Here is a 107869-nt window from a genome sequence, read left to right on the forward strand (position 1 = left end):
CTTCTTTGATTTTAAACCAATAGTGTCTGCCAACTGGGTAATATTTCCCATTAAAACATTATCTTCTATAATTGATATAATTGCTTCATAAAGAGATAAACCACAGCATAATTCCACAGTCTTTGGGTTTATAAAATCTAATTATGTTCACAACACAATATTTTATTCTTAGTGATCTTAAAAAGAACATAAACTTGAACAAAGCCCAGACATTTATGGTAAAGTAATTGGGAAAATCAAGTTAATTATTGCATATAGAACTGCCTCTATTAGCAGCCCCTGAGACAAAGCCCTTTTTGCAGTCATTAATCTGAGTATAGGAAGGTTTGGTTCTGGTCCCCTGAGCCTGCATTAACAGCCTGTGGCTGAAGTGCAGAGTAAGGTTCAGGCCTAAAGTACTGGCTTCTCAAGGTTTGTCCAGGACCCCAGTCTCCTAAGTACAGAAGAACAGAGCTCCTAGCCTCAGCTTTTCATGTTACTTCAGAGGCAAGTGTGGAGAAGAGAGAGGGAGAGGCAGAGGGTGCAGGTATGACCTCCAAGGTGTGTTTCAACAGGAGATTTGCTTTCATCCATTTTACATTTGAGGATTCTAGAACAGATTGCTTTTTTTTTTTTTTTTTTTTTTGAGATGGAGTCTCTCTCTGTCACCTAGGCTGGAGTGCAGTGGCACAATCTTGGCTCACTGCAACCTCCATCTTCCGGGTTCAAGCAATTCTCCTGCCTCAGTTTCCTGAGTAGCTGGGATTACAGGCAGGCACTGCCATGCCCAGCTAATCTTTGTATTTTTAGTCGAGATTGGGTTTCACCATGTTGGCCAGGCGGCTCTCGAACTCGCGACCTCAAGTGATCTGCCTGCCTCAGACTTCCAAAGTGTTGGAATTACAGGCGTGAGCCACTGCGCCTAGCCAACAGATTGCATTTGGAGAAAGACAATCAATTGTTAAAATTTATTTTTGAAAACCTTTGCTCAATGCCATAGTCATGTGCTGTCTCTTTGTGAAAGGGAGAATGACTAAATATGTAAGAACTAGCCACTCAAGGGAACGTACTGGAAGGCCAAACAGCAACCCACATTACCTGAGAACCACATCTTAAAAACTCATAAGCCTCTCTTCAATACTATTTATAACTAAAAAGAAATCCTAATTTTAGTCTGGGTGCAGTGGTTCATACCTATAATTCCCAGTACTTTGAGAGGCCAAGGCGGGAGGATTGCTTGAGCCCAAGAGTTTGAGTCCAGGCCTGGGCAAAACGGTGAGACTCTGTCTCTACAAAAAATTTAAAATATAGCTGGGTATGGTGGTGTGCACTTGCTACCCAGGAGGCTGGGATAGGAGAATCGCTTGGGCCTGGGAGGTTGAGGCTGCAATGAGTCATGATTGTGCACGAGCCTGAGTGACAGAGCAATACCCTGTTTAAAAAAAAAAATGAAAGAAATTCTAATTAAACACACACACACCTGCACGCACACAAAGCAAACACCCCTAAACTGTACTTGACTTGCACCTCCTCCTATTGTTTTTATGTTAGAAAAGGGAGGGAGAGGGAGAGAAAGATACTAGAACAGGAGGAAACGATATTCCTTAATCAGCATTAGTGTTGTCCAGAACTATGGCACTCCATTTTGCTTCAGCATTCTTAGGTATTAACCTGACTTTCTTTGTATTTCTCTTCCCTTCTTCCCTCTGATTGGTAACTTGAGAGGCTTTTTCTCTCTTCTTCCTTCCCCTTTACCCATACCAAGAAGCAGGACATGCCCCTTTAGGAATCAGCGACTTAAAAGATTGTGAGACTCAGAGAAAGAAAGTTAATAATAGGCCCAAGAGCTAGCTAGAAAGATGAAAAGGTATGCACTTGTCCTCAGAATCTGCAGAAAATTCTGGCTTAAGAAAGTAAAGATGGGAGGTGGGGTGTGGTTAGGGTGGGAGATAATCATGGGCAAGTTGTACAGGAGGCAAAGAAGTAAAGATATTAGCCACTCAAGACTTTCTCTATAGAAGGATTTGTCAGTGGCAAGCTGGCTCCTACCTGGGACTCAGATGAACGTCAGTATCACTTCTTGGGAATGATCTTTCCTGACCACCTGGTGTAAAGTGGCCACCGAGTTGCTATCCACCACATTTTCCCATTTTACCTCTCTACACAGCACTTATTATCTGACATTTTCCTCTTTTTTTCTGCCTCTCTCCACCCCCTACCTCTGGCCTCTTCCCCACTAAAATGTAAGCTCCTTGGGGGCAATGACTTGTCCTAATTTACTGTCTGTCTCTTCCCCCTAGAATATAAGCCCCAAGACTGCAGGGATTGACTCGTTTTGTTAAATCCATATCCTTCAAAGGGTGTTGCACATATAACAGTGAGGGCATTCAATAGTTCAACGAATCCTTCTTTAATAAAAGATTTATAGAACGAAATCTTTTCTCCCCTGCGAAGGTTGCATTGTGATAAAGCAGCTTAAATTTTTCCCCCGAGTTGGGACAAAGGCAGGTACATTGTTCCCATTGCAGGTATAGCCTCAATTTCTAGTCCATTGGGACCAACAAGGGCTAATGGCAAAGATAGAATCAGAAGTGTATCTTTTGTGCTGAATAGTGATGTGGGTTAAGACACCACAGAATGAGAAAGCAGCTTCCTTCCCACTCTAGGGGGCGAGAAGGAGGCACTCGCTGCAGTGGAAACATTTGCAGAAGATCAAATAATGCTGTAATCCTTTAAGCTTGATAAAAGCTTTTTTTCATGTGTGATAGATTACAATTATAGTGAAATGTACTATAAAAATATTCTTCACATGTTACCAGATGTCTTCATCAGGTTTGCAAACATTAAAGATTTATCTTAGTCTTTCGTTATTTCGAACTCAAATACTACCTCCTTCTTGGCTTCTTTATGATCCTCCTTTTGCAAAAGAATCAAGCAAAGGCATATGACAATTTACAAGTCAAGATATTTAAGATTAGCATTTCATTAGTGATTTAAAATATATTCCTTTCAGAATATGCAAAGTACAAAAAATACATACATATTTTACGATAAACAGAATAGAGTTTTACATCAGGGGATACTTTTTTTTTTTTTAACACAATGAATAGTAATATCCCTTTTGGAGCAAAATGGCCTTAGTAAATGATAAAAAGCAAAATAAAGAGGATTGTCAGTGCAAAAAAAAAAAAGATAAATTCTGATTACTTATATGCTGGACATTAAGAAGTCTTGAATGACCATATGATTTATTATCCAAATAAGGGATGCTTCTGAGAGTGAATGAAGGCAGTTACTGGTCATAATTAACACTGGGACAATGGACAGAAACCAGGGCAAACTGGGATATATACTCAACCTCATTTCAGGGATATTTAATGACCATAAAATTGCTTTTAGATTTTTGTCAAGAAAAAAAAAAGTAAAACAAAATAGTCTGCTCCTTTGCTAAGGACATAGTAAGTAATGAGTCTTTTTTAAGTTAACTGCTTGATTTTTCATAATAAAATTAAATGACTAAATATGAGTATAAATTGACAACTGTTAGAGGAGATAAAAGAAATTCAGTTGGTAATCTACCTATTTTAATGAATGAATGAATGAATGAATGTTTATTTATTTATTTTTTAGAGATGGGGTCTCGCTCTGCTGCTCTGGCAAATGATCATCAATCATGGGGCACTGCAGTATCTAACTCTTGGGCCCAAGTGTTCCTTCTGCCTCAGCCTCCAGAGTAGCTAGGACTATAGGCATGAATTTACATGCCCTGCTCTACTCTATTTTAAACTGTTCCGGTCATTCGAAAAAGTTGTCCTTGTCCATAAATATTAATCACAATAGTCTGCTGGGTAACATTTCTCAGCTTAAAATATGCATTTCACATTTTAAAGATCAACTACTTTTCCATACTGACCTCATTGGTAGACGGATTTAATCTCCCACCCCAGTCCTTATGGATTGTGGCCATAAGGAGCACTGCTTGGGAGGCTTCTGAGGCCACTTGTACAGCTCAGCAGAAAGGCGTGTTCTGATTGACTAGTGATATCTGCAGGAGACATGGGATATGGGGCAATGGAAGGTTCAGCAAGTATTTGCTGTCAAAACAGGTACTGAACAAATACCTGTTTTAACAATAATTTTCTAGCATATATCTGGTTTGTAACCAAAAAGTTACATCTTGCTGATCCTGCATCTGTTACCTCTCATAGATTCTACTATAGTGTAAATAATATCCCAACTATGCCACAGGAGAACAAGACCATCACTCTTGATTTAAATGAAGACAGCAACCCATGATTCCACACATCATTGTTTCACAGCTCTGTTACTCCCAAATCACACTAAGATCAAATCCCTGATACCTGAATGGAGAGTAGGGGAGAAAAATAATACAACAAACGACTAATTAACTTCTCTTCTGTTTCTGTTCTTCACTTATTTTGTTATTTGGGGCTACATTTTTATCTACTCAAGAGAACTTTAAGTGATAAAACGAAAATTAAACTTGCCTCTCCCTTTGCAAGCAAACATTAGTTATTCTTGTTTTTTTTGTTGTTGTTGTTTTTTGTTTTTCTGTTGTTGTTGTTTTTTGTTTTTTTTTTCGCTCTTGTCGCCCAGGCTGGAGTGCAGTGGCATAATCTCAGCTCAGTGCAACCTCCGCCTTCCTGATTCAAGCGAGTCTCCCGCCTCAGCCTCCCGAGTAGCTGGGATTACAAGCACCTGCCACCATGCCCGGCTAATTTTTGTAATTTTAGTAGAGACAGGGTTTCAGCATGTTGGCCAGGTTGGACTCGAACTCCTGACCTCAGGTGATCCACCTGCCTCGGCTTCCCAAGGTGCTGGGATTACAGGCATGAGCCACCATGCCCAGCCTAATGACTCTATTTTAAAGGAAAATTTCCAGTATTTATTTTACTACCAGGTATTTTGCATTATTTACCCTTTCTGTATACAATAGAGAGCTGTTTTGCATCTTTCAATGAGGGAAAAGAAAGAGGAAATAGTTGACACTTCATAAAAAATATCCAAATAATGCTGTTTTTGTGCCTGTATGTGTGACCATGAAGCATGTTCCACCTTCGGAATCTCTCTAATTTTAAGAAATGAGGCAGAAGAATGGCTAAAATTTAAAGGGCATGGAGCTCCTGGAATTCTCACGTGGTAATGGTAGGAGCACAGAATGTCACTACTCTGGAAACAAGATTGGTAGAACTGAAACATATGCTTATCATACGGCCCAGGAATCCCCTACCTAAGTATTTATCCAAGGGAATGAAAACGTGTCCACATGAAGATATGTATGTGGATACATTTTTTCAAAAAGAGGCAGAATTCAATTTCTATTGCAGGGTAAACCCAAGTTCAGATTGCAAGGCAGCTTTCTCATGTTGATTTTGATCACACAGCTCTACTTTTCCAAGAGTGAAATCCTTTTGAAGTGGCTTTCCAAAATACTTTGTGGAAAATAAGAATTAATAGATGGCAACTCCTCGTTCATGATCCCCAAACAGGAGACAAATTCATCAGGAAGCAGGGTCTGTTCTGGAATAGTTTCACTGGGTGAATCGTTTTCCAAAAGCATGGTGGTTTCCTCCTCTACTGAGTTTTGTATGTCAGGAGAACTGCATTCTCCTTGATTTAATATGAGGCTTAATTCTCCAAGAAATAGTGTGCTGCTTGGTGAATTCACGCTTGAAACAGAAAAAGCAAAATTAGGATGCTTTTGTGACCTGGGATTATTTCCTGAGTCTAAGGAGTCAACTGGTGGTTTAAGTGTTAAGGAAGTGATTTCATCATTATTGCTGAGACGGCTTCTCCCAGGCAGAAAATTTGAAATTTGGGGTTTATATCCAGTGTTGAGATCAGGAATATACACAACCGTAGTATTGTCAAATAGCGAGTTTTGCAGGTAGTCTCTTGTCTCCAGGGGTCCTGTATTCTCCTTCTTGTAGTCTGTAGGCTTGTGTTCTGGGATAAAGATTTCTTTTATCTCTGTAATCGTGGGATCAACATACAGGACCTGCTCACTGGAATTATTATTCATAAGTTCATTATTTTCCTAGGAAAAAAAAGACATTGTTTTGTTTTACAAAAGACATTTAAAGGAACCAACCGGATAATTGAATGAGGACTGGAATTTTGCTTTCTTTCAACTGTGCTTTCTCCCTCCCTTTTCTCACATTGTTTATCTTCCCATACGATTTCCTCCTTTTGTCTTTTGTTATCCTGCTTGCTTCCAAATCTTTATTAAATTCTACATGAGAAGACTGGAGAAAAGCAATAGTAAAAATAATCCATTTCTTAAGCACATTTCTCAGTTTAAAAGTTTTAAAGAGAAAAGTTGAGTCTTACATATTAACTTATTACTTAATTTTAGGGCCTTTTAAAAATTGGTCTTCTGAGGCAAGAATATTAATATTAATATTTCTTGTTACAAGAAAATATTTTGTTGCTTAAATAAAAAAGGTTGGGGAGAATCCTATTTTGCTCACATACTGAGAATGAGCATGTGACAAACGCTTGGTACTGAGGTTCTCAAGGTGTATAGTGGCTGGGAGCAGTGGCTCAGGCCTGTAATCCCAGGACTTTGAGGTCAAGGCAGGCAGATCACTTGAGACCAGGAGTTTGAGACCAGCCTGGCCAACATGGTGAAACCCTATCTCTACTAAAAATACAAAAATTAGCCAGGCATGGTAGCGCAAGCCTATAATTCCAGCTACTCGGGAAGCTGAGGCAGGAGAATTGCTTGAGCCCAGGAGGCAGAGGTTACAGCGAGCTGAGATCATGCCACTGCACTCTAGCCTGGGTGACAGAGCAAGACTCTGTCTCAAAACAAAAAACAACAAATAAGTAAATAAATAAATCAATAAAGCTACTCACAATTCAGACATGTTTGTGATGATCAGGAGGGTGGGTGAAGGTTTTTTAACCTAATGACTTTTCTGGGCAATAAATGGACTTGAGGCCTTCCAACAGATGGCTGGCCTTCCTGGGCCAACTGTTACCCAACACAATTATAATATTATAGCTCCCTGTTATGGGCTGAATGTTTGTGTACTCTCTCCCCAGCCCCCCCATGTTGAAACCAACGTGATGTTATTTGAAAGTGGAGCCTTTGGGTGGTAATTAGGTCACTAGGGTGGAGCCTTCATGAATGGGATTAGTGAAGAAGAGACAGAAGAGAAACGATTTCTTCCTCTGCCATGTGAGAAGTCAGCTGTCCACAAGAGAGCCGTCACTAGCAAGTGAATTGACTGGCTCCCTCATCATGGACTTCCCAGCCTCTAGCACTGTGACAAATAAATATTTGTTGTTTAAACCACCCAAGCAGACCAAGACACCATTCCTTAGTCTCTTGGGCAGAAAACAAAACCTTATCTGAGGGAAACCCTAAGGTTTGCCTCTAATTCCAGGAGCCCAGAATAGAAAGGGAATGTAGCAAAGAGGGAGTTCTTGAATAAAGAGACATGAAATGTCATTCCAATGTTCTTTGGGCCCAACCTCCTTAGGGAGCTTGCCAGGTCTTGGCAAGAACAGCACAATGGGTGTTGCTTCAACAAAAAGCTTGACGTGAGGAGTGGCTGTAGTAAAAGCTGGATGGTGAGTGGATCAGATCACAGAAGTCTTGTGTTACAGAACTCAGACTCTATTCTGTTGACCAGTTGTCTTTGAACTTTTAAAAAGTATTTTATTTTTAGCCTAGAAACCCTTTGTTCAGATGACATGAGGTTGGGGAAAGAGTTAGCTAATAGGCTCACCAGGGCTTGAAACAGAGTCACTTCTATTTGTTTTACAAATACCTCATCTTCTTACCCAACATGCTGTTCTAACCCCCAGGTGTCCCCCTGACTTTGAATTTCCTCTGTTTCTCCTGAGCAACTCCTCACCTTTCAGTGACTTCTCTCCACTCCCATCACATGTTTGGGCTCATTTCTATCATTGCACTTACATCACTGCATTGTGAGCCTTGGATGATGTGTCTGTCCCTTGGATTGGGTTTTGAGCCCCTTGACAGCCAAGCCCGAGGGCCAGGGGTTATCAGTAACACACATAGCTTTAGCTTGCTCCTTCCCTCCTTTATGTTCAGTGAAGTCCCTGTACCCTCAGGGGCTTCCTGGTGTGTGGCCTTCTCTTCGCCAGAATGGAAACCTAGCCCACCCACGTGACACTATTGTTCACAGTTCTCTCATATTGCTTTTCTCAAATTCCACCGGGTTTAAAGAGTAAAATGATGTCCTTCTTGGGCTCCACCTGGCTCTCCATCTCATGTGAAACAGAAGCCCTTTGAGTCTTTGAGGCTCATTTCATTGAGCTTTTCTTCCCTACTCCCTTTGTTCCTGAAGACATCTACCAATTGCTTGGTCACCAGGTGACTCATGCATGAGGCCCACAATCTTCCACTTCACGTTTCTCTTTTGAACAGTTTTGTTTCTTTATTTCTTCCGCTTTCTTTCCCCCAACTCTATTGTCTCATCTCTTTTATGTATGGTTTGAAACAGGTACAATTTTGTTTTTACATATGTCTATATAATTATGTTAATATGTGTGCACATTTATTTATTTGAATGGAAATTCTATCCTAATTATTAGACTGCACTCTTGGTCTCAATTGCCACTCAGTTTTTGTTGGATGATGTTAGGTTACCTGTAGCATTTTCACAACATTGCTGTTTTTCATATTAGGAATATCTTCATAAAGCCATTTTGGTATTAACAATAATATCCTTCTTTTAATCCTAAAAAACAAAAATGACACATTAGAAGAAGCAGGCAATCATATAGGAGATTAGGAAGTCAACTACAATAAAATGTATATTAAAAATCAAATTTCCTAGGTCGGACACAGTGGCTCATGCCTATAATCCCAGCACTTTGGGAGGCTGAGGTGGGAGGATTGCTTGAGTCCAGGAGTTTGAGACCAGCCTGGGCAACATAGCCAGACCCTGTCTCTACAGAATATTAAAAAATTAGCTGGGTGTGGTGGTGCGTGCCTGTGGTCCCAGTTACTTGGGAGGCTGAGGTGGAAAGATCGCTTGAGCCTGGGAGGTCAAGGCTGCAGTGAGCTTTGACCATGCCACTACACTCACTCTGGGCAACAGAGTGAGACCCTTACTCAAAGAAAAAATTAATTAAAAAAATCAAACTTCCTGATGCAGAAGCTAAAGTTTTCATCTCTTACTTAATGAAAATTAAGTGGGAAATTGTGTCATTATCTTTTCAGATTTTCCTCTCATCTCTATTGCTCTGCTTCTTTTAATGAGCAAAAACATTTCAAAACACTCACACTAGATTCAAGATAAGTGGGAGAACCATCCTAGCAGTGAAACTGTACACATATTAAATAGAGCAAACTACTATAACCAGAAGATACCCATGTGGGAAAGTCTGAAAAACTTAAGGGATATTTTGTAGAACTTTCCAAGGTGACCATAACTACCGAATATTTAAAAAGAGAATGTTACATAACAAAGCCCTAAAATTTAAGCTCTTCTAATTCTAGATTTTGTAATTATTTCAAATAGGGTGGTAATGATGGTGATAGCTCCAAACTTTCTTGATGTGGATGGAGAAGGAGGCTGGGGAACATGTCTTGCAGTTGTGTGGCATAGTGAGAACTGGTTTCTACCTAGACTGTGTGCTTATTAAGGATCAGTGGGGTGGGGCTTTGGAAGGAAAAGGGAGAAGCCATAAACATCCCACTTCTTCCCCCAAGCTATCTATTAGCACTGCCACTGTGTTTAAAAACACTCTCTGCATTGACAGCACAAATTGGTTTGGGCAAAAATGTTGTACCAAGAACTTAGAAGAGACTAAACTGATCTCAGACAACTTTTTACATATTAACAATGGATCTGTTAGCAACAGATCAAACTTATTTGTTTACATAGGTTCTTTAAGAATCCGTACTAAATAACAACCAAAATGGCTAAGTGAACTTTGCTAGCCCAATTTGACCTTGGACTTCAGGATAAAAATTATTTCTTTACCCATCTTTATACAATGTCTTATGACTCCGTTCTTTTTTGTTTTGTTTACTAATTCACACTTTCTTCTGTATTTAAAATTAGACCAAATTAGCAAATTCATGCTATTGGAGTAATTTTTTATACAGCACACTGATACAGTGAGAATATATATATTATATAATATATATTACAAAATCCTTTTAAAGCTCTTGTTACCCAACTCCTGCCATGCCAAGTGGCCAATATTTCTGGCTTTTGAACTTTACCTCCCAGAGGTAAAGGAAGATTCAAGACAATTCATGGAAGGGAAGAGAATCAACAAATGGTAAAGTTCATGCAGGTATCAAACCAGAAAGGACTCATTCCTTAACCCAGGACTATATAATATATAATATATTATAATATATAAGGAATATATAATATATAATAATATATATTATATAATACATAATATATATAATATATAATATAATAAATATATATTATATATATATATTTACCTACTTTTGATTTTATTATGTTTAAAATGTTTTGGGCTAGGCACGTTGGCTCACACCTGTAATCCCAACATTTTGGGAGGCCAAGGCGGGCAGATCACTTGAGGCCAGGTGTTCGAGAGCAACCTGGCCAACATGATGAAATCCCATCTCTACCAAAAAACACAAAAATTAGTTGGGCATGGTGGTGTGTGCCTGTATTCCCAGCTACTTGGGAGGCTGAGGCATGAGAATCACTTGAACCCAGGAGGTGGAAGTTGCAGTGAGCCGAGATCGCACCACTGCACTCCAGCATGGATAATAGAGTAAGACTCTGTCTCAAAAAAAAATAGTAATAATAATAAATAAATAAACAAAATGTTTTGCTTTCTCTTGCTCACTTCTGTTTCTGAACTAAGGCTTTTATAGATAATAGTTGTATTAAATAAAAGTATCTGTTCAAATGTAAAATAAATATATTGAAATTATCTCATGTTTCATCTTTTTAAAAAGAGTACTTATTTAAATAATTAAATGAGCAAAGAATTGCCCTCTTTCCTCCTTTGTTGTCACGAATTGAAAATTAGTTTTTAAGTTATTCTTAGTTATGAACTTAATGTTACTTAAACTTTTACACTAGGACATGTTTAAATAATAACACAAATATTGATTTTTTGGGGGGTATTAATTTGAACATTAAAATATTTCAAGGGACTTTATAATCAAGTATATTTTAAAACAGCCTCAAATAAAATTCCATATTAGTTTGCCCTCCTCACAAGGGTATTAGGGATATGTTTATTAATGTGTAATTTAAATTTTGAAATATTAAGTTCTGAGTGAAAAACCTATCTAGATAAGAAATCATTAGTAGACTTTATTTAGAATAGCTCATTCAAAATATTTCTACTGCATTTGATTACAAATGTAAATGAAAGAAAGATTATTTCATGAAGCAAATGATGGCAAGAAGGAGAAACTCAGTGCCAATTTGGCAAAGAACATTCAAGTCAAAATTTGTGAGCAACTGGACATACTGGGGAACTGCCACACCAAACAACTCTAGTCAATCAGCAGCTTAGAAATACTCAATGCGGCCAGGTGCGGTGGCTCAAGTCTGTAATCCCAGCACTTTGGGAGGCTGAGACGGGTGGATCATGAGGTCAGGAGATCGAAACCATCCTGACTAACGCGGTGAAACCCCGTCTCTACTAAAAAAACACAACAAACTAGCCAGGCGAGGTGGCAGGTGCCTGTAGTCCCAGCTACTCGGGAGGCTGAGGCAGGAGAATGGCGTAAACCCGGGAGGCGGAGCTCACAGTGAGCTGAGATCCGGCCACTGCACTCCAGCCTGGGTGACAAAGCGAGAATCCATCTCAAAAAAAAAAAAAAAAAAAAAAAAAAAAAAGGAAATACTCAATGCATCAGTAAAATTTAGAAATCTAAGTGTCTTGCTTTTCTCAAAGTCTCATTTTAAATAACTAAGCATAGATCTTTATTAATACCATCACAGGAGGGAAAAAACTGAAGGGGGCCAAGTGTAAGGAACTTTCGGGCTGAATGCTAAAACACCAACACAATTGGTAAGGAATTGACAAATTTAAAAGTTGCCACAATTCTCTTCACACTGATTCAAGCTGATTTGTTTGGGTGGAATTCAAGTGTCAAAGCAAACTAAATATGGCCTGAGAAGGACTTCATACCTCTGTATTTGCATCCCTGTGGATGAACTATAACCTAGCTTAACAGGCAGACAAGAGCAAAAACCTGACTTAGGAGTATGTGCCTGTAACAATAACTGAGTCTTGGCCAATCCCAGTGGACCATACTTCAACCACTTATAGACTGCTAAGTGTTCAAACTGTGTTCAAATAAGACAAATGCCAACCTGTAACCAACCAGCTGTTTCTGTACATCACCGCCAATTTCTGTATGTCACTTCTCTCTCTCTTTTTTTTTTTTTTTTTTTTGTCTATAAATTTGTTCTGACCACAAGGCATCGCTAGAGTCTGTCTGAATCTGCTGTGATTCTGGGGCTGCCCAATTTTCAAATTGTTCATTGCTCAATTAAATTCCTTTAAACTGGTGAAGTTTTTCTTTTACTAGATGGTGTCAGAAGTGGGATATGAATTAGACCTTCTAATGACTCCCAGGAGCACTGAGGGAACAAGCAAGGAACCTGTTGGACCTACTTGTGTCCTTTGATCTCTCAGAGTAGCTGGGGATCATGGTAACTTCTCTCTTGAATTTCAGAGCTCCACAGATTTGTGTTTTGAACTCTCCAAGTTTCTTTGAGCAAATTTCTGTTCCAAACTGGGTTCAGAAGTCACAACAGAAACTGAACTGGGTCCAGGATGGGATTTGATCAGTAATTAACTGGATTGGATCCAGTTAGAGGCCTCTTAGATTTGACTAGGTCAGAAAGAAACTGGCAGTAAATGGTACTATTGCAGGGGTTGTAAAATTTGGCATTTGGAAATTCACAGGGATTTTTGTTTTCTACACCTTTGTTTCATTTTTCTTGCACATTTAGGTAGGAAAAGTCATTGGCTAAGTTTATCAAGGGAACCTGAAAGCAAAGCCAATATTTTAGGTAAAAATGAGATCCTTAATTTCTGAAAAGCAGAGTTCTTTCCAGTTTATACATTAGGTTTGGGAGGCAGCATAGTCTTACAGAAATCACAAAATCTTACCAAAGATAACTTACAATGGATCATTCCAAACGAACAACAACACACTGAAGTACATTTAAAAAAAAAAAACAAAAAACTGGATGAGGTCTCCATCTTGTTTTACATCCTTGGGAGCTTGACTTTGTAGCCACATGGTGGTACTTTCTCTTGGTCTCTGCCTTCAAGGGAACAGGAATTTCAGGGTTCATGTCACAGTTAGCTCCAAAAATTATGTTGAGTAGTTAAAAGTCTTTGCAAGTTCAAAATTAACTACTCTGGAGTCCTTCTGGGAAGCACAATGGAGACTGCCCAGTACTGTAGCTCAGTAGCAAAAGTTTTTTACTTTCACAGTGGTGGCCTGGGTTCGATTCCTGGGTTAAGGAATGAGTCCTTTCTGATTTGATACCTGCATGAACTTTACCATTTGTTGATTCTCTTCCCTTCCATGAATTGTCTTGAATTTTCCTTTCTCTGAGCACCTGGGAGGTAAAGTTCAAAAGCCAGAAATATTGGCCACTTGGCATGGCTAAAGTTGGGTAACAAGAACTTTAAAAGGATTTTTTAAAGCGCACTATATTTAAGAGTCAGCTTAATTAAAAGTGGATAGTCAAGTTATAGGTATATTTAAAAGGCCTTTATGTCTTTTCTTTTCTTTTCTTTTCTTTTTTTGAGACAGAATCTCGCTCTGTTGCCCAGGTTGGAGTGCAGAGGCACAATCTCGGCTCACTGCAAGCTCCACCTCCTGGGTTCATGCCATTCTCCTGCCTCAGCCTCCCAAGTAGCTGGGACTACAGGTGCCCACCACCATGCCCAGCTAATTTTTTGTATTTTTAGTAGAGATGGGGTTTCACCGTGTTAGCCAGGATGGTCTTGATCTGCTGACCTTGTGATCCGCCCGCGTTGGCCTCCCAAAGTGCTGGGATTACAGGTGTGAGCCATGGCACCTGGCTGCCTTTGTATCTTTTCTTTTTGTGGATCTTGTTTTGCTGAAAAAGGTTTTTTTCTTCTCAGTTGACTGAATTATTTTTCTCCGTTTTGTCTTGTCACTCTTAAGGCACACATGAGAGGCCCTAAGATAGCTTCTGATAGCCTAGGACTCCTTGGGAAAAATAATGAAGGTGCAACTGACCCTGTTTTGGAAAAAAAAACCCTCTGTTTTCCTCATGGAACCCCAAGAATTAAAAGCAAATAGATCTCTCTCAAAATCCGTTTTGACTTCCAGCTGTGCCTGCTTATTAGACCCCAGAAACTGCATGTTTTCCTAGCCATTTCTTGATGGGCTCCACTCCAAGTTCAGTAATCCAATGAAGAAACTGGCAAATGAAAAATCCTACAACTACTGGATCTTGTTCTCTGTGTAGTTATATACATGTTGTGTGTATGATGTTTATATAAAAGAGCTCTAAGTAATTGGCTTAAAGAAAAATAAGGGCTTAGATAAAACATTTTGGAAGAAAAAATAAAAATTGTAATGTCTTAGTTCATGTAACTTTAGTAATATTTGGGAAATAAAAACAGCTTTAAAGATTATTGGTAAAATAAAGGCATTTTGTCTAAATTAGACAGGTCAGATATTAGGTTGATTAATGCTTTAAGGTCATAAACTGCTTTAACTTTTGAAAACTGTTCAATTTACCTACCTTGGAGACATTAAATTCTCAATAAGGCCTGGGGATATGTGGAATTAGCCATGCTCCCCTAGCTATGCAAAATAGGTCATAAAGAAAATAGATTTTATATAAGAAAGGATATTGTATAGTAAATTCTTGTCCTAAAGTAAACTGGTTGCTTAAAAAGAGAGATGATTAGGACAATTCAGAAAGTCTAAGCATGTCACAGATGGTCTGTATAAATCATGAAAGGATACATGAAAGGAAATTTATGCAACCAAATTAAAAGTTGCTAACAGTTACCATTACAACATGTAGTCATGACTACTGAAAATAGATTTACATGCAAGGTGTATAAGGAAACTAAAATGCATTTTTGCTAGAAGGTTATAAGGCACAGGAATGTAAATTTTTGTCTAGGTTAGAGGGTGAAAAGATTGTTTAAAATTAAAATAAAGCTAAAGGTTTGAATACATTGTGGAAGGTTTGTGAAAAGTTAATCTTATAAAAAGAAATTCTGTGCAGACATTGGCTAAAGATAAATGAGTATTGTTAAGTTTTTCTGTAAATTAAAATTGAAATAAAAGCACAACAGGTTTTTCTTAGAGCACTGATCTGCTTTTTGACAAAAATATGTAAAGGGTTATAAAATGTTTACAAGAATCTCACCTCATGGTCAAAACTGGTTAAGCATAATATCAAGTGTTTTAAACCTTTAATGTATTTTATAGGCTTCCCAAAATGAAATTTCAGCTTCAAAATTATCTTTCTAACCCCATACTTTTGGATGCTACAGAGGGCCCTTAAAGCATCTGAAGGAGAGGTAAACAGAATTATCTATATGTTTAGTTACATGGGATTGTCAAAATAAAAACAATGTTTAATCTTCTTCAGGTTATATTTTAATGAATAACATTAATATATGTTCCAAAATTGTATAGGATTTCTAAAATTCTATTGTCTCAATATATCCTTTCAATCATAGTTAAGGTTATTATGTTAAGTTATCATAGACCACAGAGATAACCATATTTCCTTGTGAACTGTGTTTTTAACTATCACTATTTGAAGTCATTACATTAAGTTAATTACTTAATGCTAATGCAATTTCTGAAAGCTTCACAAACACGCAAAATCCTAGAATATGGTATCTTTTAGAAAGTTCATGAAAGGATAAAAAGGACCCTAAAAAGCACTCTTGAATACAGGTTTCTAATAACTTTAAATTCATATCATTTAGACTGGGTAAGAATCCCTAAAACTTTAATAAAAAGACTAACTGGTTTATAAAACTGCTAACTGAAGTAGAACAAAAATTAATTAAATACCATGAAAATACTCTGCCAGATTTTCATGCTAAACCAGCATGAAAAATCAGCATGCTAGAGAGCTAGCAAGATGGCTGAATAGGAACAGGTCCTGTCTGCAGCTCTCAGAGATATCGACGAAGAAGGCGGTGATTTCTGCATTTCCAACTGAGATACTAAGTTAATCTCATGGGGATTGGTTGGATAGTGGGTGCAGTCTATGGAGGGTGAGCCTAAGAAAGGTGGGGTGTCACCTCACCCGGGAAGCACAAGGGGTCGGGGGATTTCCCTTTCCTAGTCAAAGGAAGCTATGAGAGACTGTACTGCGAGGAATGGTACACTCTAGCCCAGATACTGCACTTTTTCCACAGTCTTCACAATCAGCAGATCAGGAGATTCCTTCTGGTGCCTGACTCAGTGGGTCCCACCCCCATGGAGCCCAGCAAGCTAATATCCACTGGCTTGATTGGGAGAAACTAGCACAAAAAAGCTGAAATTTCCAAAAACCAGAATGCCTCTTCCCCCGCAAAGGATCACAACTCCTCGCCAGCAAGGGAACAAAACTGGATGGAGAATGAGTCTGATGAATTGACAGAAGTAGGCTTCAGAAAGTGGGTAATAAACTCTTCTGAGCTAAAACAGCATGTTCTAACCCAATGCAAGAAAGCTAAGAACCTTGAAGAAAAGACAAATTGCTAGCTAGAATAACCAGTGTAGAGAAGAACATAAATAACCTGATGGAGCTGAAAAACACAGCACAAGAACTTTGTGAAGCATACACAAGTATCAATAGCCAAGTCAATCAAGCAGAAGAAAGAATATCAGAGATTAAAGATCAACTCAATGAAATAAAGCAAGAAGACAAGATCAGAGAAAAAAGAATGAAAAGAAACAAACAAAACCTCCAAGAAATATGGGACTATGTGAAAAGACCAAATCTACATTTGAATGGTGTATCTGAAAGTGACAAGGAAAATGGAACCCAGTTGGAAAACACATTTCAGGATATTATCCAGGAGAACTTCCCCAACCTAGTAAGACAGGCCAACATTCAAATTCAGGAAATACAGAGAACACCGCAAAGACATTCCTCGAGAACAGGAACCCCAAGACACAAATCATCAGATTCACCAAGGTTGAAATGAAGGAAAAAATGTTAAGGGCAGCCAGAGGAAAAGGTCTGGTTACCCACAAAGGGAAGCCCATCAGACTAACAGTGGATTTCTCAGCAGAAACACTATAAACCAGAAGAGAGTGGCGGCCAATATTCAACATTGTTAAAGAAAAGAATTTTCAACCTGGTATTTCATATACAGCCAAACTAAGCTTCATAAGCGAAGGAGAAATAAAATCCTTTCCACACAAGCATATGCTGAGAGATTTTGTCACCACCAGGTCTGCCTTACAAGAGCTCCTGAAGGAAGCACTAAACATGGAAAGGAAAACCAGTACCAGCCACTGCAAAAAACATACCAAATTGTAAAGACCATTGATGGTATGAAGAAACTGCATCAACTAACGGGCAAAATAACCAGCTAACATCATAATGACAGTATCAAATTCATATATAACAATATTAACCTTAAAAGTAAATGGGCTAGGCCAGGTGTGGTGGCTCATGTCTGTAATCCCAGCACTTTGGGAGGCCTAGGCGGGCAGATCACCTGAGGTCGGGAGTTTGCAACCAGCCTGACCAACATGGAGAAACTCCATCTCTACTGAAAATACAAAATTAGCTGGGTGTGGTGGCACATGCCTGTAATCCCAGCTACTAGGGAGGCTGAGGCAGGAGAATTGCTTGAACCTGGGAGGTGAAGGTTGCAGTGAGCCAAGATTGCGCCATTGCACTCCAGTCTGGGCACCAAGAGTGAAACTCCGTCTCAAAAAAAAAAAAAAAAAAAAAAAAATGTAAATGGGCTAAATGCCCCAATTAAAAGACACAGACTGGCAAATTGGATAAAGAATCAAGACCCATTGGTGTGAGTATTCAGAAGACCCATCTTACATGTAAAGACACACACAAAATAAAGGGATGAAGGAAGATTTACCAAGCAAATGGAAAGAAAAAAAAAAAAAAGCAGGGGTTGCAATCCTAGTCTCTGATAAAACAGACTTTAAACCAACGAAGATAAAAAGAGACAAAGAAGGGCATTACATAATGATAAAAGGAGTAATGTAACAAGAAGAGCTAACTATCCTAAATATATATACACCCAATATAGGAGCACCCAGATTCATAAAGTCAGTTCTTAGAGACCTACAAAGAGACTTAGACTCCTACACAATAATAGTGGGAGACTTTAACACCCCACTGTGAACATTAGACAGATCAGTGAGACAGACAATTAACAAGGATATCCAGGACTTGAACTCAGCTTTGGACCAAGCAGGACCTATAGACATCTACAGAACTCTCCACTCCAAATCAACAGAATATACATTCTTCTCAGCACTACATCACACTTATTCTAAAATTGACCACATAATTGGAAGTAAAACACTCCTCAGCAAATGCAAAAGAATGGAAATCATAACAAACTGTCTCTCAGACCACAGTGCAATCAAATTAGAACTCAGGATTAAGAAACTCACTCAAAACCACACAACTACATGGAAACTGAACAACCTGCTCCTGAATGACTACTGGGTAAATAACAAAATGAAGGCAGAAATAAAGATGTTCTTTGAAACCAGTGAGAACAAAGACATAACATACCACAATCTCTGGGACACATTTATAGCAGTGTGTAGAGGGAAATTTATAGCACTAAATGCCCACATCACAAAGCTGGAAAGATCTAAAATCAACACCCTAACATCACAATTAAAAGAATTAGAGAAGCAAGAGCAAAGAAATTCAAAAGCTAGCAGAAGACAAGAAGTAACTAAGATCAGAGCAGAACTGAAGGCGATAGAGATATGAAAACCCCTTCAAAAAATCAATGAATCCAGGAGCTGGTTTTTTGAAAAGATCAACAAAATAGATAGACCACTAGTAAGACTAATAAAGAAGAAAAGAGAAGAATCAAATAGATGCAATAGAAAATGATAAAGGGGATATCACCACCAATCCCACAGAAATATAAACTATCATCAGAGAATACTATAAACACCTATATGCAAATAAACCAGAAAATCTAGAAGAAATGGATAAATTCCTGGACACATACATCCTCCCAAGACCAAACCAGGAAGAAGTCAAATCCCTGAACAGACCAATAACAAGTTCTGAAATTGAGGCAGTAATTAATAGCCTACCAACCAAAAAAAGTCCAGGACCAGACGGAGTCACAGCCGAATTCTACCAGAGGTATAAAGAGGAGCTGGTACTATTCCTTCTGAAACTATTCCAAACAGTAGAAAAAGAGGGAATACTCCCTAACTGATTTTATGAGGCCAGCATCATTCTGATACCAAAACCTGGCAGAAACACAACAAAAAAAGCAAATTTTAGGCCAATATCCCTGATAAACATCGATGCGAAAATCCTCAATAAAATACTGGTGAACGGAATCCAGCAGCACATCAAAAAACTTATGCACCACAATCAAGTCAGCTTTATCCCTGGTATTCAAGGCTGGTTCAACATAGGCAAATCAATAAATGTAATCCATCACATAAACAGAACTAAAGATGCAAACTACATGATAACCTGAATAGATGCAGAAAAGGCCTTTGACAAAATTCAACAGCCCTTAGTGCTAAAAACTCTCAATAAACTAGGTATTGATGGAATGTATCTCAAAATAATAAGAACTATTTATGACAAACCCACAGCAAATAAAATACTGAATGGACAAAAACTGGAAGCATTCCCTCTGAAAACTGGCACAAGACAAAGATGCCCTCTCTCACCACTCCTTTTCAACACAGTATTGGAAATTCTGGCCAGGGCAATAGGCAAGAGAAAGAAATAAAGGGTATTCAATTAGGAAAAGAGGAAGTCAAATTGTCTCTGCAGATGACATGATTGTATATTTAGAAAACCCCATCGTCTCAGCCCCAAAACTCCTTACACTGATAAGCAACTTCAGCAAACTCTCAGGATACAAAATTGATGCACAAAAAACCACAAGCATTCCCATACACCAATAACAGGCAAACAGTGAGCCAATCATGAGTGACCTCCCATTAACGATTGCTACAAAGAGAATTAAAAACCTAGGAATACAACTTACAAGGGATGTGAAGGACTTCTTCAAAAAGAACTACAAACCACTGCTCAAGGAATTAAGAGAGGACACAAACAAATGGAAATCCATGCTAATGGATAGGAAGAATCAATATCGTGAAAATGGCCATATTGCCCAAAGTAATTTATAGATTCAATGCTATCCCCATCAAGCTACCAGTGACTTTCTTCACAGAATTGGAAAAAAATACTTTAAATTTCATATGGAACCAAAAAAGAGCCCACATAGCCAAGACAATTCTAAGCAAAAAGAACAAACCTGGAGGCATCACACTACCTGACTTCAAACTATACTACAAAGCTACAGTAACAAAAACAGCATGGTACTGATACCAAAACAGATATATAGATCAATGGAACAGAACAGAGACCTCAGAAATAACACCACACATCTACAACCATCTGATATTTGACAAACCTGACAAAAACAAACAATGGGGAAAGGATTCCCTATTTAATAAACAGTGTTAGGAAAACAGGCTAGCCATATGCGTAAGGCTGAAAGTGCATCCCTTCCTTCCACCTTATGCAAAAATTAACTCAAATGGATTAAATATTTAAACATAAGAGCTAAAACCATAAAAACCCTAGAAGAATACCTAGACAATACCATTCAGGACATAGGCAAGGGCAAAGACTTCATGATGAAAACACCAAAAGCAATGGCAACAAAAGCCAAGATTGACAAATGGGATCTAATTAAACTGAAGAGCTTCTGCACAGCAAAATAAACTATCATCACAGTGAATAGGCAACCTACAGAATGGGAGAACATTTTTGCAATCTACCCATCTGACAAAGGGCTAATATCCAGAATCTACAAGGTACTTAAACAAATTTACAAGAAAAAAACAACCCCATCAAAAAGTGGGTGAAGGATGTGAACAGACACTTCTCAAAAGAAGATGTTTATGTGGCAAACAAACATATGAAAAAAAGCTCATCATCACTGGTCATTAGAGAAATGCAAATCAAGACCACAATGAGATACCATCTCATGCCAGTTAGAATGGCGATCATTAAAAAGTCAGGAAACAAGAGATGCTGGCAAGGCTGTGGAGAAATAGGAACACTTTTACATTGTTGGTGGGAGTGTAAATTAGTTCAACCATTGTGGAAGACAGTGTGGCAATTCCTCAAGGATCTAGAACCAGAAATACCATTTGACCCAGCAATCCCATCACTGGGTATAACCCAAAGGATTATAAATCATTCTACTATAAAGACACATGCACGTGTATGTTTATTGCAGCACTGTTCACAATAGCAAAGCCTTGGAACAAACCCAAATGCACATCAATGATAGATTGGATAAAGAAAATGTGGCACACATACATCATTGAATACTATGCAGCCATAAAAAGGATGAGTTAATGTCCTTTGCATGGGTTATGTCCTTGATGGGTTGATGGGTGCAGCAAACCACCATGGCACATGTATAGCTATGTAACAAATCTGCACGTTCTGCACATGTACTCCAGTACTTAAAGTATAAGAAAAAAAAAAAAAAAAAAAAAAACAGAAATCAGCATGCTAAATCAGCTAATACTAAAATTGTTTAGATATACAATTTGAATAAACTCCATGATCTACGTCAAATTACCTATGATAACTCATCAGTTATCAGTGCTATGCACCTAAATTGGAGAAACAACTGGTATTCAAGAGGACATAAACCCATTTTTAAGCATGGACTTATGGAGAACCAAGATGGTCACTTTGTCCTTCCAGAGTCCTTCAGGCTTTTATTATTAAAAGTTCTGCATTCCGCGACTCGTAATGGAAAAGATAAAATGATCCAAATTAAATATGTTTGCGTGGTGACTTATAAACTACTAAAATGCTTATAAACAATGTTTGGTTTGTCAAACCCATATTCCTGGGAAAACAATCAAAGCTTCAAGTACATTTGGCTACTTGATGAGACATTTAAATATTTGTAAGAGATTTCACTCAATTGTCACTTTCAATGCGTATTTTCTGGTTGTATGAAAGCTTTCCCATGCAAGAAGACTGATGTTATAATAGTAGATTGTTATGCTACAGTATATTTTTACATGGTTAAAAAAAGCTGTTTATGGTTCACTGAGGACAATCCACCCCTTTACAATCTAGAACCCAAAGAATGAATCTTCTGAGAACATTAGAGAAAGACTGTCCTTGCCATCCACACTACAGCAAAACTTTGGGACCTTGAACTTCAGTTTCAGAGGTCCCACAACTTTCATAATCTCACAACTGAGAAGGGTCCTTCCACACCCATTGCAACCCTTAAGGTAAAGCTAACCAGGACAATTTCTCCCCAGATGACAGCGTGCTTAATGTGAGCAGCTTATCCCAAAATCATGGATTCAGACTTCTCTGCTATCATGAGACTCTTACCTTTGAATATTTTTTTTTCTTGCTTATGCCTCTATGAACAGTAGAAGTGAAAAGGAGTTCCGTTATGTGTGTATTATGGGGTATATGTTTATTTGTGAAGGATTTTGCAGCCAGCCTTATACATGGATAACGTTATACTTTGGTGGATAAAAGATGAAGGCCCAATGCAGCTGAGAAATTTTAAGAGTTCATAATCAGTCAGAAACAGAACATTGATTCATTCCTCTTAACCCACATCATGGGCTAAAGAGAACATTGCCAGGAGGCCTTCACTCTTCTAGAAGGACATCATTTGTTAGGTCTTTTTTTCTATACTTTGAGGTAAAAGAGGCACTGATTAGAAATGTATCCCTCATGATAGGTTCTATAGCAGATTCTACTGTAAAGGCTATGGTTACACAACAAACTTTAAATTCTCTTGTGAAAGTTACGTGAAATAGTATAATTGGCCAAACAGAAAAGTATTGGCTAAACAGCTGCTGACACTTATGGCCTATGGAGAAAACATCGGGTATTTATAGTGATTCAGTTGTAGGGGATTAATGAAAAAAATCACTTAGTTAAGTGAGTAGACTCTTCGTCTAGCTCATTCTTTCATGTATTTGATTTTAGATGGTTGGTTTGGCTTGTGAGGACCCTGGGTAAAGAACATGCTCCAGACTCTTAGTATTATTCTCCCAATAGTCCTAATAGTAATCTCCCTGGTACACTGTATTCTCTCAAAGATTTTAAATGTTTACAAGCAGCTATCTCTAGAATGTCAAATGGTCTCTCTTCAACTGGAATAACAAGAGCTAAAAGAAATGTGTGACCATCAGGACACCGTAACCTATGAATTACACACTGAGACCAGAAACCCAAAATGATGGTAACTGAGAGTGGCACTGAGGCCCTAAGTTTTGGTCATACTCTCACCTAAGTGAGAACCTGACCAAAAACGGGGATTTTTTTTTAAAACAAAATTATGGGAGGCCATTGTTTTGGACTGAGCTCATGCACTAGACTCCAACAGACCAAACCAAAACAAAATGGAGTTGCTCATGCTAAATACGACATAATCAAGCTAAGACTTTAAGGAAACACATAGATCCTAGAACAGACCAGGTTTTGTTTTTCTCCTATAAACAGGATGTTTCAGCATAAGAAGGTACCTTCTACTCAGTCCTTGTTCCCACCTTACAGAACCCACTGTTCTACTGTTTCCCAGTGGGTTTCAAGACCATGTAAGTACATTTACAATGGTGATAGTGACATCAATGACTAAAGTTTTGGTCAGTCTCTCAAAATTGAGAAAATCATCAAAAGGGGGGAATTATTAAGGCAAACTGAATATGATCTGAGAAGAACTCCATACTTCTATATTCGAGTCCTTGTGGATGAACTGTAACCTAGCCTAATAGGCAGACAAGATTGAAAACCTAACTTAGTAGTATGTGTCTGTAACAATAGCTGAGTCTTGGCCAATCCCAGCAGCCATACTTCAACCACTCATAGACTGCTAAGTGTTCAAACTGTGTTCAAATAAGGCAAACACCAACCCATAACCTATCCAGCTGTTTCTGTACTCCACTGCCGATTTCTGTATGTCACTTCTCTTTTTTTTTTTTTTTTTTTTTGTCTGTACATTTGCTCTGACCACAAGGCATCCCTGGAGTCTCTCTGAATCTGCTGTAATTCTGGGGGCTGCTCAATTCACACATTCATTGCTCAATTAAACTCCTTTAAATTTAATTTGACTGAAGTTTTTCTTTTAAAACAAGGCAATTTGTGACTTCACCACTCTCAAAAATCCAGGCACTGTAGGTAAATTTGAGGCACAATGGAAAAGGCCGTGTAGTAAAGGAGAGAAATGGGCTTTAATATCAGCTGTGTTTGGCCTCAGGGCTTAGTGTTCAGTGATCCTGGGCTGAGGACTTAGCCTCTTTAAGCCTCATTTAAGTCATCTGCAAAATAGATCAGGAAGCTTTTCTGGCAGGGTCGTTTTGAGGATTAAAGGAAAGAAATCTGTAAAGAGTTTGGCATGGGTAAGTACTTATTAAACATTGTTCCTTTTATTTTTCTTTATCTGAATAAAAATGTTAACAGATTTTTCTAGTAAACAACTGAAATGACTAAATTTTGGTGACACATATACATGTAGTCTAAGTCAGAAAACAGAAATTCTGCAAAAACCTACCCAGTTCGGAGTGATCTGTTAAATATCCCAATCAGAGAAAGAATTGACAACATAACAGCAAAGACGATCATTCCCAATAAAAGTCCAATGTCTTCTCTGTTGTCTAATGAAAGGAAAGAAAAATAATTTTAACCAAGTATTAGTGTTCACGTGATACCAGAATTACGATTCTGTCTACTCTGCTCAAAGCAAAGGTCTCAAAGGAGAAAGGGTAGGGGGAAGCAACATTAACCTTCACCTTGGGCCACAAAGTGACTGTTTTTCCAGAGTGCACAACTACCCCAGGAAACAACTTTTTGTTTGAGAAAGCTGGGCTACATGTATCTGATGTCAGTGGGTTTTTAGAAGTGCATCTAGCAAATGTGGTCAGCTTGTGCATGCAAATTTCATGTAAATTCTTAGTGGTGAACTTCATTTGGCTTGTCTGACACAGGTGAGAATTCCCGACTGCTGTAACAATGTCTAAAGCTGGTCACAATCATACTGATTTTTTTTAACTTTTTGTGTGAGATAGAATGTGTGAAATTTGTCATCATTCTTCAAAATCTACTGCTCATGAAATTTTCCTAAGTTGCAGTTTCCTCATTATAAAATAGATGCATAACACTTATCTCATGGGTTGTTTTGAAGATTGAAGAAGATGTCTCAAGAAGTCCTAGCACAAGATAGGTAACTAATTTGTTTTGAAAGAAGTTTTTGGGTCTTGAGCCCTAGCAGCTATTAAAAATGTGGCCGGGTGCGGTGGCTCACGCCTGTAATCCCAGCACTTTGGGAGGCTGAGGTGGGTGGATCACATGAGGTCAGGAGTTCAAGACCAGCCTGGCTACCATGGTGAAACCCCATCTCTACAAAAATGCGAAAATGAGCTGGGCATGATGGTGGATGCCTGTAATCCCAGCTGCTCAGAAGGCTGAGGCAGCAGAATTGCTTGAACCTGGGAGGCGGAGGTTGCAGTGAGCCGAGATCGTACCATTGCACTCCAGCGTGGGTGACAGAGCAAGGCTCTGTCTCAAAAAATAAAATAAAATAAATAAATAAATTTTTTAAATGTGTACAATCTATTGCAAAATCTGGCAAAATCCACCTAAGCCACTTCTTACATTCAGTTTTAAGCAGATCTTTGTACTTTGTCTACATTTTCCTATGGAGGGCATAAGGCATATCTTATTGTCCAGAAACTTAACACCTGATGTGATTTTTTCAGTATGATGGGTTAAAATGGGCAATTACTAAAAGACTACTCAAAAAGTCTAAGTGGTATTTTCTTACCAGAAGTAAGGTGTCCTGTGGAGATGGAAGCAACTGTTAGCCCAGAATTCCATGTGTTGTGTTGGGATGATTTTGATGTGACCTGGGGAACTTAAACCAAAAGGAAAGAGCATCAGTTTCTTACATTTTGCACTCCGCTTGCCAAATTTCCCAACAGAGTTTCTTCCCTTGTTTAGAGAGGACTAAAGTAAACCAATAACTTTAATGGACTTGAAGGGTGGTATAAAAGCAATGGCCTTCGAGTGTGTGTCTTTTCTTCCTTTTATTTAATTGGGTAAATCTCAAAGGAGAAAACACTGCAAGGGCAATTATAATCTACCTAGGTTGTAAAACTTCAAGGTGTGTCCACTAATTTCATGAGGCTTCTAGGTGGCAAATACCAAGGAGTTTTATTTTACTGAGCCAGAAAAAATGCACGATAACTGATCTCTATTTGATTCCTTGCAATTGATGGTGCAATAAGGTTCAGATTTCCTTGAAGGTCTCCAAGATGTGTCACTTTTGCCTTTGCACAATCTTTGAGATGCTGTTCACCTTCTCCTGGCTCCTCATAAGAAACCTAATTTTGGTTAGCAGGCACTTTGGTGTTGTAACACCGGCGTGGGATGTCACCAATGACTTCTCTCTGCTCTCTTCCCGCTGGCAAAGATCCTGGCAGCCTGGTCTAGTTATAAAGGCTGTCAGGACACTGCTAATGAATGCTTCTGACCAAGGCAGAGTGAATAATCCTGGCACCTTACTTTCAGTCTGAACTCAAAGGGGTCCTGGTGCAGCCTTGCCGGTCTTCCCCTTCCTGATAATTAAAAGCTGACAGAAATGACTTCAAGGTCACAATTCTCCCAACTGGCAGAAGACATTTCTGAAGATGGCTCTAAGCCTTGGATCCCTGAGACTGATTCAAGCCCTGTGTATTCTGTCATTCTGATTTCAGTGCTCAAATTTTTCTTTTAAAAAAATTACTTTTGGAGGCAGGGAGAAATCACAACTTGAGGCTGAGATATCACAGGCTTGTATAAGGAGCAATGTGACTCATGTGACTGTCTTTGAGAAAAGGATCCTACATTTCCAATGAAAAGGTTCCTATGGGGCTTCAGAAATTTTTGAAAAAGGCTGGTCTGGCCAGACGCAATGGCTCATGCCTGTAATCCCAGCACTTTGGGAGGCCGAGGCAGGTGGATCACTTGAGGCCAGGAGTTGAGACCAGCCTGGGCAACATGGTGAAACCCTGTTTCTACTAAAAATACAAAAATTAGCCGGGTGTGGTAGTGCATGCCTGTAATACCAGCTACTTGGGCATCTGAGAAAGGAGAATCACTTGAACCCGGGAGGTGGAGGCTGCAGTGAGCCTAGATTGCGCCATTGCAGTCCAGCCTGGGTGGCAGAGGGAGACTCCATTTCAAAAAAAAAAAAAAAAAAGCTGTTCGGGGTGCAGGCATAAGTGTGAGGAGGGTAGTTTTCTGAGAACAATGGTTGAGGAATTTTAGGAGATGAAAACATCAGAAAAGCCAAAAGTTATTTCCTGTGGGTTTTTTTTTTTTTTTTTTTTTTTTTTTTATTCTGGCTTCTCTACAGCAAGAGGAAAATGTTTCACCGGGAATTGTGACAAATCAGAAATTTTTTTGGCTTCTCAATGTCTAAGTCTCTTTTGCTCCGTGGGTATATGTTTCCACCAAACTCTGAGGGAACAAGGTTATGCCTGATGGCCAACAGTCAGGTTTATTCATCTAAAGTGGTATCTTTACAGGCCAACATTCATTGGCAGGGAACTCAGGCAGGAGTCTGAATCTCCATTATTTTGAAATTTTAAGAATAAAAATACTGGCCAGTTGCAGTGGCTCATGCCTGTAATCCCAGCGCTTTGGGATGATGAGTGGGGGGGGAGGTAGATCACAAGGTCAAGAGTTCGAGACTAGCCTGGCCAATATGGTGAAACCCTGTCTCGACTAAAAATACAAAAATCAGCTGGGTGTGGTGGCAGGTGCCTGTAATCCCAGCTACTCGGGAGGCTGAGGCAGGAGAATCACTTGAACCCAGGAGGCAGAGGTTGCAGTGAACTGAGATCACGCCACTGCACTCCAGCCTGGGCATCAGAACAAGACTCCATCTCCAAAAAAAAAAAGAGTAAAAATACTACATTAAAAGGCAACACAATTTTCAATTTAGCAAGATCATGGGCTTACAGCATATGCTGCTGTAGTATTTTTGTTTTCACTTTTATTATTTTAAAATTAGCATTTTTAATTTAGAAGTAATATATGGTGTTGGCTTTTAATACAGGTTAATGTAATTCTGTTGTATAAACTACAGGTGGTTATTTGGCAATGAAACCTCATTCAGTTATTAATTTGCATCATATAAAAACAATGTTCATATCTGACTAGGATTTTATTAGCCCAAACAGGGAATAAATACAATCTTCCTTTAGAATCTATTTGTTATCATAGTTCCAAATTAACCAGGTGCATTAAATTAAAGTCATTCATAAGAGGTGCTTAATTCTCAGAGGGAAATTTCACAAGGAATCAGTTATCTAAAATAAGACAATTTATAAACACAATTGTCGGAGAAGAAATCAAGCCAATGTTAGGCACAGGACTGAAACGAAGCTATGTAGATTACATTCTTCATGGAATACTGCCACCACGTGGCTACGTCATTTCTTTTTAAATTATACTTAACATCTTTGTAAAAGTGGTAATTAAAGTACAGAAAAATTTTCAACAGGAGAAATAAAAAGGAGAAAAAAAGAACCATCCCTAATCCCACCCTTTTAATCTACCTGCTATTAGTGTTTTATGGTATTTGCAAGTATTTTAACATACAAAAGCATTCACAAGCACAGAATCTCACACACACACATGTGCATACACACACACGCACAGAGCCTTTATGACTGGAAACTGTTGTTTATATCAGTTCTGTCATCAGTGCATTGCCTAATTTGCTAAAAAAAAAAAAAAACTTCATGATATCTTATTGTATTTGGTGTTTATAGTGTTACATCCATAATGAGACAGTTCCGTCCTTGCAACAGAATATTAACTTATGCCTATTAATCTCACAGGACATACTTGAATATAATAAAAAAATCCAAATTATCTTTAATTTGGGAAGAATTTTTTATAAAACTTATACACACTGGCATCAAACTTTAGTCTTACAAGAAGACAATGTGCCTGTGGGAATTTAGAGTGATTGCAAACAAGAAATATGGTTTCTTATTATTGGACAAAATTTAAAGCATTACAACTATATTTTTTGGCCTACCAAAACACCAGGCTAGTTTAATCAAATCCACTCAGAGGGACCTGGTTTTAGTAATAATATATTCTATCTGTATCTTAAGGATGATGCCAAATCATCACCTCAGCTCTTCTTTCTACATCAACCATACTAGTCTGTTTTCATAACTGCTATGAAGACATAATCAAAACTGGATTTTTTTTTTAAGACAGAATCTCCCTCTGTTGCCCATGCTGGAGTGCAGTGGCATGATCTTGGCTCACTGTAACTTCTGCCTCCTGGGTTCTAGCAATTCTCCTGTCTCAGCCTACTAAGCAGCTGGGATTACAGGCACATGCCACCACACCTGGCTATTTTTTTGGTGTTTTTAGTAGAGACAGGATTTCACCATATTGGTCAGGCTGGTCTCGGACTCCTGACCTCAGGTGATCCACCTGCTTCAGCCTCCCAAAGTGCTGGGATTACAGGCGTGAGGCACCACACCTGGCCAAAACTGGGAAATTTATAAAGAAAAGAGGTTTTAATTGATTCGCAGTTCCACATGTCTGGGGAGGCCTCAGGAAACTTATAATCATGGCGATTGGAGAAACAGGCATGTCTTATATGATGACAGGCCAGAGAAGTGTGGAGCAAAGGGGGAAAAGCCCCTTATAAAACCATCGTATCTCATGAGAACTTACTATCACAAGAACAACATGAGTGTAACTGCCCCCACGATTCAATTACCTCCCACAACTCACGGGGATTATGGGAGCTACAATTCAAGATGAGATTTGGGTGGAGACACAGCCAAACCATATCATTGACCATGGGGCAAAGTGTGTTTTGTCATCCTTTTAAAGTGACCGTTTAAAGAGTATTAATTATATCTCAGGTAACATGCTAAACTTTACATGTTTTCTCTCATGTAATACTCACAACAACCCAATCACACAGACAATATTATTGTCCTCATCACACGGATAAGGAAACAAAAGAGTAGAATGGATAAATAACTTGCTCAGAGTTACATAGGTAGAGAGTGAAGAGTGGAAATTCCCATCCAGTTCTGACAGGTAGTCTGTGCTGATCTCATTAAATTAATAACTCACTTCCACAGCAGGATGGCTCAGGGTGGGCAGCAGAGTCAGCCCTGCAAACAGCCTCTCCCAGGATGAGACTTAGCATTGCTCCACTGAGGGCTCGCCAGGGTGTGTTGTGGCTGCCTGGCCTTGTGAGGCTCTCAACCCCACAAGCCCTACTGTGCTAACCCATTTAGCACTGATGCTTTAAATCTTCTAGCGTAGAGTTATTTTCTTCTTAAAACCGACTACTTTCCTTTATTACACAAGTAATACATGCTAATTACAGGATGCTTGAAAAGTATTGAAGGGTATGGAGAAGATAACACAATTTTATATTTGTTTGCCAACTAGAAACTATTATTTTAAAAAAATATGTTAACAGTCTTTTGTGTATATCGGTAGCCTAGTGGAGATCATACTCTTTAGTAAATGTTTTGTCTTGCCTTTTGTATTCAATTTTTTTTTTTTTTGAGACAGAGTCTCACACCATCACCCAGGCTAGAGTACAGTGGTGTGGTCTTAGCTCACTGTAACCTCTATCCCCTGGGCTCAAGCTATCCTTCAGGCTCAGCCTCCTGAGTAGCTGGAATTACAGGTGCACGCTACCATGCCCAGCTAATTTTTGTACATTTAGTAGAGATGAGGTCTTGCCATGTTGGCTAGGCTGGTCTGAAACTCCTGACCTCAGGTGATCTGCCTGCCTCAGCCTCCCAAAGTGCTAGAATTACAGGCATAAGCCACCACACCCGGCCTTATTCAATATTATTTAATAAAAATTTCCTCATTGTATTAAAAATTGTTCAAAACATCATGCTATGATGCTATGGCTAGTTAATATTTCATCATGTTTTACTGTATTTATTCAATCATACCCCTACAGAGAAACTGTATAGCTCAGTGGTTTCAAACACCAACTGCACACTCAAACAAAACTCAGTCCAAGTCCCGGCCCTACCAGATGGAGTTCCACGGCCCTGGGCAAGTTGTTTAACCTCTCAGTGACTCAGTTTCTTCATTTGTAAAATTAGATAAAAGCAGTGAGGTCATGAGTTTTGATGAGACAGTTCATATCAAGCACTTAGTACCATGTTTTACACAAATAAAACCTTAATCGGCATTAATTATTGTTATTGTTGAACTTTTAGACTGGTTCCAAATTCTTACTATTATAATTAGGTTTTGGATGTATATCATTGTACATAAATTTCCTTTCCATGGATTATTTCTTAAGGCCAGATCTCTACAAGAGGAATTACTGAGCCAAAGGGTGTAGACATCTCTGAGGTTTCTTGATTTACTTTTGCGCGTGCCAATCTTGATGTTGAAACCACACTAACCAAGACCTGCATCATAAAGGCTTTGATTAGAGCAGACACATGAACTTTTCTGGACCTTTCAGGAGGTTCTAGATACTCAAGAAAGAGGAGTCATATTAAAGGAGACAAAGGATTTTTTTTTTTAAATCATTGAAGATTCACCCCACCCTCCCTCCTATTTTTCTCAAAACACAAATACCTTCTTTTGGTTTCTCTCTTTCGAATCTCCTTTTAATAATTCAGCTGTTTCACAGCATTTAAATGCCATTTCTCCAAGCCAGGCCAGTTTAGCTCTGTGGTCAGAATTCAACATTATCGGGCCACGGGTAAAGAGTTGAGTATGTCAATTAGCAAGGCAAAACTAATGCCAACATATCAAATAGGCACCAGAAGCCCAGGGCAGGGAAAACGATGTGTCAGAACAATTTCATTACCACACCTTGAAAAACAAGTCAAGCAATGAATCATTTAGTGGATTACAGCGTCAGCGGTGTATATAAGGGTAGCAGGGTACACATAGACATATTCAAGGGTTTATCTTCCTTCCTATATTCCTAGGCTGTAGGTGCTTGGTATGTAGCGAGAAGGTAAGAAATCTACATATGGCAGTTACATTGTTAAAAAGAAAGAAAAAGAGGAGGAAAAGGCAAAAAGCAGTAGCCACCCAGGAAATTTTTCTAAATGACAAGGACCATACAGAGAAGGTCTGATGTCAAAGTGTAGCAAAACTCTATATGAAACAATGGACAGCTTCCAAGTCTACACAGTGGTCAACAGATTCCTCAGAAGTACACCCTTGCTCTCCAGGCATAGCATGCTCCAATCTGAATAGTCTAGTGGACATTTGCCATGTTTTATTTGCCCAGCACTAGGATATACTTCTTTGTGGGCATCCTAAAAAAGCCGAGAGGCAGTAGGGCTACAAGCAAATGGCCTAAACCTTGCAACCAGATGCCCCTCCCCTAACACCCAGGCTGTGAATGTGGACGGGGTGACACAGGGCTTCAGGAAACCACTTAGAATCCAATGTGGGCACCATAGCTGTATCCAGGATACAGTGACAGTGGCACCAGGGCAGGCAGTGGCAGTGATCAGTGTCAGCTGCAGGGTCCTCGCTAGACTTTTCCTAGGCTGTGATTTTGGCTGTGGTTCTGGCTCCTGCTCTCACTTGGATCCTGCTCATGCCAATTCTGCCAGGCTTTCTACAGATTTTCAGCTACCTTTCTAATCATTCTCTTTCTGCTTAAGATAACCAGGCTTGATTTCTTTTGCTTACACCTAAGCACCCTGACCAGTAAAAACTGCAATTGGTGGTAGTGGTTGGGGAGGTAGGGAAATGTAGCAGGACAAATGACGGTGTCATAAAGATGTCCGTGACCTAATCCCTGGAATCTGTGAATAGGTTACTATAATATTATGAAGTACATACTTTGTCTTCATCCTGCTTTTCTGGCATACAAGTTCTAAAATCCTCAGAATGCCCAAAGTGATAACTGTTATTTTGTATGCTAATGAGTTGATTAGTGGCTGGCAGCCCCTATGTAGCTTCAGGATGGGGGCTATTCAGAGGAAAGATCAAGGCATGATTAGAAGGTTGGGGTTTTTCAACCCATCCCCAACCTCCAAGAGGGGAGAGGGGCTGAAGGTTAAGTTGATCACCAATGGCCAGTGGTTTAATCAATCATGCTTATGTAATGAAGCCTCCAGAAAAACCCAAAGGCTTAAGTTCTAGGAGCTTCAGGAGAGCTGAACACCTGGAGGTTCCTGGCAGGTGATGCACCTGGAAAGCCTATGGAAGCTCCATACCCCTCCCCACATGCCTTGCCCTCTGCATCTCTTCCATCTGGCTGTTCGATTGTATCCTTTGTAATGCTGTTTATCATAAACCAGTAATTATAAGTGTTTTCCCAAGTTCTGTGGGACATCCTAGCAAACTGATCAAATCAGAAAAAAAGGTCATGGAAAAAAACCCTAACAAACAAACCCTATAGCCAATCAGATGGAAGTATAGGTAACCACCTATTACTTGAGACTGGCATCTGAGGTGGGAGTTGTAGGATCTGACACTATGTCTAGGCAGGTAGTGCCAGAGTGAATTAACTTAGAGGACACCCAGCTGATGTCGCTCAAAGAATCTGCTAGAGAATTTGTTGCTGAGGGGGAGAAATCCCCACACACATGTTGGTAACCAGAGGTCACAGAAGTGACCTGTGTTGTAAAAGTACTGTACAGCAGGAGAAATTGAGTTTGTTCTTTCTAGTCAGTTACCTTATAAGGTAAAAGGGAATTGAGAGGGAGTGGCTATCCTAGATGATATGGGTTGATCCAGTAAAATCACAAGAGTTCTTATAAGCAGAAGGGAGAAGGGTGAGAGTCAGAGAAAGAGATTGGAAGATGCTATGCTTCTGGCTTTGAAAATGGAGGATGGAGCCATAAGCTGAGGAATGTAGGTAGCCTCTAGAATCTAGAAAAGGCAATGAAACTGATTCTGTCCTGCAGCCTCCAGAAGGAGCATAACCCTATTGATACCCTGATTTCAGTCCGGTGATTGTGATTTTAGATTTCTCACCTCCAGAACTATAAGATAATAAATTCGTGTTGTTTTAAGCTATCAAGTTTGTGATGATTTGTGACAGTAGTAATAGGAAACTAATACAGAAGATGATGACTTCAAGAAGAAGCATAATCATAGGCTAGGCATGGTGGCTCCTGCCTGTGAGTCCAGCACATTGGGAGGCCAAGGTGGGCAGATTGCTCGAGTCCAGGAGTTCAAGACCAACTTGGCAAACATGGTGAAACCCTGTCTCTACAAAGAAAAAGGAAAAAAAAAGAAAGAAAAATAATTAGCTGGTCATGGTGGTGCATGCCTGTAGTTCCAGCTACTTGAAAGGCCAAGGTGAGAGGATTGTTTGAGCCCAGATCTCGTGAGCTGAGATCATACCACTGCACTCCAGCCTGGGTGACAGAGAGAGACCCTGTCTAAAAAGGAAGGAAGGAAGGAAGGAAGGAAGGAAGGAAGGAAGGAAGGAAGGAAGGAAGGAAGGAAGGAAGGAAGGAATGTTCTTTTTTCTGTACTAATAGGTTGCAAACTTCAGGGAAATTACAGAACTCTTCTGAATTGTTTCCTATTCTGCAGGAACTAGGTGGTTTATTAGAGGCAGGACCTGAAGAAGGTTAAATAAATCCAAATGAAAAGTGTAAAGTGATTAGTATTTCAAGAAACACTGTGTCTGTTTAACATGGGTTAGTAACAAAGAGTCTACAAGTTCAGAACCCATCTCTATGTGGACAATTCACAAATCTCTAATTACAAATAATAAAATGTTTGAAAAATACATTCTGTGTGGCATCATCTAATTTGCATTATATTTAATAGCACCAATATTTAGTTCCATTGACATAATATTTGCTTTTTCCCTTTTAGCCACTTAAAAACCTGAAAAATTAATGAGCATCTTTAAGGAGCCACTGGCAGTGCAACAACTAATACTGTTTTGTGAGAGTAAAGCAAAATGTTTAATATCTTGCTCACACTTGCCTCCCTCTGGAAAACTGTCAAAGAAAAAAAAGAGCAATATGATTTATCTGGGAAACTTTTCTATGGCAAGTAGCAATTCAAGCAAGTTAATTAGTCATCGTGAAATGTGACTGCCCTTCCCTCAGGCCTCTAACCTGTTAAAGGGATTATAGAATCTGTATCTTTTCTTCGTTAAAAAGGGACCTATATTACAATGCAGAATTGAAAAAGATACCTGGCTAGCCATTGTTTTTTCACCTTTTTAAAGTCAGTAGTAGCAAATGTAGATGACTGACTTATACATTTTCAGTGCTGGTTTTCTACACTGACAAATTGTCTTTTCCCCTTTGGGGCTCTTTCTGCAATGCTGAAAAACCGCAGTATTACAGTGGCTATCAAGATTGGTGGATCAGAAGCTCTAACTTCAGCAGCTCTCAGTGGTTCTCATGATCTCAGCTGAAACCTCACATCCAGAGACAGGGTGCGTTCTAGGCAGAAGAGGGTCACGTGTGATGTGATGGTTAATTACGACAACAGTCCTGTATCCTGTGCTTTGCGGGGTTCCTGTAACACCCAGGTGGACTGGGGTGGCCAGTGACTCAGGAGAAACAGGAAACAGAGAGGGGACCAGATAGTACTAGAGATAATGGCCTAAGATTCTCACATGCCCACCCTTTTCTGTCCCCCAAACCACTACTACTAAGGCTATGGTGATACAGACAGGAAACAGGAAAATACTGAGTAAATGAGGGTGGTTCCCTGGCAGAGGTCCCACCCTCAAGCCTGGACACCCACAGCCCTAAATAGAAGCAGGCATTCTTGTTTTCATGCCCAAAAGTTGCCTTTTGGCCCACTATGCCCCGCTATCCTGTAACCATATAAACTCCAGACCCCAGGTTCCAGAAGCAGACAGAGAGATAAACAGAAGAGCAGAAGAATGACAGAATGGCTCGGCAGAGAAGGAGAGAAGAAAACGAGAATCTGAATGCCAAGAGAAGTTCGGTTGGGGACATTCGGAGAGGAGATCAGCCACTGGACAGCCAAACTCCAGGGGAAGGTCATCTTCCCACTCTATCCCCCTTCCCGTTCCCTATCCATCCCTCTGAGAGCCACCTCCACCACTCAATAAAACCCCCACATTCATCCTTCAAATCGGTGTGTGACCCGATTCTTCCTGGACACTGGACAAGGACCTGGATACCAAGAGGGCACTGAGCTGGTTAACAGTTAAGCTGTCTACGGACAGCAAAGCTAAAATAGTGCACTGTAACACATTTCCATTTGGGCTTTGGGAGTCGCAGACATCCACCCCTAGATGCTACTGTGGGGCTGAAGCCCCAAGGTGCTCGCCCCAGCTCCTACACCTGCCCGTTTGTGTGCTCCCCCTCCCATAAGGGATGTGAGCAGGTGCCTTGGCCAAACAGATGAGCCACATGATATGCGACAGGGGTCAGGGAACTCTCCCATTTCGATGACTTGGGCAATCATATCCACACTGCCTTTCTGTCCACATTTTCTGCCCATTCCCTATGTTGTCTTTTATGACACTTCCCTCTTAAAGAGTGTGTCTGACCTCTACAGCAATGGTTCTTACACGTCACTGCAGATGTATCACTTGGCAAAGGGCTCAAGAATCTGTACTTCAAGAAGTGCCCAAGCATTCAGGCCAGGCACAGTGGTTCATGCCTGTAATCCCAGCACTTTGGGAGACCAAGGCAGGGGGATCATTTGAGGTCAGGAGTTCGAGACCAGCCTGGCCAACATGACGAAACCTTGTCTCTACTAAAAATACAAAAAAAAATTAGCCAGGTGTGGTGGCACATGTCTGTAGTGCCAGCTACTCAAGAGGCTGAGGCAGGAGAATTGCTTGAATCCAGGAGGCGGAGGTTGCAGTGAGCTGAGATGGTGCACTACGCTCTAGTCTGGGTGACAGAGCAAGACTGTCTCAAGAAAAAACAAAAACAAAAAAAAAGTGCCTAAGCATTCTTAATGTAGATTGTCCACAGACCCTCCTATGAGAAACAGTGCTTTCTAGACGGCCCATAACTAGCTGGTAAAGCACATGATGAATTGCCCGTGATGGTCCTGTCTTGGCTAAGACCACCTTTTTTACCTATCGTTTATCCTCATCTCAGACTGCCCCTTTCTTACCTATCCTATCCAAAACCTCCTATAGTACTATGGTTTCATTCTCATCACCTACCCCAAATCTGCTTCCACATCTTGTATTCATGCCAAAGTAACAGTAGTCAATAGCATCTTCTGGTTCTTTTCTCATGCATTTGCATTTCCATAACAAACACTGCATTAGAAATGAAGCTCTGTTGGCATAGTTTTATTACTAGCTAATGTGCAGTGAACGATTTTGTTTGGCGGGCAGATGCAGGACCCTACTAGGTCTCTTAGGAAGGAGACTAGCAGAGCTATAAATAACATGGGTGCTGGAATCCCATAGCCTGAGTTAGACCCTGGCTCTACCGTTTACCAGCCTTGTAATGTTTGGCAAAACTGCTTGGGCCATATGGTCTTCATCTGTGCAACTGGGATAATCATTATACTCCTTTTATAGAGCTGCAGTGATAAAGAAAGAACAATTCATATGTAAAATGCTTATCGAAATGCCCAACACCTAGTAAGCATCCAATAAATGTTAGCTATTTTTAATTATTATCCTGAAGTCACCCTGGGATTCAGTCTGTTAATTGGTCTCTTGCTATTATACCAGATAGAATAAATGGGTATTCTGGAGGATTGATTTTCTTTTTCAGCATAAGGCTTTGTTTGTCCTATTAAAGTCCAAATACTCTAAGTAAAAAAAAAAACAAACAAACAAAAAAAAAAACCAGAATAAGTCATTAAACTTGATTATAAGTGAGTTGGTTTGGTTCATTTCTGAGACCAGGTTTTTAATGGCCAAGCCAGGCACTATTCAGAGGGAAAGCCATGCAAAAGAATAAGAATGCTGAGGCTGCAGGACAAGCCATACCCACTTTAGGATTTGTCCTCTGGTCTTAGCTGTAGGCAGAATTTTGCAAACACATTGTATTGAGATGAATCAATTCAGTAATACACATGTCAGAATTTTAGAGACTAACTCAGGAAAGTCCTGCTTGGAAGAGGCATTATTGCCTGGGCTGTGTTTCTTCATAAATAAACCTTTAAGTACTGGAAGAGTCTGGCTGGCCAAAAAACCTCATTATCAAACAAGTTGGTTAAATAATGAATTACAGAAATGATATCATTTTATTTTTTCAATTGTGAGGCAATTCACTCTTCAGCTGTGAAGTCTGATTCTTACTGCTTTCATTTATATCTTTATGTATGATGCAATGTAATTTACATAATTATTATGCTTGATTTTTACTGTGTGTCTTCTCCAGAAGGAAACTTCTCCAAGACAGGGAATTTTGTTTCCTTTGCTCACTGAGGTTCTGCAAGGATCTAAAAATGCCTAGCACATGGTAGAGGCTAAATGAGTATTTTGTGAATGACTGTCTTTTCAGAGATCCCTTTTTAAAAAGCAATCAATATTAAAGATTCGCTAAAAAGCAGTTTGAAAACATACATCAGCATCTTAAAATGTGCCTAACTCTTGATGCAATAATTCCTCTTTAGAACTAAAGGAATAAAGACCATTTATATACAAAGCTATGCAAAGAAGTTTATTGATAATAGATAAAATGGAAATGACCTAGATGTTATTTAAGCAGGGAAATGCCTAAATAAATTATAGTACATACATAAACAGGAATGCTGTGCAGCCATGAAATCAGTTTTCAAAAACTTAGCAGGGTAGATTAAGTAAGAAAACCAGGATATAAAATAGCATATACACCACAGCCCCACCCATTGAAAAAATGCATAGGAAAAACTAGTATTAAATTAAATAAATGTAAATAGTGGGTATTTTTAGGTTGCACACTACGATAAACTTACATTGCTTTTACACACAGAAAAAAAGGTACATTTCCAAAGAGATTTAATATGAGCACTTTTCCTAACATACCTTTACTGTTTCTCATGTAACGTGTCTTAGAAAGGAATTTGTACCAAGAGAATAGTCTATGATTTCTCTTAGCTAACATGTTAAACTTTGATAAATCCAAGTTTTCAGGGGTACTTAATTTTAATTGGTAATTTTGTCTCTTAAGTGATTTTTCTCCTTAGGAAACAGACTTTAAATTTAAACTGGGTGTTCCTATTCCCTTCTACCTGAAGCTTAAGACTTTTATCTTTGTTTTATTTATTTATTTATTTATTTATTTAGAGACAGAGTCTCTTTCTGTGGCCCAGGCTGGAGTGCAGTGGCACGATCTTGGCTCACTGCAACCTCCACCTCTCGAGTTCAAGAGATTCTCCTGCCTCAGCCTCCCAAGTAGCTAGGATTACAGGCACCTGCCACCATGCCCGGCTAATTTATGTATTTTTAGTAGAGATGGGGTTTCGCCATGTTGGCCAGGGCGGTCTCAAACTCCTGACCTCAGGTGATCCGCCCGCCTTGGCCTCTCAAAGTGCTGGGATTACAGGCATGAGCCACCACACCCGGCCAAGACTTTTATGTTTAAAGAAGAATATTTGTAGTCCTATACTTAGAACACTTAAGTAAGCTGCTCCTCTGCTTCCCTGAAATTAAAGAATGAAATTGCTAAGGGATGGTGGGGAAAATGCACAGTATTTTTGACACTGGGATTAAGAGCCTTATAATCTACCAACTGAGCTAGCCAGGCAGTTCAATATTTTGAATAAGAAAACTTTTGTTATAGTTTAGGTGTCATTACCCACTAGCAATGTGCTATTTAGCAGGTCGTGCCCAGTTTCTGCTTTTGTAAAGTAGCGCTAATTACACTACCAAATGTGGTTGACATCATAATCAAACAAGCTTATATACAGTAGTACTTTGTAGGTAGTTATCAATTTGCATAATCTTGCTAGGCAGTTATAGAGTTCATTAAAAAATAATTGGCTTATCAACTAAATTCTGACTATTATAAAACGGCATCTAAAGTCCTATGAATTGTTAACAGTATCAACTTGACAGAACACCTTCAATTAAAAACTAACTTTTAAAAAAGAGAACTGATACTGAGTACTGAAAATAATTCCCTGGCTGGGTGCCACGGCTCACCCCTGTAATCCCAACACTTTGGGAGGCCAAGATGGGTGGATTACCTGAGGTCATGAGTTCGAGACCAGCCTGCCCAATATGGTGAAACCCCGTCTGTAAGATTAGCCAGGGATAGTGGTGCGTGCCTGTAATCCTCGCTACTTGGTAGGCTGAGGCATGAGAATCTCTTGAACCAGGGAGGCAGAGGTTGCAGTGAGCGAGATCACACCGCTGCATTCCAGCCTAGGAAAAAGAGCAAGACTCTGGAAAGAAAGAAAAAGAAAGGAAAGGAAAGGAAAGGAAAGGAAAGGAAAGGAAAGGAAAGGAAAGGAAGAAAGGAAAGAAGGAAGGAACGAAGGAAGGAAGGAAGGAGAAGGGAAGGAAGGAAGAAAGGAAGGAAGGAAGGAAAGAGGAAAGAAAGAAAAGAATTTCCTAATAAATTGTTTCTTTAACATTTTTAAATTTAATTTCTGTTTATTTTTATTTTTTTTAAATAGAAGCAGAGTGTCACTATATTTCCCAGGCTGGGTTTGAACTCCTAGGCTCAAGCAATCCACCTGCCTCCATTTCCCAATGTGCTGGGATTACAGGCATGAGACACTGCACCTGGCCAAAGTATTTCTAAGATTTGGGCAGTAGGAGGTACCAGAAGAGCTTTGCAGCTAGTCATGCTCTTTGCTCCCTCTACTAATTTGGCAGCCATCAATATTTATAATGTATATCAAAGTGCCTTGAAAACATATAACACAATTCCAGAATGTTATAATAATGCTGTGATTATAATAAAGTCCTTCATTTCTGAAAAGAAAATGTTGAATCTAGTGTATAAGGTACCTACAGTAGGGAGACATCTTTAGGTTAGTGGGGCCATTAGTACTACTACAATTACAATAGATTCATTTTATTATTCGCTTCAACTGAAGTCTATTTGGCTAAGATGTTATTGAATGGCATCAGTAAATGAATATAAGCTAATAATATTAGGAGTAGGAAAATATCTAAAGATAATAAATCAGCTAAATCCTGTTGATGAGAAGAGAATTCTGTGTTTAAGAGTGCTTTGCTTTGCATATAGTAGATAACGTTTATTGGTATGATTGTTTGGTGTCTCCTTTAGGAGAATATGTTCTGAATAATATTTTCTGAGATGGAGTCTCACTCTGTTGGCCCGGCTGGAGTGCAGTGGTGTGATCTCGGCTCACAGAAACCTCTATCTCCTGCCTCAGCTTCCTGAATAGCTGGGATTACAGACATGTACCACCGTGCCCAGCTAATTTTTGTATTTTCAGTAGAGATGGGATTTTGCCATGTTGGCCTGGCTGGTCTCAAACTCCTGGGCTTAAGTGATCCAACTGCCTCCACCTCTGAAAGTGCTGGGATTACAGGCATGAGCCACCACACCCAGATTATATTGATCAATACATGTTCTTAGCTTATTGTATGGCTCACAATTGCCCAGGATGTCACCCAGGTTGGAGTTCAGTGGTGTGAACATGGCTCACAGCAGTCTTGACCTCCCAGGTTCAAGTGACCCTCCTGCCTCAGCTAGCATGGTAGACTGCATCTGTAGTCTCAGCCACTTGGGAGGCTGAGGCAGGAGGATTGCTTGAGCCCAGGAGGTAGAGGCTTCAGTGAGCTATGATCAGAGCCTGTTTAGATAAATAATTCTTCCTGTAGTCCCAAAGCAGCTGGGACTATGGGCGTGGGCCACCATGCCCGGGTAATTTTAGTTGTATTTTTGGTACAGATGGGGTCTCTCTATCTTGCCCAGTCTGGTTTTGAACTCCTGGGCTCAAGCAATCTTTCTGCCTTGGCCTCCCAAAGTGCTGGGATTACAGGTGTAAACCACTGCACCCAGCCTCTCAGGTGGTTTTTATGCCCAGGAATGTTTGAGAACCATTATACAAATTACAGTAAGCCTTAAGAAAATCAAATCAAAATAACAATTTAAATGTTACCATCTGCCCTAGAATAGTTTTGTCAATTTTGGTCGAAGTTAAAGAGAAAAAAATATTTTGTAGTTTATTTTGTTTTTGTTTTAAACTTATTTATATTATTATTATTATTATTATTATTATTATTATTATTGAGACCAAGTCTCGCTCTCTTGCCCAGGCTGGAGTGCAGTGGTACAATCTCAGTTCACTGCAACCTCCACTTCTCGGGTTCAAGCGATTCTCCTGCTTCAGCTTTCCGAGTTGCTGGAATTACAGGCACCCGCCACCATGCCCAGCTAATTTTCGTATTTTAAGTAGAGACAGGGTTGCCCCATGTCGGCCAAGGAGGTCTTGAAGTCCTGACCTAAGGTAATCCACCCACGTCGGCCTCCCAGAGTGCTGGGATTACAGACATAAGCCCCTGCACCTGGCTGTTTTAAACTTTTTTAGGAAACACAGTCTTGGTCTGTCCTCCAGGCTAGAAAGCAGTGGGATGATCACAGCTCACTGCAGCATCAAACTCCTGGGCTCAGGCAATCCTACCACCTCAGCTTCCCAAGTAGCTGGGACTACAAATGCATTCTACCACCCAGGCTAATAATAATTATTATTTTTTTGTACAGACTAGGGTCTCACTACATTGCCCAGGCTCATTTCGAACTCCTAGGCTCAAGCAATCTTCCTGCCTTGGCCTCTCGAAGTGCTGGGATTAGAGGTGTGAGCCACTGAGCTCAGCAGAAAAGATACATAAAGAAAAGTCCAAGAGAATAAAATATATAAGTGCACTCACCTGTTTCAGGTGTTTTATGAAAAAATGGTGAACTCCAAGCCTGCCAGTACCTTTTGCCTGTTTCTTGACATCTCACTTGAAATATGTACTTGATGTTTGGCTCCAAGTAGAATTCTGACTGTTGCACATATGTAAAATTGGTGTCAAATTCTTTAACCTAAAATGGACGGATAACAAGAATAAAATATGGTGTGCTTTTAAAACAGTTATTTTATTTAGCGGAAATGTATGGAACACCTATTATGTTCCAAGCTCTCTTCTGGACTCTAGGAAAACAAAGTGTTCTTTATATAAAACATGACCATACATAACCAAATACTGTCTCAAACATTAAAACTGAAATACACACTACTTTCCTTGAGATGGAGTCTCGCTCTGTCGCCCAGGCTGGAGTGCAGTGGCTTAATCTCGGCTCACTGTAACCTCTGCCTCCCGGGTTCAAGCGGTTCTTCTGCCTCAGCCTCCCAAGTAACTGGGACTACAGGCGTGCACTACAACACCTGGCTGACTTTTTGTATTTTTAGTAAAGATCAGGTTTCATCATGTTGGCCAGGCTGGTCTTGAATTTTTGACCTCAAGTGATTCGCCTGCCATGGCCTCCCAAAGTGCTGGGATTACAAGTGTGAGCCACTGTGCCCAGCCCACACTGCTTTATGTTTGACAACTGTCTCAAATCTTGAGAAAGTCCAAATATAATATTATATATATATTTATATGTGTATATATATATATATTTATTTGTGTGTGTGTGTGTGTGTGTATATATATATATATATATATATTTTTTTTTTTTTATAGGGTCCCACTCTGTTGCCCAGGCTGGACTGTGGAGTGCAGTGGCTCAATCACAGCTCACTGCAATCTCCACCTCCTCCTGGGCTGAAGTGATCCTCCTGCCTCAGCCTCCCAAGTAGCTGAGACTTCAAGCATGCACTACCATGACTGGATAATTTTTTATTTTTTTTGTAAAGACAAGGTCTCATTATATTGCCCAGGCTGGTCTCCTGGACACAAGTCATCCTCTGCTTTGGCCTCCCAAAGTGTTGAGATTACAAGAGTGAGCCATCATGCCCAGTCTTAATTTTGGAATATATTCTTAATTTTGGAATATATTCTTTTAATGGGGTGGAGAAATGGTAGCTGATAGCACCTGTTTGAATTTCCCTCTCCCCTGCAGCTGGATATTTAGATCAATAATTCTTCCTGAATGATGAAATAATTTTACTCGCTAATGGTGACTTTTAGAAAAAAATACCTATAAGCTAAGCTGTAAATTGGTCCTCATTGCAGGTTATTGCAGATTCTATAAGGCCCAATAATATACACACACACACACACACATATGTATATATCTATATATATGTGTGTGTATATATATGTGTATGTGTCAGAGAAAAATTAAAATATTAAGAATGTTGAACTGAGAAATCCAATGGAGGATAAAGAAAATAGCTGAGGGATAAACACAAAAATCTTTTTTTCCCTGGAGCACTACACCCTGCTATAAAACATAATGAAAAATGAGCCCCAAACAAGCTGTTTCAGTTGGCAGAAAGAAACCAAGGCATTTGTACAGCATCTTCAGTATGTTCTAGAAACTGATTTACCGGGAAAAGTGAAGCATGATTGAAAGGCAGACATAAAATATGTCAATATGCCTAGAAATGCATTTATGCAACAACTAGGTGAAAGCAGTTATTAGATACTCATGAAAGAGAAAGTTAGAACGATTGAGATTAAAAAAAAAAGAAGAATGAGGTATCAACCTCTCTCAGGGATACTTCCATTTAAAACCCAACCTTAGCATTAATCCTTAAAACCTGCAATGCTCTGAAAATGTAAAATTCATGGAAGTATTTTTTGGGGATGTCATCTGCCCTAGAATAGTTTTGTCTATTGAGAGATGGCTTATGGAAACTCTGAATGATATTTTTCAAATTCTGCATGAAAGATATCATTCAGAGTTTCCATAAGCCATGTGTCTATTCATGGCCCTGGAAATTTTCTGCAATGTTAATATAACTGGAGAGTGTCTGAGGTCTCCTGGGATCTAGAGAAATTTTACCTACTGTGCCAAAGATTTGACTTTCAAATGCACTCTGCTTCATATTAGTGTCTCTTGTAAGGAAGCTGTTATTCTCCAATATGCTTCTTACCATTACATTTATAGATAAGTCCTCTCGAAGGAAAGAAATACCCTAAAGTATAGCCAGAATTCCGAAATAGTAAGAAGAATGTTACGGAACTGTTATCAGTTGTTTAAACCATGAGACAAACCAGGTGGCTGCTTAGGGCCCTGTAAGTACAACATGATACCTCAGGATGATATCTTTGGAGGCTAAAACAAATATTGAAAAAGCTGGACTTAATTGAACACCTCTGTCAATAATATAATTTAAAGAGTGCAAGAAATTTTGAAATAAGTCAATTTCTACTTAGAGCCTCAACTCTGAAGGTTGGGGGTCATTGAAACTTAATGTTCATCAGTTTGAGATCTCTCTTTTCTTAGGTTAAATATAAGTTCCTGGGAACATCCTTGGGTGGAGGGAAGAAAAGTCTCCAATACAGTTAGAGTTCTATAATCCCTCTACCTTTCCCAACTATCAATGTGGGACATGGCACAGGATCAGAGGGTCCTTGGTAACCCACCAGTGTCTAAACCCTTGGTTTCTCCCTTTACCCTACAATCTCCTCCTCTTTCTGCCCAGGTAATTTTTATCTAGTGTTTGGAAGAGGAGGGAAATGGGGTGGTGATGGGGAAACTTATTTGTGACTAATCATATGTTCTTCCACATTTTCTGTCTTATACCAACTTTTAGACTTGGAAATGCCAAAGCCAAGGATTTCTCTTTGCTATCTGTATGCTGTTCTATCAGCCCTTCCAAGAAAAGAATAAATACTTGGTTTTGTGCGGCCTAAGTTAAGAATGGTTTTCTCATTTTTAAATGGTCGAAAGAAAATATTTTTAAAAGACTACTTCATGGTGCATGGAAATTATGTGAAATCCAAATTTCAGTGTCCAAAAATGAAATTTTATTGGAACAGACTATGCCCATTCATTTACATAATTGTCTAAGACTGCTTTCACGCTACAAACACAGAGTTGAGTAGTTGAGACAGAAATCTTATGTTCTGCAAAGCCTAAAATATTTACCATTTGGCCCTCGAGTAAAAAGTTTGCTGAGACCCTGGTGTAGCTTAATTAGAGAAATGAGTCACCAATAATCCACTTACTTGAACACATAGCTAAGATTTTTCTGCCTCTGTCACTAAAATTGGACACCATTAAAGACAAATAATAATAATAATAATAGTAATGGCTAATGTTTCAATGAAATGTTTCATGTAGCTAATGCTACATGAACTTGACATTATAAAAATCAATAGAGATGCAAAAAATGATCATGGCACATCCCTGCCTTCCATGAGTTCATAGTTAAAGAGTAGAGAAACAGAAGTGTAAACAGGCAAGTATACACAATGTGGCAAACGCCCCTGAAATAGAGTATATGGAAGTGGGTGTGGATTGCTGTTTCCAACGGGGAGCTCAATTTTTGACATGAATTTGAGGGGCCTAGGAGACAGCCCATAAAGATACCAACAAATAGCTAGAAATGTAGGTCTGACTTTCATGAGAGTTGGGAGGGCTCCAAGTTCTAGCCTACATACAGGTGTAGCTGAGGCCTTGGCAGTAGGTGAAAGGAGTAAGAAAGAGAGGAAACAGTGAGATGGTAGGTATGAAGGGAATGCCAATGTTTAGGGAACTGGCAGGAAAAATAATTTACAAAGGAAAGAGCATCCAGAAATACTGATAGAAGACTAACACATTCTTGAAATGGGAAAACCAAGAGGAGAGACATTTTCAGGACAAGGTGGTCAACAGTGTCAAATGCTAGAGTAGGATGAAGACTGCCAAGGTTCTTGGTCTTTGTTGTTTGGAAAAATGCTACCATCTTCCTCTCCTCGCACGAACTGGTTCCAGCAGCAGGTGGAGAGCCTGATGACATTTTGAGGTGGATTGCAATAGCCCTGGTAATTTCCCTGCCATATATCCTGTCCCTTTACTATGTAGCTTTGAACATTCTCCCATTCTGGCTCTGGTTTGCCCATGTGGCTTACTTTGAGCAAGCAGACATTGGTGAGCCTGATACAAGCAGAGGATTGAAAGACACTGGAGAGATTGGGTGTAGGTGCTCTTGCCCTCTGCCATCACCATAAGGAATGCCCAGGCTAGCCTGTTGATGCAGAAAGAAGACCGGGAGACATGTAGAGGAGAGCTCATGAAAGACATAGGAGTGAGCCAGCTGAGCTGTAAACACATGCCCAATCCCAGCAAGCTCAATTTAGACCAGCTGGGCCCCACTGACAGTGAGAAATAAAAGTTTATTGCTATATGTCACTCCAGTTTTTGCGGCAGTTTGTTACACATTATTGTAGCAGTAGATAGCCGATATACCAATCCCTCTTATTTCATGTAAATAGGAGTATGGAATAAACTAGAAAAATGTTTAGAAAATAGAAAGGAATTATATCACCAGTGTCTCTGAATAAAAGTTTTCAGAAGCCAACTGTTTTCTAGTTGAAACTCTTATTCTCTGCTCCCCCTGGTGGTGTTACATAGGCCATCTTGGTAACAGGTACATTTGAGCTCACTTTTCAAAACCTTCTCTTTGTCAGAAGTGGCAAATGGAACAGAAAGAATATGTGTTATCTCATCTGCTCTTCATAACAATCCTTTGTGACAGGTAGTATTAGCTCCATTATATAAATAGGGAAATAGAGTTTGAAAGAGGTCAAGCCAGATTTTTTTGAACTTATACCATCAGTAACTAAGTGTCTCTCACAGACTCTACATCACTTTAGGGACTCGATAGATTATCAGAAAATGAAAAGGCAGGTTTCAAACCAACTTTGAAAAGCTAGTTATATTTTGTAATCAAGACTACATAGTAGGTGGTTTTTCTCTGAGATGTTTATTTTCTTTCTTTTTATAGAGATAGAGGTCTCACTATATTGCCCAGGCTGCAGTGCAGTGGCTATTCCAGGTGAGATCATAGTGCACTACAGCCTCAAACCTCTGGCTCAAGTGATCTTCCTGCCTCAGTCTCTCAGGTAGCTGAATATAGCCTTGTGCCTCCCCCCGCCAACTGAGATTTATTTTCTTCTTGCTATCTCTGAGCCTTTACTAAAATCTGTATCTGTTCCAACCTGGTGGTCCAAGCTAGACTGCTAGGGAATTCAGAAGGGAGAGAGGTGAATGAGGTTAGAGCAAGATGTTTGTAAATGTTCTCCCAGAGGCAGTTGTGTCTCCAGAGACAAAATCTGAAGCTTTGACCTGGAACCATCTCTCAAGAGATAACTACAGTCATGTGTCACTTAACAATGGGGCGATTTCATCATTGTACGGACATCACAGATTGTAATTACACAGGTGGTATAGCCTACCACACACCTAGGCTATATGGTACAGCCTATTGCTTCTAGGCTACAAACATATAAAGCATGTTACTGTACTGAATCCTGCAGGCAATTGTAATATAAATCACTAGGTGACAGAAATTTTTCAGCTGCATGATAAGCTTATGGGACCACCATCATATATGCCATCCATCATTGCCTGAAACATGGACTGCTGCGTGGCACATATTCTCCTTGCCTCATCACCTAATTCCCTTAGATACTTCACAGTCTGTATGTACCTTAGCTAAAGGGGCTGAAAAGCACCCTCAATACTGTGACTTTCAGGTGGATTCCTTTGCTCTACTATCCCTGCTGCATGGCTCCCCTAGAGGCTAGAGAGTAACATTACTAGCTAGCATTTAGTGAACAATTACTCTATTCCAGGCTTGTAGCTAACTTTTTACATCATTGGATCCCCTTTCCCCCAACAAACAGATGAGGTAAGTGCTTATCTTATCCCCATGTTATGTGTGGGAATAATGAGGCACAGAGAAGATAAGAAACTTGCTCAAGATTGCATGACTAGGCCGGGCGCAGGGGCTCACTCCTGTAATCTCAGCACTTTGGGAGGCCGAGGGGGACAGATCACTTGGGATCAGCCCGGCCAACATGGTGAAACCCTGTCTGTACTAAAAATACAAAAAGTAGCCAGACGTGGGGGCTGGCGCATGTAATCCCAGCTACTAGGGAGGCTGAGTCAGGAGAATTGCTTGAACCCAGGAAGCGGAGGTCGCAGTGAGCCAAGATCACACCACTGCACTCTAGCCTGGGCAACACAGTGAGACTCTGTCTAAAAAGAAAAAAAAAAAAGATTGCATGACTCAGCTAGGAGCAGTGGTTCATGTCTGTAATACTAGCACTTTGGGAGGCCGAGGCGGGACGGTTGCTTGAGCTCAGGAGTTAGAGACCTTGACACTAGCCTGGGCAACATGACACAACCCTGTCTCTACAAAATAATTTTTTAAATTTAGCTGGGCATGATGGCATTCTCCTGTGGTCAGCTACTCAGGAGGCTGAGGCAGGAGGATTGCTTGAGTCCAGAAGGTCAAGGCTGCAGTGAGCTGAGATTGTGCCACTGTGCTCCAGCCTGGGCAGTAGAACAAGACCCTGTCTCAAAAGGGGGAAAAAAAATAGATTGCATGACTAGAAAGTAGCAGAGCCAGGCTTTGAACTCTAGAGCCTGTGCTCTTGGCCACAAGGCTTTCCTGTCGCTTTGAAGTAAACCTCCCACCTCCAGCAGTATCTAATGGAGGTTGAAGTGGTAGAAGAGACCTGTAATCTTTGGTATCCTCTCACTCCTCTTGACTCTGCCTTTCCTGTCTTCCTACAGAAATGCAGAGACAACACTTCATGCATGACCCAGATGAAATTGATAGTAGCAAATGTAAACAAAGCTTCATTCTGCTACAGTGCCTTGGCTTCAGTGATCTGGATAGAAATGGTAATTCACTTTTTCTGTGTTAGCGGTTGTGTTTAACGGAAACGTGGTAGATTGACTGAGGGAGTCATGAGTTTAAAAAAACTTAAAAAAAAATAATGATGGAGGAGAGAGAACCTGGCTTTGGATTGAAACCTATCTTTTCATTTTGTAAATATTTATTTGGTCTTTGAAGTGATGTAGAGTCTGTGAGAGACACTTAGTTACTGATGGTATAAGTTCAAAAAAATCTGGCTTGACCTCTTTCAAACTCTATTTCCCTATTTATATAATCGAGCTAATACTACCTATCACGAAGGATTGTTATGAAGAGCAGATGAAATAACACATATTCTTTCTGCTCTATTTGCCACTTCTGACAAAGAGAAGATTTAGAAAAGTGAGCTCAAATGTACCTGTTACCAAGATGGCCTATGTAGCACCACCAGGGGGAGCAGAGAACAAGAATTTTCAACCAGAAAACAGTTGGCTTCTGAAAACTTATTCAGAGACATTGATAATACAGTTACTTTCTATTTTCTAAACATTTTTTTCTAGTCTATTACCTACTCCTATTTACATGAAGTAAGAGTATTTGGTATCTTTTTTTTTTTTTGGAGACAGTCTCACTCTGTCACCCAGGCTGGAGTACAGTGGCTCCATCTTGGCTTGCTGCAACCTCCACCTCCCAGATTCAAGCGATTCTCCTGCCTCAGCCTCCTGAGTAGCTGGGATTACAGGAACGCACCACCACACTCGGCTAAATTTTTTGTGTTTTCAGTAGAGACGGGGTTTTGCTATCATGGCCAGTCTGGTCTTCAATCCTTGAGCTCAGGTGATCTGCCTGCCTTGGCCTCCCGAAGCGCTGGAATTACAGGCATGAGCCAATGCACCCAGCCTAAGAAACTTGGTATTCTTTAATATCATTCTATGACTGTGATACTATACAAGGACCCCAGGTCTCTTATTAGGATAAAACCCCATTAGTTCAGAATTTAAGACTTGAGAATTTTATTTGTGTTGTTTTGAAATGTATCTAAATTCTGCATATTGCAAAAGGAATTCAGCAGGATCTTCACTTGATTATGGATCAAATGATGCAGAACATGGATCCCATTTAAGTGGAATGCAAACTACCAGAAAGTTCACATTTATGATTTGAATGAACACAGGTAAACAAGTTGACATAAGGAATTTATTTTTAATGAGTAATTTTTAGGGTATATAATAAAATTAGTATAGTTTTACCCCCATCTTCTTGATACTTTTAAGATATATTACTCTATAGCAAAACTGTTATGCAGAATCAGTCTTAAACAGTAAAAGGATTTGGGATCATGCTTAGCACCAAAGAAAAATTAAGTTATGTTTAATGTATGTTTTAGTGTTAAATATACATAATTTTATTTAACTCTCTGAAAACTGGTAATTTCACAGCTGATACATAACTGTTAATTAAGAAAAGCCAGGCTAGGTGCTGTGGCTCATGCCTGTAATCCTAGCACTTCGGGAGGCTGATGAGAAAGCTAGGGGGAGGATTATTTGAGGCTAGTTCAAGACCAGCCTGGGCAACATGGCAAGACCCTACAAAATATAAAAATAAAAGTAAATTAGCCAGGCATAGTGGTGAGTGACTGTAGTCCCAGCTACTTGGGAGGCTAAGGTGGCAGGAGCACTTGAGCCCAAGAGTTTGTGGCTGCAGTGAGCTATAATTGCACCACCGAACTTCAGCCTGGCTGATGAAGTGAGAGCCTATCTCTAAAAAAGAAACCTTAAAAAAGTATCTGAAGAAAAAAAAAAAAAAAAAAAAGGCCGGAAACTATTTCTTAATTATTTGGACTAAATGGCAGTTTGTTACACTTAAAAATAATAAAATGGCATTTCTTTTAAAATATATCAAAATTGAAACTTCCTCCTAAATCAGGCTAATGTTCCTCCACAGTAGAAATTACTGAGTTTTTATTACATTGTTTCCAGGTGCTGTTATCTCATATGACTTTATTAATGAACCTTGCAGCTATGCCTTTCTTAAGACACTAGATAATTTATCCTTGGCATTTAAGGATGGTTCGTTTATTTCTCTAGACATCCACTTTTTAAAACTCATCTTTACTCAGATTATCGTCACCTTTAAGCTCACCTAAGACGCAGGCCTATACTGGTAATAAATATTACACTCCGAACTGTACACTTTTCACTTAAAAAGAAACATTCATAAATCTTAGTTCTCCTTTCTGAAGAATATTTGTTTCCCTGGATGCCTGTCAAATTTCAGCACGGAATACTTAAATTTTTTATCCATGATCATTGATATAAATTTCAACCTAGGAGAAACTGAATTACAAATAGCTAATCAGATAGATTCCTCTTAGTTGAAGATTTGTCTATTTAGCAACTCATAAAAGGCAAGTGGATTGTTTCAGGAAACAGCTCTCTGTTTGCAAGCATACAATAATCATTATTAAAGCTAGAGTGGTTTTCCTAAGCGAATTAACACAGGAACAGAAAATAAATACCACATGTTCTCACTTACGAGTGGGAGCTAAACACTGGGTACTGCATTAGTCTGTTTCCATGCTGTTGATAAAGACACACTGGAGACTGGGAAGAAAAAGAGGTTTAATTGGACTTAGAGTTCCATATGGCTGGGGAGGCCTCAGAACCATGGCGGGAGGTGAAAGGCATTTCTTACATGGCAGCAGCAAGAGGAAATGAGGAAAAAGCAAAAGCGGAAACCCCAGATAAATGCATCAGATCTCATGAGACTTATTCACTATCATGAGAAAAGCATGGAAAGACTGGCCCCCATGATTCAGTTACCTCCCCCTGGGTCCCTCCCACTACACATGGGAATTCTGGGAGATGCAATTCAAGTTGAGATTTGGTGGAGGCACAGCCAAACCATGTCATTCCACCCCTGACCCTTCCAAATTCATGTCCTCACATTCCAAAACCAACTATGCCTTCCCAATAGTCCCCCAAAGTCATAACTCATTTCAGCATTAACCCAAAAGTCCACAGTCCAAAGTCTCATCTGAGACAAGGCAAGTCCCTTCCACCTGTGAGCCTATAAAATCAAAAGCAAGTTAGTTACTTCCTAGATACAATGAGGGTACAGGTATTGGGTAAATACAGCCATTCCAAATGGGAGAAATTGGCCAAAACAAAGGGGTTATAGGGCCCATACAATTCTGAAATCCAGCAGGGCAACTTTAAAGCTCCCAAATGATCTTCTTTTATTCCATGTCTCTTATCCAGGTTATGCTGATAAAAGAGGTGGGTTCCCATGGTCTTGGGCAGCTCCACCCCTGTGACTTTGCAGGGTACAATCTCCCTCCCAGCTGCTTTTATGGGCTGGCATTGAGTGTCTGCAGCTTTTCCAGGTGCATGGTTCAAGCTGTTGGTGGATCTACCATTCTGGAGTCTGGAGGATGGTGGCCCTCTTCTCACAGCTCCGCTAGGCAGTGTCCTACTAGGGACTCTGTGTGGAGGCTCAGATCCCACATTTCACTTCTGAACTGCCCTACCAGAGGTTCTCCATGAGGGCCCCATTCCTGTAGCAAACTTTTGTCTGAGCATCCAGGCGTTTCCATACATCTTCTGAAATCTAGGTGGAAGTTCCCAAACCTCAATTCTTGCCTTCTGTGCACCCACAGATTCAACACCATGTGGAAGCTGCCAAAGCTTGGGGGTTCCACATTCTGAAGCCACAGCCCAAGCTGGATGTTGGCCCCTTTCAGCCATGGTTGGAGCAGCTGGGACACAGGGCACCAAGTCCCTAAGCTGCACACAGCACAGTGACCCTGGGCCCAGCACATGAAACCACTTTTTCCTCCTGGGCCTCCAAGCCTGTGATGGGAGGGGCTGCTGTGAAGGTCTCTGATATGGTGTGGAGACATTTTCCCTGTGGCCTTGGGGATTAACATTAGGCTCCTTGCTACTTACGCAAACTTCTGCAGCTGGCTTGAATTTCTCCCCAGAAAATAGGTTTTTCTTCTTTATTGCATAGTCAGGCTGCAAATTTTTTGAACCTTTATGTTCTGTTTCACTTTTAAAACTGAATGCCTTTAACAGCATCCAAATCACCTCTTGAATGCTTTGTTGCTTAGAAATTTCTTTTACCAGATACCCTAAATCATCTCTTTCGAGTTCAAACTTCCACAAATCTCTAGGGCAGGGGCAAGATGCTGCCAGTCTCTTTGCTAAAACATAACAAGAGTCACCTTTCCTCTAGTTCTTAACAAGTTCCTCATCTCCATCTGAGACCACCTCAGCCTAGATTTTATTGTCTATATCGCTATCAGCATTTTGGGCAAAACCTTTCAACAAGTCTCTAGGAAGTTCCAAATTTCCCACATTTTCCTGTCTTCTTCTGAGCCCTCCAAACTGTTCCAGTCTCTGCCTATTACCCAGTTCCAAAGTTGCTTCCACATTTTCGGGTATCTTTTAAGCAATGCCCCACTCTACTGGTACCAGTATACTGTATTAATCCATTTTCATGCTAATGATAAAGACATATCCAAGACTGGGAAGAAAAAGAGGTTTAATTGGACTTACAGTTCCACATGGCTGAGAAGGTCTCAGAATCATGGTGGGAGGCAAAAGGCTCTTCTTACATAGTGGTGGCAAGAGAAAATGAGGCAGAAGCAAAACCAGAAACCCCTGATAAACCCATCAGATCTTGTGAGACTTATTCACTATCACGAGAATAGCATGGGAAAGACTGGCCTCCATGATTCCATTACCTCCTACTGGGTCCCTCCCACAACACGTGGGAATTCTGGGAGATACAATTCAAGTTGAGATTTGGTGGGGCACAGCCAAACCGTATCAGGTACTCATGGACATAAAGATGGCAACAATAGACACTGGGGACTACTAGAGTGCAGAGGAAGGTAGGAGGGCAAGGGTTGAAAAACTATTTATTGGTAATTATGCTCAGCACCTGGGTGACATGAATCATACCCCAAACCTTAGTGTCATGCAATATATCCAGGTAACAAACCTGCACATGTGCCCCTGAATCTAAAATAAAAGTTGAAATTATTTTATAAAACAAAAACTAAAGTGGCTTCAATATCATGCAAACAATCAGATTAAAAACATGTAAAATAGACATAATAAGTCCACTGTAGTCACTGATGGTTGGCTTTTAAATCATTCATTCACATGCTAAAGAATAATGAAAGTTGAGCTTACATTCCAAGTTTGGTTTGTTGTAGCCTTGTATCTCATTTCACAGGAAACCTTTTCAATTGTTGTTTGACTGTCCCAATAAATTATGGTCTTGGGCACTGTAGCATTTATAGTCTCAGCCCTGGAAATGATGGATGCAGAAGGTATCACTAGGAAAAAAAAAAAAAAAAAAAGGACCTGGCTGTTTAAAACTTGCCTAGAGAGAAACTGTCATCTTTTCATCAATATCTAGACATGTGAAAGCTCAAAGTAAAAAAATAAAATAAAATTCATGATCTAATGAACAATTAATGAACATTTTCTTATTCACTAATTTGTAATGTAGAAGAAAACTGCTGTTAAGGACAATTCTATTCAACCCATTCCCCATTTTAAAAAACTGAACTCTAATAGTCCTGTCTTTCCCTGACCTTCCACTCCCTTATAATCCTAACTAATAAAATTCCAGAGCATAGCCTTGTTAACAAAAGAGTACAAAAATGAGATAAAGGAGCTATCTCCTCTTCCCTGCATCTGTTGACGAAGAGATGATATGCACCCAAATTTAGTTCAGATGATCAGATTTGATAAGATGTTAAATTGAGCCAGGTGTGGTGATGTGTGCCTAAATTCCAACTGCTTAGGAGGCTGAGATGGGAGGATCACTTGAGCCCAGGAGTTCAAGATTGCAGTGAGCCATGATGGTGCAACTGTACTCCACCCTGGACAACAGAATGAGAGCTTGTCTTAAAAGAAAGAAAGAAAGAAAGGCTGGGCATAGTGGCTCATGTCTGTAATTCCAGCATTTTAGGAGGCCAAGGCGGGCAGATCACTTAAGGTCAGGAGTTTGAGACCCAGCCTGGCCATCATGGCAAAATGCTGTCTCTACTAAAAATAGAAAAAAATTAGCCAGGCGTGATGGTACGTGCCAATCCCAGCTACTCAGGAGGCTGAGGCAGGAGGATCACTTGAACCCAGGAAGCAGAGGTTACAGTGAGCTGAGATCATGCCACTGCACTCCAGCCTGGGTGACAGAGCGAGACTCTGTCAAAAAAGAAGAAAAGAAAGAGAGAAAGAGAGAAACAGAAAGAGAGAGAGGGGGGAGGGAGGGAAGGAGGAAGGAAGGAAGGAAGGAAGGAAGGAAGGAAGGAAGGAAGGAAGGAAGGAAGGAAGGAAGGAAGGAAGGAAGGAAGGAAAGAAGGAAGGAAGGAGAGAGAGAGAAAGAGAAAGAAAGAAGGAAAGAAAGAAAGAAAGAAAGAAAGAAAGAAAGAAAGAAAGAAAGAAAGAAAGAAAGAAAGAAAGAAAAGAAAGAAAGAAAGAAGAAAGGAAGGAAGAAAGAGAAAAAGAAAGAAAAGAAAAAAGAAAGAAAGAAGAAAGAAAAAAGATGTTCAATTGAGATGTTTTACCACAATAATTTTCTCCTTCTCTTGTGTATTAGGGAAACATACGAATATTTATATCTATTGTTAACTTGTTTTGTTCTCCATTACAATAAATCTGCCCTTCCTTGAAACTTTGACTTGAAGAAAGCAAGTCTCATAAGACTCCAAGGTTTTATAAATTGTTGGCATGTTCTATAATAATAACCTTCAAAGCGGGAACTGAAATTCTGACTGATTATTTTATTAGTTGTTTTGTTAGAGTAGGAGGTATATAGTTGGAATCTCTATGTTTCTAAACTGTGTAAATAGTTCTAAGTTTGTTCTGTCTGAACAGAATAGAATCATTAACACTTTCCATTTCTCCCCTAAGGAACAATGAAAACCTATGACTTTGCTAGATGTATTATTTAACAAAGAACTCAAGGGCCTGTAGGCATGTTTTTAGAAACCACTATTACAGGTTAATATTCTCTACGAATTAGTTTATTTTCATTTATTCTAAGTTTATAAAGCTTTAAGAAAAGTATTGTTTTACTACAATGACTATTATACTATCATTATCTAAAATTATGTGCAAAGGTAGATGATTTACAGAGAAAAATAAAAATTAAGGATTTGCTGTCTAGTAGCACAGTCCTATAATAAAATTTTGGGGCTAAACCTGGTGTAGAAGTAACAGAAGCTTTAATTTAGTTAACAAGCTTACTGTACTCAACTTTTATCATCTGAATTCCATAGCTGATTTCCTTTTACTAGTGCAAGCTTCTTGTAATAAGAATCAGTATTCAGGCTGGATGCAGTGGCTCACGCCTGTAATCCCAACACTTTGGGGAGGCCGAGGTGGGCAGATCATTTGAGGTCAGGAGTTCAAGATCAGCCTGGCCAACATAGTGAAACCCTTGTCTCTATTAAAAATACAAAACTTAGCCGGGTGTGGTGGCAGACACCTGTAATCCCAGCTACTTGGGAGGCTGAAGCACAAGAATCACTTGAATCCAAGAAGCAGAGGTTGCAGTAAGCTGAGATCATGCCACTGCACTCCAGGCTGGGTGACAGAGCAAGACTCTGCCTAACCGCCACCCCGAAAAAAAAAAAAATCGGTGTTCAGAGATTCTAGAGTCAAGGGCGTGGACCCCTGGGGCTCTGAAATTGCTTAGGACTATGTAAGCACCCTCAAAGTCATAAATTTCCCACCTCCTCCTGTCACCCACCTCCACCTGTCTCCCGCCTCTGAGTTCGGCTTGGCCACTGTTACAGCCGCACAAGCATTCTAGGACTCTTTTGGCAAAAGAATTATTCTGAGGAGAAAGCAAAAATCTGTTTAGTCTTATAAGGAATGCAGATAGCACAGTGAGAATCATAGCCATAAAGCAGGGTAGTGCAATCCAGATTTAAGTCTTTAGGTTTTGAATGAGTTCATATTTTTGCAAACTGGCATTTATTATATAATACATACTTGAATATTTAGTTTGTTACACAAGACTTAAATGTTGAATTTTTATTCTTACTAAGTAGGTTTCACATATTTCCACCAGATCTTACATTTTAAAAAAGTATCGGGAGGCCGAGGAGGGTGGATCACGAGGTCAGGAGATCAAGACCATCCTGGCTAATATGGTGAAACCCCGTCTCCACTAAAAAAATACAAAAAATTAGCCGGGCGTAGTGGCAGGCGCCTCTAGTCCCAGCTACTTGGAGGCTGAGGCAGGAGAATGGCGTGAACCCGGGAGGCGGAGCTTGCAGTGAGTCGAGATCGCGCCACTGCACTCCAGCCTGGGCGACAGAGCGAGACTCCGTCTCAAAACAAAAACAAAAAAGTATCAATTTCATTATCGATGTCATATTTTAAAATTCGACTTGTATTGAAATAAAAGTGAGATTTTAGCCTTTTAGCATATTTCCAACACATTTATCCATATTTGTATAATGGGGAGAATTAATATTCAAAATGGCAGGTAGAAAGCACAACACTTTCTGTACTCGAATTTATTTCCCTACAAGAGAAGTTAAAAGCATTCCTCTCATATGCTTTTCTGCCAAGTGTTACTGTGCTACTAACTCTGCCCTGCCATTCAGCATAACTTCCCTAATGTAATGAAAGCCCAGCCCGTAGCTGCTATGTGGAAATTGTTCCCAGGACAGTCTTCTGTTCTCAGTGGCATAGAACAGTTCGTTTATCTAATATGAAATGTCTCATTCTTAAAGTGTTACCCATGAAGACGGCTCATCTGTTAATAATCTGGTGGTTTTGTTGGCTGGGGCCTCCTATACAATTAATCTGTATTTTTCAACCTGAGTTTCTGAGTACATTTCGGGATAATGAAAAGGCAAGGAAAGAAATAGAGACGAAAGGGGAGGAAGAGGTGGAGGAGGAGGAGGAGGAGGAGGAGGTGGTGGAGGTGGAGCAAGAGGAGGAGGGAAAGAGAAAGAAGGAGAAGAAGGAAAAGGAACAACAACTACAAACTCCTAGTTCCCATTGTGAGAAGTCAGTCTGGAACTAGAGGCCAGATGAGATTTTTTTCCTTTGTGGGAGGTGGGGTGGTGGTACACTATGGCAAGTCAGCATGTCTGGGATGAAATCTGGCTTTCCTCATTACTAGCTAAGTGACTTTGCACAAATTATTTTATCACTTTCTTCATCTGTCAAATGGGGACAGTAGTACTTATGTATGACTGTTTCCAGAATGAAATGTGATGTGCATGAAAGGTGTCTGGAACACAGGAGGTACTAAATAAATGGATGCAATGATATTAAGATCATAAGATCGTAATGATAATAATAATAAAAGTATTATTATTATAATTCAGTTCCTAAAAATTGCACTGCTAAAATGATACTGGTCATGGTAGCCTTTAAACATCATTAATTCATTGAGGGGCATCTATTATAAGAAAAGGGTATATTACTGCATTCTACCTGCAAATGTAAATTTATAAAAATGTATGGAGCATAGTCAAGAGAACTGTAACTCCAAGGATATACAATAAAACGGAGTAATTGTCCATCATCATATTCAACAGAGTATGTTTTCAAATCTAATATTCAGGCTGGGCATGGTGGCTCATGCCTGAAATCCCAGCATTTTGTGACGCCAAGGCAGGAGGATCACTTGAGCCAGAGTTCGAGACAAGCCTGGGCAACAAAATGAGACTCTGTCTCTAAAAGAGATTTAAAAAAATTAGCCAGGCACTGTGGCATGTGGCCTGTCATCCCAGCTACTTGAGAGGCTAAGGCAGGAGGATCCCCTGAACCCAGGCAAGGTTGCAGTGGGCTGTGATCGTGTCACTGCATTCCAGCCTGGATGACAGAGTGAGACCCCCTCTCTCTCTATAAAAAAAAAAATATGTGTGTGTGTGTGTGTGTATATACATGCACATATATATGCATACATGTATATGCACATATATATGCATACGTGTGTATGCACATATATATGCATACGTGTGTATGCACATATATATGCATACGTGTGTGTACATATATATGCATGTGTGTATGCACATATATATGCATGTGTGTGTATGTATGTATACATATATGTGTGTATATGTATGTATACATATATGTGTGTGTATGTATGTATACATGTGTGTATATGTATGTGTACATATGTGTGTATATATGTATGTATGTATATATGTGCATATATATGTGTGTGTGTATATATATATTCAGAGCATAAGAACAGATTTTTACACCAATACCATTAGTTGAGATAGTTGAGGTTAGTTGAAAAGTAGAGATCATTAGTTGCAATAGAAGACTTCAGTGATCCCAGAAGGGTACCCATAGTGAAGGCTTCATATCCCCTAGAACATTAATCAGCAGAAAAGTTGTCAGATACAGTGCAATGTGCTTTTATTTTTCTCATAAAGACTGAGGATCAGAGTCAAAAATATTGGAATTAAATGTTCCCTACCTCTGTGATCTCAAATTTTTTTAATGCCATCAAACCTGTTTTCTAATATATAAATTATAATCTCATATAAAATAGGGTTGATATGAGGGTTAAATAATGTATGTGAAAAGCTGTTAGCTGGCTGGGCACAGCTGCTCACGCCTGTAATCCTAGCACTTTGGGAGGCTGAGGTGGGTTGATTGCCTGAACTCAGGAGTCTGAGACCAGCCTGGCCAACATAGCAAAACCCCATCTCTACTAAAAATACAAAAATCAGCCAGCCGTGGTGGCACACACCTGTAGTCCCAGTTACTAGGGAGGCTGAGGCATGAGAATTGCTTGAAGCCAGGAGGCAGAAGTTGCAGTGAGCCGAGATCATGCAACTGCACTCCAGCCTGTGTGACAGAGTGAGACTCTGCCTCAAAAAAAAAAAAGTAGTTAGTACGTAAGAAAGTGCTCAATAAATGTTAGCTTATTGAAATAATCTTTAATTATAACAACAGGAATCATTGTTACTGGGATCTCCAAAGAGAGGATGAATCAGACTTGGTGTCATTTGGCTGAATTGTGGTTTTAGGACTTGGATGTAGTTGTAAAGGCTCAAGGGTAATTACTTTTTGGAATTTATCTTAAGGAAACAATCAAAAACTATGCTAAAATTTAGCCACAAAGTTGTTCATGGCAATATAGTTTATATGGTTCAAAACTGAAAACGGTGTTAATCTCCAACAATAGGGATTAAACTGCTATATATTCAGACAACATTAAAAATAAAACTATAGATTAAATTAATAGAAATTGTTTATTACTAATATGTAAGTATAAAAAGGTAGGGTATAAAAATATCTGAAACAAAAACAATTAATGTTTGTTAAATCTGGCTGATGAACAGAGAGGTTTACATAATTCTCTGCAGTTTTCTATGTATTTTGTAAAACTTTTCAAAATAAAAACAAACAAACAAACAAACCTTACATAAGTCCCCAAGTAGTGGATAGAGTATGACTTTAGCATGCTGTACGTTTCACAACATAAGACTCAACAAACTTTATCATGATAATTGTGGGGTTTTCTTGTGTGTTTTTTGTTTTTGTTTTTTTTTGTTTTTGCCTTCCCTAGTAGATGGTAAGTTATTTCAGGGCCGGTACCTTGTCTATCTTATTCACTCTAGCCTTTAGAACAATGTTTAGAAACAAGAAGTTTCCAATAAATATTTGTAAAAACACATACATCTTTTTTTTTTTTTTTTTTTTTTTTAGATGGAGTTTTGCTCTGTTACCCAGGCTGGAATGCAGTGGCACAATCTTGACTCACTGCAACCTCTGCCTCCCAGGTTCAAGAAATTCTCCTGCCTCAGCCTCCTGAGTAGCTGGGACTGCAGGTGCCTGCCACCATGCCCGGCTATGTTTTTTTCTTTTTTTTTTTTTTGTATTTTTAGTAGAGACAGGGTTTCACCATGTTGACCAGGCTGGTCTCGAACTCCTGACCTCAAGTGATCACCCACCTCGACCTCCCAAAATGCTGGGATTACAGGCGTGAGCCACTGGGCCCGGCCACATACAGCAATTTAGAAATAAGACTGGAAGGATATACGACAAAATGGCAGCAGCACTACTCATCTCTAAGTTGTCTTGGGCAGATAGAATTACGGGTAATTTCTGTTTCCTTTATCATGCTCTGCAGGAACTTTAGGGGAACTTTTTTCAGATCTAGACCTCATTTGACTAGATCACCACAAACTGGTTATTATTAAAGACATTACAGAATTTCTTATTCTTTACCTATATCGTCCAGGTGAATTTGCAGTTGTTTTGACTCTTCCATGCCTAGTGCATTTTCTGCTTGGACCCAAACCAAGTACTTCTTGCCACCTTGTAATGAATCAGTGGAGATGTTAATATAGCTTGAGGTGAGATACTGTTGCTCTTCTTCTGTCTCTAAACTTAAACAAAAAAAGATAATCATAAATTGTATTTAGTTTGCATTAATTGGCTGAGCATGGTGGCTCACACCTGTAATCCTAGCACTTTGGGAGGCCAAGACAGGTAGATCACCTGAAGTCAGGAGTTCGAGACTAGCCTGGCCAACATGATGAAACCCTGTCTCTACTAAAAAAAATACAAAAATTGGTGGCATGTGTCTGTAATCCCAGTTGCTTGGGAGGCTGAGGCAGGAGAATCACTGGAACCCGGGAGGTGGAGGCTACAGTGAGCCAAGGTCACGCCATTGCACTCCAGCCTGGGAGACAGAGTGAGACTCCATCTCAAAAAAAAAAAATTTTTTTTGAATTAATTATTCTAGAATTTTAAAATGTTACCTTTTTTAAAAAATATTAAAATTTAATTTCCTAAACAATAGAGACAGGGTCTTGCTATGTTGCTCAGGCTGGTCTCAAACTCCTGGGCTCAAGCAATCCATGCATCTTGGCCTTCCAAAGTGGTAGGATTACAGGCATGAGCCACTCTGCCTGGACAAAAATGCTACCTTTTTAAGCCTGCTTTCAAACATGCAACCCTTTACTGAAAAATATTTCAAAATTGATTTTATTTTCAGAATTTTAAAAAGTAAATTCAAATCTGACAAGGGCCACAGTATGACTTAAGTGGACCCTGAACAATTCTGCCTTCATGGACCCTTTCCTCCATTTAAAAAAAAAGAGCGTATATATATTATATAAATATATAAAATACACATAAATACACACACATATACATAGATGTATACATATGCATGCATATACATGAACGTAACAGTTATTTCTCTCTTCTGACTTTAAGTAAAATTAAACATTTTCATGGACTCCTAAAATTATTGTGGGCCCTAGCCACCGTGCCTACTGTGCGTATTAGTGAAGTCAGCACTGGACATAGTTTGGAATAGCCAGAATAGCTACCTTTGGAAAGGAGTACTGCATTTTGGTTCAGTGCAAGGACTGTGAAGTCAGACATTTCTATCAGGATATAGGGTGAGGATGGAGTGGTGGGGAAGAGTCAGGATGGGGTGAGAGATCATGATAGCGTAAGGGAAGGCCAACCTCCTAGACAGAGACAACCAGCATGTTCTGAAACAAATACATGAAACTACATGACATTTCTGAGAAGGTTCAACAAGTGCAATAGCCTGGATCCTGAAAATGCAAGAAGACACTTGTAGCGGAACAGGCCTGTCAGAAGACCTTCCATGAGCTACTGATGGATCAGCACATATCATGTAAGTGATAGAAAGAGGGTGCATATAGTGAGATTCACACCATTTTGAGGGTCTCTGGGGCTGTCTGGCACCTTTACAGAGGATTGATGGGAAATGAAAGTGGTGGTAGTAGAAAAATCAAAAGGCTATACAACAATCCGGAATTGGATTATTAGTCTGAAGTAGGCAGAAGCCAGTGGGGGTGGATATGAAGGATTTTGAGACAGGGTCTGGCTCTGTCACCCAGGCTCGTGTGCAGTGGGGCCATCGTGGCTCACTGCAACCTTGACCTCCTGGGCTCAAGCGATCCTCCCACCCCAGCCTCCTGAGTAGCCGGGACCACAGGCATGTACTACTATGCCCAATTAAGTTTTGTATTTTGTACAGATGGGGTTTTCCCATGATACCCATGCTAGTCTCTAACTCCTGATCTCAAGCAATCTGCCCGCCTTGGCCTCCCAAAGTGCTGGGATTACAGGCATAAGCCACCTCGCCCAGCCCATGAAGGATTTTGAGTGTAGAACTGACTGGACCTAATGACAGGTTTGATGAGGGGAAAGGGAGTCATGCACTGTGGAAGAGGATGGAAAAGATAAAGAAGAAAGATCTAGTTTAGAACAGGGGAATAGAGAGGGCTATTAAGTATCATTTCCAAGCATATTTATCTAAGTTTTTATAATTGAATGAGAATCTCCAAGAAGCCCAATATGGTAGAATTTCAAATGATATATGTTAATGCCAAAATTTCAAATTGTATTCATTGACTGTGGACAGAAACTTTGAGTCTCTGTTTTTAAATCTCTACCCCCAAATAATCACACGGTGTTTTTAGTGGACGAGAGTTGGAGGCAGTGGTGAAAGGAGTGCTGGAGAGTGTTTCTTTGCTCCTCTGATTTCTGCAAAGAGATTTGATATTGTTTCCACCCTTATCCTCTCCAAATCTCATGTTGAAATGTAATCACCAGTGTTGGCGGTGAGGCCTGGGGGGCAGACCCTTCATGAATGGCTCGCTGCCCTCCTGGCAGTAATGAGGGAGTTCTCGCTCTGAGTTCAGGCAGATCTGGTTATTTTAGAGAGTATGGCACTTCCCCCCTCCCTCTGTCTTGTTCACCATCTTCCTGTACAGCCTGCAGAACTGTGAGCTGAAATAAAATTCTTTTCTTCATAAATTACCAAGCCTCAGGTATTTTTCTTCGCTTCCCTTCCCTTCCCTTCCCTTCTCTTCTCTTTTCTCTTCCCTCCCTTCCTTCCTTCCTTCCTTCCTTCCTTCCTTCCTTCCTTCCTTCCTTCCTTCCTTCCTTCCCCTCTCTCTCTCCCCTCCTTCCTTCCTTCCTTCCTTCCTTCCTTCCTTCCTTCCTTCCTTCCTTCTTTCCTTCCTTCCTTCTTTCCTTCCTTCCTTCCTTGGTCACACTCTGTCACCCAGGCTGGAGTGCAATGGTGTGGGCACAGCTCAATGCAGCCTCGACCTCCCAGGCTCAGGAGATCCTCCCACCTCAGCCTCTTGAGTGGCTGGGACTACAGGCACGCACCACCACTCTCAGCTAATTTTTTGTAGAGACAGGGTTTTGCCACATTGCCCAGGCTGGTCTCGAGCTCTGAGCTCAAGTGATCCTCTTGCCTTGGCCTCCCAAAGTTCAGGGATTACAGGTGTGAGCCACCACACCTGATCTAGATACTTCTTTATAGCAAGTCAAGAATGGACTAACGCAGGAGTGTCCTCAAATCTCCTAACCTCTTGTCCCACTCCTCGTTCACTCATGCTTCTGCAGAGACAAATAGGCCCCCCTCAGACTCCAAAACACAACGTAATCTGTAATCAGATTCATTTGTGACATGGAAGTGTTTTCACTAGACTTTCCTCAGTTCCCATTTCTTGAGCCCTTTGAACTACCTACTCCATTATTTCATGTTCTTAAGTTTCTCAGATTTTCTGCCTCCTTGGTAACTGTATTCAACTTATTCCCATTTGGTCTTTAGTCCTTTTATTGTGATGTTTGCCTTTACTTTTCCTTGAAATGGCTCTTTTAAAATGGTGTCCTTTGCAAGGTGAAGTCCTCTGAATCCTCATTTAAGCATTTATCCCTCTTGATTGGTTATAATTCTTACTTCCCTTGCTACCCAAAGCCTGTTTTCTGGGTTAGAGGGCCTCCCTCTGGCACACCTGCTTAGTGACATGTGCCCCTCCAGTCTTCCATCTGGGTTTCTCTGAGTCCACTCACATTGAAGGTCAGTCCTGGCGCTTGCCTTTTCCGTGACCCCTTTTTTCTGGGCTCACTCTCTTCCCAGCTTCAACTGCTATTTCACATGTGTGTCTCCCACATACCTGTGCCCTCACTGGGAGCTTCATTTGGATGTCTGACTGGAAACAGAACTATAGAAAATTGACAACTAAATTATCTTTCCATGCAAATCAGCCCTTCTTGCCAGTATCTTCATTGTTGTCAAAGGCATGCTGTCCTCCTTTCTCAATCTGCCATTTTTAACAACTTTCTCTTCGTCACCTTTAAGAGCCAACCAATTACTAAAGAAGGTTAAGCATTTTTCCTGGCTAACACGGTGAAACCCTGTCTCTACTAAAAAATACAAAAAACTAGCCGGGCGAGGTGGCGGGCGCCTGTAGTCCCAGCTACTCAGGAGGCTGAGGCAGGAGAATGGCGGGAACCCGGGAGGCGGAGCTTGCAGTGAGCTGAGATCTGGCCACTGCACTCCAGCCTACATGACAGAGCGAGACTCCGTCTCAAAAAAATAAATAAATAAAAAATAAAAAAAAGGTTAAGCATTTTTTAAGCATTAAAATATTATTTTCTTACTTTATCTTTTTTCCCTGTTTTGATAGCTAAGGCAACGCTCTAGGTCTTTATTACCTGTGTGGTATATTACTTTCAGACTCCTAAGTTAATTGCATTACATCGTGAAACTTAACTTGATACAGATATACTACTTTAGAAGGAAAATAACCTTGAAATCTGAACAATGCTGGAAAGCCAAGTAGCCTACATTCTTGTTTTATTCTATTTTTTAGAGACAGGGTCTCACTCTGTCACCCAGGTTTGAGTGCAGTGGCACAGTCATAGCTCACTGCAGCCTTGACTTCCTGGGCTCAAGTGATCCTCCCACCTCAGCCTCCTGAGTAGCTGGGACTGCAAGCATGTGCCACCAGGCCCAACTAGTTTTTTTATTTAAAATAATTTTTTTTAAGAGATGCAGCCTCGCTATGTTGCCCAGGCTGGTCTCGAACTCTTGGCCTCAAGGGATCTTCCCACATGAGGATTACATGCATGAGCCACTGTGCTCAGCCTTATACATTCTTATTTTCATCAGATGGAAATACTTCACACATTTGCATGCCGTCCTTGATCAGGAGTCATGCCATCTTCTTTGCCCTGCTCCAATTATAGTGTCTGTGCCGTTGAGGCAGACTCTAACCTGATTTTTTAAATATAATACCATCAACAGTCCTCTCTCTCAGGGACAGCCTTGACTGGATTTGTGCAGACGATGGAGCTTAAAAATCACTGTCCCTCCCTGCGGCTCCACCCAGTCCTGTTACTACCATATATCTTTTCAGCAGCTCCTAAATTTTTCCAGCCCCAAAATATCCCACCAGGATTAAACCTGCCAGCCACTTACGTCTTTTGGAATCCAAGAAATACGCTTGCTGAGACACAGAAAAAAGGAACCGGCCTTATGCTATTAATACCAAGTAGTAAGCACATGTCTAAGTACTATAGAAATTCTATATTTTATATAATTTATATAAACTTATTGCTACTACCAGAACAAGACAACCTCCGCAAGTGGTCAAGGAATCTCTCTAAGGCTGATAGTCATTGGAGGGCTGAGGAGGAACTCCTCCTGTTCAGCTCAGGTTTTTCAGTTCCAGTGTATTTTTTCTGTGTTGCCCCTTTCCTCATACCAGCGTGAGATCACTATGAACACCATGAGAGGACTAGAAGGATATGTCATGGCGACTAAAATCACAGGGGTTGGGTTTTAGAGACAGACCTACCTTCAAATCCCAGCTCTGCCCCTTGATAAGCTGTAAGACTTAGAGCAAGTTACTGAAGGTGTATACAGTTCAGGTTACTCATCCTCAGTATAGGAGTAACGTTGTTGCTATCATGAGTAAATGAAATAAGAAACAGAGTAGATGGCTTCCCACATAATGAAGGACTCATTAAACAACAATTATTCTGAATGAAGAGATACTGGCTGAGGCCAGGCGTGGTGGCTCACACCTGTAACCCTAGCACTTTGGGGGGCCGAGGCGGGCAGATCACTTGAGGTCAGGAGTTTGAGACCAGCCTGGCCAATGTGGTGAAACCCTGTCTCTACTGAAAATACAAAAATTAGCCAGGCACGGTGGCGCGTACCCGTCCTCCCAGCTATTCAGGAGGCTGAGGATTGCTTGAGCCCAGGAGATGGAGGCTGTAGTGGGCTGACATTGCACCACTGCACTCCAGTCTGGATGACAGAGTGAGACTATGTCTGCTTTTTTTTTTTTTTTTTTTAAAAAAAAAGATATGTATGATATGTGACTTTGACACATTCTAAAGAATACAAATGAAACTTTTAAAATTGCTGTATTTCTTATCAGTGAAATTTCTCTTGTATCACTGTATCTTAAGTTAACTTATGCCATTAAATCAAGACGTTTACATAGTTACTTTACATTCTTTCTGAAATAAGATGAAATGTAAATACCTTAACAGAGAACTTGTTATAAGGTATGTTAACCTCATGCTAAGTCAGAATTCAAATGTGAAAACAAGGAAATGGCAACTCTGTGTAAGTAGTAAGTAGGACATCTTTGAATATTTTCCAGTTAGAGAAAACCACATTGTATGTTCTTCATTGGTTTGTGGCTAATTCTTTTACCACACATACTGAGACCACAAGTCAAAATGGAAATGTATTTTCAAACTGACAGTAACCATAGTTACTAATTTAATTCTGCTCTTAAAGTCTACCCCATATTAGCACCTAGACCACAAAGCACTGTTTTAATTGAAGAATCCAATAATAATGACTAATTACACCTTAGGGTTATTTTTATATAGAACTTGTGATATTGTGACATAATAAGAAATATATATTTGGTCTCTGTCTGGTTCCCAGCACACAGCTCCTAAAACCCTTGGAATCTCCAAAGTGCTAATGAGATGACTGATGGCTGGGGGCTCCTGGAGAGGCTCAGGGTAGGGGCTGGTTGCCAGGGGAACCAACAATGTGATGAGAAGATTGAAACTTTCAGTCCCCCCAACCCCCTCACCCTTTCACCCACCCCCATATCCTCGGAAGAGAGAAGAGCTGAATGTTGAGTAGATCACCAATGGCCAATGATATGATAAGTCATGCTTATGTAATGAAACCTCCATAAGAACCCAAAAGGACTGGGTTCAGGGAGCTTCCAGATATCTGAACACATGAGGATGCCTGCAGGGTGGCGTGCCCGCATGCCTTGCCCCATGCATCTCCTGCATCTGGCTGTTCATCTGTAGCCTTTGTAATATCCTTTATAATAAATTGATAAATATAAGTAAAGTGTTTTCCTGAGTTCTATGAAACACTCTAGCAAGTTAATCAAACCTGAGGAGTGTATCGTGGAAATCCCGATTTTTAGCCAGTTGGTCAAATGCACAGGTCATGACCCAGGGCTTGTGATTGGCATTTAAGATAGGGTTGACTCTTGTGGGACTAAGCCTTTAGCCTGTGGGATCTGATGCTACCTCCAGGTAGATAGAGTCAGAATTGAATTAAATTAGAGGACATCTAGCTGATGTCTGCAGGAGAAATGATTGGTGTGTGGGGAAAATCTTCCCACATCTGGTGTCAGAAGTGCTGTTGAGAGTAGAAAGGAGAAAAACACTTTGGTTTTTCCTCGTTTACAGAACTGTATATTACAAAGTTTTTAAATATCTTATTTCTATTTCTTTTTTTCATGGGCTAATACATGACAGATGATTTGTTGAAGGGAGTTAGTATAATGCATATTTTTCTGATGTTCCCTGAGCACCTAGATGTAGTTGTAATTTACAGATTTTCAATAAACATTACAGATTTATCTTGATAACGGTAAATAGTGTCTTTCATTCATTTGATCACTCATTCAATAAATATTTACTTAATATTGACTATATTCCAAGTATATTTTTAGATATCGGGGCTACAATGAACAAAACAAATAAAGTCCCAACTGTCATGCAGCACACATTTTGGTGGAAACAAATAAATATAGAATCTGATCTATGTATGGTGAGAAATGTTCAGAAGAAAAATAAAGTGGAGTAGAAAGGTTAGGCAGTTCTGAGAGTAAGGGCGGGTTTTTTGGTTTTTGTTTTTTAGAGAGATGAGGGAAGTCTTATCTGAGAGGGTGACATTAAGGCAATAAAGAACCCTGCGGCTCTCTGGAGGAAGAGCATTCTGGGTAACGTGCAAAGGCCCTGAGGTAGGACATTGCTTGGCCTGTTCAAAGAGCAGCAAAGAGGTCAGTGAGGTTTTACTAGGAAAGGGATTAAAGATGAAATCAGAGAGTTCTGGAAGAGGGGAAAGTTTAGAAGACTTGTAAGGTCACAAAGAGTCCTTGAGGGGCTCTGGCTTTGATCTCTGAGTGAAATGGGAGGTTCTGAGTAGAAGGGTGACGTGGCCTGAGGTGCATGTGAAAAGGATTACTGTGAAAACTTATGAGTAAGCGATTCTGGAGGAAGCGAGTTGACCAGTTAGAAAGTTCTTGTACTCCCAAGTGAACGATGATGTGACTTGGATTTCAGTGTAGGTGGTGAGGTCATTTTACAAGATAGAGCCAGAAGGTTTTGTTGATCAATTAGATGATGGGCATAATAGAGAGGAATCCAGGAGGACATACCTGATTTTGACCTGAATAATGCAAACGATAGAGTTGCCATTTACTGAAATGGGAAATGCAAGTCTGGAGAGAGGAAAACTGGGTGTTTGGTTTTGAAAATGTTAACTTCAAGATACCTTGAATGACAGGTTAGAAACACGGCAGCTGTATTCGGTGGAGATATTCAGACAGAGATATACATTGGGGAGTTTTACACTATAAATTTGAAGGCTATCCTTTAGGAAATGACTGTAGATAGAGATAATAAGAGGTCTGAGGTGTGAAAGTTGCACATACCAGGATGAAATCACTTTTATCAGACCCAGACAAAATAGGGCAGGAAAGGCCTGAAGGAGAGGAGGCCCATGCTTACATGTCTGAGATAAGAACTGTTTCCAAGGACTTTCTAAAAACCTTTCATTCATCCCCTGCTTTGATAAGGTTTATCACTAGACATTCTTTAGGACTGCAGTAATCCAGATAAGACGTTTTTGGAAGACCGCTTACCCAGTAAAACATCTCCACTAATTAACTGACAATCACTCTGGCTTTGAGCCTCTGCAACCAATGAACTCTGTTTCTAAACAGCTCACAGATATCCCTTTTTGGTAATAAAAGGTTCCCTTTATCCTTTCCCTCACCAAATGCACTACTGCCTTGCCATGTCATGCATTCTGTATTATAATCCTTATTTATATTCTCAGGTAAATGCAACATATTTGGAGATAATTTTCCCTAGTGTCTTTTTTTAGGCTGACAAAATATAGAGCTCTGGGTCACTACGAATTTATCTGAAATGAAGAGGAATCAGCAAAAGAGACTGAGATAAAGCTTCCTGGAAGGTGGGAGGAGCAGCAAAAGGGAGTCCTGTCCTGGAAGCCGAAAGAAGGAAGTGAAGAGCTACATTAAATGCTAGGAGAGTAAATGTTTCTGATAAGAAAGATAAAGACTGAGATTAACCATTCAATCTGGCAATGGGGAAATCATCAGTGACTCTGATAGGAGCTGTTTCAGTGGAGTGGTGAGGACACAAAACATGACTAAACTGGATAAAAGAGAGAAGAGGGAAGATACAGACAGACAGTACAGACAACTTTTTGATTTTTTTCGCCAAAAAAAAAAAACAAACAGAAATTGGGTGGTAGAGGACAGGGACCAAGGGAGGGTTATATTTTTCAAAAGGGCAAAGGCTACAGCATGCTTAAAAGCTGATGGGAATGATCTAGTAAAGACAGAGACAATGACAATGCAGAAGGAAGAGAGGAAAGTTTTGGAGCAGTGTCCTCCAGTAGGCAGGCAGGATACGATCTAGTACCCTAGAGGAGAGTGGACCTTAGGGCAATGGTAATTCATCCATAGCAATAGCAGGAAAGATCAAGCATACGGGTACAGATGTCAACGCATTAGTCAATGCGTTGTGGTATTTCTCATTGCTTCTGTTTTCTCAGGAAAATAGGAAGCAGGCCTTCAATAGAGAATGAGGAAGGGAAGATACTGGAGAGGAGAGATGAGAGAAAAAGTAATGAAGTAATGACCTGGCTTAGCAAGACAGTGACTTGGCTAGTGAAATGTAGTAGGACTACTGTGTGGCTCTCCCGGCTCAGCTGAGGTTAGTGGTCATGAATATAAAGCAGTATCAGTCAGCAAGGTTGTGTTTGTCTCCAGCCGCAATTAGCTCTCTGGGCTCACAATCAGTGAGGAAATGAATTCTAAAATATAAACTGCATTTTGAGTCCTAAAGGAATTACTGAAACTTAACATAGCCTTAAAAATAATATTTGGAATCACACCTAAGAACTCTTTCTGGTTATTAAAAATACGCATGTAGAGAAGAAGATGTGGCAAAAACAAACAGGCCTTATGAATCGGCAGAGGAGGCCGCTGAATTTAAGGACTCTAAAATGATATCATATCTAAAAATATTTGCCTTATTGGTCTTCCATGGTGCCTGAAAAATTCCAAAATTGGTGTTATTCTAAACTGTTTATGAGCTTGTCATGCACAGAGATGATGTCCTTTTTTTTTTTAATATCTAGAGTTTAACACAATTCCAGGAAACCATCAAATGCTAAATAAATATTTGCTAAGATGACTTGAATGGGACAGAATGCAGGGCTGTCATTCATGCATTTTTATTCAACAAATATATTTATGGAGTAGAATGCACTGAGACAGACATTACCAGTGTTTCCAAGATAAAGAAAAAATATATTTACACGAAATTGCTGAAGATAGTGGGACTACAGTAGGGAGATGGTTATTAGCACAGGTTATTTTTAATTTTTTTTCCTATCATTACCCTTTGAAACAGCAAAATACAGGAGGTAAAAGAAAATATGTGAACAGCTACGAGGCTCTGTCTGGCCATGCCACCACAAAGGTGCTGGGAAGATGAAGCAAAACAGACAAAATTCTACTTCACAACTTCACCCCAACAGGAGGAGGCCCCTGATGGCACCTATGTTGCCATAGGGGAAACACTGCCTTTCTGCAACTGGAGAAACGAGTAGGTGGTCTCAGGTAAAAAGCTTCTCTGTACATGTGATTTTACTGGAAAACTGAACCACATGAGTTAGAAGTGAAACTTTGCACATGCTGATCTCTACCTAGTTGCCAACGTGGAAAATACCCTAATAACTGAACATTTAGAAGAGCTCCTTTAAACCTAATACTACCTCGACCACAACATTCATTATAAGTCAGCTTTCTCCTGGAGGGAAAGATTTTTTGGCAGTTAGAGAAATTGACTTGCTCTTTTCTTTTCTTTTCTGTTTTCTTTCTTTCTTTCTTTCTTTCTTTCTTTCTTTCTTTCTTTCTTTCTTTCTTTCTTTCTTTCTTTCTTTTTCTTTCTTTCTTTCTTTCTTCCTTCCTTCCTTTCTTTCTTTCTGTCTCTCTCTTTCTTTCTTTCTTTCTTTCTTTCTTTCTTTCTTTCTTTCTTTCTTTCTTTCTTTCTTTCTTTCTTTCTTTCTCTCTCTCTGTCTCTTTTTTTGTTTTTTTGGTTTTTTTTTTGAGACAGGGTCTGGCTAAGCCAACCAGACTGGAATACAGTGGCTCACTGCAACCTCTGCCTCCTGGATTCAAGCCATCCTCCCAAGTAGTTTGGACTCCAGGCACCCGCCACCACACCTGGCTAATTTTTTATCTTTTTGTAGAAATTTTTGTATTTTTTGTATTTTTCACCATGTTGCCCAGGCTGGTCTCAAACTCCTGAGCTCAAGTGATCCACCTACCTCAGCCTCCCAAAGTGCTGGGATTACAGGCATGAGCCACTGCGCCCAGCCCTCTTCTCTAATTTTTTTCAACTCATTAGTTTGTTTGTAATTAATCATTAGATAAATAGGTATCTGTTTCCTTTTCTGACCTGTCTATATTTATGGAAGTTAGTCCTTTGACTTTACTAGAGGAGAACGTCCTTTTTATGCTAACCTTTTATATCTTTTATGTCCTCTTTAAAATGTAATAAAATCCCATTAATCTGGCCTCCATCAATTCAGAACTTGGTTAGGTCTATCAGAGTTTGGCTATAGTTTATTGTTGGATTTTAAGAAAGAAGGTGGGAGAAATAATTCTTAAAATATATATGACCTTATATTATTACTTAACTAGACAATGAGAGGGAGATGCAGGAAATGTCTATTTCTAGTTATCAACTAGAATAATTACTCAACAAATATTTATTGAGCATTTACTATGTGTCAGGCCCCATTCTAGGCTCAGTCAATACAGCAATGAACAAATCAAACAAAAATCCTTGCCCACATTAAGCCTACATTCTAGTTTGAATGAATAAATGTACTATTGACATATAAAAGATAAGTCTTTCTTATTAGAGCACATGCAACATCTCTTTCTAGATTTTTCCAAAATTATTGTATTACTTAAAAATATATGAATAAAATTATCTATAATATCCTATAAATAATAATTTTTATGGCTTTACATTAATATTTCCCTCAATCAAATCAGTCAGGTTTCCCTTGGGCCATAATATTATAATATCCTTTGCTATAGTCTGAATATTAGTGTACCCTCAAAATTTGCATGTTGAAACTTAAACCCCAATGTAATAGTACTAAGAGGTAGGGCCTTTAGAAAGTGGGTAAGTCATGAGGGCTCTACCTTCATGAATCAATTTAATGTCCCTATAAAAGAGGTTGAAGGGAGCTGCCTGGCCCCTTCTACTATGTGAGAACATATAGAAGTCACCATCTAAGAGGAACAGACCCTCAAAATCTGTTGACACTTGATCTGGGACTTCCTAGCCTCCAGAACTGTGAGCAATAAATTTCTGTTGTTTACAAACTACCCAGTCTAGGTATTTTGTTATAGTCACCTGAATGGACTAAGACACCATTTTGTGTTGTACTTAATTGTAAGTGTTTCCTATATGCAAGTCACTTCCTATAATTTGCTTTTTTATAAGCTTTGTGGTATTAATTATCTTCATTTCACAGGAGGCTGAGGCTCAGCGAGGCTAAATAACTTTTCTAAGATTACACAGCTAGCAACTATGGCTAATACTGTTGGATGACGGTACCAAACTCCATTTACAATGCCCTTCTGCCAGGTTCCCATCCAGACAGAGTAGACATGTGACACCGTTGTGGTCAACTCAATGTAGGTGGAAGTCCACAGGAGGAACTCCTTTGCTCTTTACCACTTTTCCTGCCTGGAACTTGGATGAGAAGCCTGGAGATACAGCATCTGAAGATTAAGGTCAACACGCTGCATATCGCAGAGTAGAAAGAGGAAAAGAGCCTAGATCCCTGGGGTATTACTGAATTATCATGCCACCTGTTATTACATGTAATTGTGACCTGATATAAATAAGGCCATGTCTATTTAAGTGACTGGACTTGAGGAGTTTTTTTGTTTTTGTTTCTTTTTGTTTGTTTTGAGATGGAGTCTCACTCTGTAGCCCAGGCTGGAGTGCAATGGCATGAACTTGGCTCACTGCAACCTCACCTCCCAGGTTCAAGAGATTCTCCTGCCTTAGCCTCCTGAGTAGCTGGGATTACAGGCATATGCCACCATGCTCTGCTAATTTTTGTATTTTTAGTAGAGATGGGGTGTCACCATATTGGCCAGGCTGGTCTTGAACTCTTGACCTCAAGTGATCCATCTGCCTCAGGCTCCCAAAGTGCTAGGATTACAAGTAAGCGCCACTGTGCCTGGCCTGCACTTGAGTTTTCTGATATTTGTATCATAAAAGACACCTGACTGATAAGTTTCAGAACTGGAAATTAAATCTAAAACTCTAAAGCTCATGCTCTTTGCAATGAATATTTCTGAAAGCATTCTCTTTAGTAAACTTATTCTTAATACTTTCAGAGTGACTTTTTGAGTACTGAGAACAATCTTAGTACTCATAACTACTACAAATATTCCTTACTTTATAAAGTGAATGTGTTCCTCAAACGTCATGTGTAAATAAATTTAAACATATATAATTTTGAATGCATTAAAGGATTTTAAAAGAAATATATAATACATAGTTTTATAAAATATTCAGAAAATATTTTTATGATACTAAATAGGAAATTAGGTGGGGGTTAGCAAGTTTAAAATTGTATCAAACAAATATATTTTTTCAAATTGTGATTCATCTATCCGGAATTTGCAATGCAGTTTTACTATCAGGAACCTCAGAATGCAGGTAAGTCAGGCTTGAAAGAATTAGCCCTCACCCACTAGGGTGGCAATAACCAAGATAAAAACAAAGGTTGGCAAGAATGTGGAAATACTGGAACCCTTATACACTGTTGGTGGGAATGTAAAATGTGTGACTGCTTTGGAAAACATTATAGCAGTTGAACAAAAGATTAAACATAGAGTTACCAAGAGACCCAGGAATTCTATTCCTAAATATATGCCCAAGAGAAATAAAAATATGTCTACACAAAACTTGTACACAAATATTAATAGAAGCATAATTCATAATAGTCGAAAAGTGGAAACAACCAAAAAGTTCATCAACCAAGGAATAAATAAATAAAATGTGTTCCAAATAATAGAACATTATTTAAAAAAGGAATAAAGGGCCAGGCGCGGTGACTCACGCCTGTAATCCTAGCACTTAAGGGAGGCCAAGGCGGGAGGGTTGCCTAAGCTCAGGAGTTCCATACCAGTCTGGGCAACATGGTGAAATCCCGTCTGTACTAAAATACAAAAAAAATTAGTCGGGAGTGGTGGTGTGCACCTATAATCCCAGCTACTCAGGAGGCTGAGACAGGAGAATCACTTGAACCCAGGAGGCAGAGGTTGTAGTGAGCCGAGATCACACCATTGCACTCCAGCCTGGGCAACAGAGTAAGACCTCATCTCAAAAAAAAAAAAAAAGAAAAAAAGAAAGGAATAAAGTACTGATACATGTTACACCATAGATAACCTTGAAAACATTATGCTAAATGAAAGAAGCCAGTCACAAAAGACCACATGTTATATGATTCCTTTTATATGAAGTGTCCAGTGTAGGCAAATCCACAGAGACAGAAAGCAGATAGTGGTTGCCATGGACTGGGAAGATTGAGGGGAAATAGGAAGTGACTGCTAATGGATGTGTTTTTTTTGGCGTGATGAAAATGTTTAATATTGATTGTAGTGATGGGTGGATGTGATTTTTTGGGCATGATGAAAATGTTCAATATTGATTGTAGTGATGGGTGCTAAAACTCAAGGAATGATATACTTTAAATAAGGAGAATTGTATGGTAGATGAACTACACTTAATAAAGTGTTATATTAAAAACAAAGGAAGAATGAATTAACCAAACAACCCGGATCAGCAGTTCAGGAGATCCTTCCAGGTTCGGGGAGATAGTGAATATCCTCAAGATACTAGGCTCTCTGTCAGTCTGGCACTGCCTGGTTTTTCTGTGAGCTTGAAGTGCAAGGGTGCTGCCATACTGCCCTCACCTTCAAATTCCTAAAGTTGACTTAGCAATGAGACTCTAGTTGTCTCGCTCTCGTGGCTTTTCTACTTTACCCTACAGGCAAGGGGTAGAGGTTTAGTCTCCAATGGTTTAGCCAGAGAGATCCCCGTGAAAATCCCTGCTCCTTTACTTCTTAGTCAAGTGACTTTGGAGAGGTAATGTGAGCTCCCCAAGCCATCTGTAAGATGGGAACAATAACAATCGTTCCCTCACAAGGTTGAGAATTGAAGATGTCATGCACATGAAGTACAGAGCACAGTACTTAGCATATTGCATCTGATCCATCAACTCTACTCATCCCTGATATCAGAGTTTTCATCATCTCTTCGGTACTGGAATATGCCTCTGTTTAACTCCTGTTCAGAATGAAAGGTGTATGCCTCTTGCCCATGGCATGCAGCTGGTAACTCCAGGTCTAGTAATGTGTTCATTAAATCTGTCTAGTTTCTACATGCACTTTCTTGAATGAAGAGGTATTTCTTTTTACGTTTCACTTAATCAAAATTATTCTGAGTATCCAACAGGTGGAGAGAGAGAGAGCAAGATTAGGTTATTCTCTTCAATACAGACCAGGTTTGGTGACTGGGAGAATTGTTTGAATCCAGGAGGCAGAGGTTACAGTGAGCTAAGATTGCACCACTGCACTCCAGCCTGGGTAACAGAGACCCTGACTCAAAAAAACAAAAACAAAACAAACAAACAAACAGAAAACAAACACCCTATAAATAAATAAAAAGATTACTTTTTTAAAAAGGTTATTCCGTTCCATAATGATGAGAACTGAACAGAATATTTTAAAGATGCCCCGCGATCTGGACCTCCACATGCCTTCGGCAGAAAATAAGTTAAGAAGACAGTCAGGCAACCTCTGTTCAAATTCCACCTCTCCTTCTCTGCAACTGTGTGGTCCTGGATACATACCTGACCTCACTAAGTCTCAGTTCCCTTGTCTATACAAATGGGAAAAATAATTGCATGCATCTGTCTTAGTCTCTTTCAGCTGCTATACAAATTCCTTAGACTAGGTAATTTATAAACAACAGAAATTTATTGTTTATAGTTCTGGAGGCTTGGAAGTCCAAGATCAAGGCATCAGCAGATTCAGTGTCTGGTGAGGGCTCACTCTCTGCTTTATAGATAGCACCTTCTGGCTGTGTCCTCACAGGGTAGAAGGGCAAAGAAGCTCTCTTTCAGGCCTCTTATGGAAGGGCAATAATTCCATCCATGAGGGCTTCACCCTCATGAACTAATCTCACTTCAAAGGCCCCAACTCCTGTTACTCTTGCATTGGGGGTTTGTTTCAACATATGAATTTTAGGAGGACACAAGCATTTGTAGGATCCCAGTGCTTCACATGGTTGTACAGGTATTAAATTAGGCAGCATTTATAAAGCTCTTGGCCCAGTGCTTGGCAAACAGTAAGGGTCCAATAAATGCTTTAAAACATAGTTTGTGAAATGTTTAAGAATTACTGACAGAAAAAAAAGTGTACTTCAAAAACACCACAGAAGGCATTTTATTTTATTTTATTTTATTTTATTTTATTTTATTTTGAGATGGAGTTTCCCTCTTGTTGCCCAGGCTGGAGTGCAATGGCGCGATCTAGGGTCACTGCAAACTCCACCTCCCGGGTTCAAGCGATTCTCCTGTTTCAGCCTCCCGAGTAGCTGGGATTACAAGTGTGTGCCACCACACCCGGCTAATTTTTGCATTTTTAGCAGAGACAGTGTTTCACCATGTTAGTCAGGCTGGTCTTGAATTCCTGATCTCAGGTGATCCACCCGCCTCAGCCTCCCAAAGTGCTGGGATTACAGGCATGAGCCACCGCGCCCAGCTGGCATTTTAAATTATTTTATTTATTACTATTTTTGAGACAGAGTCTCGCTCTTTTGCCCAGGCTGGAGTGCAGTGGCATGATCTCAGCTCACTGCAACCTCTGCCTCCTGGGTTCAAGCAATTCTCCCTGCCTCAGCCTCCCGAGTAACTGGGATTACAGGCACCTACCACCATGCCCAGCTAATTTTTGTATTTTTAGTAGAGATGGAGTTTCGCCATGTTGGCCAGGCTGGTCTCAAACTCCTGACTTCAGGTGATCCACCAGCCTTAGTCTCCCAAAGTGCTGGGATTACAGGCATGAGCTATTGTGCCTGGCCTGGAATTTTATTTTTTAATAAACTAAACCAAACAAGAAACACGAATAAGGTGAGCAACTTGTCCTGGTTTGCCCACAACTTTCCAGGTTTTAAAACTGAAAATCCTTTGTCCTGAAAACCCCCTTAGTATGAGACAAACAGGAAAGTTGATCAGCTATACAGACACTGAATTTAAGATTTGAGGGTCAGGATTAACAATTAATAGCTTCCATGAATTTAGTGGTAATGTGGCATGATTATACACACTTTAAAAGCCAAATTCTACATAATGAATTAGAACAAACTTGTGTATTTAGGTTTTATTTTTAGGCCCATTTAAAGATTAAAAATCATAGCAATTCGGGGAAATTAAGTTGTTGAAACCCTAGAAGAAGAATAGAGCAGGTATTTAAGCAATAATTTATTTTATTTTATTTTATTTTATTTTATTTATTTTTTGAGATGGAGTCTTGTTCTGTCACCCAGGCTGGAGTGCAGTGGCACAGTCTTGGCTCACTGCAACTTCTGCCTCCCAGGTTCAAGCTATTCTCCTGCCTCAGCCTCCCGAGCAGCTGGAATTACAGGTGCCCGCCACAATGCCAGGCTAATTTTTGTATTTTTAGTAGAAACCAGGTTTCACCATGTTGGCCAGGCTGGTCTCAAACTCTTGACCTCAGGTTATTCGCCCACCTCGGCCTCCCAAAGTGTTGGGATTACAGGTGTGAGCCACTGTGCCCATCCTAAGCAATGATTTAAAACTGTGCTGGGCTATACCACCATTAGGCCCCTGCTACCAATTACCTACAAATGAATAAAAAGGGTTGAAAGATCATAGAATACTTTCCTGCCAGAGTGAAAATATTAATGGCCCGAAAAGGGCACTGGTAGGCTCACTGATCATAAGTAGGAAATTAGGGATAAATCAGGGTACATATTTAATGTTTGAGGCTGATTTCTTGGATCTCTGGTGGAGGCAGAGCTCTGGCTGAACCAGGGTGGAACCGCTTATATGAAGCCGTGAGGAAGGGACCTACCTCTTCACATGCACCACGTATTTTGTGTCTACGTAGGTGAGCTTCCCAGCATTCCAGGTGCAAGTCATGTTGCCTGAATATTCATAAATGACACAGGTTACCTCATCAGGAACATCTGGCGGATCTGCAACAAAACATATCACTTAGGAGCTGCCATAAGAAATATGAAGTTCTCTATAAAGTAGTCAGTTGAGAAACTGACAATTTTATTTGAAAATCAGGTCAATTAGCACTCAGCACCTCCCTGCTCCTCATTCCATCCCTACTACCTTACCTTGCAACCCACTTTACCATCAAGTATCCATTCCTCTTCTTCTTATACTTGACTATATTATTCTAAATTCAGTCTCCCCCAGCTACTCCTGTATCTTTCTCTTTTTCTTAACAGCTAAACACTTTTAAAGAGCCTATTATTCTTCATTTCCCATATGCTTTTGAACCCAAAACAATCAGGATTCAGCTTCCACAATTCCACCATTGTTGCTAAGGTCTTCGATGACTTTCTCTTCAACAGACCCCATCTCTTGTCATTTGTCACTGAAAATTTTTTATAAGGAAGAAGGCTATTTGTTCCTTTTCATCTATTTTGTAATTAAAATAAAAGTCCACAGAAAATCTCTGCAGCATTTCATATTTTGCTCACTCCCTCCTTGAAAGCTGTCTGTTTTAAAGGTGCGTGTGGTGGCTCACCCAGTAGTCTCAGCTAACTGGGGGGCTGAGACTGGAGGGATCCCTGGAGCTTAGGAGTTTGAGGCTGCAGTAAGCTATGATCAACACACTGCACTCCAGATTGGGTGACACAGTGAGACCTTGTCTCAAAAACAAGACAAGAAAAGAAACCTCTTTGCTTCTGGCTCTTGCAAATGGGTTCTTTGTAGTTTTCTTCTACTACTCTGGCAGACTATCTTCTTCTCTTGCACATTTTCCACTACTCATTTTAAAAGTTTAGTGTTCATACATGCAATAAAATATTATTCAGCCTTAAAAAAGAAGGAAACTTTAACACATGCTACCATGTAGATGAAACTTGAAGACATTATATTAAGCGAAGTAAGCCAGACCCTAAAGGACAAATATTGCACGATTCCCCTTACACAAGGTATCCGGAATAGTCAAGCTCATAGAAAGTAGAATGGCAGTTGCTGTGGCTTGGAGGAGAAGGAAGTGGATATTTGTTTAAAGGATACAGAGTTTCAGCTTGCAATAAGAGGGTTCTGGAGATAAATGGTGGTGATGGTTGTACAACAGTGTAAATGTACTTAGTGCCACTGAACTGTATACTTAACCATGGTAAAAATGGTACATTTTATGTTATGTATTTTACCACCACCACAACAAGGTTTTTTGAAAGTTTGGTATTCACACAATTCTATTTCAAGGCTCTTTTCCTGTCACTCCACTCAACTCATCCCACCCCTATTCCTGCCCAGCTCTTTCTCCAGGTGGCCATACTATGGGGAACATTTTTATTTTTCGTTGGCTAGCATCTTTCCCTCTTGAGAACTGACATCCCCTCCAGCCCCTCACTCCAATCTCACCCCCACCCCAACCCCAAGGCCTGTCAATCAAGAAGCTCTCCACAAAAGTGTGCCTTTGAGGTAGGCTGACTAATACGAGAATTTCCCTTGGGAATGAACATATGACTCATAATGAACCAATCAGAATTCTCCAAGGCACTTTTTCTAAACCATTGTAAAAGAAGCACACTCTGTGCTCCTGAAACTGCTATCTCTGAGTAGCATGTGAGCTGTAAGTTGCTGGTGGCCATCTTGCTGTCATTGTGAAACAGGCTTTTTCACAGTCTTTAGTCTATGTAAGAACGAAGCCAACACAGGGGAAAACAATACCTAGCAGACAGGAAAAGATGAGAGAGTTCTGATGACATTGACTTTTTAGGGCCTCTAACGCCTATGAAACTCCAACAACTATCGAATGACACCCAAAATTTTCAGTTATATCATTCAATAGTGAATAAGATTAAGATTTTTTAAAATGTAGAAATATTGAGTGTTTATTAAATATTCACTTTTCAGGTGTGGCTCTCTTAGTTCATCCCTACATGTGAAATACTGCTGGGACACTTGACTGCTCAGAGAATGACAAGACAAGTGGAAGGATAGAGGCTCATAAAGAATAAAAATACAGACATTTAGGCATCTGAAGTTCCATCCAAAGATTTATCTTAAGTACATATTGCTTTCACTTCACCTGCAAATTGCTTACCAAAAATTTTGCTTGTAAAGTAATAAACAAATATATTAAAAATTTTATTCTCACTGCAAATCAAGGCAGTACTAGATGTCTTTAAACCTATCAAATTAGCAAGGATTTTGAAAAATGACAGTACACAGTGTTGGAGTGGACTCATGGAAGTCCTCTAACATGCTTCTGGTGGAAGTACAAGTTGGTACAGCCTTTATATAGAGCACTTTACATACCACAATCTGTAAAAGCAGGTGTAATATTTTGCAACTCAGCAATTATACATCTAAGAATGCATCCTTAATGAAATGTTCATAGATATATAAAATATTTGGCTTAAAGGACGTGCCCTTAAAGTATTGTTCATAACAATGAAAAAATTGTAAACAAGCTCAATTTTCCAAAATAAGGTTAAATAAACTACAATCCAGTCCTAAACACATCCAAAAGCAATGTTGTAGAAGACAATTTAAGTACTTGGCCTTTGGAAGGAATTAAAAGTATATTTAATGAAGTAATGATCATATGGCAAAGTGAAAAAAGCAGGTTGCAAAATGGTTCAATTAGTGGTTTCTTTTAAGCGAGAGATTGAGAAACAGAGGGTCTGAAATTTCAAAGACATATTCCAAATTATTAAAGAGGGATTATGGTTACTAGTAAAGTTATAGGATTATGGGAATGATAGGTATTTCTTTTTTGCTGGTCTACATTTTAAAAACTCTCTATATTGAATGCAATTTGATTTTACAATTAAAAAACTCTTTTCATATATCGAAGGTCTAATATCCTTTTCAAAAAAGCTATTTTCAAAGACTAAGAACACACTAAAAAGTACTTTACAACGTTTTGGTGACTTGTAGCATTGAGTTACAATGGTAACTGGGTTCCAAGTAGGGTAAAATAAATCTTTGTTTTAATTGAGCCTTAAATGAAGTAGGTGTGGAAACATAAATTTAAATCATTTTGGAGATTCAGTTGTGATCCCTCATTGATTACAATGATTGGTGCTGAAGTTACTTTTCCCTCTGGTTTCAGATAGAGAGTGTCATTGATTTGGCCATCAGATCGTTTGGGCTGTGTTACACCACAGCATCCTACGTGAAGTGAATTCTTGGGGTTACAAATGTCTGGTAGTTAATTAACTTTACGAAAGATCAAAAAGATGACTATACACACACACACGCAAGTAAGTATTTGTTAATATGAAGCAATTTAAGATGGGCCTGTGAGTATGGTTATGAAAATAACATCAAGTTGTTGTTAGGCCTCATTGCCAGGTTATTCAATATCCAAGAACAAAACCTGGCTATACAACTAGATACTAGAGAACACCCTGAGGTGTACAAAAGGGGCTTATGTTTTTGTTCTTTCCTGCCAATCCCACCCTTCCCCTATTATTGGGATACTCCGGAATCACAGGCCAGGTTTTTTAATTCAGAGTCTAGCCAAGGATCCTTTTCTACTGAGAGCTTCTTGAAAGCAGCCTGTGATTTCTTCTTCTTTGTACTTCTAGCATTTAACACATTTTTGGTGCATAGTAACCACTCAATAAAGTTTATTCCATGAATTGATTGTCTCAATTAAGATAATAACGAGAAGGATTAAAGTGGAGAGAGATGCAATGCTTCTGGCAAAGATCACTCTACAATTTCTTACTCAAGCAGGGCACAGGCCAGCCTAATTGTTCTGTAATCACACTTAATGGCAATGCTAGAAACAAATATTCAGAGGCTTTTATTGAAAAACAAATGTGCTTTCATCATTGTAAATGAAGGCCAAAGAAAGTTAAAATTTAAAAAGTCAAAGACACTTAAAATTTTAAACAAATGATTAAGTGGAAACGTGACTATTTGTGCACGGTTTAATTTGATATTTTTAAATGAATAAAGACATCTTGTATTTTATCCGATGATTGGTATGGTCTGATTACAACAAATTTCCCATAATATGTGTGCATTTAATCTTAGATAAGAATCTAAGAAGTTTTTAGGATTGTGGCTAAAAATGGAAATTGTGATAATATGGTTTATATTTCACAAATTATACATTAAAGCACAGCACTTTAAAATATATTTGGATAGCTTTTCAAGGAAAGCAATGACTCATTTATCTTTTACAATTTGTCTCTAGTCTAAAAAAATACATATAATCATTTTGTTCAAAGCAATGATGATAAGTTGACATAGTAAATCTCACATGACAAATATCCTGTGATCAAAGTTGTCCAGTGAAAGCAATGTGATTTCTAGAATGCCGCAAAACCCTCAAAAACCTTTTTTTGACCTACTTAAATAGGAAGTTTTGTTTGCTAAGAATGTAGAGCTCAAGAAGACATTCAGCTTGAATCCAGGGGTTTGAGTAAATTCTCACCTGGCAGTTACATTTTTACACTCATAACCAGAGGCCTATGTAAGGAGTTACAACTCACAAGTTAAATAAGTGGAAAGAGTGATGTTCTTTCTAAGCAGCCATCAGCAGAGAATGTATTTCTATTAGACTGTCCTGGAAGAGGAACAAAGTCCATTCTCTTACCTTCTACATTGCCTGGTGTTAGGTTTGGAGACAGAGGCCCCTCAGCCAACACTGAGAGGGCTCTTGGGAGTAATCAGTGATACAAACTGCAACACACGGAAGGTGGTGTTAAAGAAAATGTATAGGAGGCCATTGTTTTGGACTGAGCTCCTGCACTAGGCCCCCACATACCAAATCAAAACAAAGTCACTCCTGTTAAGTGACATATAATCAAGCTGAAACTTTAAGGAAGCAGGTAAAACTCCCACAGACTAGTTTTTCCTGAAAACAGAAAATTCAAAGCAACCACGTAGAAAGAGCCCAGTCAACCTGAGTGGGGATGATAAGGAAACCCCCTCCGCTTTAATCATACAAGGAAAATAACCCAAAGTAACAATGTTAACCAATCTGGTAGGTTTTATAAAAATGTCATTTCTTGTTCCTACCTTACAAAAACCATCTGTTCTAATAGTAGAAACAAATAGTAGAACCAAAACTAAGTACATAATTATACAAGCCAGTCCATATCACTATAGTAACTTAAACACCTCCAGGATACTCAGATTAATTTTATAGAATGAGATGCTGCCGATTCATGAATCACAAACAAAAACCTATCAGATCTAAAAACTAAATTTGCTGAAATTTTGTTTTTTTAACAGAGACAATGTTTATTTTGCTTCCTTTTTTCCCTCTGGCTTAAATTAATAACTAACCTTTTCCTATAACTGTGAAAGTTGCTTATTTGCCCTCCAAAGAAATTGTATGGTCTCTCTACCCCACTCCCACCCCCAAAGGATAAATAGTAAAGTATTTAAGCATTGAGGTTTGGTTATGTTTCCTGAGGATGTGGACAAGCTAAGGAGATTTCATACATCAGATGTCTGCCTGTGGTTTAATTGCCACAATTTAGGGCAAGTTTAGCAGCTTTAAGGCATTAGTTTAAGGTAGGTTTATTCTTTGACTCCAAAACCTATGACTTTCCTTCCTCAACTCACCTCTACAACTTTCTATAGTTCCTTCTCTTGAAAAGCATGCAAGATCAGCTGCTCAGAGTTAAGTAGGACAATGGCTTCATTATAGAGCAAGGAAGCCTCTTATTTTCCAAGCAGCCACAATGGGGTCAGGTGGTAGTGGTGATATGGGTCTGCCCCCAGCTAAGTTGTAAACGTGAAGAAGAAGCAAGAACTGAGGTTTGATTCTCAAAAGTATGGAGGAAGGGAACATGGCAAAGACACAAACTCCTTTATTTTTTTACTGAAAATGAGTTCAAGTGCCATAGAGAATGAATATCTGAGTTAAAACAGTGCTGAACTTATTGATTTACCCCCTTCATAATAGTAGAACCAAAACTAGGTATATAATTATATAAACCAGCCCATATCACTATAGTGATTTAAACACTTCCAGGACACTCAGAGCACAGATTGAATTTAACATATATTTTTAAGATTAACTTGACTAAGCTTTTAAATAAATTAATAATTATTCCCTTCAAGGTGGGTTTTAAGAAAAAGAAAAAAATTAATAGTTACAGTAACAAACACAGTGATTGTAAATTGGAATAGTGAGATTAGGAACAGAGGATTGTAGAAGACTCTCCCTATGTTTTATCAAAAGGATGTATTTTTAAGGATTTGGGTACTGATGTACTTTAAATTTTATCATATGCTTCCAAATAAATTATTGAAATCAGGTGCATAACACAGCCTGTAAAATTAGCCTCCTTTTACAGGCGAGGAATTGAGGCTTAAGCAACTTGCCCAAGGTCGCAAAACTAGGAGTACAGTGGGAGCACAAAACTAGTTTTGCAACTCCCCCTAAACCTTGGCCTCAAAATTTCTCAATGGGATCTGCTTCAAGGTTAATTATATTAGTTTAGAAAAATAAAACAAGAAGATTAAAAAAGCAACATTTTAAATCTAAGCGTGCTGGCCCTCACATATGCAGTGTTCATTCAGGGTAGAGGTGAAAAAATGTTTTTTGAATGTATTGGCAACATTTTAAAATTTAGAGAGTACACATTAAAATTTTATATTTCTGCCTTCCTTTGAAGAGCCAAAAGATGTAGGAATACTGGGCCCCTGTGATTACTGGATCTGGGCAGTGGCTCCCCCCAGGAGACCACCTGTGTACTTTCTTCTCTGCATAGCTCCTATCAGCTTCTACAATTCATATAGTTCACCGATCTGGCCCTGGAGACATTTGAGTTTGCAGCTCCTGTATGAAACTAATCTAAAAACTGAACTATATCATTTTGTCCCTATTTTTAGACTAGTGTGGTAATGACCAGGTAATTGTTAGACTAGCTTTTGTTTGCATTTTGAATGTGCCCCAACACTTACATCCAGAAGAAATGTCTTTTCCACATATCAGTGTCTCTTGAAAATGATTGGGACATTCAGCAGTGCAGTACATGGAAGCGTGTGGTTCCAGAAAGTTTTTATACCAAAGCCGAGCTGTTGTTTTATTAATCCTTGTGATTTCAAATCTTTCTTTGATGCCATTTTTATAAAAATGAAGTTGCCTTGGTTGGCAGTTCTTAATTGCTGCTTGGCAATATATAGAGATATTCATACCCATCTTAAAAATTGTGGCTGGTTCTACCCAAATGTGGCCAGAGCAGTTTATATTTGTAATTCCTAGAAATAAATGGAAAAATAATAAATTACATGTAAAACATTAAAACAAGAGATTCAGAAGAACATACTATTGCATTTTAAATTTATTATTTCTATTAATTAAATGATTCCATTGAAAACTGTTTTAGGACTAGATGTATCTTTCATAAACTAGTCTGTTAGGCTTTTTTTTTTTTTTTTTTTTTGAGACAGTCCCGCTCTGTCACCCAGGCTGGGGTGCAGTGTCGCAATGCCGGCTCACTGAAACATCCACCTTCCAGGTTCAAGCGACTCTCCTGCCTCAGCCTCTGGAGTAGCTGGGATTATAAGTGAGCACCACCACGCCCCGCTAATATGGGGTTTCACCATGTTGTTCACACTGATCTCAAATTCCTGACCTCAGGTGATCCACCCACCTCAGCCTCCCAAAGTGCTGGGATTACAGGCATTAGCCACCTCGTCCAGCCTCTGTTACGCTTTTGTTGATGTTCAGCACCATGGCACAAGACTAGAGTTAGCTTGGAAGCTTCTCTAAGTGTCTAAAGAGCAAATATAATTAGCTCTCCTACTTTAGAGAATTGAGAGATTATGAAGCTACAGTATTTTTCAAAGGTAAGATTAGAAATAACACTGGGCACTGTAGAATCTGAACCCCATTCTCTAGCTACTCAACCAATCTTTTGTTCTTTTTTAGATAAAGCCTACTTTTTTCAGTAAAGTTTGAATATAATGAATAAAACCATACTCTTGCCAATGGCCCACACAGTTACTATGTGTTACATAGTTACTATGCCTAGCACATAGTAACTATCGATAAGTGGTTTGTGAAATAGAATTACATTCAAATGTTTGACAGGTTATTATATAACAGTTATAATAGTTTGAAGATAGAAAATGCCAACTCAAACTAATAAGCTCCTTTGTGGAAGTATTCACATGTGAGTAAGAAGGCTGTTCAGAAGGGAAATTTGAGAAAGAAATCCTGCATTTGGACGATTGGGCCATTTTTATTTCATTCTGTGTAATTTTTATGCACACATTTTTTCCGGTCTAAAAATATTTGTATTCTTCAGAGATTCTAACATAACACTAAGAAAATAATAATCACTCAATATTCCATTTGTTGAATGAAAGACAGCAGTAGATACACAAAACACCATACCTCCATGACACCAACTGAAGAGTATGTAAAGGGCTATTACAGCATCCCATTGAATAGTGACCTGATTCATGTCTGGAAGCAGGAAAAGACGTTATCCTCTGGAAAAAAATATGAAAAATGTTTAAATTGTAGTATTTTAGTAAAATAATAAAAAGCATTACATTTTTCCCTAAGAGTTATTGTATTTGATGGGAACCTTTTATTAGGAAGGAAGGAAGAAGGAAGGAAGGGAGGGAGGAAGGAAGGAAGGAAGGAAGAAAGGAAACAGAGCAAAGAAATGTTACTGGTATATTTAGGAGATATAACAAGAGATGGAGAAGTAAAGCAAACAAATGGAATTTTATACTCTTCAAAAGTGACTATGAATTAACTCAGTAGGGCATTTGATTCATTACAATTCCTCCTAATCTAGCCTTTATCATCAGAAACCTCCTCCTCTGAGTTAACTTCTTTATTTATTTTATGTTTTAAACTTTTTTAGAGACAAGGGCTGGGCTCTGTAGCCCAGGCTGGAGTGCAGTGGCATTATCATAGCTCACTATAACCTCAAACTCCTGGGCTCAAGCGGTCCTCCCAACTCAGCCTCCCAAAGTGCTAGGATTACAGGCACGAACCACCGTGCCTGGGCTGAGCTAACTTCTGGTGATGAATTCTTCTGCCTGCCAAAGTTATGTACTTATCACACTCCAGAAATACTAGTCTTTGATGAGCTAAACCTGGGAAGAGCCAAAAATTTCAGAATTCCCAGAGAAAATGGATTCAAAATGAAGAAAAGTGAAGTGAGATTAAGCAATATGTGCTATCACCAGTTAGACTGTAAAAAGCCTTTCATCTGGGGAGGCGTCGTGGTTCATGCCTGTAATCCCAGCACTTTGGGAGGCAGAGGTCAGTGGATTGCTTGAGCCCAGGAGTTCGAGATCAGGCTGGGCAACATGGTGAAACCCCGTCCCTACTAAAAATTTAAAAATTAGCCCAGCATGGTGGCATGTGACTGTCATCCCAGCTACCCAGGAGGTGAAGGTTGCAGTGAACCATGATCACACTATTGCACTCTGGCCTGGGCAACAGAGTGAGACCTTGTTCCCCCACCCCCCAAAAAAGAGGAAAAAAGCTTTCATCTGTAGAGAACTCGAAAGGAACACATTATAGAAATTCCTAATAATACTGTTGTGTTGACAACTAGAGTTACATTATTCAATTAATCAGTTACATTAATTAACTCATTTACTCAACAATCAACATTATTCAGTTATTTTATCTGTTTAATAAAACCTGAGCTTTTTCTGTAAAACAACAAGAGAACGCAATGCACAGCTCATCAAATCGCATAAAATATCTAGTAACATTAAAAAAAACTGGGGTCCCCCGGCTCAGAAATATAGGGATCCCTTTCATAATTTGTTAGCAATCGTAATTCTTCTCTTCACAGAAGAAGCAGAAGCCCTAAAAATGTTCCTAGTTAGAAGTTAACTGATGGAAATATACAATAATTATTATTTAAAGTGATGTGATGCCATATAATATTATAGATTCCCTCTTCATCAGTAACCACTGCATGGAATATCATGAAAACTTGCAAGAGAAAACAACTTGGCCCATGTATTTTCAAAAGGAAATATATCTGTCTTTAAGTATTTGAATGATCGCTGCCTATTTACCTTTCAACCTGTTTGAAGGACATAATTCCACTTCAGAGCCAGGCTGCCACCCTTGTTGGCTGTGTCATGTCTTCTTTCCTCACTGCCTGACTGTCAGTGATCACTTTAGATTTTCAGCTCTGAGGTCAATGGAAATGTCAGCAGAGCCCTGACCTACATTTCAGACTCTTGAAGAGGCACTCAAACTGTCCAATTCGAAATGACTGGCTCTCGTGTAACTACTTGGGAAAACCCAGATTACTGAAAGTGAACTGTTTTGTCAGTACTTTTTTTTTTTTTTTTTTACAGCTTAATTTAAAATTGTCTCATCCAAGAGGCAGAACACTTATACATGTTTTCTTAAAAACGTCAAACATTTTGACACCAAAAATACGGTGCTTAGTTTTAATTTGCAACCAGCATTGTTATTAATTATACACCTGTTTCTTTTTTTAGTTTTCCAGCTTTGTTGAAGTATAATTGATGAATAAAATTCTACAATTTGATGGTAAACAACGTGATGATTTGATACACACATATTTTGTGAAATTATTATACAATCAGGTTAGTTAACACATCTCTCATCCTATTTAGTTACTCTTTATTTTGCAGAGAGAACATTTAAGCAAATTTCAAGTATGCTGTATAATTCAGTATTGTTAACTATGATCACTATACTGTATATTAGATCTCCTGAACTTATTCATCTTATAACTGCAAGTTTATGCCCTTTGACCAATGACTTCTTTTCCCACCACCACCCTCTAATCTTGGTAACCACCATTCTATCTTCTGTTTTTATGGGTTCAACTATTTTAGATTCTACATGTATGTGAGATCACACAGCATTTGTCTTTCTCTGTCTGACTAATTTCAGTTAGCATAACGCCCTCAAGTTGCATCTATGTTACCACAATGACAGAATTTCCTTCTTTTTTTATGGCTGCATGATATTCCTGTATAGCCCACAGTTTCTTTACCAACTAATCCATTGATAGGCACTTAGGTTATTTCCATGTTTGGGCTATTTGGACTAACGCTTCATGAACATGGGAATGCAGGTATCTCCCATGGTGCTGATTTCATTCTGTGGGGGGCTATAGATCCAGAAAAGGGATTGCTGTATCCTAAGGTAGGTCTATTTTAATTTTTTAAATAAAATTGTTTTTATTTCCCACCATTTTCCATGATAACTGTACCAGTTTACATTCCCAACAGCAGTGTACAAGGCTGCCCTTTCTCTGTACCCTCACCAATACTTATATCTTGTGTTTTTATACCAGGTACCCCAAAAGGTGGGAGGTGGTATCTAATTGTAGTTTTGTCTTTTGGTTTATGTTGTTGTTTTTGTTTTTGTTTTGAGACAGAGTCTTGCTCTGTCACCCAGGCTGGAGTGCAGTGGCGTGATTACAGCTCACTGCAACCTCCACCTCCTGGGCTCAGGTGATCCTCCCATTTCAGCTTCCTGAGTAGCTGGCACCACAGGCACATGCCATCACACTCAGCTAGTTTTTTTGCAGTTTTGGTAGAGATGGGTTCTCACCATGTTGCCCAAACTAGTCTCGAACTCCTGAACTCAAACGATCTGCCGGTCTTGGCATCCCAAAGTGCTGGGATTAGGGGCATGAGCCACCACGCCCAGCTCACTGTAGTTTTGATTTGTATTTATCTGATGGTTAGTAATGTTGAGTACCTTTTCATGTACCTAATGGCCATTTGTCCGTCTTCCTTGAAAAAAAAAAAATCTATTCAGGTCCAGAATCACCTGACGACACATTTCTTAGAATGTATCCCAGTCATTAAGCAACACATGACTCCAACACTGTGCGGAGAATTGATTGAAGATGAAGAGCCCAGTTAGGAGGCTATTGAAAATCAAGAGCGATTTTTGTTTTATTTTGTTTTGTTTTGTTTTGTTTTATTTTATTTTATTTTATTTTATTTTATTTTATTTTATTTTGAGACAGAGTTTTGCTCTGTTGCCCAGGCTGGAGTGCAATGGTGCAATCTCGGCTCACTGCAACTTCTGTCTCCCCGATTCAAGTGATTCTCCTGCCTCAGCCTCCCAAGTAACTGGGATTACAGGCATGCACCACCATGCCTTGGTAATTTTTTTTTGTATTTAGTAGAGACATGGTTTCACCATGTTGGCCAGGCTGGTCTCGAACTCCTGACCTCAGGTGATCCCACTGCCTCGGCCTCCCAAAGTGCTAGGATTACAGGTGTGAGACACTGTGCCCAGTCTGGTTTTTAGTATTTGTTGTAGAGATAGGGTTTCACCATATTGGCCAGGCTGGTCTCAAACTCCTGACCTCAAGTGATCTGCCCATCTCAGCCTCCCAAAGTGCTGGGATTACAGGCGTGAGCCACCACGCTCGGCCCAAGAGCTGATTTTTAAATCAGATTTTCTGAGCTTTATTGTTTTTGTTTTTGCTATTGAGTCATTTGAGTTCCTTATGTATTTTGGATATTAGCCTTTTATCGGATAAATGATTTGCAAATTTTTTTTTCCCTTCTGTAGATTGTCTTTTTATTTTGTTGGTTGTTTTCTTTGCTGAGCTTTTTAGTTTGATATAGTCCCACTTATTTATTTTGGCTTTTGTTGCTTGTGTTTTCAGTGTCATATCTAAAAAAAAATCTTTACCTAGACCAGTGTCAAAGAGGTTTTTCCCTATGTTTTATTCTAGGAGTGTATTAGACTGTTCTTGTGTTACCATACAGGAATAACTGAGACTTGGTAATTTATAAAGAAAAGCGGCTTAATTGGTTCACAGTTCTGTAGCCGGTACAAGCACGGCACCAACATCTGCTTGGCTTCTGGTGAGGCCTCAGGAAGTTTACAATTATGGCAGAAGGCAAAGCAGGAGCAGGTGGATCACATGGAGAGAGCAGAAGCAAGAGGACCAGGAGGAGGTGCCACACACTTTAAACAACCAGATCTTACCTGAACTCTGAATGAGAACTCACTCATCACCAAGAGGATGGCACTAAGCCATTCATGCAGGATCCGCCCACATGATCCAAACACCTCCCACTAGGCCTAACCTCCAGCACTGGGGATTACATTTCTCTTTTTTTTTTCTTTGAGACAGGGTCTTGCTCTGTGGCCCAGGCTGGAGTGCAGTGGCATGATCTTGGCTTACTGCAACCTCTGCCTCCCGGGTTCAAGTGATCTTCCTGCCTCAGCTCTCAAGTAGCTGGGACTACACCCACCTGCCACCACACCTGGCTAATTTCTGTATTTTTTGTAGAGATGGAGTTTCACCATGTTGGCCAGGCTGGTCTCAAACTCCTGACCTCAAGTGATCTGCTCACTTTGGCCTCCCAAGGTGCTGGGATTACAGGTGTGAGTCACCACACCCAGCCACATTCATCTTTTGACTCATCCAAAGGATGGTATCTGCAGCAGCTGCTCTGTTCTTCTCAGTGTCAAGCACCTCATGGCTCATTCAGCTTTGTTGGAAAGAGTGCTACAGATTGAATCATCACCACTTCCTGTGAGGTGTGTATTAAAAGCCAATGTTGACTTATTTCCTAAGAGCTTCTTAGAGACTTTACAACGCCAGTAAGTGAAGGTAAATTCAAAACCTTCAACATACAACTCTAGCTCTTGGAGACTACATGTGCACCTTTAAGGAGGTCAGTTTCCAGATTCTCAAATTCTATATGTGCTCTTTCCTGGGTTCACAGTAGTCATTCTCTAGATTCATAGTGAATAGTATCCCTCCATCTCAAATCTCATTTAGTGCATTGCCTTGGGTGTCAATAGCTCCAGAATATCAAACAAATGGATAAATGGAAATACTGGTTTTAGGGAGGCCTTCTTGGATAATTAAGCAGGGCATTTTAAACATCTAAGACTTTAAGCCTTTTCCTGTCATATAGCTATATGTGAAGCTTACTAAAATACTTCTATTTCAGCCCATGCTGGGATACTCTGAATTTTAGCCAAATCAGGGATATTTGGGCCCATTTTGGAACTCTGAATATAGGATATCAGAAGGAATATGGGAGACTTATGGCTATCCTCTTGAACATAAATGGGATTTTTTTTTTCTCTCTGTCTCCTAGGCTGGAGTGCAGTGGTGCGATCTTGGCTCACTGCAAACTCCACCTCCTGGGTTCAAGCGATTCTCCTGCCTCAGCCTCCTGAGTAGCTGGGACTACAGGCGTGTGCCACCATGCCCAGCTAATTTTTTATATTTTTAGTAGAGACGGGTTTCACCGTGTTAGCCAGGATGGTCTCGATCTCCTGACTTTGTGATCCGTCCGCCTTGGCCTCCCAAAGTGCTGGGATTACAGGAGTGAGCCACCACCATGCCAGGCCATAAATGGGATTTTTGATGAACCATTACTTTTTTTTTTTAAAACATTGGATAAAATTTATATGTAAAATTTTACTTGATTTCTTTCAGATTTGGTTAACTTTATTCAATAAGACAGTAAAAAGCTATTTTATCAAATCATATCATGGCATATCTGTTTCTATAACAGCCTAGTCTTAGTTTTTTCATCTTTGAAATGTTCAATCACTCTATTATATTTAAAAGAAAGTAAGTTTATTTAGAGCTTTAAAAATATTTTGGGCTGGGCGCTCACCCCTGTAATCCCAGCACTTTGGGAGGCCGAGGCGGGCAGATCACAAGGTCAGAAGATCAAGACCATCCTGGCCAACATGGTGAAACTCCATTTCTACTAAAAATACAAAAATTAACCGGGCGTGGTGGCGCATGTCTGTAGTCCCAGCTCTCGGGAGGCTGAGGCAGAATCTCTTGAACCAGGGATTCAGAGGTTGCAGTGAGCTGAGATCGCACCATAGCGCTCCAGCCTGGTGACAGAGTGAGAGTAATATATAAATAATATATTTTTTAATATACTATATTTCATATAATATATAAATATATATATTTTTTTAGTTGTAAAATATGCAAGGGAGTACATAGTTTAAAAATCTTCTTTTAAGAAGACTCAAGGAAAACATTTGGAAGACCACTGCACTGAAGCTCAACTTTATAAGCCAAACAAAAACTATATGTAGAAAAAAATACACCAAACTATCAATAGTGGTTTTCTATGGATTATGGAATTATGATTTTTTTCTTCCTTTTGCTTTTCCATAACTTCCTATTTTTAGGATGAGTATATTATATGTGATAATTTGTAAATAATTTTAAAAATACTGAATACATTAAAGACAAGAAAAACTTCAAAGAAAGGAATGTAAATAGAGGACTCTTTCCAGTCAATTCTAGAATATGAGAGAGTTGCAGGGAATTATTGACTGGCCTACTGATGTACAGATTTCATTTAGGCAAATTCAACTATGAGTAGAAGGGGAGAGAAGGATTTTATCTCATTAACTTCCCCTTCCTGCTTGTTCTGTCTGCTTCAAAATTGACCTAGAGCCTCAGTGACTCTAAGTAAAAAAGGCCATATCAGAAATGTAATGATGATAATTATTGTTAACAGTGACACATTTTTATTATTTATTAGTATTATTGTTTGGATGGAAAATTGGTATCAATTGCTATAAACAATAGCTGGTGATAAGATAAAGTTTTATTGATTCAATCTTGCCAATCAATAAGAACAAAATCTTATGAAGTCTTTCATAATGTCCTAAATACTTTCAGATAATTTTTCAGATAAAGAATAGAGCTCTGCTAGCTGGGCATGGTGGCACACACCTGTAGTCTTAACTACTCAGGAGGCTGAGGCAGGAGTATTGCTTGAACCCAGGAGATAAAGGCTGCAGTGAGCTATGATCATGCCACTGCACTCCAGCCTAGGTGACAGAGCAAGACCTTGTCTCTAAAAAAAAAAGGGGGAACAAAAAAGAATACAGTTCACATGATCAAGGTGCACACCCATCATTCTGTTTTGCAGATCTTCTCATTCACTCACCCTTCACATATAATGTAAGTGTGCATTGTAAAAGTGATTTTAAGTTGTCTAAATTAACAAAGATATCAATAAGATAGTCTAGTTTGCAAATCTATTCATACAAAAAATCCTAAAACATGAGGATTTTCTCCAGAGAGATTTAGGGTGCTATCTATTCAAATGAAAGAGTGTGGATCCGTCTGCATGGAAGCCAGTGGTCTTCAGTGGTTTTACAATTCAACTGGCAATTTGAAAAGCACCATTTAAACACTTCTCTCCAAACTTCAAGTGCATTCTCAGGTATTTTCTGTTTTTGTTTTTTGCTGGAGCATACAACAGTGACTAGATTGTGCTTTCAAGGCAATCATTTTAATACTTCAGCACTCAACAATTGTCAGCTTCTTAAAGTCATATTTCAATTTAGTGCTGAAAGTAATGCAGGAATAAAAAATTCAGTACATAAGAACATACCAGGCTGGGCGCGGTGGCTCATGCCTGTAATCCCAACATGTTCGGAGGTCAAGGTGGATGGATTGCTTGAGTCCAGGAATTTGAGACCAGCCTGGGCAACATGGTGAAACCTTGTCTGTATTTTTTAAAAATAAATAAATAAATATTAAAAATTTAAAAACATCCTAGTGAATAGCATCATCCAAGTTATATATTCTTATGAACAGTTATAGGAGAAAATTCAGTCCCTGCAGGTTTATGACAATCATGGGCAGGTCTGAGTCCTCTCCTGTAATTAATGAGTTGTACAGATTACTACAGCTCTACCTGCTTTAGCCCTATCCTAATAAGTCATATCCAGAAACTTACATTTGTGATATGCTGTTTTATTTTTTCTGATACACATTAAAAGAAGCATATGGCTATTAAATAAGAATGTTTACATAGCATCTATCACAGGCACTATCATAGCTTGCTGCAGCCTCAAACTCCGGGCCTCAAGGGATCCTCCAGCCTCAGCCTCCCAAGTAGAGACCACAAGCACACACCACTGCACACAGCAAGAGAATTATTCTTTATCATTTTGGTCCATCCATCTTCGTTCTGACTTATATACTTGTATTAGTTTGTTCTCACGCTGTTATAAAGAACTACCTGAGACTGGGTAATTTATGAAGAAAAGAGGTTTAATTGACTCACAGTTCTGCAGGCTTAACAGGAAGCATGACTAGGAGGCCTCAGGAAACTTACAATCATGATGAAAGATGAAGGGGAACAAGCACCTTTTTCACATGGTGGCAGGAGAGAGGGAGAGCAGCGGAAAGTGCCACACACTTTTAAACAATTAGATCTTCTGAGAACTCACTCACTATCAGGAGAACACCAAAGGGAAAATTTGCCCCATGATCCAATCCTCTCCCACCAGGCCCCTCCTCCAATTTGACATGAGATTTAGGTTGGGATACAAATCCAAACCTTATCAATACTTATCTACTTTTGAGGTAGGAGATGGTACTTCATTCCAGAGGCAGGACTTGGACACCAGACCAAATTGAGGACTAGCTAAAACAGGGCCAAAGCAAAGTAGCTTTCCACAAGACATGCATACCAGCATGCCATGTCAGTTTAACATTGCCATGGCTACACCTGGAAGTTACCACCCCTTTTCATGGCAACAACCTGATGACTGTGAAGTTGCCACCCTTTTCCTAAAAATTTCTGCATAATCTTCCCCTTAAATTTGCATATAATTAAAATTGGTATAAATATAAGTTCAAAATGGCCACTGGGCACATTGCCTATGGAGTAGCCCTGCTCCACAAGGAGCAGTATCTCTGATGCTGCTGTACACTGCTACTTCAATACAAGTTTCTAGTGAACACCTCCAGCTTACCCTTGAATTCCCTCCTGGGTGAAACCAAGAACGCTCCTGGGTTAAGCCCCAGTTTGGGGGCTCACCTGTCCTACATCACTTTACAACATTCATTCACTCAAAAAATATTTCTTTTTTTTTTTTTTTTTTGAGATGGAGTCTTGCTCTGTTGCCCAGGATGGAGTGCAGTGGCACAATCTTGGCTCACTGCAACCTCAGCTTCCTGGGTTCAAGTTTTCTCCTGTCTCAGCCTCCCAGGTAGCTGGGATTACAGGCCCCCACCATGATGTCCAGCCAGTTTTGTATTTTTAGTAGAGACAGGGTTTCACCATGTTGGCCAGGCTGGTCTCAAACTCCTGACCTCAGTTGATCCACCCATCTTGGCCTCCAAAAGTGCTGTGATTACGGTTATGAGCCACCGCGCCCAGCCTCAGAAAATATTTCTTGAGTGTGTACTATGTTCCAATAATTATTCTAGCACTGAGGATAAAGGGGTAAACAAAACAGACAAAAGTTTGGTCCCCATGGAGCTTTCATTCTAGTCTGAGAAGAGAGAAAGTAAAATACAGTATTAGATGGTGATTTGGAGAAAATTAAGTGGGAAAGGTAGACAGCAAGTTTCATATGCTCAGAGAAGGTCACTCTGAAATATAATATTTGAGCAAAGATCTAATAGAAGCAAGGAAGAAGGCCACTGAGTTAATTTGGACAAGAGCATTTCAAACAGACAGGGGATGGCAAGGAGTAAGAAAAAGAGTCCCAGGGCTACATTCAAGGATCAGTAAGGAGGCCGGTGTGGCAAGAGCAAGAGGAGAACAGTAGCAGATGAAAAAAGAAGGAAATGAGGTTCAGACATGTAACTGCAGTGAAGAATAGTGGACAGTCGTGTAGGGAAGCTCTTTTGATGGTTGAGATGGGAAGCTGTTGAAGGGTTCTAAGCCAGGAAGTGAAAACAATTTTATTCTACAGATTCTGGCAAAAGTAACTAGAAAGGGTGGGTAAAGTGGCCATTAACTGAGATGGGTAAAACTTTAAAAGGAATATATTTTGCAGAGGAATGGGGAAGGAAATGAAGAATTTGTTTTGGAACATGTTAAGTTTGAAATAGGGGGTCGGGGGGTGGGGGTGCAAGATGGCCAAATAGAAACAGCTCTGGTCTGCAGCTCCCAGCAAGACCAATAAGACCAATGCAGAAGGCAGGTGATTTCTGCATTACCAACTGAGGTACCCAGTTCATCTCACTGGGACTGGTTATGCAGTGCGTGCCACCCATGGAGAGAGTACAGAAGCAGGGTGGGGTGTCGCTTTACCTGGGAAGTGCATGGAGCTGAGGGACCTCCCTCCGCCAGCCAAGTGAAGCAGTAAGGGACTGTGCTACCTACCCGGGGTACTACACTTTTCCCAAGGATTTTTTGCAATCCACAAATCAGGAGATTCCCTCCTGAGCCTACACCATCAGGGCCCTGGATTTCAGGCACAAAACCGGGCAGCTGTTTGAGCAGGAACTGAGCCGCAGGAGTTTGTTCATATTCCAGCAGCACATGGAATGCCAGTGAGACAGGAGAACCATCCACTCCCCTGGGAAGGGGGCTGGGAGCCAATCGGTCTTGCTCAGCAGGTCGCACTCCCATGGAGCCCAGCAAGCTAAGAACCACTGGCTTTAAATTCTCACTGCCAGTACAACAGTCTGGAGTCTGCCTTGGGATGATCAGTTGGTGCGTGGAGGGGCGGCCGCCACTGTGACTGTGGCCAGACTGCTTCTCTAGATTCCTCCTCACTGGGCAGGGCATCTTTGCAGGAAATACAGCAGCTCCAGTCAGGGACTTGTAGACAGAACTCTCATCTTCTCCCTGGGACAGAACACCTGGCAGGAGGGGGCAGCTGCAGTCGCAGGTTCAGCGGACTTCATCTTTCCTGTCTGCTGGCTCTGAAGAGAGTGGCGGATCCTGACAAAGGGGATTCTCCCAGCACAGAGCACCAGCTTTGCTAAGGGACAGACTGCCTCCTCAAGTGAATCCCTGACCCCTGTGCCTCCTGACTCAGAGAGACCTCCCAATGGGGGTCGACAGACACCTCATACAGGAGAGCTCTGGCTGGCATCAGGCCATTGCCCCTCTGGGACAAAGCTTCCAGAGGAAGGAACAGGGAGCAATCTTTGCTGTTCTACTGTCTCCTCTGGTGATACCCAGGAGAACAGAGTCTGGAGTGGACCTCCAGCAAACTGCAGCAGACCTACAGAAGAGGGACCTGCTGTCAGAAGAAAATCTAACAAACAGAAAACAACAACAATAACAATATCAACAAAAAAAGATACCCCCACAAAAACCCCATCCAAAGGTCATCAGCTTCAAAGATCAAAGGTAGACAAATCCATGAAGATGAGGAAAAACCTGTGCAAAAACACTGAATATTCCAAAAGCCAGAATGCCTCTTATCTTCCAAGTGATCACAATGCCTTTTCAGTAAGGGTGCAGAACTGAACAGAGCATGAGATGGATGAATTGACAGATATAGGCTTTAGAAGGTGGATAATAACAAACTCTGCTGAGCTAAAGGAGCATGTTCTAACCCAATGTAAAGAAGCTAAGAACCTTGATAAAAGGCTACAGGAGCTGCTAAATAGTATAACCAGTTTAGAGAGGAACATAAATGATGTGATGGAGCTGAAAAACACAGCATGAGAACTTAATGAAGCATACACAAGTATCAATAGCCGAATCAATCAAGTGGAAGAAAGGATATCGGAGTTCGAAGACCACCTTGCTGAAATAAGGCATGCAGACACGATTAGAGAAAAAAGAATGAAAGGGAATGAACAAAGCCTCCAAACAATATGGGACTATGTAAGAAGACCAAACCCATGACTGATTGGAGTACCTGAAAGAGACAGGGAAAATGGAACCAAGTTGGAAAACACATTTCAGGATGTTATCCAGGAGAACTTCCCCAACCTAGCAAGACAAGCCAACATTCACATTCAGGAAGTACAGACACCACCACTAAGATGCTCCATGAGAAGATCAACCCCAAGACACATAATCATCGGATTCTCCAAGGTCAAAATGAAGGAAAAAATGTTAAGGGCAGCCAGAGAGAAAGGCCAGGTCACTTAGAAAGGGAAGCCCATCAGACACAGCAGATCTCTCAGCAGAAACTCTACAAGTCAGGAGAGAGTGGGAGCCAATATTCAACATTCTAAAAGAAAAGAATTTTTAACCCAGAATTTCATATCCAGCCAAACTAAGCTTCATAAGTAAAGGGGAAATAAAATCATTTCCAGACAAGCAAATGCTAAGGAATTTCATCAACACCAGGCCTGCCTACAAGAGCTCCTGAAGGAAGCACTGAATATGAAAAGAAAAAAACCAGTTCCAGCCACTGCAAAAACATACTAAAATATAAAGACCAATGACACTATAAAGAAACTGCATCAACTAATTTGCTAAATAACCAGCTAGCATCACGATGACAGGATCAGATTCACACATAACAATATTAACCTTAAATGTAAATGGGCTAAATGACCCAATTAAAAGACACAGACTGGTAAATTGGATAAAGAGTCAAGAGCCATCAGTGTGCTATATTCAGGAGACCCATCTCACATGCAAAGACACATAGGCTCAAAATAAAGGGACAGAGGAATATTTACCAAGCAAATGGAAAGAAAAAAAAAAAAAAAAAAAAGCAGGACTTGGCCGGACGTGGTGGCTCACGCCTGTAATCCCAGCACTTTGGGAGGCCAAGGCGGGTGGATCACGAGGTCAGGAGATCGAGACCATCCTGGCTAACACAGTGAAACCCCATCTCTACTAAAAACACAAAAAATTAACCGGGCGTGGTGGCGGGCGTCTGTAGTCCCAGCTACTCGGGAGGCTGAGGCAGGAGAATGGCGTGAACCCGGGAGGTGGAGCTTGCAGTGAGCTGTGATCGCGCCACTGCACTCCAGTCTGCGAGACACAGTGAGACTCTGTCTCAAAAAAAAAAAAAAAAAAAAAAAAGCAGGACTTGCAATCCTAGTTTCTAATAAAACAGACTTTAAACTAACAAATATCAAAAAAGACAAAGAAGGGCATTACATAATGGTAAAGGGATCAATACAACAAGAAGAGCTAACTATCCTAAATATATATGCACCCAATATAGGAGCACCCAGATTCATAAAGCAAGTTCTCAGAGACTTACAGAACGACTTAGACTCCCACACAATAATACTGGAAGACTTTAACACCCCACTGTCAATATTAGCCAGATCGACAAGACAAAGAAGTAACAAGGATATTCAGGAGTTGAACTCAGCTCCAGAGCAAGTGGACCTAATAGACATCTAAAGAACTCTCCATCCCAAATCCACAGAATATACATTCTTCTCAGTGCCACATGACACTTATTCTAAAATAGACCACGTAATTGGAAGTAAAACACTCCTCAGCAAGGCAAAAGAACTGAAATCATAATAAATAGTCTCTCAGACCACAGTGCAATCAAATTAGAACTCAGAATTAAGAAACTCACACTACATGGAAACTGAACAACCTGCTCCTGAATGACTCCTGGGTAAATAACAAAATTAAGGTAGAAATTAAGAAGTTCTTTGAACCCAGTGAGAACAGAGAGACAATGTACCAGAATCTCTGGGACACAGCTAAACCAGTGTTCAGAGGGAAATTTACAGGACTAAATGCCCACATCACAAAGCTGGAAAGATCTCAAATCATCACCCTAACATCACAATTAAAAGAACTAGAGAAGCAAGAGCAAACAAATTCAAAAGCTAGCAGAAGACAGGAAATAACTAAGATCAGAGCAGAACTGAAGGAGATAGAAACACGAAAAACCCTTCAAAAAATCGAATCCAGGAGCTGTTTTTTTTGAAAAATTAACAAAATAGACTGCTAGCCAGAGTAATAAAGAAGAAAAGAAAGAAGAGTCAAATAGACACAATAAAAAATGATAAAGGGGATATCACCACTGATCCCTCAGAAATACAAACTACTATCAGAGAATACTATAAACACCTCTATGCAAATAAACTAGAAAATCTAGAAGAAATGGATACATTCCTGGACACATACACCTCCAAAGACTAAACCAGGAAGAAGCTAAATCCTAGGATAGACCAACAACAAGTTCTAAAATTGAGGCAGTAACTAACAGGCTAGCAATCAAAAAAAGTCCAGGACCAGATGGATTCACAGCCAAATTCTACCAGAGGCACAAAGAGGAGCTGCTACCATTCCTTCTGAATCTGTTCCAGACAATTGAAAAGGAGGAACTCCTCTCCAACTTACTTTATGAGGCCAGCATCATCCTGATACCAAAACCTGGCAGAGATACAATAAAAAAAGAAAACCTCAGGCCAATATCCCTAATGAACATCAATGCGAAAATCCTCAATTAAATACTGGCAAACCGAATCCAGCAGCACATCAAAAAGCTTATCCACCACAATCAAGCTGGCTTCATCCCTGGGATGCTAGGTTGGTTCAATATACACAAATCAATAAATTTAATCCATCACATAAACAGAACCAATGAAAAGAACCATATGATTATCTCAATAGATGCAGAAAAGGCCTTTGATAAAATTCAACATCCCTTCATGTTAGAAACTCTCAATAAACTAGGTATTGATGGAATACCTCAAAGTAATAAGAGCTATTTATGACAACCCATAGCCAATACCATACTGAATGAGTAAACCTGGAATCATTCCCTTAGAAACCAGTACAAGACAAAGATGCCCTCTCTTACCACTCCTATTCAACATAGTATTGGAAGTTCTGGCCAGGGAAATCAGGCAAGAGAAAGAAATAAAGGTATTCAAATAGGAAGAGAGGAAGTCAAATTGTCTCTTTGCAGATGACATATTTGTATATTTAGAAAACCCCATCGTCTCTGCCCAAAAACTCCTTAAGCTGATAACCAACTTCAGCAGTCTCAGGATACAAAATCAATCAAAATCACAAGCATTCCTACACACCGACAATAGACAAGCCGAGAGCCAAATCATAAATGAAGTCCCATTCACAAGTGCTGCAAAGGTAATAAAATACCTAGGAATGTAGCTTAAAAGGGATATGAAGGACCTCTTCAAGTAGAACTGCAAACCACTGCTCAAGGAAATCAGAGAGGACACAAACAAATGGAAAAACATTCCATCCTCATGGATAGGAAGAACCAATATCATGAAAATAACCATACTGCCCAAAGTAATATATAGATTAAATGCTATTCTCATCAAACTACCATTGACATTCTTTGCAGAATTAGAAAAAAACTACTTTAAATTTTGTATGGAACCAAAAAAGAGCCCATATAGCCAAGACAATCCTAAGCAAAAAGAACAAAGCTGGAGGCATCACACTACCTGACTTCAAACTATACTACAAGGCTACAGTAACCAAAACAGCATGCTACTGCTACAAAAACAGACATATAGACCAATGGAACAGAACAGAGACCTCAGAAACAACACCACACATCTACAACCACCTGATCTTCGACAAACGTGACAAAAATAAGCAATGTGGAAAGGATTCCCTATTGAATAAATGATGCTGGGAAAACTGGCTAGCCATACGCAGAAAATTGAAACTGGACCCCTTCCTTACACCTTATACAAAAATTATCTCAAAATGGATTAAAGACTTAAAATATAAAACCTGAAATCATAAAAACCCTAGAAGAAAACCTAGGCAATACCTTTCAGGACATAGGCATGGGTAAAGACTTCATGATGAAAACACCAAAAGCAATTGCAACAAAAGCCAAAATTGAAAAATGAGATCTAATTAAACTAAAGATCTTCTGCACGGCAAAAGAAACTAGCATCAGAGTGAACAGGCAACCTACAGAATGGGAGAAAATTTTTGCAAGCTACCCATCTGACAAAGGTCTAATATCCAAATCTACAACGAACTTAAACAAATTTACAAGAAAAAAACAACCCCCTCAAAAAGTGGTCAAAGCATATGAACAGACATTTCTCAAAAGAAGACATTTATGTGGCCAAAAAACATGAAAAAAAGCACATCATCACTGATCAGTAGAGAAATGCAAATCAAAACCACAATGAGATACCATCTCACACCAGTCAGAATGGCAATCATTAAAAAGTCAAGAAACAATAGATGCTGGTGAGGCTGTGGAGAAATAGGAATGCTTTTACACTGTTGGTGAGAATGTCAATTAGTTCAACCATTGTGGAAGACAGTGTAGCGATTCCTCAAGGATCTAGAACCAGAAATACCATTTGACCCAGCATCTCATTACTGGGTAGATACCCATAGGAATATAAATAGGAATGCTTTTACACTGTTGGTGAGAATGTCAATTAGTTCAACCATTGTGGAAGACAGTGTGGTGATTCCTCAAGGATCTAGAACCAGAAATACCATTTGACCCAGCATCTCATTACTGGGTAAATACCCATAGGAATATAAATCATTCTACTATAAAGATACGTGCACATATGTATGTTTATTGCAGCATTATTTATAATAGCAAAACATGGAACCAAGCCAAATGCCCATCAGTGATATACTGGATAAAGAAAATGTGGTACATATACACCATGTAATACTTTGTGACTTTAAATTCCATCTATATGCAGATGACACTCAAATTTCTATATCCAGCTTGGTCTGTTCTCTGAATTCCAGGTTCATGTGACCCAACTGATTCAACATCTCTATCTGGATAACAGGCGTTTCAAACTTTTTTTTTTTTTTTTTAACTTTAAGTTCCAGGATACATGTGCAGAATGTGCAAACATAGAAGAGAATGAGATCATGTCCTTTGCGGGGACATGGTTGGATCTGGAAGCCATCATTTTCAGCTAACTAACACAATAACAGAAAACCAAACACTGCATGTTCTCACTCATAAGTAGGAGTTGTATAATAATAACACATGGACACAGGGAGCAGAACAACATACACCAGGGCCTGTCAGAAGGTGGGGGGCAAGGGGAGGGAGAGCATTAGGACAAGTAGCTAATGCATGCAGGGCTTAAAATCTAGATGAGAGGTTGATAGTTGCAGCAAACCACCATGGCAAATCTATACCCATGTAACGAACCTGCACATTCTGCACATGTATCCTGGAACTTAAAGTAAAAAAAAAAAAAAAAAAAAAAAAAACAGTTTGAAATGCCTGTTATCCAGATAGAGATGTTAAATTGGTTGGGTCATATGAACCTGGAATTCAGAGGAAAGACCAAGCTGGATATAGAAATTTGAGTGTCATCTACATATAGATGAAATTTAAAGCCACAAGCATTAATGGGATTACCAAGAAATTAGATACAGACTATAGATAGAAAAAGAAAGAAGTTCTAGGATTGAGCCCAGATAATTCCTATGTAAAGACATCAGGAAAAATAAACCAAGGCATTTCTTTTTCTTTTTAGCTAAGCAACTCAGAACCAAAGCAATTTTTCGAGTAACGATCCTTAAGAGGGTTACCAGAACATTTTTGTGTTTATGACTGGAAAAGTAGTTAACTGTATATACCATAGCATATACCACAAAACTATGGAATCTTGAGCTAAAATAGACCTTAAGCTAAAGGATGATAAAATTCAACCCATTGGTTCTTCAACAACAAATACTTTGAACTTTAAAAAACTAGCTTACTGGGTCATTCATCCAATTTCAACTTACAGATTTAGTTTTAGTCAAATTACGGGAAAAGATTGAAAAATGAACCTCCAGTATAAACTAGGTAGCTTAGAGTACATATGGACTTGTTCAGACAAAGGAGGAGGATCTAGCTCTAACTCAGGGATTTGGGCAGCTCTAATCACTTTAATTTCACAAGTATTTATTGAGTGTCTATAACACGTAAGACACTTGATCGAGTACTTCGGGAAATACAAACGTGAATAAGACCCTGTCCTGTTCTTCAGAAACATTACAACAGAAAAAAACGGGGAATAAAATAAGCAAAATGTGATTAAGAGCCATGGAGAAGCAGAGACAGGTCATGGAGGTTCAAGCCGAAGTGTGGAATAACTGCAGCTAGGGACTCTAAAAAGCCCCTAGGTGTCACCCTCTGCCTCCTGACTTGTCTTCTTTCTCACTGCAAATCTGCTTTCCCCACAGGGTGGCCAACAAGGCTAATAATTCCCAGGTCTCACACTTCAGACTTTCTGCCACAAGAAAGAGTGCCCAATGCTCCCCCTCCAAGTACAGAACGCTAAGAAGAGCTCCCAGGGGCCCATTCAGCCTCTGGACTAACTGATGACAGGAAAGAGGATTTGATCATGTAAGAAGAACCTGGTAAATCATGTGGGAACCCTATGACTGGGAGTGGGCCTGGGTGGGAGGTATATTGGTTAGGTTATTATCACTACAAAGTTCTACATCAAAGTGCCCCAACTAGTGGTTTAACACCACTATCATTCATTTTCACGGATCTGACGGTGGACTTGGGCAGCTCTGCCAGGCAGTGATGACTAGAGTGGCTGTACTCCATTCTAGTGGAATAGTGGGTCTTACGAACCCAGATCACACTCCTCCTGGGCCCCTAAGCTAGGCAGGGAACATAAGAGCCTCTGAAGTTT

At 39.7% G+C, this 107869-nt stretch overlaps 1 protein-coding gene across 1 annotated transcript; it reads right to left on the reverse strand.

Moving 5' to 3' along the window:
- Window positions 1-2927: 2927 nt before the first annotated feature.
- IL23R (interleukin 23 receptor) lies at window positions 2928-90819 on the reverse strand. The gene is made up of 11 exons (XM_028832665.2): window positions 90618-90819; window positions 88960-89057; window positions 87522-87818; window positions 80464-80587; window positions 62114-62274; window positions 55076-55221; window positions 43000-43156; window positions 26029-26118; window positions 24760-24862; window positions 8624-8714; window positions 2928-6037 (listed from the first exon to the last, which is right to left on the reverse strand). Exons 2-11 carry the CDS (start codon window positions 89027-89029, stop codon window positions 5387-5389), a joined length of 1890 nt encoding a protein of 629 aa, XP_028688498.2. The 5' UTR covers window positions 89030-89057; window positions 90618-90819; the 3' UTR covers window positions 2928-5386.
- Window positions 90820-107869: the final 17050 nt, after the last annotated feature.

The sequence above is a fragment of the Macaca mulatta genome, chromosome 1, assembly GCF_049350105.2.
Source record: "Macaca mulatta isolate MMU2019108-1 chromosome 1, T2T-MMU8v2.0, whole genome shotgun sequence".
NCBI classification, from domain to species: domain Eukaryota; kingdom Metazoa; phylum Chordata; class Mammalia; order Primates; family Cercopithecidae; genus Macaca; species Macaca mulatta.

Excerpts from the sequence above, each read along its gene's own strand:
- IL23R (XM_028832665.2), bottom strand. The coding sequence starts at position 89,029 with ATGAATCAGGTCACTATTCAATGGGATGCTGTAATAGCCCTTTACATA. Across the intron at positions 80,588-87,521 it reads AAAAGACATTTCTTCTGGAT|ATCCGCCAGATGTTCCTGAT; the intron begins GTAAGTGTTGGG and ends GTTTTGTTGCAG. Across the intron at positions 24,863-26,028 it reads CACAGGACACCTTACTTCTG|ACAACAGAGAAGACATTGGA; the intron begins GTAAGAAAATAC and ends TCCTTTCATTAG.